Below are 144,179 nucleotides of genomic sequence, written 5' to 3'. Positions count from 1 at the left end.
CCAGGGAGGGAGTGGGAGAGCCCATGGAGCTGGGACGGACGAGACTGACAGCCGAGGAGCGACGACGACGGCGGCAGGAGGGTCGGTGCTTTTACTGCGGGGGGTCAGGTCATCTCGTCGTCGTCTGCCCAGCTAAACGATCAACAGTGATGTTCAGTGGAACACCACCTCGCTGCTTACCCCCACCCGGGGGTTCGACGGACTATGTTTGCCATCGCCCGGAGGTTCTGGTGGCCAGCCATGGAACCAGACGTCAAGGAGTACGTCGAGGCCTGTCCTGTCTGCGCCAGGAATAAGTCCTCCACCAGGTCACGCATGGGCCTTCTGCAACCGCTCCCCATCCCCTCCAGACCGTGGGCAGAAATATCCATGGACTTCGTCACGGGGCTCCCGGTCTCCCAAGGTAACACCACCGTCCTCACGGCGGTGGATAGATTTTCCAAAATTGTCAGATTCATAGCCTTGCCAAAATTACCTACAGCCAAAGAAACTGCTGAAATTATGACTAATCACGTCTTCAGGATTCATGGATTCCCCAAGGACATTGTTTCAGACCGGGGGCCCCAGTTCGTATCACGGTTCTGGAGGGAGTTTTGCCGGCTCATCGGAGCCACAGCCAGCCTGACCCCCGGATACCATCTGGAGGCTAACGGCCAGACGGAGTGTCTGAACCAACAGCTGGAGACCGGCCTCCGATGCCTCGTTTCGCAGAACTCCTCATCCTGGAGTAAACACCTGGTCTGGGTCGAATACGCACACAACTCACTGCCCACCTCAGCCACGGGTATGACACCTTTTAAATGTGTGTATGGTTATGAGCCCCCTGTTTTTACCGACCAGGAACCTGAAGTCTCGGTGCCCTCTGCCCACGCCATGGTTCGCCACTGCCGCCGCATCTGGGCAGCCGCCCGGCAGGTGTTGGTCTGCCAGGGGGATCGGGTCAAGAAAGCATTTATGTGTGAATCAAATGACATTTCCTGGGCAAAAATAACTCCAAGATTCCTCACAGTGGAACTGGAAGCCATGGTGATGTCATCTAAAGTGACCATGTGATCCGAAAGTTTTTCTCTGAGGTGTTTAGGGCCGAGTATAAAAGTTTAAAAGTAGAAAGTTACAGTTCATCCAGGACTTAATGTCTCTGAGACAACCTGATTTATTTTATCCAGCCTCATTGGCTCCCACCTGTCTGCAAAGGTTTGTTTGTTACCGTGGCTCTGTAAGGTCCACTAGAACAGCATCTGTACACAGCTGCACTGTACCCTTTCGCTACTCAGCATTTGGACAGGCAGCCTTTTCTGTTAAAGCTGTCACACAATGGAACACCATTCCAGATAATATAAAAAACTCCGACCTGCTTGGTGGGTTTAAAGCTAACATTAAAAAAACCTATAACTCTCACAACAATGCACCCACTAATTTGCTAGTGAATGTGTGTGCGTGTGTGCACATTGCTGTATGTTCTTACTTGTTGCGTAATGTTTTATCTGTGCTATATTTATTTGTCCTTCTACATGACATTACTCGCTGAGTGATATTTGATGTTTTATCTGTGTTGTATTTATCTTTAGGTAGGGACTGCAGATGTAAATTAGCCCAAGGTTAACTCTGGTGTAATGCATCAAATGGTGACATTTATGTTTTTAATTGCACATTTTAAATCAAATTAAAAAAAAAAAGATAAATATAGCCGTGTGTCATCTACATCAGAATTAAAGTGTATGTTGTGCTTTTCTGATAATGTTCCCTATATAAGGTAAAAAGTATAGGTCCACAATTAACTTTTGTTTGTAGTGAGGCTTTATCATTAACATGAACAAACTGGAATCTATCAGATAAGTATGATTTAAACCAGCAGAGGGCAGCACCTGTGATATCAAGAGTCTGCCCCAATTTTTGCAGTAGAATATTATGATCAATGGTGTCAAATGCAGCACTAAGATCTAACAGGACAAGTAAAGAAACTTGACCATTATCTGACACCAAGAGAAGATCATTACTAACTTTAACTAGTGCTGTTTCTGTGCTATGGTTTAATCTAAAACCTGACTGAAAATCTTCAAACAGGCCATTAATGCGCAAATATTCACATAATTGATTAGCAACTGCCTTTTCTAAGATTTTAGAAACAAAGGGAAGATTAGATATTAGTGTTGTAGTACTCGAGATCAGTCTTGAGACCACTTTCGAGATCAGTCTCGAGACCACTTTTTGAAGGTCTCAGTCTCGTCTCGGAATCGACTGTATTTTTACTCGGTCTGGTCTCGGACAAAGCAAACTCGGGATTTTATTTCATGACCGTGCATTTTTGGATTAACTTGTTTATATCATTACTGTGATTTTGCATAAATCGTATTGCTTCAGGTACAATCAATAACTTGACTCATTTATCATTTGAAATTTTTGTCACCATTAACGGCTGTCACCCCTCCCGCCCCCTTTGACACGCCCCCCACAAAAGTGCATGTGAGTGACAGGAGATGAGGCCGTGAGAAGATGTCAGCTAACTCATCTATGATAAAATTTGGTTACTTGAACCACAAAGACTTTTTGTGCATAAATACCTCCAAAAGAAAACACAGCACAACGTATAAATTCTGCAAAGCGACGCTAACGGTCTTGGTCTTGTCTCGGTCTCGACCCCTCAAAGTCTTGGTCTTGTCTTGGTCTTGACTTGGTCTCGGTTTAGGTGGTCTTGACTACAACACAATTAGATAGGTCGGTAATTAGCTAGAATATCTGGGTCAAGGGTCACTTTTTTGAGGAGGGGTTTAATAACTGCTATTTTAAATGTATGGGGCACATATCCAATTAATAAGGATGGATTAATTTAAGTTAATATAGAGTTGTTAATTAAAGGAAACACATCTTTAAACAGTTTGGTGGGGATAGGATCTAACTGACAGGTTGATGGTTTGGATGATGAAAACTAATGATGTTAACTCAGGGAGATCTATAGGGGTGAAAACTGAAACTGTCTAACTGCATCTGGTGCTTCTAAAGCTCTTGTGCTAAAAGATGAGTCAGTCCCAATATGAGGGAGGAGATGATCAATTTTTTGCAAGTGCATAAAGTCATCACTGCTCAGTGTTAAAGGAATAGATGGTTCACCTGGCTGAAAAGAAATCTGATTATTCTTATTTTCTTCAATTAAAGAAGAATAATAGGCAACTCTAGCTTTGTGTAGGGCTTTTTTGTAAACTACAAAACCATCTTTCCAGGCTATATAAAATTCCTCTAGGTTATTGGACTGCCATTTTCTTTCTAATCTATGTAACGCCTGTTTAATAACGTGAGTATCAGAGTTAAACCATGGTGCTCGTATCATCTGATTCACCACTTTCTTTTTCAGAGGGGCAACACAATCTAATGTAGTACGCAGTGAGGCTGCTGTACTATTAACAAGGTTATCTATGAGGGCGGGAGTAAAATCACAAAAGGTACCTTCAGATGTACTGACATATGGCACAGAGTTAAATAAAGGTTCCACTGTCGCTTTGAATGTATTAATATTATTATCAGACAGGCACCAACTGTAGCTGTATTTTTTATTTCTTCTTCTTCTTCTTTTCCTTTCAGCTGCTCCCTTCAGGCGTCGCCACAGCGAATCAACCTCCTCCATCTCACCCTGTTCTCTGTATCCCCCTCTCTCACACCAACTAACTTCATGTCCTCTTTCACTACATCAATAAACTTCTCTTTGGTCTTCCTCTAGACCTCCTGGCAGTTCCAACCCCAGCATCCTTCTACCAATATACTCATTATCCCTCCTCTGTACATGACCAAACCATCTCATTCTGGCCTCTCTGACCTTATCTCCAAAACATCTAACATGTGCTGTTCCTCTGATTGGCCGTTTCTCAATATCCATACTTGTGCGTACTTGTGCGTACTTGCGTACTCCCGTACTTGTGAAAACGTCATCAGCCTCAGTCCAAGTGCTGTTCCAATTCTCAAGTAAGCGAACAGCGAGGACGGTTCTCAAACCCGGAAGTGTTCTCGCTCCGCCCATGTTTACCAAGTATGCATCGGAGGTGACTTAAGCGTACTTGGGATGGCCATGTATCCCAGAATACATTTCGGCGGAGCATAGCAGCAGATAATAGAAATATAAATCTGAAATAAATATTTTTCTGTGTCCCTGAACACAGTTTTAAGATCATTTGAGGCGAGAAATTAGTCTTTTAGAATTCAAATATGTGGTTTGTGTATGAAGATATGACGTATTTATAGTTTGGCAGCGACGTTTGTCGGAGGTGATCAGCTCCACCTCTGTGGGGGTTGGGTTGCAACCGGCGCTCGGCGCTCACTGTGCCCGGCACAGAGCAGCGTTACCTCGGCCTGTCCTGATGAAATGATCCGCTGGCTCAGACGTCGCTGTCATTAGATGCTCGGTGTGATCCATAGATTTGTTGTTGACGTGTTATTTTGATTTTAATGGAAACGTTTTGACCTGACGGTTTGAAAGTTTGTATATTATTAATTTTTTTTAAATTTCAACTTTCAATGTTAGATTTATATTAAAGTCGCACGGTCATTGTATCTGTAATTAAATATAATATGTAAATATTAGCTATGTAGAGTAGTATATATTTGTACACGTCATATATATATATATATATACACTACACTACACTACACTACACTATTCAATGCTGTACTCTATCTATTTTCCACATTGTATTATTTGTATTGTATATTTTAATAGAAATAAATTAATAAATGAAGTTAAATATTTAAAATGTAAAAATAATAACAACATATATATGCATTTATTAAAAGTATTTCATATGTTCATTGATCAACACCGTAGGTGGCGGTAATGAGGCTGCAGCACTTGGCGCCAGGCACCATTCAAACAGCAGAACAATACATACATACTTGCATACTTGAGTATTGAGAAACAACCACATACTTGTGTACTCCCGTACTTGGCAAGTATATACTCCCAGCTTACTTCTCAAGTATATACTTCCCAAGTAAGCAAGTACATACTTGCTAACTTGAGTATTGAGAAACGGCCAGTGTCACATCACCATCAGTGGGCGGGGCTACACACAGGTCAGTGTGTGTGTGTCTGTCTCCTCCCACATGTCCATTGACACTCTAAACCTGCGGTATCCAAATGACGAGAAGTTTTGTTTATTTATGGCCTTCATGTTTCACCACGTTAGCTTAGCTGTTCATGAATTAGCTTTGGGCTTTGAGCTTTGAGCAGAGTCTCGGGTTTGAAACCCACCTATGACACAGACACACAACAGTGAGCCACAGACTGAAAACATTTGTGTTTGACATGAAAACATGAACATCTCAGCTTTTACATCCGATCTGATTGACAACAGAAGATGAGTGAATAAAGGTTCATGTATAGGTTCATATCTTTCCTTTCATTCTGGCTGATACTCTTTTATCGCACACTTTTCTCCACCCATTCCAACCAGCTTGAACATGTTTCTTCACCTCTTTTCCACAGTCTCCACTGCTCTGGACTGTTGACCCTAAATACTTGAAGGGGACATATTATGCAAAATCAACTGTTTAATCATTTCAATACTTATATTTGGGACTCTGGAGGCCCTACCAGTCGCCAAAGTGTGGAAAAAGAATACTCACTCATGTTTTCGTGGTCCCGCTTAGTGTAAGTATAGGCGATAAAACACTCAATGTTGAATTCCCTGCGCTTATGACGGCAGCATGCGCATTTCACTGCGAATGTTACCACCCACCAGAAAGTTTACTTGGAGAGCTCCACCTTAGCTCCACCTTGTCCCTGCGAGAGTGCAGGCGAGGGAGGAAGAGCGTTATTATGTCAACGCGGAGGGACAAGTGTGCTTTTGGTGGCTGCACAGTGGAGCACAGTGTTTTACACAAACTTCCAACCTCAGAGGATTTTATATATGTTCGTGTGTTCGCACCACTTCACATCAGACTGCGGCCAGCGGTCGCTGTATTTAGTCAGCGACCGTATTTCACCGACGTACAAACACACACGTTTTAAGAAAAGGTCACATAGAGCTCATAACTGACCATTCTGACACGTCCTAATTAAAAATATTTGTTCAGTACGTCCTCCATGACCAGAGCACAGACTCAGTCTGATACAGTCACATACAGCAGCAGTTTATGCAGCTCGCTGCTGGCGATCAGTGGTGCTGTCCCTAAGTGTTTTTAACAGATTTACAGTTCGCTGATTTACAGTTCAGTGTTCGGCTTGATCCTTATGTAGGACGTCTCTTCCTGTGATGGCACTCTCACTGTTTTCCGTGCACACTGCCATGTTGATATTGTCAGAGAACTAGTGGAGGGAGGGGGAGAAGAATGGAGCAGAGGGAACAGAAGCTGAGCGAGTGAGCGCTGTAAAGAGGACAAATCAGAAACCCCCTGGAAGAAGGGGGTGTGTGTTTGCCTGTGTCTCATTTACATATAAAGGGACCATGCACCAAAACCGAGCGTTCTGAAAGGGGCGGGTTTAGCAGGGTTATTGAACTGCTATGGTGCTTCATCCTTATGGTATTTTGACCAAAGCATGTCACATGTTCATTAGGACGCCAGGGAACTATTTTAACTTGGAGAAATAGAGTATAATATGTCTCCTTTAAAATCCTCCACCTTCTTTATCTCCACTCCCTGTAGTCTCATGGTTCCACTTGGGTTCCTCTCATTCACACACATATATTCTGTCTTGCTGCGACTAACCTTCATTCCTCTCCTTTCTAGAGCGTATCTCCACCTCTCAAGCTTTTCCGCGACCTGGTCTCTGCTCTCACCACAGATCACAATGTCATCTGCAAACATCATAGTCCATGGAGATTCCAGTCTAACCTCATCTGTCAGTCTGTCCATCACCACTGCAAACAAGAAGGGACTCAGAGCCGAAGCTGTATTTTTTATTTACGTTATTGTAGTTCATTATTGTACAATTATACGCTCCCTTCACTGGCTTCCTGTAGCTGCTCGCATCCCCTTCAAGACTCCAGTGCTTGCGTTCCATGCTACAAACGGATCCGGTCCAGCCTACATCCAGGACATGATCAAAACCTACACCCCAGCCCGCCCACTCCGCTCTGCATCGACAAACCGGCTCGCTGCCCCCTCACTGAGAGGATCACAGAGGCACTCGCAGAACTCGAGACTGTTCACTGTCCTCGCTCCCAAATGGTGGAACGATCTCCCCATCGACATCCGGACAGCTGAAAGCCTCCACATCTTCCGACGTCGACTAAAAACACATTTCTTCCGACTCTACCTCGACTAAGACGACAAAAAAAAAATTGTATTGTACTTATGACTAGCACTTCATAGTTTGTTCTACTTGAAGCTCTTACTTACTTCTAGCTCTTATTTGTACCCAAATGTTTAAATGCACTTTTGTAAGTCGCTTTGGAAAAAAAGCGTCTGCTAAATGACATGTAATGTAATGTAATGTACAATTAAATATGAGTAAATAATGATCAGTAAGGAGAGGGTTTTGAGGAACTATGTTTAAGTTATCAATATCAATACCATAAGTTAAACCAAGGTCGAGGATGTGATTAAGGCAATGAGTTGGTTTATTAACGTGTTGAATAAAACCTATTGATTCCAACAGTGAGTTAAATGCGCAGTTAAGACTATCACGGTCAACATCTACATGGATGTTGAAATCCCCTACAATTATGATTTGATCTGTTTTAAGCACCAACTCAGATAAGAACTCAGAGAACTCTGATAGGAACTCTGAATAAGGTGCAGGTGGACGATAAACTGTGGCTATCGTAAGTGGTTTCTGTGATTTACAACTAGGATGAGATAGATTAAGAATAAGGCTTTCATACGATGAATATCCTGGTTTGGGCTTGGGATTGATTAATAATCTAGTATTAAAAATGGCTGCTACACCTCCTCCTCGGCCTGAGCGTCTAGGAATATGGGTATTAGCATGGAGTTAGTGGAGTTGACTCATTTAGACTAACGTAATCTTCTTCATGTAACCAAGTTTCAGTTACACAGAATAAGTCAATACAATTGTCAGAAATTAGATAATTTATTAAAACAGATTTTGAGGAGATTTACCTTACATTTAATAGTTTAATTTAAAAGTGGTATTATTTGACTCTATTTTATTGTTGGTATTAATCTTTATTAAGTTAGAATGTCTAACTCCTCTTCTGTTTGTTATTGGTTTATTTACTTTATTTACTTTAGTTTTTACTTTAGTAGGTCGAGGGGCAGACACAGTCTCTATGGGGTTTTTAATAGGTGACTGCTCGAAAAGAAGCACAGAGAAGCATGAAAGACTGCAACTCTGTGTCCTGGTCTCAGCTCTGGATTGTCATCGGTTTCTAATAAAATGTCCTAAGCTGCTAGATAAGTGAGCTGCTCCATCCAAAGTGGAATGGACGCCGTCTCTCCTCATGAGACCAGGTTTCCCACAGAAGGTTTGACAGTTATCTAAAAACCCAATGTTGTTTTCTGGACACCACCTCAACAGCCAGCGATTGAATGACGACATGCGTCTATACATGTCATCACTGGTTACATTGGGCAAAGGACCAGAGAAGATTACGTTGTCCGACATAGATTGTGCGTACCTACACGCAGACTCAACATTAACTTTAGTGACCTCAGATTGGCGTAATCAGGTGTCATTACTGATTAGTGTGTCCCTTGATGAGAAACGAGCAACACGGAGAGGAATTATTTCAACTGTAGCCTCCGTGTTTGACCCACTAGGCTTTCTAGCTCCCTTCATCTGGGAAAGAAAGTGCTCCAAGAAATGTGTCAAAAGGGCATAGCATGGGATGAACCACTGCCCAGAGAGTTGGAGTCACAGCAGGAGAATTGGCTGAAAGAAAAACTCCAGATCCCTCGATGCTATGCTCCTGAAACTGTAGGGAAGGTTCAAAGAATTGAGTTGCATCATTTCTCAGACGCAAGTAGCTATGGGTATGGGCAGTGTTCATACATCCAAATGGTGAGTGAAGATAAAGTTCATTGTTCCTTAGTCACAGGCAAGGCAAGAGTTGCTCCCTCAAAAGAAGTAACCATACCAAGGCTTGATAACAGCTGCAGTGGTGTCCTCAGCAATTAGCAGCATGTTAAGTGAGGAGCTGGAGCTCAAGATGGATCAGGAGTACTTTTGGATGGACTCAAAAGTTCTCGGTTCTAAGCTACAGTGCTAATGAAGCCCGGAGGTTTCATGTTTTCGTCGCAAATAGAGTCCAGAGAATCAGAGAAACAACTGATCCAGCACAGTGGTATTACATAGACACTGATCAAAATCCGGGTGATCATGCCACCAGAGGCCTCAAGGTGGCAGACCTGCTCAATATTCAAACTGGTTTTCTGGACCAAAGTTCCTCTGGGAGAGACATAAAACAACACCAGAGCTTATGGTGGGAGATCCTGAGGTAAAAACAGCAAAACAAGTATTGCAAATCAGTGTAGTCAAGGATGACAACTTTCTGGAGAGATTCACACGATTGTCTCAGTGGCATACTGCCTTGAATGTAGTAGTGCGGATTCTACGATTAGCAAAAAAGGAAAAATCATCAGAACACATAATAGTTGAGGAAGGACAGGAGAGAGGCTGGTTTGGTGCTTGTGAAACTAGCACATAAAGAAGCCTTCAAAGAGGAAATACAGATACAATTTTGCAGCTAAGACTGAACTCTCAAAGGCTTTAAAAGAAGTGGACAAAGAGATTGGCTGCTTATCTAGCAGAAAAACAGTGTGACTTCATTATGAATGTACCTGATGCTAGTCACATGGGGGGTGTTTGGGAACGGCAGATCAGGACAATAAAGAGTGTTATGAACTGGGTCCTCTCAAAGAGGATGGGGAGGTTGGATGATGCTTCCTTGAGAACATTTTTCTATGAAGCCATGTCAGTAATAAACAGCCGCCCACTCACTACTGACAGCATCAGTGATCCTAAACCACTCATCCTGAACCATTTACTTACTATGGAAAAATCTGTTCCCTTGCCCCTACCTGGAAAATGTGTGACAGAAGATCTGTATGCCAAGAAAAGGTGACGCAGAGTACAAAATATGACAGAACAATTCTGGAGTAGATGGAAGAAAGAATATCTGGCAAAGATTATTCTTCGGCAACAGAGGCACTCTCCACAACGAAATGTTAAGATCGGAGATGTTGTTATTCTCAGAGAAGAGGGGACTCCCCGCAATGAATAGAGACTGGGAAAAGTGCTGGATGTTTGTACAGATGATGATGGTCTGGTGCGGAAAGCCACCATACAGATAGGAAACAGGAAATTAGGGAAGGAGGGTCAAAGGCTCACTAATCCTTCTACTGAGCGTCCTATTCATAAACTGGTCGTGTTAGTGGAAAGTAACTAAAAGTATTTAACACACTGTGTATGGTTTGATAAATTACTAGAATTATTCAAGGTTGAAGGTTTTCATAAATCATAGTATGTGGGAGTGTAACTGTCTGTGAGACAGATTTCATTGTTACAGACTTGAGTTCATTAAGTGTTTAAAAGTGAATAAATACATGTCTGTAAAATTATTTTATTGTCACTTAAATACCTTGAAGTGAGGTCATTTTATTTTAAAGGGGACATATTATGCAAAATCAACTTTTTAACCATTTTAATACTGATATTTGGGACTCTGGGGGCCCTACTAGTCGCCAAAGTGTGGAAAAACAATACTCAGTCATGTTTTCGTGGTTCCGCTTAGTGTAAGTATAGGCGATAAAACGCTCGATGTTGAATTCCCTGCGCTTATGACGTCAGCATGCGCATTTCACCGCGAATGTTACCGCCCCACCAGTACGTTTACTTCGCAAGCTCCACCTTAGCTCCACCTTGTCCCTGCGAGAGTGCAGGCGAGGGAGGAAGAGCGGTATTATGTCAACGCGGCGGGACAAGTGTGCTGTTGGTGGCTGCACAGTGGAGCACAGTGTTTTACAGAGGATTTTATATATGAAGCTAATGTGCCGGATAAAGTCAGCAATCGTGTGTTCGCACCACTTCACATCAGACTGCGGCCAGCGGTTGCCGTATTTAGTCAGGGGACGTATTTCACCGACGTACAAACACACAAATTGTTAAGAAAAGATCACATAGAGCTCATAACTGACCATTCTGACACGTCCTAATTAAACATATTTGTTCAGTACGTCCTCCATGACCGGAGCACAGACTCAGTCTGATACAATCACATAAATCAGCTGTTTATGCAGCTCGCCGCTGACGATCAGCGGTGCTGCACTCTCTGTGCAGCGGTGCTGCACTCTCTGTGCAGCGGTGCTACACACTCTGTGTCACCGATAGCCTAAACTGCCGCTGGCGATCAGTTGATCGCCACCGCTGATCGCCAGCGGCGCGCTGAATAAACTGTATGTTGCTGTATCAGACCGGAGACTGTCTGATACAGCGGTGGCGCGTTACACGGTGATCGCCAGCTCGCCGGAGCACCGGAGGTGGTCAGCGGTGGTGAGGTCTCCGGAGCACAGTCTCCGGTCTGATACAGCAACATACAGTTTATTCAGCGCGCCGCCGGCGATCAGCGGTGGCGCGTTACACGGTGATCGCCAGCTCGCCGGAGCACCGGAGCTGGTCAGCGGTGGTGAGGTCTCCGGTCTGATACAGCAACATACAGTTTATTCAGCGCGCCGCTGGCGATCAGCGGTGGCGATCAGCTGATCGCCAGCGGCAGTTTAGGCTATCGGTGAAACAGAGAGTGTAGCACCGCTGCACAGACAGTGCAGCACCGCTGCATAAACAGCTGCTTTATGTGATTGTATCAGACTGAGTCTGTGCTCTGGTCATGGAGGACGTACTGAACAAATATGTTTAATTAGGACGTGTCAGAATGGTCAGTTATGAGCTCTATGTGATCTTTTCTTAACAATTTGTGTGTTTGTACGTCGGTGAAATACGTCCCCTGACTAAATACGGCGACTGCTGTTCGCAGTCTGATGTGAAGTGGTGCGAACACACGATCTGATACAGCAACATACAGTTTATTCAGCGCGCCGCTGGCGATCAGCAGTGGCGCGTTACACGGTGATCGCCACCGCTGATCGCCAGCTCGCCGGAGCACCGGAGCTGGTCAGCGGTGGTGAGGTCTCCGGAGCACAGTCTCCGGTCTGATACAGCAACATACAGTTTATTCAGCGCGCCGCTGGCGATCAGCGGTGGCGCGTTACACGGTGCTGCACTCTCTGTGCAGCGGTGCTGCACTCTCTGTGTCACCGCTGATCTTCTGTTCCTAAGTGTTTTTAACTGATTTACAGTTGAACAGTGTTCGGCTCGATCCTTATGTAGGACGTCTCTTCCTGTGACGGCACTCTCGCTGACATGTTGATATTGTCAGAGAGCTAGTGGAGGGAGGGGGAGACGAATAGAGCTGTAAAGCGCTGTAAAGAGGACAAATCAGAAACCCCCTGGAAGAAGTGGGTGTGTGTTTGCCTGTGTCTCATTTGCATATAAAGGGACCTTGCACGAAAACCGAGCGTTCTGAAAGGGGCGGGTTTAGCAGGGTTATTGAATTACTATGATTCTTCATCCTTATGGTATTTTGACCAAAGCATGTCACTGACATGTTCATTAGGACACCAGGGAACTATTTTAATGGGGGAAATAGGGTATAATATGTCCCCTTTAAAAAGTGCATGGTCACATGACTGGGTTCTGTTTGAGGTTGAACTGGGGGATTGTGGGTCAGAAGCGGGACCACTGTCATGGGGGCAGGAGGTTGTGGTGTTAAGTTTTTCTGCACTGTGTTCAAGAGGCACACACGGTAATTGTACTTTGCTTCATTTGTATTTAATTTTTCTGTTTGTTAAAATAAGCCTCAAAGGACTCATATGAACTCTTATGTTTTGTCTTTATAGTTTTCATGGTGTCTTATGATTTCTTTGTGTTGATGGTGAAAGAGAAGAAAATAAACATTGATAAAAATCAAGACAGCTGTACAAATCGTGGCCTTTTTGTTCAACCAGTGTAGCTATATTAGTGAAATGAAAATGATGAACTAGAATGATAATCCATGTTTGTAGTTTCTGTGGAATAAACGGTGAGACTGTGGACCATATTTTCTTTCAGTGTGATCCAGTGCATGAGTTTTGGTCCTCATTGCAAAATTCATTGTAAAGTTGCATCTTCTTAATATGTGCCCTTGGCCATGCGTCGATGATCGACTTCGTAGTGGTATCGTCGGACCTGTGGCCAGATGTCTTGGACACTCGGATGAAGGGAGGGGCTGAGCTGTCAAATGATCACCACCTGCTGGCTCCGATGGCAGGAGAGGATGCCTATCAGGCCTGGCCTCAGGATACTGTGGGGTTCCTTAAGGCTCTGGATGTTGTAGGACTGTCTTGACCGGGTTCCAACTGCAGGGGAATTACACTCCTCAGCCAACAGTTGAACGGATATAAAACACAATAGCAGGCGAGCAGGAGCAACCCCCCATGCAGGATGCCAGGTTCCAGACCCCCAGCCAGGAAGGGGGCAGACCTGTCCAGGCCAGGGAAACACCCAGGCAGCACCCAAGCACCACCAGAGTGAAGGACCAGATCCACCCCCACCCGACTAGGAGGTACTGTAGGTCCCTGATGTGCACAAGACACCATTTTAGGAGATGTAAGTTTCAGTAATTGTTTGGTCATTGTTTGGTCATTCCTGGGTACATTTACACGGGATACGTGAGGACCCAGTGAGTTTAATGAATTCCCACCAGGCTGACAGGGAGGTATTTATATTTATGCTTTTAAAACACTGATGCTTTTGATTAAATATATGTGGTTTGGGTTTAATCAATTTTTGGACGTTCCAAACTAAAGGTCAAAGGTTGAGTGGGGATCATTGAAAAAAAGGTCATTGATTTTTGGTAAGATCATAATTTTTACAGTGGCAACTCTTCCCATAAGTGGGACGGGTAAAGAGTTCCATCATAGGAGATTATCCTCTATTGATGTAAGTAGTGGAGCACAGTTTAATTGTGTTTGTGGCGGTGTATGCACGGTGTTAGTCATGATGTGCACATTAAATACATGATACATATTACAGACAAGGACAGAGAAGATTACATGAACATAGAAAAACATAAAAACACAAAGATGAAACACATAGGGAAGCAAAGTGACAAAAAGAACCAACCACACCAAAACCAACACTATGGAAACATGCATTGATAATATTATTATGTAATATTTGTGACAGAATTGATGAGGGAAAATCATTTCAGTGAGGATATAAATATGGATAAATCGTTTTGATTTATTGAGAGGAGATAGATCTGCTCTTTTTGTGTTTAATAGAGCCCGGGGCTTACCTCTTTTGTTGTCCCTGCACATCTTAAAATTGTGTCCTTTATGTGTCTATTTTCCTCATTGAGGAGCCTCGTTTCCTCAGTGAGGGTTTTTACTGACCCCCTTGAGAGTCATTATCAAATTAACACCTGTTGCTGGCTAAACTCCAGAGATTCTCACAGCAATTGAAACTGTTTGTGCAGGACCTCTACCAGGGAAAGTCGAGTGGCAAATTTCGCATTGATGGAGGTAAGGATCTCCATAACTTCACTGTGGGATGATGAAGTTGCTCCAGGGGAATCCTCCAGGCGGCTGTGTTTGGAGTTGCGGGTAACCGGTCTTGTGGCTAGTCGTGTAGCGGTTATACTCGCAAGAAGCGCAAGAAGGCCTTCCTGCATGTAGTTTGCATGTTATCCCTGTGTGGGAAGAACCCAGCAAAGAAGAGCTGGAGGGAGAATTGAGAAGATGCACATGTCTCCTCAGCATTCAGAAGTGGCTTTTGAGTGGCTTTGTGACTTCTTATTCAACCCTCTTATGTTACATACTTGACAAGCATTGTTATTAGTTTGTTAATAGTCATCTATTGTCATTACCTTTTTGAGTAAAACATGTCATATATTCAATATTTGGGTTAATAATATTCAAAATCAACCCCAAAGTTTTTTGTGTAAAAACCTGAAAAATGACTCCGGTCATTATTTTAAGAGGGAGTTGAATTGTGATACAATAACAGCATTATAATCAGTCGCCACCAGAGAGCAGCAAATGCAAAGAAACAGTCAGGTGTGCATTTACTGACAATACACGCTCATTGTGTTAAACTTTGTGTTAATGTTTCCTGAATCTAATCTCACAACATTGAGGAATGTGGTTTTGAGTTTCAACCATAATGGCGAAAATGTCCAAGCAAACACATTTGTGACTGACCTGTGTCTTAACATGTCGTCTGTGGAATTTGACAGAGAGGAATGCTCAGGGTTTATTGCACAACTGTTGGGTGAAGTACAATATTATCTGAAGCAATGTTCAGTGCTCACAAGTTTGTGGCATAACAATAACACATCTTATTCTATTTAGCTGATAAATTATTGAGTTTGAGGGTCTTGTCTTGTTTTCTTCCTCTGGGAATAAGCGATCTAACATCTCAATCAACTGATAATCAACTACAACAATGTAGTTATACATAGAGAAATCCCTAATTTGTCCCTGGGGTCACATTTTTATTAGCTCCCACTTTAGTTTCAGGAATACTACATAGATGAGAAGTACAATTATTTCTAGATCTTGACATGTACTAATCATACGTGAAATACTACAATTTTCAGATAGTTTCAGATACCTGTGACTGAATGTTTTGTACCTTTGTAGATCCACTGTGATCTAAAAGTTGTAATGCACACATAAATGGTAAACTAAAGCGTAGCATTTTCTGGTTTTTCATAATATGTTTTGTGGAAAGATTCATTAAATGTAAAACAAAGGGAAAACATTTGAGTTCTTGTTGTTTATACATTGTTATGCTATTATTTTTCGTCCCGTCCACTGACACCTTGTCATTATAGTGTTTTTAGGTTTGTGGGTGGTAAATTAAGCAGTGACTGTTGTTTACCCCTCTTTCTTCTTTTTTTTGATCTATAATCTTAGTCTTTGTTAAATTATATATGTTATGTATTTGTAGTATTTTAGATATATTTCCTGGTGAAATGATTTATGTGAAATTGCTTACAATTAATAATTATATGAACTGTAGATAAAAAAAACCCCAAAATATATGTGGAATTAAATATCAAATTTTGCTTGTCATATACTGTATATAAAATACATATAAAAACCATGCAATGGAATTCTTACTTTGCTTGCTTCCCTTCACCTGTGCAAGTCTTAAAGGGGACATATTATGCAAAATCAACTTTTTAACCATTTCAATACTTATATTTGGGACTCTGGAGGCCCTACCAGTCGCCAAAGTGTGGAAAAAGAATACTCAGTCATGTTTTCGTGGTCCCTCTTAGTGTAAGTATAGGCGATAAAACACTTGATGTTGAATTCCCTGTGCTTATGACGGCAGCATGCGCATTTCACCGCAAATGTTACCGCCCCACCATTAAGTTTACTTTGAGAGCTCCACATTAGCTCCACCTTGTCCCTGCGAGAGTGCAGGCGAGAGAGGAAGAGCGGTATTATGTCAACGCGGAGGGACAAGTGTGCTGTTGGTGGCTGCACAGTGGAGCACAGTGTTTTACACAAACTTCCAGCCTCAGAGGATTTTATATATGAAGCTAATGTGCCAGATAAAGTCAGCAAACGTGTGTTTGTGTGTTCGCACCACTTCACATCAGCCTGTGGCCAGCGGTCGCCATACTTAGTCAGCGAACGTATTTCACCGACGTACAAACACACACATTGTTAAGAAAAGGTAAAATAGAGCTCACAACTGACCATTCTGACACGTCCTAATTAAAAATATTTGTTCAGTACGTCCTCCATGACCGGAGCAAAGACTCAGTCTGATATAGTCACATACAGCAGCTGTTTATGTGGTGGTGATCAGCGGTGCTGCACTCTCTCTAAACTGTCGCTGTATGTGCACTGTAAAATTTGATAAGTTGACCTTACTTAAAAATATTATGCAAACTTGTTGCCTCAAAAAAATTACGTAAAGTCAACTTATTTCAGATAGATTATAACATCTTACCTATCCTTAGTAGGCACTACTTAACGGTAATGGAATCAACTTAGAATTCTTGAGCTAAGTTAGCATAAAATTAATAATTTGTGTTAACTTATTTCTTTCACTTTATATGCACTGCCTTTTTTTATTTAACCTTACTGGTCTCAATGGCTAACCACAATTAATGTTTTTAAGCTCTACACACTAACAATTCTAATTTATTATTAACTTAAATATATCAATTATTTGGTCACACAGTGGTGTAGTGGTTAGCACTCTCGCCTTGCAGCGAGAAGACCCGGGTTCGAGCCCTGGTTGGAACAAGGGCCTTTCTGCATGGAGTTTGCATGTTCTCCCCATGTGTGCGTGGGTTCTCTCCGGGTTCTCCGGCTTCCTCCCACAGTCCAAAAACATGCGATGTGGGGATTAGGTGAATTGGACACACTAAATTGACCATAGGAATGAGTGTGAGAGTGAATGGTTGTGTGGCCCTGCGATGGACTGGCGAACTGTCCAGGGTGTACCCCGCCTATCGCCCGATGTAGCTGAGATTGGCACAGCACCCCCTGCGACCCTCTGGTGGAGGATAAAGCGGTTAGATGATGACTGATATCAATTATTTCAAATTAACTTTTTAATTACTGAATACACAGCGGAGTAACAATCCATTGACAACAATGTGTTGATTCAGCTGACATTTATTAAGTCAAGACATGACCAACTAAAATCAAAAGTGCCGTTATTTTCACTGCAGCAGTAACAAACTTCTAAAAAGAAAATAAAATTAGTTCAAGTGCTCTTTCAGTACAAAAAAAGTCTTGTAATAAAAAAATCTGAAAGACAGGGAACATTGACAGAGCCAAGGCAACATGGCTGATATCCCATCTAAGTGCATTTGAATGAGACCTGAGAAAACATTTTTTTTGTGTGGGCTACAACACACATTTAACCAACAGAATAGTAAAAAAATCAAAAAAAACATTCCTTGCGCGGTCCATGTCTGCATTGCATAAATAAATACTATTTGTATATAAATAAATACTGTCTGCAGGCGACTGTGTGAACTGCAGACTACCAATAAGAGGAACAGCAAGTAATCCAGTTTACAAAAATACGAAAACTTGCTCACGCAAGATAATGATCGATAGCAACTCTGAACAATGAACAATACAATTTTGACTGCACAGTTTAACACATTCTCAATGATGAGTGACAGCACTTAATTTGACTAAACCAACAAACTGTTTTTGAGGGAAAGCAGTTTTGGTGGTAGGACTTTGTTTCCCAAACCAAGCATCACAGCTTAAATAAATCTGAGTGTATTTGCCATGCATTTTGGATAAACCAAATGCAAGGCATATGTGAGACCAAACAACAGGCAAACTGCATGAGGCAAGTCTTTAACGTTGTCCATGACAATACCTCCCTCAAGGATGATGGCAGTGGAGATGGGCTGGCAGTCCATTGAGCTTGGACCGGAGTGAGGGCTGTCTTCACTCAGGACAGTCAGCACACCAACTGTGATGGATGCTAGGGTCTCATCTCTCGTTGTATCCTGCAAATTAGATCAGTTTCTTCAGAAAAACCACTTGATGCTCCTCTCCTTATTAAAACATATGCTTGATTAAGAGTATGCACATTCAAAGCACTGTAGGAAGGTCATGGCAGAATAAACCAAAACAACAAATATTACTTAATAAAGACTTTTATGATCAACTGCTGGGATTTTAAATCAATTAATAATGTTAATTGATACATTTAAATTTGTAAAGGAAAAGCTTTTTGATTCCAGTGGCTTCTCTAAATATTAATTTACAATATTTTAAGTGTGTAGGAAGTGGAGCATAAAATACAACTCTCCATACACAATCTTCGAAGCAGTAAAAATGTTCTATTTTGTGTGCAAGAACTTACGAAGCATGTTTTGAAGAATTCTTCAGAATCATCCCCGAGTACAATGGGAATGCCTTTCAGGACCACAGAGCACAGTGCAATCACATCTGGTGTCTAAAACAGAGACGATTTGTTATTTGACAAATTTCAGGGGCACATACACAAGGAAAAGACACAAAAAAGTTGTAACATCTGAGATAATAAACCATCTTACTTGATAAAGACTTAAAATTATAAAATTATTTACCACACTGGTTATGTGCTGCATTATCTCTGTCAGTTTCTGTCCATGAGTTCCTCTTTTTGATTTAAAGAGGTTGATGGCACGTGGCATGTACTGGTCCGGAGCCTCAAAGAAGTCTCCCTCAAGATTCTTACTGGCAATTCTATTGAATTCAGCATACACCTGAAAAAGCAGAAAGTCACAGGAGAAAGACGACAGCACATTAAGAAGATAGATATGATTATTTTCAGCCATGCCAATTAATAATTTTTCTTAAAACACAAACACACTCTGCACGTACAGTATACCTTGTTAAACTATCATACTATTTAAATCCAAATCAGAACAATCAAAAAATTGTTTCTCATCAACATACCTGTCTCTCTGTGAAGAGTGCTGGCCATCGTTCAACCATGTTCTTTACAGCAGGTTCACTTTTCACTACCTCCTGTCTCCGCAGTGGGAATGTTTGGTCCATCAGTTGTGAAATTAGCACACAATTGGGTTTACTTTTCTTCATTTCCTCCACTAAAACATTTCTGGAGATTTCAAGACTAGCTCCATCATGTCCCTCTGGTATATTTGGCAAATAGTTTGTTTCACCTCTTTTCGGCCTTTTGATATTCTTGCTTGATGCTCCTCCTGCTGGGTTGCTTTTGCTTCTTTTCCCCCCATTGACTGCAACATCCTCCCATCCAGCTTTTCGTAGCTTTGTGCGATAGTTGGCCATCTTAAATTTAAGGCTGTTCTTCCAGCCATACCATCCTGGCTGAGAACCAGGCTCCGTGAGGCTGGGATGTTTACTAATCAGTGCTTTTGCAACACTGCTGAAGTCATCATCTTTAGGATATGCCTTAAAACTGTACATTGCCTCAGCAAGTTTTTCAAGAATATCATGCTTCATATCTCGTGGGAGAGTCATATGGGTTCGATCTTTCATAAAGGCAAGATCTGCCTGTCTCAGTCTGTACGCAACATCAACAGAGAAATTAGGTATGTCAAAGAACTCCGGCCATTGATGTTTTCTTTGTGATGGTGATGTTCCAGCACTGGACAGGATCTCAGTGTCTGCTGAGCTCACCTCAGTGTCTGATGTTGTGGCAGGAGATGACAGGGCTGTGAACTGGAGTGTCACAAGAGGGATGATTTTCAATGTTGCTCTTTCAGGCAAATCATTTATTCGGTCAAATTGCAGAGGGCATTGTTGAAGTCTTGATCCTCGTACTGCAAGTTGAAGCAGTGATAACTTGTCAATTAGTTGCCCTTTTAATTCATCAATGGAATTTGGTCTCTTGTTTAGAGATAGTTTCCTTATATCGTCTTCATTGATGATGACTCTGAGCAACAATCTTTGATCCATTTGATAACTCAGCCTGATGAAAACAAAGCAAAAAACATTTGAGATTCCATCATGGTGTTTGCATCACTCAGCACAATATGTACCGTTTAAGTTTAACAAGCTGTTTTCCTCTCACTCTGTAAAGAGACAAGGGTAAAACATCATTCATTTCAGGCAACCGGGTGACAGAGCATGTGGACAAATGATGTCATATGTCTGGAGAGTTTTTTGTCGTGGAAAACTTTCTGGAATAAATATCTATGTTCTGCAATTTTGCTATCAAGGAAGTACACAGACTCATCTGTGAAACTTGCAGACATTGATAATTCCACCACATCTTTCAAGGTCATTAAAACCTCCCAAGTTTCATCCTCATCAGGAATGTGATGACCAATCAGTAGTGGCAGAAGCCGAATGAGAGTCCAATTTTCATGAGCATTTCCACCAATTGTTCCCTTTGAAACAAAGATCTTTGGAATGAGCTGAGGTTGGTTTGTTTTGTCTGAAAATGTATATGGAAACTGTTTAATAGCTACATTCAGAGACTCCAGTGAAAAGTATCCCTTTGATATCAGTGCCTTCAAGCACAACGCCAATTCAGTGGGAACAACACCCTCCAGAAGATCATGCAAAATGTCTGGTGGGTAACCACCAACAACTTGAAAATGTTCCAGACCTTCACTCAGTGGGCAACTTCTCTTCACACCATATTCTTGAGCCATACTTGAATCTTCTAACACATCTTGTACATGTTTGTCATGATTCTTTTTTGTTCTTGGCTGAAATGAGCCTGTCCGTACTTCCTTGTATTGTATTTCTTCTCGCTTTGCCATACAAAATCGGCACATTTGACTCACAGAGAAGCTTTCAAAGAACCCTCCTAAAGAATGAGCTGCTAAATTGTCTGCTGCAACAAACAATACTGTCCCTTTAATGCTCTCTGCAAGATGTTCAACATACACCCCACAAAATGCACAATACTTACAGGTCCACTGCATTGGAAGGTCTTATGTGCTCGACAAATCTGAAAAAGAAAATCATTTTAGCATTAAACATCACGAAGAACATAATTTCATACTATATTACATGTAAAGTTGCTTTTTATCTCATTCAGAATAGCAGGAAACATTATTTGTCATACACAAGTATTATTTTAGTATGTTATTATTATTTTTTTTTATCAGCAGCAGTAACAGACAGCAATAAACATTGTAACTGAGAGAGAGAGAGAGATATTTTGCAGCAGTGCGAAAAACAGCCTCCGTCTGATAGGTATGACGTCACGAAGTTACTACACACAGAGGGGCTTCGACTTATAGCGTCGCTACCCGTTTTCATGAAAAAAAGCAGACTCCATCTGAGTTAAGTCGCGACACGCCATCTTGGCAAGGGGCAGATGACGGTGTGGAGCTGTGACCGTGATGCCCTTGCAGTCACTTCACTATCTGTTCATAGAGTTACTAATAAATGTGATTAACATGTGAATTAGAGTTTAAGAGTTATTAAACTACTTTTAACACGTTGTTATTGTTCCTAATAATTTGGTCATGAATCACGTCAGGTTTTCTGGCACCGCCGCCGATACTTACCCCCCCGATGTCCACCGGGCGCGTCAGCGGCGCAGTCACCGGAGCTGATTGCTGCCACTGCTCCGTCCGCTGGAACAGTGAGCACGGGGCTGGTTCTAACGATGCGTTACTACCACAAGTTGTTACGATGAGAAATGGCGCCGGGCGTGAAGTCAGTTTCATTAAACAGAGTGAAACGTGAAGTTAACGAAGACGGTGGTGCGCAGACCTCCATGATTGTAGAAACGCGCGGATGTGTCCGACATGGAAAAACTTGCATCAAGTATGTTCACAGTACACAGCAAACATTAATTAAAACATTTGCTCACCTGTCTGGGCAAAGTACGGGACCCCTTTTAGGTGCGTCGAAGATGTCCAAAGTGTCCAAAATCTTCCACCAGTCTCAAAAGCAGCTAACAAGCAATTGAAAGGCGCGAAATGAATAAAGGTCAATCTGCGCATGTGCAGAGTTTGAAACTTTTTTTTTTACTTCTGAAACTTAATTTTCCAAGTGAAGACAGCTCAAAATTATTAATTTAATTTACCTTTCGAACCAAAAATTACTAGTGAATTGTTTCTATTAAGTTACCAGAACAATTTTACAAAAACTAAGTAAGGCCAACTCATTACTTTTAATTTCTTAGGATATTTGTATTTACAGTGTAGATTAAGAATAAGGCTTTCAAACGATGAATATCCTGGTTTGGGCTTGGGATTGATTAATAATCTAGTATTAAAAATGGCTGCTACTCCTCCTCCTCGGTCTGAGCTTCTAGGAATATGGGTATTAGCATGAGTGGGTGGAGTTGATTCATTTAGACTGACGTAATGTTCTTCATGTAACCAAGTTTCAGTTACACAGAATAAATCAATGCAATTGTCAGAAATGAGATCATTTATTAAAACAGATTTTGAGGAGAGAGACCTTATATTTAATAGTCCACATTTGAAAGTGGTATTATTTGACTCTATTTTATTGTTTGTATTAATCTTTATTAAGTTAGAATGTCTAACTCCTCTTCTGTTTGTTATTGGTTTGTTATTGGTTTATTGGTTTATTTACTATGTTTACTTTTCACAGAGTGATTCGTCATTCCAGAACGACATTGTACTTGAAGAACAGCGCATGGAATCACTTGGTACACATTGACATTCTTTTGACACACCAATGGGAGGGTTTTGAACAGCGGAGACTACGTCTGTACTGCACTGTAATTTCACTCTCCTTCATTTAAGCAACAACAGACATTGTACAGCTGATGTCCAGATGTTATACATGACTTCCTTGAGTTCTTCAGCTCATAATGCATATCTTTTGAAGGTGACAGTTACTTCAACTTTCTATATTTTCTTAGGCAAAAGACAAAAATCTTCATTTGTGCTGGGTTACATCTGCATTTAGTTTAACACAGTGACATCTACAGTGAAACTTACTTCTAGTAAAATCTCACAAATATTATCTTTATTCTGATACCAACACAATTCACCTAGAGCTCATAATTGCTGCTGATACATACTGATACATTTAATTTGAGCATGTCATTTTCATGCAGGGACCCAAAAAAGGAGATTCACAAATGAAAAGTTAATATGCTTAGCAAACAAATACCATAATAATTCTTCTTGATGGAAAAAATACAGCCAATTCACCATCACTTATGTGCCCAATTATCTATAAACTACAGTGTTGCTGCAACTACATGGTGACGTGACTTTTATCAAAACAATATACTCCCATGTCCACAAAACTTAATTTTTACTCATAATTTCTTTCCTAGACACATTCACAATGAAATAATGCTATACTGTTGATATTTCAAGAAAAACAAAAATACATCAGCAACAGCCATGTAACTCATGACAAACAGAATAAAACACATTTTATAATAAAACTCATGGGTGGTAATAATAATAATGATAAAAAACATAACATGTGCAATAATACATTTAAAAAACTACAAATACAATTATTAATGACAACACATTCTCCATGACCAGATGCCGCAACACCTACAACAAACGACAACAGTAAGTATATAACAAAACAACCACAAAAACACTATGTGTAAATATATGTATGTATTTACATACTTATATATACATACATATATATGTATATATATATATATATGCATATATGAAAATAACTAGGACTGAAAATAACTAGTACCGCAAGTGGTGAATGAACGGGAGATGAGCTAGAGGCACACGTGGTGACGTGGGCACACGGAGACTCACGGGCCCTCAAGCTTGAACCCGTTCAGAACCACTTGCGGTACTAGTTGTTATTCTAATTATTATTTTCATTATTGTTATTAGTAGCAGTATTACAGTTGTTTTTTATCTGCTCATGGTCTCTTTCTTCTGTCTCTGCCTCATTGCCCTCTTGTGTGAGTTTTTTGCTCTCCACTGACCCCTAGTGTTTATTGATTGAACTGTTGTTGTTGTTCTTTCTCTGTAATATTGAAAGGTTTCTACCTTGTTATGTAAAAACTCTTGAGATAATGTATGTTGTGATTTGTGCAATACAAACATAATTGAATTGAATTGACCTGTTCTTTAAACTTAAAACAAGAATATTGTTTATTAATGTGGGCATTTAGACAATGTATAGCATTATCAGAGGTGCACACACGCTCACAAACACATTCATTAAAAACATTTCAGGCCCTGCCCCTACATCTTCTGAGGGGTAGTGTACCGGAAAACAGCAAGTCAATAAAACAGGTGATCGAGTGAAGGAACTGAATTTAGAAAAGAGATGAAACCGAGGGAAGTCATGAATGTATTTTTAGACACCAGCCTCCTCTTCCTAATGTTGTATTTCTGCTTTTCCTCTTCTGTGTCCTCTTATTATTCCTCCTCTTGTCAGTTACAGGGACAGTTTAATCTATATGAGATGCACAAACCTGGAGATGTGATTCTAGGTGGACTTTTTGCAATCCACTTCTTTTCTGCTGATCCTGACCTGACTTTTACCTCAAAACCACATCTGCCTACTTGCTATGGGTGAGTCTGACAGAGAAACAGATAATGTGATCATTTATTTTGCCAATCAGTATGACATTTTTTAGTTTAACTTTGCATTCATGTGAAAAGAATACATGCAGCTGCAACATGTTTGATGCATTTAAGGTCTGTTGGGGTTGATACTGACCTCAGCATTTATAAAATATATAGCTTTGTTTCAAATATCAACAATTTGTTTTTTTCTGTTAGTTTTGATGTTATAGGATTCAGACAGGCTCAGACCATGGCCTTTGCTACTGATGAGATCAACAGAAACTCCAACCTGCTGCCTAATGTGACTCTGGGATACAGTCTGTATGATAACTGCCTTCTAGTAGGAATTGGTGCAGCACTGTCCTTAGTCAGTGGTCAAGAAGAGCAAGTTACATTAGAGGAGAACTGTGTAGGAACTCCCCCAGTCCTAGGGATTGTGGGTGATTCTTCCTCCACAAGCACTATTGCCATATCCAAGGTCTTGAGTTTGTATGCAGTACCTATGGTAAGTTTATCTTCCTCTCAAGTCAATCTTTGTATAAATTAATTTCCATTTAATGTTGATGCAAATTTAAATTGTGGTGTAAACATGACTCAACTTTAGAAGTTGGCCGAGTCAGTAGACTGTGACCGCTTTGAAGAAAAATGGTGTGTGTGTTTTGCAGGTGAGTTATTTTGCCACATGTTCCTGCCTGAGTGACAGACAAAAGTTCCCATCTTTCTTTAGGACGATCCCAAGTGATGCTTTTCAGGTAAAAATGTATTTGCAAAAAAGTATGTATCACAAATCATGTTATATGTTTCATTGACAGAGTTGTGTGGTGTCAGATATACAACACTTAAAGACAGTGATTAAACATGAGTCTTTGATGAACCTGTTTGGCAGGATTTCTAGTAAAGATGATTCCAGCCTGTGCACTAATCCCTCTGCTCTGTGTCCACATAGGTGAATGCTATGATTCAGATTCTAAAACATTTTGGTTGGACTTGGGCAGGTCTGCTCTTCAGTGATGATGATTATGGAGTCCACGCTGCCCGATCCTTTCACTCTGATCTGGGTCCAGCTGGTGGAGGTTGTCTGGCTTACACAGAGATTTTGCCCTGGGGTGACGACTCTGCTGAACTAAGGAGAATAGTGGATGTGATGAGGAAATCTACAGCTCGAGTGGTGATTGTGTTTGCACATGAGAGTCAAGTGATTAACCTCATGAAAGAGGTCAGTCCTTACAGAGATCAGTGACCAAAACCTTTTAGATGTTAAATGTTATATTAAATTTCATTTATGATTTTAATGAAGCAGCTACTTGGAAGGTTGAAGATTGGAGTAAGAATGTTTAGTAGGTCAAATTTAACTTTGACGGTAATTGTGGTAATATTCTAGGTTTGTGGATGACATTAATCGTGAAAACTAGATTATTCTTTACTGGTAGGAAAATATAAAATAATATACTTATATTTTATTATACTTTTACATATATAATTCAATGTACAGGTGGTGAGGCAGAATGTGACAGGCCTGCAGTGGATGGCCAGTGAAGCCTGGTCATCAGTTGATGTGCTCCAGACTCCTCACCTCATGCCGTACCTGGGTGGAACACTGAGCATCGCCATCCGTCGAGGAGAAATACCAGGACTCAGAGACTTCCTGTTACAAATACGTCCTGATCTACATCACAACAACTTCCATGGGCAGAGCGTAATGAGAATTAAACCTTTCAATCAAATCTGACATTTGCAGGAAGTATGTAATTTGTAAATCAAAAACATGACATTATAATTATCTTCCAGGTGACTCAGTTTTGGGAACACACATTTCAGTGTAGATTTGCACCACCTCCAGCAGGTTGGGTGGAAGCTGGAGGAGAATTGTGCACTGGACAGGAAGTTATAGAGAATGTGGAGACTGATTTCCTGGATGTTTCAGACCTCAGACCAGAGTATAATGTGTATAAGGCTGTGTACGCTCTGGCGTATGCTCTTGATGACATGCTGCAGTGTGAGCCAGGGAGAGGACCTTTCAGGAACAACACCTGTGCTCATTTACAAAGACTGGAGCCATGGCAGGTGAGATATCAGTTTACACTTGACACTTGATTTCTTTAAATTTCTTTTTCTTTTCTTTTCTTTTAAAGATGAATGAAGCAGGCCACTTTTGCTATACAGCTGGGTTTGTAATATAAAGTCAAATAATAAGTTCATAATAATAATTTAATCAGACTTAAAAAGGGAATACATAATGGAATTTATGAAAACAAAATGTTTATTTTTATGTTGAGTTTTTTTGCCTTTCGGTACTGCTGTATAGTCTATGAATGAAAGCTATATTTATCATATTATTTAACTATTTAACCGTGTATGTCATTTCCTTCTGTTTTTTGTTCCTCAGCACGGGCAACAGCTGAGCCCAGAGGCATTGTTTTCAAATTGTCAGTCGGATATCTTTTTGGAAATCTATCAAATATGGCACAAAAACTCACTTTGATTCAAAATTAAATTTCCTTTCAGTCAACATGATGAACATGAAAAAATCAGTTGGTCAGCTGAGGCAAACTAATTGTAGTTGTTTTTCATCCATGTCTAATTCTCATTTCCAAAGCTTGTGCATTACTTGGAAAAAGTCAACTTCACGACAGCATTTGGTGATCAAGTATCATTTGATGACAATGGTGACGCCTTACCTGTATATGACATCATGAACTGGGTGTGGCTCCCTGATGGAAAAACTAAAGTTCAGAGAGTGGGTGAGGTTAAGAGGTCAGCCTTCAAAGGTGAAGAACTCACACTGGACGAAGACAAAATCTTCTGGAACTTTGAATCCAAACAGGTTACTTTTACTGTTTTTGGACTATTTTCTATTTGTCTTACTCATTGTACTTTATATACATATATTTATATAGACTATATACATATACATATATATGTGAGAGAGTGAGTGTGAGTGCACCAGAGGAAATTCCCCCAGCAGTCTAGGTCTATAGCAGATCTATGAGAAGCTGCTGCTACTAAAATGAGCTGTGAGATGAATAACATTGATTTTTGTCCACACAGCCTCCTCGGTCAGTGTGCAGTGAGAGTTGTCCTCCAGGTACCCGCATGGCCAGAAAGAAGGGGGAACCTGAGTGTTGTTTTGACTGTGTCCCTTGTTCTGAGGGAAAGATCAGCAATACAACTGGTGAGTGTAAAGTTTTAAACATCCCAGTTCACAGATGTTGTATAAACATGTATCTCATCACTTTCCCTCTTTTCTCAGACTCCATGGAATGCACCAGTTGTCCAGAAGATTTCTGGTCCAGCCCCCAGCGTGACCACTGTGTTCCTAAGAAAACAGAATTCCTCTCCTACCATGAGCCTCTGGGTATATGCTTGACAACCACCTCACTGTTGGGCACATTTATCTGTGTTGTTGTTCTGGGCATCTTCATCCATCATCACAGCACACCTATAGTTCGTGCCAACAATTCAGAACTCAGTTTCCTTCTCTTGGTGTCTCTCAAATTGTGTTTCCTCTGCTCGTTGCTCTTCATTGGACGACCCAGATTATGGACTTGCCAACTAAGACATGCAACATTTGGCATCAGCTTTGTGCTTTGTGTCTCATGTATCCTGGTGAAAACCATGGTGGTTCTGGCTGTGTTCAGGGCCTCCAAACCAGGAGGTGAGTCCAGTCTCAAGTGGTTTGGTGCTGTGCAGCAGAGAGGGACAGTTCTGGTTCTGACTTCTGTTCAAGCAGCAATCTGCACTGCCTGGCTTGTCTCTGCTTCACCAGTGCCTCATAAAAACACCCAGTATCACAGTGACAAGATAGTTTATGAGTGTGCAGTTGGGTCCACAGTTGGTTTTGCAGTTTTACTTGGTTATATTGGTTTACTGGCTGTCCTCAGTTGTTTGTTAGCTTTTCTAGCAAGGAATCTTCCAGACAGTTTCAATGAGGCCAAACTCATCACTTTCAGCATGTTGATCTTCTGTGCAGTGTGGGTGGCCTTTGTCCCTGCTTACATCAACTCACCAGGCAAATATGCAGATGCAGTGGAGGTATTTGCCATCCTGGCCTCCAGTTTTGGCCTTTTGGTGGCGCTGTTTGGACCCAAATGTTACATAATTATTGCAAGGCCAGAAAGAAACACAAAGAAAGCCATCATGGGTCAAGCCACCACAAAGTAACAATGTTAACACAGCTGTCTCTTTCTCTCTGATCTTAATATTTTTGAATTGAGTCATAAAAGATTGTTAAAAATACTTTTCCTATGTCATTTTTCATTAACCACCTATTATGCCACCGTCTGCACATAATTTAAACATATTTTAATTAAATTCAATTAATGTAACCAAATACTTAAACATAATGCATAAACAAAACAGGAACAAATAATGTTAGTCAGCAGGCCAGAGGAAGAGAGCAAGAGCATCTGTGTTCAGTGCTCTTTATTGGACGACCCAGAATATGGACTTGCCAACTGTTGGGGATCAGCTCATTCAAGATGGAGTCACATGCATCTTGGATGGAGAACACATGGCCCCTTGCTCAAAGACAAAGAGTGTCATAAAACTCGGTCAATAAAGATCCCTTATCTTCCACACATCAGTGGGAAACCCACCTCAGTGGTCACTTTGTGACATGTGACCCCATGTAACAGGCAATACAAAAGCCAGGTTTCCCCACCTTCTTTCTCTTCTCTTCGCTCTTCTCTTCTCCAACTCACCAGAGGACACAGGCTCCTCTGCTCTCCCCTGCCCTTTTGGGGTGCAGGAAGGACACAGACGTCAGCTCTTCGACTGAAGACCCTTCAGCACAGAGCTTAACAAGCTTCCAGCAGTAAGAGACCCTCTCTGCTGATCTTCGAGCAGGCCCGCTCACAGCAGCCTGCGATCCTCCCATCAGAGGCAGCGACACCAGAGCCTGCCTAAGGATCAACCAAGGATCCAGAACCAAATTAGCTCTAACTAGCTAACTTGTGAGGAGGAACCTGAGCCACAGACACCAGAAACACAGTCAACCATCTACTGTTCCTGGACCAACAGACAGCAACTCAAAAGGACACTTTTGCATCTTTTAAGGACTTGGTAATGTAACTGGGCCTAGCATAGCATTACACTACTTGGCTAAGCATAGATGAAATGTTGTACTGAGCTTACTTGCTCACATAAAGTGTTGTTGTAATGTCTAGATTTATGTTAATATGATGTTAGTGATGTCCATGCTTCTTAGCTCTCAGCTCTAGATGTGCATGCTTCTAACCTCTCATCTAACCTGGCATCTCAGCTTACAAAAGTAGTTAACCAAGAAACACAGCAGCCATGCGGTCAAGAAGCCATCTTTGATTCCGCCATCTTGTAGTTTCTTTGTCAACCGCCATCTTGAGTTGTAGTCTAACTCTATCTGACTTGACCATTTGACCTGCACACACACAGACTCTCTCTCTTTCACACACACACTGTATATAGTTACATTTTGTAGATATTCTTGTTTAAATCTTTGATGTCTTTTTAATAAATGTTATAATATATACAGTCTGGTCTGATTAATACTGCACAAGTGTGTATATTGCCAACCTCTTCCCTGTAGAACTCCAATCCTTCAATTCACCTAACTATTGATGTAGTATTGTGATTTATCAATTATTAAGTTAATTATTAATCATAATCCAAATTGGTAGTCGGCTTAATTTATGAGACTGTTTTTGGAGGTTATGAATTAATGGTTCATTCAGAACCGATTGTTCTCCTCTGTTTGAGAGGAGTGGTGCCCCGATTTGAGTTTTACTCAACTTTTTTATAAGAAATTAATTATTCCATAATTAATCAATTATTAATATTCTAAATTCATAACCAATCACGCCCCTAATCCCAACATAATTGGTGCCCCGTGTGAGGCAGGGTACTGTTGGCAATTTATTCATAATTGTGTAATATTAATTGACTATAATTTTGGTCAATACACCAGGTAGATTCCCCAGACTTGACTTTGGCGTTTCACTAATCCTCGACTGGAGTCGACTTCAGTTATACAGGAAATACCTTGAGTACAAATTAGGTTTACTATATTTAACTAAAAATAATTTTGGTTATTGTTATCATATTGAGTCCTATGATTTTAACTTGTCTTTCAGCTTGCTAATGTTGCTAACTGTCCAGTTAACTTGATCTGTAGAAACTCGACACTGAAAATCTGGTTGTTAAAATAAGTGCTCTTTCTTTAAATAACACACAGCGTGCCACAACCCTGTGTCATAAAGCTTGTATTTTGTGCTGTTACTGCCGTGCATTTCAGCCAAAGTGAGAATTGAAATAGAGCCACAGTGTGCTATACAGCCCTGTGAAAATTGTGTACCTTGCTGTAACATTCATGTGTTTCAGCTTGAGTTAAGTTTAAGATATTTTCCCCTAAATATTTTCTTAAACCCTGCTCCCACATTTTCTGAAGCCTAATATAGCTACTAGTCAGTGCTTTAGCTGCTTCAAAGAAAGCTCCTTTCCATGTGGTAGACATCTATATTGTTGTTAGCCAAGGGTAGCGACACTACACAGTGTTCCTCAGGTTAAAATAATAACAAATTGATTTGTTTGTTGTATTTTACAACTTGCTTAAACTCCTTCTTCTCTAGAACTAAAAATGGAGAATCCCTGTGTAGAACTGTTTGTTTCATCTCTTGCACAGAACCTAAAGACTGGTTATGTTGAATTCATCAACAAGTTAAGTTTAAATGAGTGCAAGGAGGAGATAAACTCTCTCGTCTATAACAGGGTTGATGCTAAGAATGCATCCAAAGCATCATTGTTGGAATGCTTGCTGCTGAATTTCCACAGACAGGCCAGCCTTTCACTTCAGAGCAAAGCAGCTCTAGAGAAAGAAGTTGAGTCGCTAAGAGTGCAGAATGCTTGCCTCCTCCAAGAGGTAAACAAGGCCAATAAGAAAGCTGTGCGCTATTTAGTAGACCTACACTCTGCAGAATCAGATCTCTGCTTCCACAAGGAAGAATTGTTTAAGCTTAGATCAGAGCATCTCTCAACACCAGAGTTGTCCAGCAGATGTGACTCTGGTTATTCTGACTCACAGACTCCCTGTAGTGAGCGTTTAACTCCACCACACAAGAGTGGTGAAAAGTTTCTAAATGAGCTTAACTCTTTGGGAACAAAGTCATGCAGATCTGACATTTCTGATATAGGTAGTTCAGCCTCTAGTAGAATTTCTATCCAGAACCCCTTTTATTCACACATGCATGACACTGCTGTGCATGCTCACCTCGATGGAGAGGGGGTTAGGTCAGTTCAGGACTATCCCTCCCCCTTTTCAGGCTCCTCTCTGCAGCATCATGGTGATAACAGCCATGCAGGCTTCACCTACCCCCCAGAGAAAACAGCAGGAGCACGTGAACGACATGCTCAGACCTTAGAATGTTTTCGTTTTAAGGTACTGGAATCTCTTGCAAAAGACATTGATCATTTTGATCCAGACAACTGTGATCACAACATTGACAATTATTTTACTGAGATAGACCAAGCCCTTATTGACCTTCCCTATGCAACCGAGAGGGAAAAGATTAAACTTGTAGAGAAAAGCAGCTCTAAAGCAGTCCGCAAGTTTATACAGGAACTTCCCCTCAGAGTTAGAAATAACTACACAGAGCTTCGTCAAGTTCTCATAGAAGAATTCTCCTCAAGTGTGGACGAGATTACTTCCATGGCTGCAGCCCTTCAAGTTAAACATACTCGTCGCGAACATCCACGTGATTATTTCCAACGTTTGAGAAAGGTGTATTTTCAGGGAAGAATTGCCCCTGGCTTGGGAGAAAGTCCAAATTTTAAGTCCCTGTTCGTGCGCAACCTTCACCCATGCATACGCACTCACGTTGTGTTTCAGACAAGCCAAGGTAAACTTTCCATGCTTGAGATAAAGAAGATATCTCAGATGGCTTGGGAATCGGTTGTCCCACCACAGGCGAGAGATAAAATCTTTAAACCTGACAGGTCAACTCCAAAAGTGTCACCCAGACAAACAATTTCAAAATCTCATCCTCACAACAGAACAAAGGGGGGTGACAAAAAGAAGCCTATGGACAGAAAGCATAACCGCCATGTCCACTGGCTGCCCCGAGACAGGCACTCCCACAACAGAAGTTGTTGGAGGCCATACTCAGAGATTCTGGCCCAAAGACATGATCAGCCACTAAATTACTCTGATGATGACCGCAGTATCTCCGAGTACAGCTCAGAACATGATCATGACCGATTTGACAGTGACAGTGAATCTCACCGCGTCTCCAGCTACAGGTGTTATAGCCCTAAGCCACAAGTTCCAGAGAGCTTTGGATACTAGAGCTCCACACTTGAACAAACCCTTAGGACACAATCCAATCTGTCCTGAATAATGTCCCTTCCTCGTTTATTTTACATTTTTCTTAGTTTTATTAGATGAGTAGGCATCCAGATTTTGGTATGCACATATAACAATTTCAGTGATTCTTAACACTGTAATAACCAGACTTATTACGTGACTTAAGAAAACCACTGCTCAACTTTGTATTCTTGGGAGAACTTTAGTTTTTACTTTTTGTTAGTACCCTTCCAGCTGTAGGATAAGTTTTGTACACTAGTCATGGACATCTTGTTATGACCATACAGAGCTAGTTATGATCACACTGATATCCATTTACAGTTGCCACTCTTGGTATTTACCATGTTAACACATCTAACCTTCCTCTTTTTACTAACCTGATAAAGTTAGGTATTTTTGTACAATGCCATTTTTGTATGTTCTTCATTTGTAATATTACTGCTTAGCCAAATTAGAGTTAATCAATGCCCAGATGTTACAAAGTGAATGAACTGACTGTACACTGTGCCCTCAGGATCACACATGGAGTGAGATCCTGAGGCCAAGGGGGGATTGTTGGGGATCAGCTCATTCAAGATGGAGTCACATGCATCTTGGATGGAGAACACATGGCCCCTTGCTCAAAGACAAAGAGTGTCATAAAACTCGGTCAATAAAGATCCCTTATCTTCCACACATCAGTGGGAAACCCACCTCAGTGGTCACTTTGTGACATGTGACCCCATGTAACAGGCAATACAAAAGCCAGGTTTCCCCACCTTCTTTCTCTTCTCTTCGCTCTTCTCTTCTCCAACTCACCAGAGGACACAGGCTCCTCTGCTCTCCCCTGCCCTTTTGGGGTGCAGGAAGGACACAGACGTCAGCTCTTCGACTGAAGACCCTTCAGCACAGAGCTTAACAAGCTTCCAGCAGTAAGAGACCCTCTCTGCTGATCTTCGAGCAGGCCCGCTCACAGCAGCCTGCGATCCTCCCATCAGAGGCAGCGACACCAGAGCCTGCCTAAGGATCAACCAAGGATCCAGAACCAAATTAGCTCTAACTAGCTAACTTGTGAGGAGGAACCTGAGCCACAGACACCAGAAACACAGTCAACCATCTACTGTTCCTGGACCAACAGACAGCAACTCAAAAGGACACTTTTGCATCTTTTAAGGACTTGGTAATGTAACTGGGCCTAGCATAGCATTACACTACTTGGCTAAGCATAGATGAAATGTTGTACTGAGCTTACTTGCTCACATAAAGTGTTGTTGTAATGTCTAGATTTATGTTAATATGATGTTAGTGATGTCCATGCTTCTTAGCTCTCAGCTCTAGATGTGCATGCTTCTAACCTCTCATCTAACCTGGCATCTCAGCTTACAAAAGTAGTTAACCAAGAAACACAGCAGCCATGCGGTCAAGAAGCCATCTTTGATTCCGCCATCTTGTAGTTTCTTTGTCAACCGCCATCTTGAGTTGTAGTCTAACTCTATCTGACTTGACCATTTGACCTGCACACACACAGACTCTCTCTCTTTCACACACACACTGTATATAGTTACATTTTGTAGATATTCTTGTTTAAATCTTTGATGTCTTTTTAATAAATGTTATAATATATACAGTCTGGTCTGATTAATACTGCACAAGTGTGTATATTGCCAACCTCTTCCCTGTAGAACTCCAATCCTTCAATTCACCTAACTATTGATGTAGTATTGTGATTTATCAATTATTAAGTTAATTATTAATCATAATCCAAATTGGTAGTCGGCTTAATTTATGAGACTGTTTTTGGAGGTTATGAATTAATGGTTCATTCAGAACCGATTGTTCTCCTCTGTTTGAGAGGAGTGGTGCCCCGATTCGAGTTTGACTCAACTTTTTATAAGAAATTAATTATTCCATAATTAATCAATTATTAATATTCTAAATTCATAACCAATCACGCCCCTAATCCCAACACCAACTAAGACATGCAGCATTTGGCATCAGCTTTGTGCTTTGTGTCTCATGTATCCTGGTGAAAACCATGGTGGTTCTGGCTGTCTTCAGGGCCTCCAAAACGGGAGGTGAGTCCAGTCTCAAGTAGTTTGGTGCTGTGCAGCACAGGGAGACAATTCTGGTTCTGACTATTATTCAAACAGCAATCTGCACTGCCTGGCTTGTCTCTGCTTCACCAGTGCCTCGTAAAAACACACAGTATCACAGTGACAAGATAGTTCATCAGTGTGCAGTTGGGTCCACAATTTTGGTTTTGCAGTTTTACCTTTGGGTAGACAACCTGACTCAAATGACTCATTGCACATTTTCAATAACACAGGTACCAGCTCTGTAGAAAATGTCTTATAAAGTTCCACTGAAAACCCATCAGGGAAAAACCTGGGGGAGAGAGTAATTGCCAAAGAACAATTTCTGAATTCAATTCAAACTCCCCTTGCATGCCTTCAAGCAAGGAATATTATCAGTCTGCTGAACCATATTCTTTTGATGGAATTCTCCCTGTCAACTTTACAGTGCACCCCTGATGGAAATCAATCACTATTCCAAGTAATTTATTCCTTCTTCAATCAGGCTGCTCAACACAGACATTAGTTCTTTAAAATCTGAATATATTATCATTTGGAATCTTTTATTTATTGGTCTATTGAGTTGATGATGTTTATTGGTTCATTGTTATGACTTGTCTCATACTTTCCCTTGACATTTAAACATATGAATTGTGTGTTTGGTGTTTGTATAACCTGGATGTGTTTATGGACTGAAATTACACATTTGTGATCAATAAAGTCTAAATTTAAATCTGAAAGAGTAAACCCATTTGCTTAAATTTGTGCATATGGTGGCTGTGATGGATGCTCGTCATCCACATCAAAGAGTGTAGATATAGGGAACATTAATGTCTTGTTTTGCACTGACCTGTTGCATTAGATTATCTGCCCTGACTCTTACACACCTACAGAGAGGGAGAAGCAGCTCAAAGCTGGTTACTGCAAGACAGCAGCAACACATTTGACCCACCAACAAGTCGGCCTAGCACAGATCAAGTAAATAAAAATGAGATTTTTGTTTTTTTACAGAATATGCAAGTTGAAATTTCAAAGAAGCCACTCAATGTTTCAAATCACAGTATTGGGGGTCTTAAAACCATAAACATTGTATTAGAATTAGGATTGTTTGATCACTGTGAATCTATTCCTATTCCTTTCAGCTTAATAATCCCTTCTGGAAAGGGCAACCAGAACAAGTACAGCGGGAACGACTCAAACACACATAGTTAGTGGGGTTAGACAGCAGTTAGGTTGTAAAACCAACAAGTCGTACGGGTTCTGATGATTAGTAGTTAGACGAAGAAAGAAGGTTAACATATAACAAAAGATTAAAAATAAATAGAGGACTTCCGGGTTGATAACGTTAGCCACGTTCCCGGAGTAACATCACAGAGGCACTGACGGCAGCGCTTTTGCCGATTCAGACAGCAGTGGAAGCCGTAAAACGTCAGGATGAGTCGTTTGAGGCTCGGTTTACCGAGACGGAGGGCGCTCTCAGACCACAGTGACCGGATCACCATGCTGGAAACATCCATAGAGGAACTGCGATCTACCGTTCAGGACCTTGCTAAAGAAAATGAAGGGCTCAAAGATACATTAGATCAGGGGTGTCAAACTCAAATACAGAGTGTTGGTGCCCGATCTGTGGATTCGGCATCCTCTTCTTGTTACCATGATGCACAATCAGCATGGCAACCAAACAGCGTAAGAGCCTTACTCTTTCATCTAACCTCTACAGCATGGGTGTCAACCTCTGGCCCGCGTGTAATTTCATTTGCCCCTTGAGGCAATATCAAATTAACATTAGAGCTGGCCCGCCGGTATTATACAGCGGCACCGCCACTGTAACACCGCTAATACTACAAATCCCATAATGCTCTGCTGTTGTTTTGGCCATGCTCTCTCCTCTGTGTCAGTAGCGATCCATGTTCTTGCGCAACACTTCGGCTGAAAGCCGGCCGGCTCACCCTGCCTCCCCGTGCCTCTCTCCCAGACGTGCTGCGGCCTCATACTACAACTGTCAGTGTCACTGTGTTACCCCTACCAAAAAGGGAGAAAACAGAACTTTTCTGGCCAGGTGGGAGACAGAATATCTGTTTATATATGTAAAAGACAGATCTGTTTGTCTCGTTTGTGGAGCCAACGTGTTGGTAACTAAGGAGTACAACATTAGGCGACACTATGAAACGAAACACCAGGACAAATACAAGATAGGGAGAATCAGAATGCTGCAAGGAAACCTTGGCCATTTCTATTGATGTTCCGATTTTTTCCCTCCCGATACCAATTCCGATACTTGTGTTGTGGGTTTCGGCCGATACCGAGTACCGATACCGAGACCAGTGTGTTATAAAAAAATATGTATCATACTACGCCTGCATGACTGTGATATGATTATCATCACCATCCTTTACCGTATCAGTCACGGGTGTCAGACAGTGGAGATGAAAAAATCAGCAAAACGGAGTGTATTTAAAAAGAAGTATGTAGAGACGACCATTAATCGATACAGAATGACCCAGGAGGAAAGTATGACAAAGGTCAGAGACAGAAATCTGTAGACATCGTGTGGATACGGCAGTGGACGCAAATTTAACCAAACAACAGCTGACACACATGGAGTCTGATTGACTGTCTCGAGCTAGACTGCATCTCTGAGTGCTACCTGATGCTGAAACATGTTTTTGTCAAAATGTCATAAGAAAAAATAAAAATGATGTATGATGAAAATATGTATTCAAGCTGCTCAATTGCTCTCCATGTTCGGCAGCACTTATCTATGTGAGCAACTTTTCTCCTCAATGAAGATGACGAAAACGTCTCACAGGATACGTCTGACTGATGAACACCTTGGTTCGATAATGAAGGTTGCCTCAGCTCAAGGCCTGAACCCCGACATTAATGAACTAGCATCCAAGAAAAGATGCCAGGTATCTGGTTTGGGCACATCAGATTAGATCAGTGTGTCGCAAACTGAGCGGTAAAAAGGCCTGAATGGTTGATTTATTCATTGTTATTTTATTTTCAAATTTATTAGCATGTGGAAAAAGTTAATGTTGATATTTACCTCAGAAGGCTGCAAATAGAAAAGAGGCATTCAATTTTTTATCTAAATTTTATTTAATATGCCATTGATGTTTGTTTGTTGTGTTTTGAAAGTTGATTTTGCACTATTAAGTTATATAAGCGTTGCTTGTTCCATATTCAGTGTTAAAACAAATCAGTGTAGCAAAATGAGCAATAATTAATGTTTTATTCATGCACTTTCTCTTGCTACTTCAAGGCTTGAATGTTTGATTCATTCATTATTGTTATTTTATTTTCAAATTTATTATTAGCCTGTGGAAAAAGTTTATTTTGATATTTACCTCAGAAGGCTGCAAATAGAAAAGAGGCATTCAGTTTTTATCCATCCATTTGTTCAGTTTTAAATTTTGGCCCACTCTGTATTTGAGTTTGACACCCCTGATTTAAGTCATTGAGGTATAACTTGCTGCACCAAATGCACGTAGGGTTAGCTAACACGTGATGCTGTAAGTCAGTAGTTAGCACATGATGCTTTTTCCGTGCTCAATTCAACTTTATGTTATATAGGTAGGCCCACCACTTCATTTGAAGGGCTGTAGAAGACTGACATGAAACTGTCATAACCATTTGTACACTGGCTTACTGGGTCAAAGTTTTGATTGATTGATTTGATTTGACCATTATTGATATAGTATGAATCAAGCACTCTGTGTGTCATAGATTCAAATACAAAATAGTCAGGGATGACACAATAAAGCCCATAGGCTCATTTCCATTGTGGTGCCTAGCACAATGGAATCATTCTGGGCACAGTCATAGTAAAATAGTAAGTCAGTATCATACAATATAAATATAATATAATATAGGCTATACATAATTGGTTTATAATTTAGCAGTCCAGCATATCATAAATGGAGAGGGAGAGTAGTGATTCATTGTTATTTAAACCTGCATGCCTATGAAGCCCATTTTAATTGAATTGAATTGAAATGAGTAGTGTGAACGGTCAGTATGTTGGTAGTCTTAAGTATGATATAAACGTTCTGATGAGGAGAACACAGATGTCAAATCTAGGATGTTCAATTCTGAATAGTTGGTTAAAAGTGTTTTCTCTCCAACAGGTCCTTCAATTCTCTTCTTCCATTTGTCCCTCCTTGAACCATCGTTTCTAAAACGCAAACCAAAGGCACTTTTTAGAGCCACGTCTGTCTGTCTCGTTATCCTGTCCGGCCTGTGTTGTACTTGTCAGTCTTTCTGTTGCTGTTTGTGTATCTTTCTGTCAGTATTTAGTTCTTGTCTGTAAAAAAATATCTTGTTATCTGTCTTGTTTTTGTTTATATCAGTGTGTGTCATGACACGTCCAAAATTCAGGCCCTGTCCATCTTGCCAGACACTCAATGCTGCAAGCCTCAAAACTTGCAGCATGTGTTATGTGAGCCTGTCAATGAAGAACAAGTTGAAGGAAAAGACAGCATCATTGGACAGCAAGTGGGGTCAAGGTATCGTCCAAAACCAAAATGTTGGCCGCATTATTGATTCAGCCCGTATTGCAGTATGTGAAAAGGCTCATTTTTATTAATTTGATCTAAATCAAACAAGTTGCGGCTCCTTCTCTTCCACTGTACTCCATTAACTGCCATTAAATGCTTGCTACAGTACTAAAGTGTCCAATCATGCTGTGGGTTTAACTAATGTGTGCCAACTGGTTACCCTTTTTCAGGTGTGAAAACTTGAGGCCATAGGCTACAAGCCCATTTTATTTATCGGAAAAAAAGACAAGAAGGCCTCTAACAAGTGGGTAGCTGACATAATAACCCATTTGCTCCTCACATCTCCCACCAAAAACTTCTTGGAGAAGATGAGGAGGGCTTATGAATTTCTTTTGACTAAGGGTAAAAGCAAGATTTTTTGTTCAGAATGCCTTTGTTTGAAACATATATTTGAGTTTTAATTTGAGTAAAAAAGGTAAAACATATTTTAATGACCTCAACAGAACAGCAGCCCAACACTGACCCATCAGCAGAGCCTGATAACCCCACCATGGAGCAGGGTGGCAGCCCCGTCGTGGGTGTGGGCCACAGCCAGGATGAGGAGCAGCACAGCAGCCTCGCCATGGAGCAGCACAGCAGCCTCGCCATGGAGCAGGGGCACACCCCCGACGGGGAGCAACACAGCAGTCTTGCCATGGAGCAGGGCCACAGCATCGACGAGGAGCAACGTGACCACACAGAGGAGACTGTATTTGTCCTGAACCTTGTCCCTTGTCCGTCTCTCTCTTCTTCTTCTTGTTCTACCTCTACCACTGTTGCAGCAATGAAGAAGAGGAAGAGAGGAAATGACTCCCAGTTAAAAAAGGAGGGGCTTAAGAAAAAAAAGGGTAAGTTTTGTTTTGCATGCATTAATAAATTTGGTCCCAGACTAATTTGACTTTGGGCAATTATTGGTTGGAAAAGTCAGGCTTCATTCGGGTCATTGAATCAGGATCCAATACACAATATTCAATTATTTATTTAATTACCTGAGTGTTGGTTGCCACTCTGAAGCGGCCACAGTTTACATTAACATTAACCAGAGACATGATTAATGTTGATTTCTGACTTTTCTTTGCTAACTTGCAGTGATCAGTAGTGAAGCCACATGCAGTCGCATTACCAAAATGCATCTTGTCCAAACCAGCCAGAAAAACACGTAACACATTGTAACAACTAGCAGAAATTGAGTAAAGGTACGCACCAAGCAAAGGAAAAAAAATTGTTTTATTTCTCTGTGTATCACATAAGCCGTTTCCTCATTGATTCAGTCCATAAAAAAATTTGCATGGAGGCGCATTAATTGTCCAGCAAAAGCCCAGCATAATGCATGTCCTTTTTTTTCATAAGTACACTACAATGTTTATTGAGTATATAATGTATGATCACAGTTTTGAAATTCAAAATCGGTGTGAAGCGTTAGACATGAAGGATCAAAGAAGGCCACCCAGCATCCTCACGACCTTCTACAGAGGTGTAGTTGAGAGCGTCCTGACATACTGCATCTCCACATGGTACTCCAACTGCAGTATGTCAGACAAAAAAGCCCTGCAGAGGATCATCAGGGGGGCGGAGAGGGTCATCGGAATTTCCCTCCCCTCTATGGCGAACAGTTCCCACTGTTTGCCAGAATAGAATTTATACAATGAAGAAAAAATACAATTCAAATAATATTTGTGATAAGCCTATATGTTAATATTTCTGAGTGAAGAAGATTGTGGTGCAGCAGAAAAAATTACTTTCTTAAATAGACTGTGAATAGCAAATCTTGATTCAAGGAAATGTAAGTATGTTAGATGATTAACTAATGGAACACAGAATAAAACTTTATTGTTAAGTTATTGATACTTTTTACCAATTTATTTACAGATAAATCTTCTCAATTTGCATATACATGCATTAGAATCGTAGTATCAGAGATCCATTTATGAAGGCTTTTTTTGTTTACCATTGTTACGTGGGCTGTAACGGGGATGTAACGACCATGAACATGAATTCCGTCAGGTTCAACCAACTCAGAGTTTCAGTCCTGAATCCGACAACTTGAGAGAGAAAAAATACATGGGGTGCATGTGGTGTGACATAGCTGCTGCAGCATGCCCGATTATACAGTATCTAATTGAAACTGTTACATGGCTTTTGGAGCCACGACCCTACTGAATGTTTCCACAGCTCATGTATTTTTTTTCTCTACGTGCAGCTATGCAGCCCTCCGACATAAAACAGTGTAGAAAACAAGTACAATCTGTTTAAAATTATGAAAAAAATACCTCATTGTACCAGAAGGCAAGTGAAGTAGCCAAGCTTCTTAAACCTTCAGAACAAACTTCATTATGACTTAGCTAAACTCAACATGCACACATTATAGCTGGCAGCAACCACAGGCCACTGACTGTAGCAGGTAAAAAAAAAAACATTGCATCCGGGATATGTACACGTCCCACATCCATTTCCCATGTATTTTAGCTGTTAGGCTCAGAGTTTCCTGCTTTCTGAAACAGCCTAAAACCTTTCCTAGTGTTTTTTTTTTTTTACGCAGAGTATAAAAAACAAAAAATTGTACAAAAGTCATGTATCTGTGTGTTACAGGTCAAGGTGTTGTGCTTCAGCCAAAGTTTTTTTTTCAATCTCATAAAGAAAACAGAATACTCAAATGTTGGAACTCACTCTGTTTCTTCAATTGTTCATGTCATAGCTCCTTATTAGACCACATAACCGACCTTTGACCCTGACCCAACAAAGTTGACAGAAAATTTCCTCTTCAGTTACATTATGCCACTTCAACAAACTGAATGTCTGTAAATTCAATTCGATTCAATTCAATTTTATTTGTATAGCGCCAAATCATAACATACATTATCTCAAGGCACTGTACATAGACAACATCAAGGAGAGCAGAGAACCCCAACAGTTCACACAATGATCAAGCACTAGGCATCAGTGGAGAGAAAACCTCTAACAGGAAGAAATCTCTGACAGGAACCAGGCTCAGAGATGTGCGTCATCTGGCTCCTCAATCAAGTTGGGGTGAAAGGAAAAATGGGGGACAGCGGGAGAGGTGGGGGACAGAAAATGAGGGGAGAGAAAGGACAAGAGGGAGATGAGGTAGAGACAGAAGAGAGAGAGGGAGACTGACACTGAGCTAAAATAAAATACTGTGCTGCAACACGTGTCTTTTGTTTTTATTGAAGGCATTTTTTAAGGAATGTGTTCATGGATCTTGTGTTTTATCCGATTCACACATCAACCATGTTAAATTACATCTGGTAAACATCAATCATTTATTAAGCTCAACATGTAAGGAAGTGTTTTTTTTTCAGAAAATATTAATTCTTTTACTTCAAGTACCAGCACACTCGGGTTATTGAGTGTTTCGGCTTGCTGAACTTCAGTTAAGTGTTGGCACAGTGCATGTACCCAGTATATGTTTGTGTTTCTTCCAGACAGTTGACAGACATTAAGCACGTTTTGTATTTGTCATTAACTGAGGTTGTCATAGTTTGTATGCATGCATGTAGCCTATTTATTTCACACAGAGTAAAAATCCACAAACAGTAGATTCATACATTACTTAACTAGCTAGATTATTTGAATTGCTCCACAAATATAGCAAGTGATGATAAACTATTTAGAAAATACAAAAATCTGTGTTTTAATTCTTGGGGACACAGGCGCTGGTACATTTATTTCACTGAGATAAATCTGAACAAATGATTTCAAATACCAAAGTTACAAAAACCCACATATGAAGTCACTGATGGAGCTGAACTCCTGAATGGCGTCTTCTAAAATCAGTGATTTTCTCTACGGATTTGGATTTAATGGAAGCTTTGTGTTCATGCTGGTGCTGCTTATGCTGTGTCTTTTTAATAGTTGTTGTAAACTCAAGGCCAGACACTAACTTTATGACATTTAAACAGTTCTATTTGATTATTTTAATGGCTTTAATGTAGCCAGGCTTTTATCAATACTGAGGCTGTGAGCTCAGATTTCTCCTGACCCTACTAAAAAGTATTTGCCCAGCCATTAAAAGCAGCCTTTGAGCATTTCTGATTGTTTTAGTCTTGTTATAGTCGATTGTACAGTGCTCGTAAATGCAGCAGGAGTTGTTTCTCACTAAAAAACTATTGATTTTGTGATGGAGACCTTCAAATACAAGCCATATAAACTCCAGTAATGTTGTCTGTTTGTAACTTTTTTATTGTTATTATTATGTCACAGCCTTGTAAAATTAGGCTGCTATGCTAGCAGGGTTGTAGCTTTAAGTGACACAAACTTACCAGACGAGGCAGCAGTGAACCAGCTGCTAAAAAAGCTAGAGACTTTGGTGTAGGAGAGTGAAATGTTATCAGAGACTTAAGCAGGCATAGCGTGAGTCTTTGGTTAAGTGGCTCAAATGTGTTTTTCCTTCACTGCTGAGAGCCAGGTTTCCCTACTTCACAACTGTCAGTACTTCATACGAGCACATTTCAAGCAAAGTGAACTATCACTTTAAGCAGGCAGTGAAACCTGCCGTCCTAATAGCAGAGGAACACAGGAAGCCACACTAATGCATTCAGACAGACAAGAAGATGAACAGCTGTGTTTCCCTCGACGTGACACCTCCCCCTGCTTCCTCCAGCTCTGTGACTGTGTGTCTCCACATCAGCCTGAAACACACACCGACATCCAAATGATGCCTGTCGGCCTGTTGCTGCTCGCTAATGATGGAGTCATCTGTGCGCTCAGCAGAGATCAATAAGACAGGAAGAAGGAGAGGTGGGTGGATGAAGGATGAGAGGATGAAGGATGAGAGGAATTGAATCAGAATGTGTGAAACATACAGTACAGTATGTACAGATGTCAACAGCATCAAAGCTTTATAATAGAAGGAGCCTAAAATAAAGATACTAAAACAAAATAGCATTGGAAATAAAACTGTGCATTAATAATTTACAGATGGCAGAGATTAAAGGGATAGTTCAGGTTTTGTATGAGGTTCTGACACAGACCCAGCATTAGAAAAGCACACGTTACTACACGTTATTACCTTTAATGACTATGGTTTATTTAAATGTGTGTTTGCTGCTTCATCTCACTGTTTTTGAACTGAACATTGAACGTTCTCTCTCACACCTTTTCCATAGAGAAAATCTTTTACCTGTCCTGTCCAGTACCAAGGACATACCAAGCGTGGTTGACTGCATGCCCTGTGGCGTCCAACAGATTTGCAGTGCACATGAAGAGTCTGTGATACTCGGCCTGTGGTTATTATTATTCATCCATTCATTATCTAGCGCTTTATCCTCCACCGGAGGTTCGCTGGGGATTTGAGGAAAATAGATGATGAAGCCAGGTCTCTGAACTTCCACTATTCAAATTAAAAATGTTGCGGAGTCAAAATGTGAGTTTTGCATAATCTGTTTATAGAGTTTACAAATTGCTTCTTTGTTCTTACTCGTAAATGACAGTTGTTTGTCCTGAATGCTGAGAAGTTTGAGGTTTTCACATTCAGCTCAGTCGGGTGGAGACATTTTAGGACTGCAGTACCAATAGCTTGGGAATTATTTTCCACTCCAAATATAGATTTCAGTGACAAAGTAAGCACACCCACATCTAACAAAGTCACAGAACAAGTGTTACAGGAGAATATAAAATGGAATACTCTTTCCAAACACAGACCATCTGGCTGTTTACCAAACACCTTCAAATAACTGGCCAATCCACAGTGGTCCAGCCTTTGCCCAATTCAAATGATTGAATTTCTTTCTTTCTTCCAGATTTTATGATCTGCTCTCTGCAGAGAGAAATCATTTCTGCCAGTGGAGCTCTAATTTTTTCTTTGCAGATAGTAAAACACTCAAGATTTCAACATTCCAGTTATCCGTGCCATTTAGCAGAGCAGTATTGGTTAATTTATCACAGACTTCATTCCACCCCGGTATCCACAAGAAAACAACTCCACACCCCATGTTCTTGATTTTAAACATCATAAAATCTTTTTTCTCATCCGAGAGCGTCATGTACAACTGTCACCTTACAGATGCACACGGTAAACGTCTGTCGCACGGCTTTCATTTAACTCCAGTGTAAAGCTACTGGCAGTGCATTTAAAATAAAAGTCAGAATGGAGGTTAGGTTTAGGATAAATATCCAGGTTAGGCTTAGCAGATATCCACTGTTGGTTCACACTCTGATCTGAGCCTCGAAATGCACCACCTGATGCTGGGGGACAGTGACAGAGCGGTGGTGTAAGACGCTCTCAGAATAACAACAGGCTGGACACACACAGATTAGCCGCGTACGTCTCAATCCCAGTTTTACTGATGCTCAGACTAATAAAATATCAAATCTGAAAATATTCTTCTTTGAACTGATTTAAATATTGACTTGAAACTTAGAAAGAGTTCTGTAGTAGTTCTATACTGACTGAGGTCATTAAAAGAGCAGGTCTTCTTATATTGATCAAATCAGCTCTATTCTGTGTTCTTGTGAGAAAACAGCAGAGAATCTTCAGAATATTGATTGTGTTTTTCTTTATTCTTCTCGACATGTTACATCTCAAAATATTCAATAATAAACAGTACACGTAATAAAACTCCACCTGTGTGATTATCTCCTCAGTATCCATGTGTGCTGGGAGTTGTTTCTCTCCTGTGAGATAAAAGTGGCTGAATTTGTCAATTTGTGTCTGTGTAGTGATTCATTAGAAGATTAAAAACAATATTACAAAGACAACAGCAGCATCATACGGTCACAAGCACAAACATCTCCTTGGTTCAGTTGATATTGAGGATCACATTGTCGCGCTGACTCGTCCACACTGGTCGTTGTCTGTAAGGTTGCTGTCACAGTGGCCTCTACAGTCATGTATGTGTGAGCAGTGGGTTTTATTTTGGTTCTAAACCTGGCATTCTCGTTTACAGTGTGTGGAAGCCAAGAAGTACTGCTGGTATTTTGAAGGTGGATACCCCATCTACTTCATGTAAGTACCACACTGCTCCTTGTTCCATGTTAACGGTCAGAGTTTCCAAAATGCTTTTTTCCACTTGATACATGTTGTTGAGTGACCATGTGACAATGAATTGTTTTAATGTATCATTCTTTTTAGTTTTGTTTTGCGGTGTATGGCTTTAGCAACTTAAAAATAATAACTGTAACAAAACATTTATACTTTTATACCTCAGAAATACAGTAAGGTAAATGTATTTAAACGCTAATTTAATAGTAAATGAATTGTTTGCTGCCTCCACTTAGTAGAACATTAAAGAAAATATGAATGAATGTGAACTGAAATGGTTTAATACATGGTTTAATGTGGGCTGCTCCCTTTCTTTGGTTCACTCCATGTATTTTAACCCTGAAATAATAGTAATAGTTATTTTAAACCCAACAGCACATCACCACCAACGATAGTCCAGTCCAAAAACAGAAACCTGAAAAAGACAAACTGACCTTTGTTATTCCACATCTCCACATCCCAGCACACAGGAGTTGTTGATCCACTGCTCCACTGTGTTTTTGTCTATCATGTCTGCTATCATGTTTAGTTCTATATGATTGTGGTCGTACAGTTGGTGCAGTGGGATGATCCGAGCAGTCCACACTGAGCATGTGTCTTCATTTAAACTAACAATGTTCTTCATCCTTTTTGTTCCAAACTGTGACTTTTCTTTAATCATGATGATTTGATTCACTTTGTGTTTATTATTGTAACCATGACAACAAAGGTCTGTTCACCGGCGCGTGGGCCGCTGTACCTACCTGAAGTTTGTATGAAGATGTTTGTGAAAACCATTTTGTTTTCTATGTTCTGGATGGAAAACGATGGAAAAATACAACATCCACAGTCAGCAGTGGTTCCTTTAAACCTACAGAAAAAGAGAAATGAATCAACTCTGAATAACAATGCTGCATTGATCGTGTTTCAGGCAAATTTCTCTTACATTTCCAGGTTAGAATAAGCAGAATGTCGAGCTGGGCAGTTCTATATATCAGCATATTTGAACTGGGACATTTAAATCTGTGATCTGTGCGACGCTTTAAACCCGCTTTAATATAAATACATTAACCTGAAAACATTTAACCGCGTTCAGGACTAGTTTTTCATTTAAAAAAAGGACAGTGATTGAATGATGTATAAATGACATAAGTATGAAGCTTTTCTTTATGCTCTGAAATCGTAGCAATAACAGCTGCAGTTTCTGTTTTTGTAGATTAGTGTTCTCTTACACTTCCTTAGCATCAGAGTGTTGTGGTAGTCGGCTCAAGTCTCACGTGATCTCGGTACGTGAGCGAGACGTGTGTTGATGTTGTTAATATAGCAATGTGCATCACACTTCTGCACGTCCTTCACGTCTCCACAGCAAGGTCACAGTCCCAGCTGACAGAGGCACACACGCACACACACATGCACGCACACACACACACACACAGCTGCAGTGAATTTAGAGCGTCCTCTTGACCTCAGCATGTTTTTGTTCTGTGGCAGGAAACTGGAGAAAAATGCTCTCTCCACAGAGAAAGGCCCACACCGGGATGAACCAGCAACCCTCTTGCTGTGAGGCAACAGTGTTAGCCATGTGCTCCACTGTGTGCCACCTGATTCTCTCTGTTTAAACATTGAATTTCTGTGTGGTAAATAAATAAACCTACAGTTTCTCTGTGTGTGTGTTGCAGATGTCGCTCATATGAAGACTGCTGCGGGACTCGCTGCTGCGTGAGAGCACTTTCCATCCAGAGACTATGGTACTTCTGGTGAGTCGTGCCACTGAACACACTGAACACATTGAACACACTGAACACACTGAACACATTGAACACACTGAACACACTGAACACACTGAACACGAGTCAGCGTGTGGCGGGGTATTAACACCAGATTAGAACACCAGTGCATTTCACTGTCTCCTTTCAACGTTGACTTTTAAGACAAACAAGACAAAAGCAGATGTTTATAGGACAAAAAAAACAACAACATAAAAACAAAAGATGCATCAAAAGTGAGAATTTAGCGACTTTTAGAGCAGTCGCACATTCTGCTGATCTGCTGCTTTTGTTGACGATCATGTGACTTTGTTGTGACTGCTGATGCTTCTGTGTTTTCCTCTTATGAAAGTCAACACTGACACATCGAAAATACACACAATTCAAATCACTCTCCGACTTTTTGTATTTGTGTGATATTTATTCAATCGAACACTTACACTTTAGCTGAACGCTGTAATACTTTAAGTAAAAATATTAATATTTTCATTTGTGTGAATGTTTGGTAGAAACACATACATTTTAGCTCCATCTGTGGAAACACAGTAAATGGAAGAGTTTCTTGAACCTGAATTACTTACCTAACTTTTATCTCTGCAAAGATTATATTGGGTTAGTCAGCATGTTTATTCTGTTGACTCATTATGGGATGTGTCTGTTGTCAGCCAGTGTACAAGTGAGTGGAGAGATGAAAAAGGCTGAGAGAAATGACAGAACATGTTGATATTGTTGAATTGTTTTTGTGTTCTGAATCTTCATCACTTGTCATCAGTCTCGTCTTCACTCACTGCAGGCGACGTTAACATTGATGCTAACACTTCCTGTCAGTGACAGACCCTGCTGTTACTTTTCACCACTGATGCTCATCATTCATCTTCACCTAAACATCAACGTCCACGTCTGTTTTATATTCATTATATCATTAATAATAATAAATTAATTAATAAAATAAAAAATGTTCTTTTCGTTTAAGTTACTTCATCGTGAAAGAGTTTTGAAATTTCAACTAAATTTCATGAATGAACAGAAATGAACTCAGTGTCAGTTTCCCCATTGTGGTCTAATATAAGTTGATCTCATAGATTGTCATCAACTTAAGATGACGTGACAAATCATTTCCTCAGCAGCGTGCAGTTGTGTTTATGATGTTAAAGCTTCTCTGTGTCTCAGGGTTCTGCTGATGATGGGAGTGTTGTTCTGCTGCGGCGCCGGTTTGTTCATACGCAGACGCATGTACCCGTCGCCTCTGAGAGATGAGCCAGCGTTCAACGTCTCCTTCACCAGGCATCCCGTCACCACACCGGGTACGCACACACACACACACACACACACACACACACACACGCAACGCACACACACACACACACACAACCTCTGAATGGAAAAGGGACAGTTCATCTTTTTGAAGTGCGGCAGGGAAAGACTGACTCAGTAAAGATCTTGACGTCTGTGTCACATCCAGCAGATATTTGATGCTTTATTTCACTGTTCGACGACAAAAGTCTGACTGGAAACTGACGTTTGTAAAGCTAGCACTCAACACACCAAAGTCAATAGAGAAAATCAGCGTTTTTAATGTTTGTGTCACTGAGGTACATTTAAGCAAAGGATTTCAAATCAACGCGACACTAACTTTGCTTTTCAGTCAGAAAATGCTGTTCAACAGTGAAATAAAACAGCAACATGTTCTTGAGCTGGCTTAGATTTCATTAGGTCCCCCTGCTGGCAGCCATGATTACAGCAGATCCTGTCAAAGTACAAGAGAACTATAATGACTAGAAGTGGAATTACTTTGCTTCACAGCTTAAATACAGATAAGGAAACCAGTCACTAAAATGATTTATGAAAATCCTTTGTTTGAAATTACAAAGGGAGGATTTATGCAAGTGAACGGTACGAAGGTGAAAAGAGCTCATTTAACTTTGTCAAACCTTGTCTGAGAGATTTTAATTATTATCTAATCTTCATGTCACTATTGTAACTTTGGCGTTTCTTAGTTTAAACTGAGTAACTGACAAACTCCAGTCTTATTTTAATCAGCTGTGTGCGATTCATGGAAAACCTGAGAGTGTTGTTGGTGAAGGTTTCTCATAAATGAATGAAATTTCACTCTGTCATCCAAGCAGAAAATTGAATGGAACACTCCAAACAATGTCAATCTGTCCTGCAGGCAGACTGTTTACACTGCTGAAGCAGAGATGAAGAAGAACTGCAGCCAAACTTCACAGTTCCACTGTTTTAGGGCTGAGCTTTGTCCAGATTACTGAAGCTGAAGGCATGTGTGCTGCACTCAGTGCTGCTATCAATACTACGAATCACACGTGGTGAAATCTGGTATTTAAAATAAGTAAATAAACAAATAAATAAATAAACAAATAAACAAATAAATGAATTAATAAATAAACAAATAAACGAATAAATAAACAAACAAATAAACGAATAAATGAATAAATAAATAAATAAATAAATAACTAAAATAAACAGAGCAAATGAATCGTTATGAAATGATAACACTTCTCATCTTATTTCCAGTTTCCCAGCAGCCAGGAAGTATGCAGGGTTTCGGGGTCAACGGAATGACAGGTGGTGACCCTGGGGTTACCATGACGCACCCAGCGTATCCAGCACAGCCTGGCTCCACCCATATGATGATGGCCCCCTATCCTCCACCTCCGTCTTACTGCAATCACCCGCCACCGTCCTACGAACAAATATTTCAAAACGGTGATAAGAAGTAACATCTGCACAAGCTGGAGAAGAAGGACATCTGGAGAAGAGGAGGAAGAGGAGGAAGAGGAGGTAAAGTCTGCCCATTCTTAACTGGTTTTGGACAAACACAACCGGTTCTGTGGGAAAGACCAACAGAGGCACAATAAACTCTACACACACACACACACACACACACTGCGTCATGTGAAATGATTCATTTCCTGTTGATTTACCGACTGGATCAGTGACTGTGTCGTAATGAGGACGAGCGAGGATGGAAGCGTCTCTCATCTGTAACTATGACATTCTCACTTCAGGTTAGTTCAGTTTTTTTAACTTTAACTGGATGAGGTACTGACACTGACCGGACTCAGTCCCCAGAACCATCAGGTTTTAGCCACTTAGTAAAAAAATCACCTTAACAACTCGAGAAAATCACTGATTTTATCATCACAGCACACAGAAGTCTCCATTTATGACTTTGATGTTTGAATTCCTTAGTTCAGGTTTACTTAAGTCAAACATCGACCAAACAACTCAGTGTCCAAGCACGACACACGAGTCTAAGTCTCTCCTGCAGGCGTTTTACTAAATGATGAGTTCTTGATGCATTTTTGATCCCAGTATCTGTCGCCCTGTTATGTAACGACATGTTAGCGGCGATGAAGGCTTTTCGTTCACCACACGATGGATCACATGGACGTGGTGAGAGGGTGAAGTGGGTGATGGTATGTTTCTTTCTCTTCTGCCACACCTCCACTGTCATGTGATACTTTTTAACGTCAAAATGCTCTATATTTATATCCTACTTTTCTTGTCTTGATGACCACGACAGCTCTGGCATTCACCCATTCACACCCATTCCCTCACACATGCAGCCGTCATGAGCAACGTGGGGTTAGATGTCTTAGCCCCGGGGCAGGAGACTTGTGTGCCCCTGAGTCCAATGCCCTGATACTTTGCCATGGGCTGTCCACACATCAGCATGTTGGCTGGCAGTGCTGGGAATCAAACCCCCACCCTCCAGTTAAAGGACGACCCACTGAATCCCACTGAAGATGGTGAAGAAGAGGCAGAGTCACATTGAAATAAAGCGAATGGGCGTGTTGCCATTGATGAAGTGTGAGCGGTGCAGTGGAGAGCGGTGCAGTGTGAGGGGAAACTATTACTTCTCATTGAGCTCATTCCTCTGAAGCCTCTGCTCGACCGGCTGTTGAACTGTTCACTCGCTCACTTAGTCATGTTCACTCACTATATACTAAGTGTGGTTAGCAGAGCGGTGACTGTCATGGCCGACTCTGAACAACATGGTTACATGCGTGTCTGGATGGTATTCTCTTATTCTCTTATAAAGTATCACAATGTGACGTCGTCTTCTGGTTTACAGGTTGAGGCCTATCAGGAAGTTACAATTCATTGAATAGCCACCGGGGGCGCTATGGGACAATTAAATCTCAGAGTTATGGTAACAGTCACTAGTTTCAGCTCTTCTTCAATAGAAAATAATGTCATTTAAATAAAGATGATCGACGATAAAGCACAGCACATTATTGTCCAGTAGGTTTCAAAAGTGACATGACACCAGTGAGATGATGAAGCTTGTTTTTCCACTTTTTATATCTGGTTTAAATCTGGATTAAATGCACAGACATTATTTGATTGGTCAGTGCTCATCATACACACACAGATTAATCTGCTTCTGTATGTCATCAACTACAGTTTCAAACACATAAAGCTGCTGTCATGTCTTCAGATGTCCCCTCCCTCATCAGCTGTCCCCTCCCTCATCAGCTGATGCTGGGAACAGACTGGTTTTGGACCCACAGGAGATATTTGATCATGTTATATGTGCATTAGTGTTCTCTATCTCTAAGTCAAGACTCACTGACCTGTTCAAAATGTCAAATGTTAGAGAAAAGGCAGTAAATACAGTCAGAAACGTTTTATTCTGCACAATTTAAAATTGTGTATGTAGAGAATATAGAGCTCTTTAACATTACTATTATTATTTAAGTTGTATATCAACAAACAGCTTTAACGCTGTGGTTTTTAAAGTCTATTAGCAAACATGTAGGTTTAGTACATGTAGTGTGTATTCCTGATATTTCTCTGTGTCATGAAACGTGTTCTGCTGGAGTTTGTTAGATTTACACACAGTAACTGTTCCCTGCCTTCACTTTTATTTGTTTCATTTAAACCACAGGAGTGCAGGTGGTATTGTTTGATTATTATTATTATTATTATTATTATTATTATTTCTGGAATAAGCACAGATCTGCCTATTGTTGAACACCTTCTAGTTACATGTCTTTATCAGTATTGTCTGGGCAGAGTCATGAAGCATCAACACTTTTGTTTTTCTAAACCTCTGGAGCTGGAAGTGAAAGTCACCGTGTTCATATCGATGGAAACATGAATGAATGAATGAATGAATGAATGAATGAAAGAATGATCAAATTAGACCCATTTTCAACCATTAAAAAAAAATCTGTATTCTATGACATGAATGAGTGAATGTACTGTATTTGTCACCTTTGAATTTCCTCATGCTGAGTAATTATTTGTGTTTAGAGAATCTTGACTTAAGAACATTGACTGCTCCACTGGACTCTTCTGTCACTTTGTTTCTCTTTTGAATTCTTGTGATGATGATGATGATGACGATGATGATGTAGTTTAAAGGGTAGCTGTAGCATAGCGTTGTCCTCATCCATGATGTCAAACTGGTGCAAGGCCATTAGTTTATATTTTAACACATTGACAGTTTACGTTTGTCCACATTTAAAGGAATATTTCCAGTTTTTTTCAGAGTAGCTGTGTGAACCTCCTGCACTCTCAGTGACAACACAATATAAAACTGATCACCTCAGAAAATCTATGCCTATTGAAATTCCACTTAATAGTATAAATAAAGTATAATCTGCTCACTCTCCTGCACCAAAGTCTTGACTTGTTGCTCTGTTGCTGCCTAGTTTCATAACTTTGTTTCATTTATGTTAATGTGAACACTTCACACACAAATCACAAAATAACACTTTTGAACAATGAGGCTCTCTCCAGACTTTGGTGCAGAAGAGTAAGTGCTTTTCACAAAGTTTCCAGTCAGAAACAATTGATCTCATGGCAAAATGTTTATAGACTTCAGTTAAGTGTTCAGTGGCTAAAATCAGTCGGGTTTTTTTCCCACGTCACTGCAGACATTCATGTTTCCAGTGAGAGTGAGCGTCCATGTCTTAGTGCAGTAAGTCTGTGTGTCGGTGCTTTAGAAAAAGAACTGGAACTATCCCTTTAAATCACTTCAAGTCAAGTCAAACAAGCAGATCCACGTTCATTTCCCTCTGTCATACAGCTGTCAATTACACTGTTCAGATGGTATTTCAAGAGTAAATGTCTCTCTCTGTCTCTCTGTCTGTCTGTCTGTCTCGCGACAGTGGATAAGCACATATTTGATTTGACTGAGGTGTTTACACTGGACGCCCTTCCTGACCCGACCCTCCCATGTATCGAGGCTCTGGACCGGCACTCGGAGTAAACTGTGGCTGAGGTCAATTAAGAATGTCCAATTAACCCAATCAAAGGGGATTGGGTACCATGCGTGGGTATACACAGCCCTTTACCATTCGGGATTCAAACCAGTTACAAGCCAAGCCAACTTCCACTAGGCTATTATGGGCTGTCCTACATTGTGGGTTAAATAAAGATTAAAATGGTGATGGTGTTTGGTGAAGCGGAGCAGGGCAGCGCTCCATGTCCATGCTTTACAACGGTCATCATGATCCTGTCTGACCTCAGTCCGGTTTCTGGGCCTGTGCAGGTAAACGAGGGCGTGTCTCTCCAAAGCCTCTGCACACCTTTGTTAGTTTTGGTGTTTGGCTGTTTGATGTGGGGATCTACATAGCACAATATTCTAAAATGTTTGATCACATCAAACTATGCAACAGATTCTGTGATTGGTCAAAGCATCATCACCATGTTTTCTCTTTCACTCTTCTCTTCTCCTTTCCATGTGTTTTTTTATTTCAAGTCAAAATTCATCCTCAAATATGTAAATAAACTTCACTTCTGATAAAATGTGTTAACGACTAATGAGTTTACTTCATGTGACACTAAATATTAAGTATTATTCATTTCAATTCAAGTCTTTCTGTTCCTGTACATTTGCTCACCTGAAGAAGTGAAGAATGACTCTGCTTACAATGAAGTAGCTGATATTATCTGTAAAAGTGATAAACATGTCACAATAACTCACACGTCCAACAAATCCTGAACTATCCCTTTAAATTTGACTTTATATTTGAATTTTTTTTTGTTTGACTAATTAGTTAACATTTAATTTTTCCATTTTTTTTTTTTTAGAATATTGCAATATTGTACTTATTGAGACTTTGATGCTTTAAATAAAAATAGTGTGTAGTATTACACGGATTTAAGTCATTATTATTATTACACATTAAGTCATAGTGAAAATAATATATATAAAAATAAAGGAGCGGTACAGAGGTTCTGCTACTTTTATTTCCAACCATGTCAGAGAAGCATGAATTCTCTTGACATTTGTAAGTTGTGGATAAAAAGCAAGTGAACAATTAGGACGAGGGACGACAGACGTGTCACTCCTGTTACTGAAGCAGCAATTTAATAAAGGGAAAACACACACACACACACACACACAGACAGAGACACGGATTAGGCTGAATCAAATCAAATACACAAACAGGAACCAGAGTCAAACACGACATTATCTCCACTGATGAGCCTGAAAACACACAAACACACAGTTTTTATACACGTTGACATTATGCTCATGCACTGACATTCATGACAACATCTACAGTTAGGCTTTTACTGTTTGTGCATTCATGTGCTGTCGGGATTATTGGATATAGTGTACAGGTGTCAGGCTGACAACACAAACCCTGAATGAGCACATGACTGGATTATAGCTTTGGACTAAAATGGACAAATGGTAGAAAAAAAAACCACTTACAACCCAATTTAATCACCAGTCATTTGACTTTAAAGTGCAAAGCAGTTCCATCTAAAGTTGGACTACAACAGTGTTTTAATACTTGTGGTAAAGCTTAACATTATGCTCCAGTGCCAACACGGTTCATATGTCATTAACTCTGAGTAACTGCTAAACAATCCCTGAATTTATATTCAGAAAATGTTTACTGGAGCTGAAGCGAATCCAGAAAACATTGATCAAGTCTCACCCCGTTACGATGCTGAGCTCATACTGCTCACACTCACTAGATGCTAATGATGAGAGCGGTGGAAACAGCTTTCGCAAAGGAAGACGATGTTACTTCCACATTTCACTGAAGTGGAAAAAGAGCAGAAACAGAGATGCTCCACTTAGTAACAAACAATAATATTACTTCAATAATGAATTAAAGCAGCAACAAAACATCTGTCACCAGCTACTGATGCTATTTATGTCACCAAGTTACACCTTAATATTCTTCTCCACTTACATGTACTTTGGTTCCTCCAGCTGCTCATCTCAGATCGAACTCCCAATATTTGCTTTGTTGATAAAAGCACTGACGGTTGTTAAAATTTTAACAACCGTTGAGTGAAAAGAAAACAAACAACGCCTCACTTTTACCACAGAGACAGAAAAACAACAAAAGAAAAAACATCTTCCTTCTTCAGGTGAATGCATTATACTTCAATAATATGACATCATGTAATTGAAGGTATCATGTCTGTAACCGACAGACTCTACCTCTGCCAGCTGACATAGGGTGAGAGGCGGGGCAACCCGCAAACGTTAGCGCGAGACTGCTTTGAGCAAAAGTGCGACTACTTCCTGTTACTGCTCGTGTTTTAGACGTATAAAGAAAAAGTGTAACCACACAACTAAAATGAAAGATAATTCATTTTCTAAGAATTTCTACTGCCATGAAACATAGCATTAAAACGTGTATTTTAATTTATACTAAAAAGAAAGAACATGAAAACATGGATTTATTTCATAAGCATAACTATTAAAAATGCAATATTATAATATTTATTTTTAATATTCATTTAGCAGGAAGTAGTCACTCTTTGCACATGCACACAACAGAAGAGTTTGGGTAGCGACAGACACTTTGTGAAGTTTGCTGTGAGCATGTGAAGAACACGCCACGGGTCAGAAGCATTCAACAATGCAGCAACGCTCAAAATGTGATTAGCAGCCGGAGCAAAATTTCCCAGAAAAGACCTGGTAACCTTCAAACCCTTTGAGGAGAAGGTGTGGACTCTGGTGCACGTCTGAAAACAGGATCCAGTCACAAACTGACGGCTAATACTGAAACAAATGAAGCGGAACGAAGCGAACACACAGCTCTGACTGGAGAGAAGGACGTGGCGCGAGTGAATATGTGGAGGAATGCAACAGCACAGCTGCTAAACCCAGGGAGAGGAAACCATCAAGCACCTACAGTCAATTACAGTGAGCATGCAGAGGCAGAAACACACCACAGACATCTGTCTCTGTGAGGACACTCACTGACATCATCCCTTAACTTCAGATTAAAGCTGCTGTCAGCAAAACTCTGCTTGATATGTGCTCCGCCCTCTCACCAAACGCCTTCATGAGGTCACACACGGAAATCATTTACACTCGGTCGCGCCACACTGTTGATAATTGTCGCTAGAAAAATGTTTGATTTAAGGATGAAATCATCTCCTTGGTAACCATCCACCATCCTTCAACTTTATTTCTTTTCTTTATTGAATTAGTGGATGGATTTCATGTTGAATTAACTGAAGAGGACGAGTTTTAACTTGAACTGAAAACACAACAGGAGCACAAGAAACTGAGGCGCTCACGTGTTTCCGTGAGAATATTGGATCAAGTGTCTAACCTCCACACATAGACCTCACTGACAGTGAAACCAAGTCTTAACTCTCAAAAAGACAAGAAAAGGTCCGTTTTTTTTACCTCACTCTATCAACTGGTCCTCAAAAAGACAGACGTAAACATTCAGTACATGTACACACACACACACACACACACACACACACAAACACACACACAAACACACCCTCTTTCTTGGCCGTGGTGCTGCAATATTAAAGGCAGGGGTCTCAGGGTGTGTTCTCCTCTGTCACTGATGAGGAGCTGAGCAGAGGATCATTGTCTTTCCCTCCCAACACCTTACACTGCAAGAGGATGACGAGGCATCAGAGCAGAAGGATGAACACATGAGAATCCTCTTTCATCCATTCACTGGATCTAAGACAAGACTAATCCTCCATTTCTTTGCTTTGATGCTGCTCAGTCCCGTGTCATCTTCAGTCTGATACATTCAATGACAAACACGACGATCACGGTTGAAAACTATAACAAATGCAGTGCATCATTGTCCAGTGGACCCCCACACACATCCATCAGCAGGTCAAAGTTCAAAGGCAGGGAACGAGGAAGCTTCAGGGTTGGCCATCTCTGACAGGTAGAAGATGGTTCCTGCCATACCTGAGCGGGAGAAACATCCATCACTGACAACACACCATTGTTTCCTCTTCTGTAAAAGGCACTGGAGAACACAAGGCTGTATTCTATTTAACATCTGTCACTCACTGTGTATATATACATATACTCACTGTATATATATATACATATACTCACAGTACATAACTTACTTACTAACACAACTATATGATAGTTTGAATGAGCTCTGTAACTCAAACACTATAATGTCAAACTGTCTGCTTTTATACAGATAATAAGCTACTGAAGATACTTAATGTGACTAACGCAGAGTGTTTTTGTTTCTGTCCGTCTCCCGTCACCATGACGATCTCTGAGGATACTGTATGTTCTCATATCAAGACAAAACATCTCTTTTTTTCCACACATCAAAGCTAACGGGCAGAAAATAGTTGATTTTTATGAATTTCCATCACTGAGATAATTGTGTGTGTGTGTGTGTGTGCGCTTTTATTACGCTCAGTATCATTTTTAAAGGTGTTGTGTTTTGATGCTTTCTATATTTATTGGCGTCATTCTGTTGTTTTTAAATGTCCAGTGAGAATTAGAGAGATCTAATGGTGAGAGTGCAGTCACAGAGCGGCTTAGGCAAATATGAATATGTTATAACTCTGTCACAGATCGCACACTCTCTGCCATTTCCTCTTTCTTATTCATTGGTTTATGGATCAAGTTCATGAGGACTAATCCATTCACTTTAGTGTGGTAAGCTCCTGTTTAAGTACATAGAAAAGGCTAATTCTAAAGCTAACAAAAACAAATGACAGCGCTGCCAACAGACGCTTCTGGGTGTTTAAAATTCTTGGTTTTCACTTTAAACCTATGTATCCTGTATGTGATACAAAAAAAACTAAAATGCAAGATAAAAGTTTGAATGAGTCATTTTTCTTTTCTTTTCTTGTTTTTTAACAGTAATCTCAATAATACGGGATAATCATGATATAGTTCCATCTAATCCCATGCCGTGTCAACGTTTACACCAAGATTATAAGATGCAGAGAAGTGAGACTAATCAGCTGATGAATGTCAAGTCATTTTCATTTTTAAAGCCCAACATCACAAACGTAATTTACGTCAAAGACAGTCCGTACAGCACGTGACGCCCTCTATCCTTAGACCCTCACATCGAGTGAGGAAAACCTCCACAAAAACCCTTGTACAGGGGAAAAATGGGAGAAACCTCAGGAAGAGCTACATAATGCCACATGGTCTACTGCTTTAATACTGTATTACGGGATTTAGTCTTCTGATTTGTTTCGATGTGGGCTTTTGTCTCAGTATTCCAAGTCCAATGCTGTGATCTAGTGTATCTGGCTTCTGCTGGACAGTGGAATAAATGTGCAATAAACACAAACGACAGGTGCGTTAGTACAAAGATTTGTAAGATAAAGTTAGAAAGGTGATGACACATAAGTTCTAAGGGTGAATAGTAAATATTTGGTACCTTCAAAGAGAGAGTAGGGTCTGTCTGGGATGCGACAGCCGTGGGTGCCATAGTCCAAACACCACTCTGCAAACTGGACAGAGGTAATGACAACATTGGTGAGATTTTAGAGAGCAGGACAAAATAAACATTAAATATGTCTTAATAATAGGATGTTGACCGTTAAGGCCATTGGTTGCTAATGGTGAGGACAATGGTAGTTTAATGTAATAAAATGCAGTTTCTGCTGCTGAGACCAAATAACTAAACGTGTGAATATGTCTTCAAATGGGAAAAGGGTTCCTCACAAACTCATACCGCCGATGTTTGACGGTGAGGTGTTGGGTTTAAGAAATGGGGAAAGCTTATTTTAGTTCTTTAAAATGTACACTTTCTCTACTTTTAGTTTGCTTCACACCATCCATCTGCCTTTGAATGTTGTTTCCTCATCTTTAATCTGGCAGCCATGCTGTCAGTGAGAGCTGGCCATCATGTCACACACTGGTTCTTGGCAGTGTGACGAACGCCAGGGATGTGCAGAGTGTTCAGCTCCTCAAATAACCACTGAGCTCTCCCTCTACAGCTGCAATACACATTATATGCATTCATTTTTTCACAAGACAGTGGGTAGACTGATAATCCTGTGTGTTACCTTGTAGGCCCGGTACAGGTATTTCTTGTCCTGGGTGACCTTGTAAAGAGACAGGAAGGCATAGCCATTGCCAGCTGTGCCGTGGCAGATACCGTAGCCTTTCCTGAGCAGACCTCGCTGCCAGATCACCTCAGCACACTCCACCGCCTCCTTCAGGTATTTCTCCTCTTTAAATACCTGCAGGAGAATCATAGAATCCTCAGATGTTGTATTATTACCCAACCGTGCGTGTCTTCATCTTTGCAGCTTCGTCCTCCAAAGACAATGTCTTTAACAGCCATTTTGAGATCAGATTTTCATTAATATTACTATTTTTTTTTGTTTACCACCGTATGTAGACACAAAGTATGTCGACGCAAACATCAGATTTAGTGTGTGTTGTGTTCAGATTGAGTTTCCCACTGTGCATTTTCCTGCATGGTGCCAAAGACTCTGCATTAATGAGAGGAAGGAAAAGCTGCAATATCAATTGCCAAGAAAATGACAAACAAGTCTACACACAATATTAATACATTACATTAAAATGAACTGAGTGTCTAATAGATTTATCACTTTTATAAACCACTCAAGCTCCAGCTAAGAAATCACACTGTCCATGCAGTACACAGCCGTGCCACACGATGTCAGCTTTGTTCATGTGCCTGACACGGGCATAGCAGATTCATGAGGTTAGAATGACAGAACGTCACTGTCCTGCATGAGAATCACCACCCGGCACAAACGGACTGAACCCTGTCTCACCTGATGAGCCATGACGAGCACATGGATGACACCAGGCGCTCCGTGGCACCAGTGAACCAGGCGGTCGCTCTCGTTACTCAGGGATGACGGGAAGTTCCCGGAACGGAACCTCTTGTGGCGGACGTAGTCGATGCTGGGACGGACCAACTCTGACAGCACGTCTGCTTGCACCTTTGCTCCTGGCTTCAGAGACAGAATTTCATTTATTTTCTGTTAAGTCACTGCAGTCTCAGCTGATCCTCCACTCACAGGAGACGGGAGAGTGAATGTGAAGATTCATGTTGCCGTCAGAAACCTCTTCTGTTTATTGTAACATGTAACAGCTTATCTTTTCCTTCCTGTATGTGTAAGCTGTCAAACGTGCACAAATAAGAAGCAATTAAATAAAGTTAGTGAACAGAGAGAGGGTTCCACAACCCCACTAAATTTAGTAAATCACTTATTCTCCCTCACAAAAGTCCATGGTGTTTTTAGCTCAGGGGGACATAGAAGCCGTTTACTGCTGCCTTGTGTAGTTTATGTCGCCAAGGATTGTACAAAGGTCACAAATATCACAGTCACATGCATGACAGAATATACTTTTAATACATATTCGATGGTTAGTTCAGTGTCTTCATCATTTGTTTTAGTAGAATAATCAAAACACACTTAGTATCAGTTTCGGTCATTGGTTACGACGACTGAACCTTTATTTTTTCACACAGAAAATAAACTAAACGTCAAAGAAGCAAAAAGGATGAAACAAATAAAAATCACTTGATGTAAATTAACATTAAGTCATAGCTGTTAAAATGTTAACGACATACAATATATCATATACAGTATATATATATATATATAATAGAAAAGTCACTGGCTCCAGACGATTGGCAGGTGATCAGTTAATAACAAGCTAAAAGCACAAAGATGATGTCTGACTGAAGGTCAGAGTTAGCAGCTCCTCTGGCACAACCAGACGTCACATCACACTGACCATGTTCAGACCTGACACATTCTCTCTCTTCCCCTCCCTTACCTGCATGAGTATGTAGTAGATTCCAGCGAGGCCATGGGCAGCGCCGATGTACTGCTTTTTGTGCCACTCGTAGAGCAGAGGACAGCGGTCCGTTTTCTTCTCCTCAGCTGACAGGTTCTTACCCGACTCCATGATGGCCGTCACCACCTGAGGACGGGAGCGTGAAAGTTCAATACGGGACAGGAGGAGGCTCGTGCTGCAACTGAGAAACACAGTTTGTTAACTGCAGTTGACTGAACACCACCTCAGCAACAGAACACAACAGAAGTCTCTGTTCTACACGTAACATGTTATTATTTCTGATTCTATTTCATTTCTGTGTGTTTTGTAGATTCATTTTGCATTATACTTTTATTTGTTTTGTTTTTTAATTGTGAAATATTTATTGTTCCATACGACAAGGTAGTGGGTTCTCTGGGTTTAACAGTCACATTCTGGGGTTGCTGTGTTTTTTTGAGCCTTACTTCTTGGTTCTTGATGAACTGATTAGCGATTTCATGCACATGATTTCAGGGTGTGGGTGTTATTCTGTCCCAATGTATGACAGTGGGAGTGGAAAAAGAAAGGAAACATTACTCAAGCAGCACTACCTTTAATAACAAAGCACATTTACACCTACCTACTGATCTATCAGTCTATGACACACAGCTCCATCGACACTGCATTGACTCCCATTGCTAACCTGAACCATAACCAGTTAATGCCTAACTCTCAACTAACCACAATTCAAATCTTAACCCTAAACATAACCTCAGAATTTAGGTTCTGTTTTATTGGGACCAGGTTTTGGTCTCCATGAGGACTACTGGTCAGTGTTTATGACAGAAAAAGTCCTAAAGGGGCTACAAGCACGCACGCATACACGCACCCCATAAGGGAGTCACAAGCCCCCATAATGAGACTTCAGTCCCCACAACATGAGTAATACCTGGAACACACACACACACACACACACACACACACACACACACACACACACACACACACACACACACACACACACACACACACACACACACACACACACACACACACACACACACACACACACACACACACACACACACACACACACCATCAATAAAGCAATCAACTGTCGCTCTTAAAGTGAGAAAATTTAATTCAGTGGAAATTAATTTGTTTACTATGTAAATGAATCTGTCGAGCCAGTGGGCATCAGCACCAAGAGGTTTGAACAGGCTAGATCTAAACTAAGAGCTTAGAATAGAAGTGGCCTAACATTCAAATTAACTAATAATTAAATGAAGTGTTTAAGTCATCAATTTCCATCTGATGTGGGACTCTCTAAACTAATAACAGACTCTGAGTGAGTCAGTGCTGTCAATATGAGCCGACATCAGCAGTAGCTGCAGCCTGGAGAGCATCTTGCTGGTATGTGACCTTCTGTCATTTCAGAATCAGTTTACCAGAACTGGACTGAACTGATATTAGTCTGATTCAAATAGACTGATCATGAGCAATTCTTTGAAAAACACTGTCAAACTGATAAAATCCTGTACTGATTAGCATCATTACCTGTCTCCCACATACTGTAAGTGCTGTTTCCCAGGCATCAAACGATTACACATGGAAACATGTCTAATGGTTCCATGTACAACAAAGTATTTTTGGTTAAAAAACACAAAGTTTTTAAACATTCTGTTCAGCACTGAACCACACTACCTTCAGTACAAGCTGTCAGTCAAAGAAGAAAAGCCTGTAACCAGCCCCAGCAGTCAGAGATAACAGGCTAGAGAGCCAAACAACAACAACAATATCTTGCAAAGAAGAAAATGTTTCAGCACGTCTGAGAGAACAAAGCCAGGAGGAGAACGCACAGGTACAGCCTGCAGAATGCTGGTGTGCTGGTGACAGGTATATGCTCACAAATAATGTGCACAATGATGGTGAAATGAACAGAACTGCAGTGCTGCAGCAAAGTGGAGCTTTTAAAGCATCAACATCTCCCTGAACCATCATTCATCAGTCAGAATAAAACCTCTAAAATGTCAAACAAAAGCACCTAATTTCCCGCTGCCTACTCTACAGCGTGTGTGTGTGTGTGTGTGTTGAATGTGTTTTAATATTTTAATATGGAGCTTTACCAAAAGTGACAGCTGGTCTTGCAGTTTCTGCAGTGTGCACTGTGTGTGTGCATATCCAATGGACAAAGCCGCAGGTAAACAGTCAGAATAGCACGTGGAGTGATTTATAGCCATTCTGGGTGTGTATGAGAAAGACAGAGAGAGAGAGAGTGTGTGTGTGTGTGTGTGTGTGTGTGTGTGTGTGTGTGTGTGTTCAGTCAGAGCAAATGGTAATTACAGCAGTGTTCCTCAGGAAAACTAGCGGCTCATATTTGCACCAAACGCCATAGAGGTAAATCAGACATTTAACATCATGGCACGCACAACTTATTGATCCATTGCTGCCTCCATCAGTAAGTATAATGTGTTGTTGTAACCCTTTGTCTACATTAACCTCAGTGACACAAACTCACCACACAAGGCAACAGTAGACTCTCTATGGACTTTGGTACAGACACACGGACGCAGCGTGAGAACCACTATTTAGACAGAAATCACAGATACAATGCCCTTTCTGCCAACACTGCAAGCAGTAACCATGGCGACTGAAAACTTCGGGCACTGAGATGCTTTTTAGAGCAAACACAACACTGTATACACACCGACTTCAATTGTTTTATTAAAAAATATCTGGTTTCATTCATCAAATTTTGCTAAACAAAAAAAAACAAAAAACATAAACATATTGATTCAAAACATTTTTAAATCCAGAAACAAAGTATAAGCTGTAGTATGTAAGAGTTTTAAATATGAGAAATGTCTGTTGCATTCAAACCACTGTGAAATGCATTCACACAATGTTGATTAAGCCCATCAACATCACACATCTCTCTTCATGTTTCTAAGCATAGCAGGGTTTTGTTTTGTGTCTGTGGAGACACATAGTGATGTGTTTTACATCACGGCGGAAAGAAGCAACACTGTGACAGTAGCAGTGCTTTGACAACAGAAGTTACACACTGGAGATTTAACACTCAGTTAACCTTCTAAGTGTGCACCCAAAAAGTAGAGCAAATCAAGTCAGATTATCTGTATCTAGATACAATGATCTGACTTGATTTGCTCTACTTTTTGGGTCTTTATTATTCCACATTCTACTGTATGTGTGTCTCACCTTTGTAATGATGTTCTCATCCACCGTGTCGCCTCCCATCTCTTTGTTTACGTAGAGCAAAGCGTACAAGTAGCCGGCACGGCCATACAGAAGTTCATCTGGCATCTCCGAATCTGGACTCAGCACTGACCTCTGCAGCTGGAGGAGTCTAACACAAATACACGGCCACAAATGTTGGCTCATCAATGACTGATAAGGTTAAAGCCGACTCTAAATACACTTTATAAACATTAAAGGTCTCTTCATACGTTCCACATTCCTTGACCACTGAGTGTTGCATTCATCGGTTTTAGTTCTGGTCACAAAAACATGCCAATGGCTCCCTTCATACAAACGACAAATGAGAGTCTGTGTCACTCTGGTGTTTCACACTTGCATACCTTATTTAACATTCCATTCCAATATAGTGTTCTACATAGGGCAAGTACTGTGCAGGTGATGCATGGCATTGTTTATCCACACTCTAACCTAGCAAACAAAGGTGGATGAAAGCAGGGAAGGAAAGGACGTGAAGAAGTGGTGAAGAAGTCATTTAAGAGAAAGCAATTTTCCTTCATCTTGCACTAATACCAGATACTGGTTTTAGTATCTATCACTACTATTAAAACTGTATTATTATGGTCTATGTATTGGTCTGTTATTAAATTCATAATGTCTCACATCCATCAATAGAACTACAGTCTCCTTTTCACTCAATGACTTTCATTATTTTCCCCCCAAACATTGCAGAGAATTTCAGCAATTTTTGAACAATAAATATGGACTATTCCATCTGCCACTAGCTGGTTGTGCTTTGCATGTGTGGGATTCTGAAACCTCCTTAAATTCAGGACCATTGTCGCTCGTTTAAATTTGGGACCTCACAGTCGGAATTGTCATTTGTTTTTTCAAAGTCTAAAGACTGTCCAAAGTAGGCTGGGCTATTCAAAGTGTCAGTTTATTGCACGTCACGTTTCACATAGTTTTGAATAGTCACTGCATACCTGTGTTTGTTGGTGTGTTGTTGCAAAATCCGCTCACTCATTGTAATGCAAGCAAACTGCATTTAGCAAAATCTGCTGACTCACTGTAATGCAGGCACACCGCATTCAGGGAGTCTTTATTGTCGAGGTCAGACATAATAATCACCCACACATCTTGCACTCGCTTAACTTTTTACCCGTGGATTAAATTCTGCCAAATTCTATCCTCAGGTAGCCCACAGTGCTGTGTGAGTGGGAGGGGGAGTGGCTACAGTAGAGTGGCGAAAGCCAATGTGTGCTTCTTTTAGCGATATATTTAACGATATCGTTTGTATGGCTTATCCAAACAACGTCAAACTTGGCCACTGCACTTTCTCGTGTTCTAGCAAAACACCTGTCAAGTTTGAAATCAATCGAACCATCGCGTCGAGAGATATGCGAATAACAGACAGACAGACACACACACAGAGACAAACAGACATCCCTGGAATTTATAGATCGATGGTGCTGTGGCAAAATGTCATAAAGTGACAGTAAGCAGTAGTGTTTTGACATGTTTTGTTACCTCGGTGGATTCTACAGATCAAACACAGATAGCGTTTTCATATTTCAGTTGTGTGCAGCAAATAAACCATGGGGTGTGGAAACAAAATCTAGTTCAATGGTCACCCATCTGTGGGTCCCACCTCAGTCTCCAGGAATTACTGCTTTACACAGGAAAAGATGACTTGCATGTCTGTCCTTTTCAATTCATGCATTTGAACTTTAATATCAGATTAAACCTTTGATAGATTCTGTTAGCAAGCCAGTAAGTTACAGTCATGTCAGTATATTAAACTGAAATTTACACGTGTGTGTGTGTGTGTGTGGCACACCAGCCCAATACAGACCCTCATCTGAGTATGAATGGAACTACAGGTGCGTAAACATGAGTAAAATGTGCATAAGTGGGGACACAGAATTTGGCATTAGAGTGTTTGACTCTGTGGTTGGTGTGACGTGTCAGCATTTCAACAGTATTGCAGCCCTACAACCAGCTGTTTTAAAGACATCAGCTAGCTACACTGTGTTAGTGGGTGATATGTGTAAACTGTAGTGAATCAGGCCAGCAACAGTGTCTGTGTACAGCAGTCACTTCAATCACCCATCAGTCAAAGCCACTCACCTAGACAGACAGTCTTTGCTGTCCGCTGTGTTGTTGAGTTTGTGGTTGACCACTGCACCCACCGCCAGCGGCCCCGCGTCGCCACACAAGAATGTCACTTTACGGCCATTCAGGATCCTCATGGCTCTCTTCACATAGTCCAGCGCCCTCTGCAGGTGTGAGGCCTCATTGGAGTCTTTGTGTAGCTGTAGGTACAGCAGGGCAATACCTGACGGGAAGACAGCACATACAGGCTAAATAGGATGGTTACACCGTGAAATTGGGCATGGAATGAGTTTTAGAAACAGACCTGTCCAGCCTGTGTAGGTGGAGAAGTCATGTGGGTCAGCTGTCTTCAGGCCCTCCTCCATCTGCTGAAGGAGATCTTTGATCTTAGTCTGGACCTTCTTCTGGAAGGCAGCGTTTGCCTGATCACAACAGAGAGCATATTTATACACTCATCCAAACTAATGACTGCAAAAGCTGCAGCACACAGGACTGCAAGAAAAACAGTTGATTGTTGAATCTCATCACTTAGTCATGATTCGACACACTTCATAGATGACAACCTGAGGCAATATTCTCCATCTCTGAAAGGCTCCTGATAATAAAATGTGTCTAGTATGGCATCTAGTATTTTTGTCCAGCTTTCTTTTATTCTTGAGGTTGCTTTGCAGTACAGGCAATTGTTACCAATACTGCATTAGCAACCTTTCCCCCCAAAAGGGACAAGTATGTGTATCAGCTCAGTAGACCAGCCAATAGGATACTAACGTGCCACTGATGATTATCATAACCTGTACAAGTGAGCACAGAAAACTGCTCATGGAGACAATTATAAAGCCATTTAATTTAAAACTATAGAACAAAAAAAAGATTCTAGCAGAAACACTGCATCAAAGGCTCCATTTAACAGAGATCAGAGGAAGTGTGGTTCTCTCCAAGATCACTTGATTTAAATTATGCTGAAAGGTTATTATGTAATTATTGTTCAATAAATAAGCTACCTTTCCCAGCTGTAATGAATATTAATGAATATCTATCACAGTCTTGTGGTGTATTTTGATCACATGTCACAGTATGAAAAACAGGCCAAAGATAAAAGCTGATCGAGAGATTTAAACCTTGTATATTTCAAAAGGACATCAATATGTTTGTGGTGGTCGCCGAGGCTGGAAGTCAGGCTGATGATGGTTGATTACAGTTGCCTTCTTACAGATGCCATACTAGACAAATTGTATTATCGTTTTTTGTTGACAATGTTGCCCTAACTCTACTGACACTGCAGATTTAGCTGTGAGGCTGTAAACACAGCCTCTGATCACTTGATCTACATTATGGTGAATGGAAATGGGAATCATTGATCAATAATGTCATAACAGTCCATCTACTGTACCAATCTATGACTGTATGTGTTAAAGGAAGTGCTGTATTCATCATTGCTAAACATTTACACACTTCTATTGATTTAACTGAACACCAGAGCTGTGAGGCTACATTTGCCTTGCTAATTCCAGGTCTAAAAAAAGTCTGAAGATGTATCTGTCCAGTAGGGACTGAAGCTTAATCATTTCAGGCTGAAGGTTATGACCCAAATACTTAATTATTATGATTCATTTCAGGAAAACACACAATGTTAATAAGGTCATTTTCCACAAGGCTCCATTTAGACTTAAAAGCATAGGTCAGATAATGCTTCAAAGGCTGCTTTCATCAAGGATATGGAGATAATTAATTCTCAACAGGCCCTATTTACATATATGTACATGAACAGAAGGTCTGGGAGGCTGAGTGAATCAAAGCAGCTACAGAGGTTTCACTGAGTCTCTAACTTGTCACCTCCTCTAACAAATCTATGGGAATCTGGGAGAACAACTATTTATTGGGCTCAGGGCCCATTTACTCCAATCCACTGGCCTGACAAATTAACAGGAACCACTTTCTCCTGTTTCCCACTTGTGCTGAAAATCACTCCTGTAAACAGACAGTCTGTCTACAGCAAAGTCCAGCAGAACAGCAGCTATTGCGAGCTAAAAACAATTAGTTTCTCTATGGACTTTAGTGCAGGAGAGTGAGTAATTTACAAACATCAGTGTCCAGCTAGAAAGGGCTGTCTCACAGCCAGATAAAATGACAAACAGATTCTATAGATAGTGTAGACTAAACAGGCAGAGATTGTTATTGTTATTATTATTATTATTATTATCATCATCATCATTATTATTAGCTGAGCTTTAGCTAAGTGACTGTTTTTCTTTGTGTCCCACAGACAGCCAGAGGAGTGAGCGTCCATTAACCCATTCCTACTGGTCAATAAACCCATCCAATCCTAGGTTTAAACAGGTTTGGTTTTGATTGGCATTCACACCCAGATAAAGCAGGTCCATCATGCAAGCAGGTTCTCATTGGCGTCGGCTCCAATTGGCATCAGCGGGAATGTAAGGCCCAGGTGAACATGGTCAATTCTCCTTCATGTGATCTATTTTTGCCAGATATGCATCATCTGTGGCGCAATGCTATGACATGCATTCACCTTCCGCATTAATATTTGCAGCAACGTTCAATGTCAACGTTGCTGCAAATAAAGACACAAAATAGTGAACAACTTAAAATTATTAATAAAGGCTATAGTGTCGTTGCCTTTCCCTTTCTTCCTTTTGTTTCCGGCACGTTCATGACACGCACAGATGATGCAGGGCAGAGCAACCACCAGCAGTGAGAATAGACTTATTCACCTTCTTTTTTAGTCATTTCACCCAGGTTTAAAAAGCATGGTAATTCTGGCTAATGTTAGTGTTAAATAAGCTCTTGTATAAAGATGGTTCTCAGGGGGTGCGCGCACTTCAGTCGGCAATGACTATGTGTCAATACCTTGCATAACACAAATTAATAAACCTACATATGCTCTGGTCTGGATCTAATTCAGTCATCACAAGATTTTCCCCACTGTAGACCAAACAGAACAGAGAGTCTTTGAGGCTAAAACCAAGATTCTGACCGAAGTGTGCCCCCGTCCTAAACACAGAGGATTATACCAAGCCAATCTGTTCTCTCTTCTCTCTGATGTACTACGAAATAGATCCAGGCAAGACGGGATTAATGGTGAAGTAAAGAGTACAGCACAACTGTGCACACTCTCACTGAAAACATGGCTGCCAACAGGGACACAAGAGAAAGAAAAATGACTTTTTTACCCGCTTAACTATCATAAGAATATGTCAGCTGATTTTCTTAGGGACTGAGACAACAACATTACCATTTATGTCTTTGTAGACACAAATACCACAACAGATACTTCTGGTATTTTAATCAAAACAATTGAGTAGGTCCGAGTACTTGTTTGGTCCACAAAATATCAGAAAAGCTGTGTTTTACAAACCTTCAAATGATCATGTTTTCAAAATGTCTTATTTTGTCCACAATATCGTTAAGTTACCTAATTTGTCGGTGCAAGAAAACCAGAAAATATTCACATTTAAGAAGCCTAAAAAAGCCCCACTAAAAATAATTGATTATCAAAATAATAATGTGATACCGTCCTCACCAAATTTCAATGCAGTGTTGCTCTGCAGGTGTCTTATTTGGTAAGTTTGTGTCACTTAGGTTAAATGAATGTGAACTTATTGATGGAGGCAGGCAGCAGTGGATATAAAAACACTGATTTAAAACTGCTGATTTACCCTACGGACCTTGGTGCAGGGTGTGAGCAGTTCACACAGTTAAATTCTAAAAATCCATCTAGCAGCAAACACATTCTTTAAATATTATTTATTATATTATTATTTCCTTGTCAGTGAGAGAGAGCTGGTCCTCAGGGCATGGGGTCTGCAGACCAAAGATAATGCGGATTCAGTGTCAGTACAGGTCTACAACCACAACTGATACGTAAAGAGAATTTTCTCATTTTTAACTTGAACAAGGTCAAGTGCAGAAGTTTATTGTGATCTTAGTCAGAGTGTGTGTTATGTTATGACACGTTTTAAACATATTATTATCACAATAATATGTGAGACTGTTTTATTACGTGAGACTGTTGTCACGGACACACTTGAATAATACCTGGTGCTCTGTGTAAATGACAACATTCTCGACATCAGTCACGAAGCAAACAGTCAAATATTAGACAAACTCAACACAACAAGTTTAGAAACGACGACACACACACACACGCAGCGCTGACACGGCTAGCTGCTGTTTCAGTTAGCATGTTATTTTAAGTAAAAATGATCAAAACAATGAAATATCTCACCGTTACTTCTGCGTCAAAGTCATCACTGTCATGTCCGTCAGCTGCGGAGCTCGCAGTGAGAAGTCCCTGGTCCCAGTCCGGGTAAGGGTTCGGAAAAGACCGCTCCTCCATCTCTGAGTCTGAAGACGAGATGAGCTTCAGCCGTTTGGACATGTTATCACCCATGGCTACGGCGGCTCGGCAGGGACAAACGACAAACACCTGTCACACGGTGGTGCAAATAGAAAGCGCGTTTAGTCATTTTACATATTTATTTAAATTACAACCAGGTGATGCAATCTATTAATGTAAAATGTCGTTAAAACGTCTTGAAGCAATATTATATGTCGTCGATCCATAGTACATTCAAGAAACAGAACAACAATTTGACATCATTGTCGAACAAAAACAAGGAACTGAATCACAATGTCATTTTAACTTTATTTTTGAAACAATAATATGGCCACATTTGATGTTTTCTGTGCATTTCTCCTAAACAATAGCATATTGGCTATTAATGTCTACATAAGCAGATTAGTTTAACCAGAATAAACTGATTGAACAGCATAAACAAGTTATCTTCATATTCATATACACTCAGAACAAGCAGTTATCAAATGTGAACAATTCTGGTCATGTAGACACATTGGTCTTATTCTGATTATAACATTTAGAGGTGTGGCTTCACTGTAATATCAATTTTAAAGTGTCCAAAGCATTTTCATAAATGTTATTTATTGATTTAAGTCTATTTTTTTATTTTCTATTTATTATTATTATTATCATTATCATTATCGTTATCATTATTATTTAAAAAAACACATCTTGTGAATATTGTCAGTCTAGGTTTGTCTTGTTATTATATATGTATATATATGTACATATATATATACATAATATTTTAACACTGGTGATAGACCTACATTCAAGATAATTAAAGTTGGCAAAAAATGTCGTCATAATAATAATAATGATAATACTTTAATTGTATGACACCATTAACACAAGTACAAGGTGCTTTTAGGTCATTTAAGGAGGAAAATCCAAATCCAAAATTACACAAATAAATATATGAATAGGGGTGATATAGTGTGTGTGTGTGTGTGTGTGTGTATGTGTGTATACACAGTATATATATGTATATATATATACTGTGTATACACACATACACACACACACACAAAGTGAGAACAATAACATGCAGGTTACATTGCCATTTGTCTCCTACCAGAAGGAAGAGAGAGTGATGATGATGGTGATGATGATGATGATGGTCCCCGGTCGCTGGTCCTCAGAGTCTCTTCGGTGGGTTGCTCCTGTTCGGTGGTTGCGGCAGCCTCCAGCAGCTCCTGCAGCCTCTGCTGTTTCCGTGTGAATGGTGAGAGGAAGCCGCAGTCAGAGCACACATGCAGGCGGCACCAGTAGCCATGTGTCACCGCATCACTATCTCTGTCTCTGTCTCTATGTCTGTCTCTGTCTCTGCCTCTGCCTCTGTCCCTGCCTCTGTCTCTGTCTCCCTCTAAAGCTGCATCCACCTCACTGCTGAGAACACGGAGACATCCAGGCTGCTGCTGGCAAATCACAAATCCCCCACACCTACCCCCTCCACACCCACTCACATCCCTCTTTTACGCGCTAGAGAGACCAAAGGCTGCCTTCCCCTCCTCTTCCCTCCCCTCCACCAGCAGCAGCAGCAGCAGCAGTACCCGCCAGTGCCTGTCCAGTTCAGGCAGCTGACTCCAAATATGAATGGTGACAGATGGTGTTTGTGTGTGATGCAGTGTTGCCAGGATTAGGCAATATAACACACACACACACAAACACACACACACACACACACACATAGTCCCTATCTTCTGCTAACAACGAGATTTGATCGAATTTTCAAACATTCCATCACTTTTCTGTTTGAGCTCAGTCACAATAATCACTTGTCATAAATGATTCCTGGTTCTGTTCCTCCAAACAGGCAGGTCGTGGTAACAGTTAGTGACATCACTAACTGATTAACGTGCTAATTGATTCAACTATGTTCCTCATAGGTTTACAGTACAGCTGCAGCACGTGCAGCATCAGTGTGATGACTGACTGATCTGCTCCGTCTCTGTCATGCTACTCTCCATCAGAGCAAATGGACAGGCTGTAAATGAATCTGCTGAACAAGTGGAACTTATGTGGCCTAAGTCAGGCTTAGTCAGATCAAGGATAAAGCATCTGCCCATGGGTGATTATTGACTCTGTGGGGATTCAAATTTATAAAGGAATGTAAGTTTTCTGGCTAAACAATAATAATAATAATAATAATACATTCAAACTTTAAGGATATATTTGTTTGACTAGAGAAAGTTGATGCTTTTACATCATGGCACACAGGAGTTGTTAACCCTCTGTCAGTAAGTTAAAACGTGTTATTTTGAAATCCTTTGTTTGAATTTACCTAAACGATCAACCTGACCAAGTAACTAGGCAGCAGTAGACCAGCAGCTCTTCTGTGCTAATGAGCTAAACATTCAGATTCAGAAGAATGAACGGTATATAAGTTAGTTTCTTAAAAGTAAGATAGAAATACATTATAAATCTTAACAAGTTGGTTTTAAAAGAGTAGACTTTTATTAAGATGTTAAAATCATTTCTCCATGTCTACGGCTGGTCACTACCTCCAACAATAACACTTCAAATAACCTTAACTATCACTTTGAAGAAAGAGTGTGATGAAAAAGACAATAGAAATGGTTTTATTTTGTATATTTTTATTTTATTCTATCTTGCTAAATTCTTGCCTTAATAACATTTCAGTCACAGTTTCAGATAACTCACATGAGTAGTCCAGGGAAATGTGGTTTGAACTCCAAATTACGAGTTTCTCAACATTTTTAGGAATCACACACAAGTGGACACACGTCCCGATGTCACCCATAGAAATATGAACTTCTGTTGTGAAGCCTCAAGTTTTTGTCAAACATGTCCTCAGCCAGCAAACAAAGACTACGTCCACTGTTTTATATGAATCGTCCCCAGGTGACTGTGAATATTCGGTGGTTTGCCGTATCTCAGTCCGACACACTAAACAAGAAATAGACACGACTTCCAATTGCAGAAATGATTAGTATGACTGTGAATGATTAAAAAACTAATAAAAACAATTTGATCAAGCTTAGATCCTGGTGGTCAGCAGACATAATTGTGTTGTATAGAAAACAGGATGCAAATTGCAGCTCCTTTAAGTAATGACCTTTTTCTTCAAGTGAGTCTTCAAGTGTTTGGTTGACGTGCATTTGATTCGATGGCAGCAGATGCAGAGAGAGGAAGACAGGGCTGTCTAACACATTGCATTTAGCCCGAGGAGCTGGACGAAGTGGGCTGTAGAGAGCGTGTCACGTCTTTGAAACATCTGCTGGTTGAACAATTCATACGGTTCACTTGCTGAATTTTTACCCCATTCAGAACGACCCTGTTCCACACAGCAACTGCCCGATCATATCACTGTAAAGGTGTTCCCTTCTGATCCATGTGCTCTGTGGGATATTTGTGAGAGGCACTAATGATGCTGTAATCTCACAGAGAGCAGCTTACATACAAACCAGCAGCCGTAATAACGTAATGTGTCTGTGGGAGACTCATCAGCGCAGCAGGGCCTGTGTTATATAGAATATTAATATAATACTAGTATTACTTTCACATGTGTTCAGTCGTTGTCCAGAAACCCTAACACTAACCGAAAAGCAAACCACATTAACTTTTAACCCTAAAATTAAACATTTGACCTTTCAATTACACTGGAAAGATGTGGCACTGACAATAGTACAACACCTTTCCAAGCATGTGCCGCATTTCAGCTACAGTACAGTAAAATTAATAAAAACAAGCTAAAATTGCATCAAATCATTATATAGGGATTTGAAAGAGATGGATTGAACGTTTGTGAACTAAACACCGTTTTCAATTCAGCTGCATGTTAAAGTTAATAATTTCACCTGTTATAAATTATCCCGATACTGTAAATTTAACATGATCAATTAACGCATGTTTTTTCTACGTTCTATAACACACTAAAATCCTCCAACTGCTGTTAACCATGTGAGAATTATATCCCAGAGAAATGTCAGTGTGACTGTGATCGACTTGTGACATCTGTGACATCTGTGACATTTTAACGGATGACATTATCATTAGCTCTGTTCCTCAGGGACAGAAGATCCATTCTCATCTGTGCTCCTCTGCCAGTGACACACACATTTCTCCTCATTTCCATAAGAACATGCTGCTCCTGTTGGTGGGCAGAACTGCACACTCAGCTTTTTCTCCAGCTGTGTGTCTGAAATGAGATGATGCTACGCCACGGTCATCGCTCAGCTACTCTGTGATATTATTGAACTATTGCTGCAGAGGTTGTGTTTTCATGCACGACACTGCTGTACTCATCCCACACATGTGCTAGAAATGAGCAGCAGCAGCAGCAGCAGCAGCAGCAGCAGCAGCAGCAGCAGCAGAATCGCGGTTGAGCTTCAAACTTGTCATTAACATGTTTCAATGAAGGCTACGTTTCATCAGCCTGACTCGCCAACACACAAATTACACACACACATAACAGCATAGAGGGTGTATGTGTGGGCAGCTTTGGTGCACGTGTCACACAAAGTTAAAATACAGTAACTCATTACAAACTCAGTTTAAATTCAGCTGGGCCAGTCAGTGTGTGGCAGGAAATGACAAATCTTTATTAAAAAAGTGCATCATAAAATAATAAAATACTGGCAACTCATGTAAATGTAGAATGACTGTACTACTAACATCTGTACAACTGTTCACACATGACATTAAACTCCTGTAACCACATGAGATCAGCGTGTTTGTGTTTGACATTGTTCCCTATACTTGATAAAACTATGTTTTTTGAGTGTATTTGTGTGTGTGTGTGATAGAACAGTTGCGAGGGGTTGAGTAAATGAATGTTTTATAAGAATAGCTTCTCCATAAAGCCAGATTTTAACCTTTAAATCAAACATCATTCATAAATCAATGCAAAGATTCACTAAGAAACTGCAGCAGGTCAAAGGTTGTCAGCTGAGGAGGAGGAGCTCTTTAAAGAATCCTAAAGATTTTCTACAGGTGAAACATGAGCCGTCAACTGTTATCTACCAGTGACCTCTGCTGGTAAGAAAGGAGAAATGCAGCTCCACTGCAGACTCAGCTGAGAGCACACACACACACACACACACACTGAGCACTGACTGACTGAAAGACGGACACTGGAGACAGAGTGGAGACAAAGGGAAAACATTTTTATCATCTAACAAAAGGCCTAAAAAAATCATTTAACACATTCCATTCCCACTGAAGTATGTGAGTCAATTTACAAAGAGAATTATGGCTCGTACACAAAATACCCTTCAATGAAAACATCTGCAATTGTACATCTGAAATATTGCTTTTAATGACTTCCCCACTGTGAGCCTGAGAGTTCACCACCACGTCTTCTCTAGCTCCTCTCTCAGCCCTTGGTTCTTCTCAAGTTTCTTGTGTTCCTTCCTTCCTTTCCTTATCAACGACCACTATGTCTAGTTGATTAGTCACCACCCGTTTGTCTGTCCAGGATTTGAACCCTGTCTTTCTAGACCACCTTTGCAGTCGTCTTCCATCTTGATTGTGAGACCTCCAGTCTCCTAAAAACAAAACCCTTTAAATGAAGTAGCATTAGTGAGACATTTCATATTAGTATTCCTTCTGTGTGCTGGTCTACAGCATGTGTGACGGTGCTCCTCCCACAGTGATGTTCTGATAAGAGCTGTGACTCTGTGTCATCCTCCTGCGCCTCCACTGTTCTCCTGATGATGATGATGATGGTGATGGTGATGATGGTGTGCAGCTCAGTATCCTCCTCAGTCCAAGCACAGCTTGACAGGCTCAGTTGGAGGCTGATGTATGGATAACGTATGGACGCTGTCATGTGTCTCTGCTGCAGATGTGAACTGTACGATGACAGAAGCAGCTGCAGCTGACGTATTCAGAATGAATTCTTCAATGATAGAGAACACAGTCACAGCCCTCCTGCTGATAATCATCACAGCATGGGACTAAGACTTCATCACTGACAGCAGACGGTGACCAAGACAATCATTTCTCATCATTTTTTCCCACGTATATCAGTGAGGGCAAACACTACATTACATCATAACATCTCCACTGCCACATCCACGTTGGTTGGTGAGTTGTGGTGTAAGGAGAGTGTTATGGCCGCACAGTAGGCTGTGTGATTCGTCCCCTATAAGTGGGTAATGGGAGGGGCCTTGACTTGGACAAGACGGCTGATTGGTGTGGCGTCCTGTTCCCCTGTCGCCTTGAAGAAGCTTCCCTCCATCACGTAACATGACACACATTTGAAGTCACATCTTTGTTGACATTGTGTCTTGTTTCCAGAGATGGGAGTCATTTCCACCAGCTTGCCTCGGCACGGCACGGCACGGCGTGGCACAGTTAAGTATTGCGTTTCCACACAAGAATCAAGCCAAACAATGCTGAACTGCAGATCAGTGAAAGGAAATGTCTACAGAGGACAGAACTGCTGATCACAAACCCTGAACAAATATAATTTAATTGACTGATTCTAATGATTCAGTTACACTGAAAAACTGCTGAGTCACTCGTTTGTGCAGCCGTGCAGTGATGACTCCGCCCACGTTGAGTAGGTACTTTTTTTGTAGTGGAATAATAATAATGATCGTTATTAGATTCACTGTATGAACGTGTGTATGAATGAGTGAATGGCAAAACTGCAGTGTAAAGCAGCTTTGAGTGGTCATTGAGACGAGAACAGACCATTTAGCACAACGTCATAATAAGTAGCACTAGTATGTTAATATAACATCATTATACAGATGTTATAAAGGTGTCTGATAAACAGGATAAAAACATCTGATACAGCGAGACCACAGTAAGAGACAAACAAGCAGGAAATGAAAGAAAAAACTGCTTCAGACAAGAGACAGTTACTAATGAGACATTTCTTTAAATGAAGTGTGTGTACTCAGTTCTTTATTAGCTCGTGTCAGTCAACAGTCAAACCAGGTGAAGGAGAATTGGATGGTAACAGTGAGGAGGAACTGCAATAATCTGAGAAAGAGAAAATCAAAGTCTGCATCAGAATTCTCGGGACTGAAAAGATAAAATAAAATTGGTTTGGAAGAAATAAGATTTTCTGCACCACAGCATGGCCTGATCCATACCACAGTCAAGACGAAACCTGCTGCTGCTGCTGCTGCTGCTGCTGCTGCTGCTGCTGAGTCTGCAGAGGAATCTGCACGACAACACTTGATGCATTTGACGTCACATGCACGCTGCATTGTTACCATCAGAGATTGTGGTGATATTTCACGTCTGCAAAACTGTCATTATGTCTAAGAGGGGGAAATACTTCAAATATGCAAAAACATTTGTCTAAATGACTACAAAATAGTACCTCCTCAACGTGGGCGGAGTCATCACTGCACGGCTGCATGAGACTGCTGTGACTTTGTTGGTTCTTTTAGCTCGAAACATTATCACTGCAGTTTGAAAGTCCAGCAGGTCTGAAAATGAAAGCATTTTAAACGTTTTCTCAAACCTCAGCAGTGTGTCAAACAGGGTGAAATGTAAATGAATTGTAATGTAGAAACAGTTTTGCTTTGTGTTATTATTATTATTGTTGTGTGTCTGTGTCTTCTGTGTGGATTCCGGCTCAGTTTTTGTCCCTGGAAATTTACCCCATATTTGTGCTCCTCAGGTTCCTCTTCACAGTCTGTATATTAACAAGTGCTGCTGCTGCAGTGCTGAGCTCAGAGGCTCCTATAGAACATGGCAGCACACAACTGCAGTGCAGCAGCAGCAGCAGCAGCAGCAGCAGCAGCAGCAGCAGCAGCAGCAGCAGCAGCAGCAGCAGCAGCAGCAGCAGCAGCAACATCACTGGATGATTCACTGTATTAATTTACTATTTTTGCTGCTGACCTTTCATTCCCTCTGCACACACACACACACACACACACATGCCTTATAAAATTGATACATCAAATAAAATATCTACAGTATTTAAAGAATATGTTCAGAATTCTTATTAAACTGTTAAACACTAAAGCACTAACTCACTTTTACTAACAGTAAATTCTAATGTTTTTCACTTGTGGTGAATGAAGTTGTTGTTAACTCTGTTAAAAGCAGGCGTCAGTAGACCGGCAGCACCGGCAGCACCGGCAGCACCTGCAGATGCAGATTGTCTCTATGGGGGTTGATGTGGGCGAGCGAGTGAGGAGGTAAACAGACGAAACACAGCGACATTTAAAAACACAAAACACAATGGAAAGAGGAGGAGAAGAGAGATGCTGATTGACTGTAATCATCATCTATTGAAAAGTAAATAGACATAATGAAGCTCTCACTGGTGTAGACTCAGTAAGAAAATGGTGCTGTGATACATAATCTTCCATATTCTTGCTACTGTGTCACTGCTTGTTACTTTAGTTAAGGAGTTTTGTTCAATGTGTTAAATTACCTGAGCTTCTTTTGCACGAGTGCCAAAGTCCGTGGAGAACGTAGATAAACGAGTGCGCGCGAGTTCTTCTGCTCTTTTCTTTAAATGCTGCCTTTAAAAAACTTGAATTGTGTAATCTTTGAAAGAAAACTTCCAAATGAAATAACGACTGAGGAGTAGTTTAATGCTGAATTAAAAAGTTACACTGTGTCCTCCTGAATAATAAAATAAAGCTGAGGACGAGACAAATCGATTCACTGTCATTCAAAGAAAGACTGGATTCACCTTCATGGTTTTACATTCAGTGCACAGGTTTTCTCTGTGTCGTCTGTTCACTCTCGACCAGTGAATGTTTGACATTTTCATGATAAATGTAACAGCAAAATTAAAGCAAAATCAACATCCAGTCAAATGTAACATGTCTAATAATTACAGTATGACAAAGCATTAGTAATGTACTTAAATATTGAAAGTAAAAAAGTGTGCGTGTGCGTGTGCGTGTGCGTGCTGCGACCTCACAGTGACCTTTACTCGCTCACTTCCTCTGACAAAGTGATGCATTAGCCAAAGGTTAGTCAGTGTCACAGGAATCAATACAGAGAGAAAGATTCATTCTCACTCTAAACAGCCATCAACACACACCAGGGGGCAGTGTTTGACAAATGAAGTGAACGGCAGAGACTGTGTCGTACAGTGTCGATGTGAGGGTCACAGCAGGGTCAGCGTGACCTCTGACCTCTGACCTCTGACGCTGCTCCGGTTTCTACACATTTATATTATTTTACATTGAATTACACAGTATTAATATATTCAAACTCATTTGAAATATGTTATTATCGCATTACTGGAAACTGCTGTGATGCATCATGTGAATTGATGTGTAATGGATTCTGGGTAATCAAGATCGTTTTTTTTTTTAAAACATTTACTGTCACGTGACAACGGTTGTAGTTTGTCAGCTGACTCTCACCAACACAGAGAAACACACCGACGTCATGTGACTCGAAAGGCTCCTCCCCACGTTCTACTAAAAACTTCAACAACAACAACAAATGCATTTTATCTCATATTAAGTTGCCCAAACTAGAAAATCTGTGAATACTGTGAAAGATTCAAGGTTTTCTATGGAGAAACTTACATGAGAATATAAAATGTGTGGAGTGTTATTATAAAAGTGTTATTTTGCACTCGTGTTTTACTTCCAGATGAGGTTTCTAGATAGAGTTTGTTCATTCCTCAGCTACAGTGAAATAAACAGCTGCGTCCCACTTGAAAAGATCATCACGTGACTCTTTTCTGAAGATCTGACGTTGATTAGTTGTCTGAATAAACCGGGATTATTTACATTGCCTCTTGTACTGTTGTATTTATTCATATATCTGTATACTATTTTGTAGTATTACCTCCTCCTTGAGTTTGGCCTCAGTGTTTGTATGCAGGTGAGACAGCGGAGGGATGTGGAGCCATGTTTATGTATTTTCTGTGCTGTGTCTCGTTAAAATGGAAAATAGAAAATAAAACATTCCAAACAATAAAAGTCAAAATAATAATTGGTTTGCTACAGCTTCTTCTAGGATATAAGAAAATAATTAGCCAGAACATCTGGGTCCGGGGTGGTTTTTAAGTTAGGGTTTAATTAAATTTAAGCCTGTGATCTCGTACAGTCAGATTTTCCCTCCAGGCTAAGTGAAGTCGGACTCCTCCTCACTCCTCCTGACTGGTGCAGCTCCACATCCTGTCTAACGTATGTTGTTGTTGTTGTTGTTGTTGTTTGTGCAGTTTGTGCTTCCTTTTCAGAGGAGACAACGGAATCCAGTGTCGCTCGTAATGAAGTTAGGATATCGAACTGTCTATCACTCTCCATGCAGCAGCCGCGCTCGTTGTTGAATAACTTGTTCACGCTATGCCGAGAAGACATCGACTAAATACTCGACGTAGCAGAGTATTCAACTTAAAATCAACTCATTGGGGTAAAAAAAAGAATGTATGCGTGTGTGTGTGTGTACATATCACATGAATCAGTCAAGGAGGCAACAAAGTTGCAGTGACTCGGGTACAATTCCACACGCAGTTGTGTCCAAAAACAGGCAAAGAAAACTCGTAAAAACATCTTATAAAAAATGAATCAGTCAAGAAAACAAACAGAGACGGACGTTGTAGTGAAACCTTGTTTCTTTATTCACACCGTTTTCTACTCCAGCTATGTTAGAAGTTAACACGAGTGTCAATCCTCTAGTTCCTATGCTGATCTCTCATTCATCTGTACACACTATATAAAAAAGTCAAGATTATAACATGTTTTAGAAATACAAGATGGTCGAGGGGAGAGGAGGGATCAACAGTTCATCCGGGGCGACTGTCGTGGTGTTCAGTCCCTCCCCTCGCGTCGCGTCGCGTCTCCTCCCCCTTCACCTCCACTCTCACCCTTTTTTTGTTTTTCATGAAACAAAAAGAAAATATCAAACAAGGCATTTTTTCTTCATTGTTTTTTCTTCTTTTTTTCCGGACATTTGTAAAGCGCTTTGACTGTACAGCTCACGCGGAACACAACCCACAGGTCATACACAGAGATACTGCTCAGGCACAAACACAAACACAACACAATGCCATTTGACAAATAAAAGTACCATTGAAAAGAAAGAAAACATATTCTCTTCAACTTTTTTAAGCATTTCATAGAAATAAAAGAGATAAAAGATAAATTGCAAACATGGAGTAAACAAATCAAGAATCGATATATACAGTGAGGTAAAACACATTGGTCTTTAAAAGGAGGTATTTTCTTTTGGATTAAGTGACCTTTTTAATACGTTAATCTCGCTTGTCTTTTTTAAAGACGTCTGTAAAGCAGGTGATGCAGACGTCCACTTCAATGCATTTTGTTTGCGGTGAACAGTTAACACAAGTCCTGTCAAACTTAGGCACCAAATAAAACGTGATAAAGCTTTTACGACTGTCGTCTCGCCACAGAGGAGGAAACTCTGGAGCGGAGCGCGTGGGCCGGAGCTTTAGTGACTCAAACCCGCTCTCCGCGTCAGCTGAGAGTCTGGACTGCACTGGAACCTGGTTCTGGTCAGTGGAGACACAGCAGGTCTGTGAAAGGCTGGAGGACAACCACAGACCTGATCACAGTGTGTGGATCATCCTGGCATAGTTAGGCCGTGGGAACCTGTGTGATCCAGTGGGACTGAGCGGGCGGACATGACTGCCCCACTCTTTGCATAACGAGAGGAAAGAGACATGGAAACGGACCGGTTCCCGCCATGACCTTTGGGCCGAGCGCTGCAGGTTGTGCTCGTACTGGTTGTTGACTCTGAGACGTGGGATACATTCACAGCTGTGGGGATTTCTCAGTGCGTGGTTTGGAGCGGTAGAGCTGCTGGCATAGTTCGTGTCTTCCCTCCCTGCATATTCAACCAGACCCGACCAACTCTCCCGTCAGGGTTTGAGTCACTAAACCACGGAGACACGCTGCTGCTGCTCCAGTCCACAACCTCCATCTGTGATGAACCCATGAGTCCCATGAGGCGAGCTAAGCCTCACCGAGAGCAGGTGCTGGGGCAGCTTAGGAAAAAGAAAACCACCAGGTCTGGAATCCACGAATCGACGGAGGAAAAACATCCTTTCACACGTTCGCTTGGAGACAATTAAAGGAACGACCGGCGCCGGTGTGTGAACCCCGCGTTCAATGATGCGACAGTTGTATAAATGTGGTGATAACAGCTCACGCGTTTGAGTTTCTCCACCAAAATCACTCCAATGTGCAAATGTCACCAGAGAAGACGACGAGAACTCAGAGCTTATTTAGTTTGACCTGTTTTTCTGTTTTCTCTCCTGAGGTGTGTTTATTTCCGAAGAATAGAAAGTTTAGAGTTTAGTTTGATATTTCAAAACGTATTATGAAGCAAAATTTCATTGTTATTACAGGAAGACAAACCTGCGTGTCCTCCACCATCTGGTTTGTTAGTTTGACTTTAACGAGAATTTGAATCAAGCAGATCAGATACAGGAGGTACTTCTCAAGATAAAAGGAATCGTTGTGCGGATTCTTATGAACAGGTAAGATGTGAGTGAGGATCCACATTAGAATCAGGACTTGAGTGTTGGCAGAAGTCTATGGTTTTGAGAGTTTCACCCACGCTTTAGTTTTCTAATTTAGTTCTGAAAGGATGAGACCTCTGAAAAACCAAATTGCTGTTTGGATTTGTCTGAACTTTGACCCGAACCTTCCCAAAAAGCTCCCAACAGCTCTTTTCTCTCATTATCCGTCGCTAATCTCAAGAAGTGCTGCGGGCCAAACGCTGGCGTCTGTGAGTGTGGGCCGCTATCAACACTCGGTTCATCGCTCCGAGTGAAGTGTGGCCCTCGTGTGGCCCTCGTGTGGCCCTCGTGTGTCAATTACAAACATGGAATGAAAAGAGAGAAAGGCAAGAGAGAATCAAAGGGCGAGTCGTGCTGTAGAAAACACTTCTTTTTTGAAAGTTAAGTCATCTTGGGTTTTGAAAAGGAAAAAGTACAAGGCTGCTGGTGACTTTAAGACAGAATGAAGGTTGTTCTAGTCGAGGCATAACAGAGGTGTTGAGTTGAGCTTTTGCTGTTGCTTATGTCCCAGAGAATGACACTGCTAATGGAATACACATACTGTACAGTCTCAGTCCCACTACAGGCACCAGGCACACCAGCCAGGGCTAACTTAAAGGGATTCTTAGAGAGTTTTAACACCACCGACAAACCTCCGCAACCCCAAACCCTGCTGCCCACAGCCACATGGCTTACAAAGGTCAATACTTGGCCCTGGTTTTCCCCAGCAGGACCCAGTTGGCCCACGATTAACACACATTTAACATGAAATTCAGCATAGTCTTGTCACCCTTTTTCTACTGAACGTAGCAGCAATGCCCACTTTGCATTCTTCAAATGACACGTCGGAGTTATGACATCACTGCTGATGTCATAACTCCGACAACAGAAGAATTCTTCGGTACACAACGACATCAAGTCACGTTTTGTTTTTTTAAGCAACTAAATCACTGACGAAAACCTGCAGCAACTGATGATGCAATATAGACAGGAAGTGATATATATCAGAGGCTATGGGATGTTTTAGTTCACCCTCATCTGTTTATCACAGAGTTGGACGTGTGCGGTTACCAGTGGAACTCACGTTGGTGCGACAGCGTTCTGCACTAGCCAACCTGAGGCAAGAGGGAGGGGCCAAACCGACAGTGGTACCGAGGTGCAGGTTACCGGTCAATCACCCGCCCAGCAGCTGTTCAATGTTCAAAAGTTATTATTCCAAGCACTTTTCACCACGACTGTCCAGGGTGTACCCCGCCTATCGCCCTATCGCCCGATCGCCCCCCCGCGACCCTCTGGTGGAGGATAAAGCGGTCTCTCGTGACTCTCTGACCTGCTGAGGTTACACGGACTCAACCAAGTCTGCATCGGTGTTTTTGGACAGTTATTGCATCAAAAGTCACAGATGGAAAATGTCGGTCTTCAAACTCCGTCAGTGTGAAAGCAGGTTCTGTTTGTCCTGTTATCACTTGGTCTAATAATCTACCAGATTAGAGAACAGCGGCACGGCCATCACACCACGACTGTTCTGACAGAACTTCACAGACTGTCTCCAGAGTGGACTCATGTGCAGTGGCTCTCAGTATCATTTACCCTCAGACAGAACACTTGTCCATCTGCTGATCCAGCTGTGCCTTTCCAGGCTCCTCCCACTCACAACAGACTTCTCTCATTTCTTTCTCCAAATGCACCAACAACTAAATTCCAACTGAGTTTTCTTCAGTGGAAAATCTTCAGCACACATCAGAGGAAACACAAATCTGACAGATTGACAAGGTTGTCAGGCAGGTGCGAGACCAGCAGGAGGCGCAGTGGAGCCATTTCCTGATAAGTTTGATAATGAGTGGAGAAATCGTGTAGATGTTGCAATCTGCCGTCTCACCTATAGATGTCACCAACTCTCAAACATGTTCCTGTAAAATGACATTAGTCTCTGGTATCATCTCGTTACTTCTTATTATCTGCTGTGTTTGATGTTTGAGTCACTGTCACCGTCACTCAGGACATACATTTGATACTTTGTCCTGAACTTCTGAATCAATTTGACAAAAATGGAGACTTTGTTTTGTTGTTATTGCATCATCAGTTGCTTTAAGGTCATCACTGCGGGGTTTTGTGGAGAACTTTCCATCACTTTGCTCTCGTCTCAGCTTTCTACACAAAAATAAAAGAATGGCTGAATGCATTTTGGGACTGGGTAAGAACATGGTCCTCATGATTCTGCTGCTGCTGCTGCTGCTGCTGCTGCTGCTCGTGGACCGACTCACAAACTGTGGCTGCAACACTGAGCGAATGACGACGTGCCGGAACAACATGGCACAGAATGATCAGATTCAGGTAATCTGGGTAATCTGAGAGTATTTACATCCAACGGCAGCTCTCACCTCTGCTTGAACAGCGAGGTGGATGATGCAGCAGCACAGAAAAACCAACCGGACTGGACCACGTCCAAACCGCCACACAGGTAAACCCCGCTGTGGTTCAGAAGTGCACTTATTGCTCAACAACGGTGGGTTTTCTTGAGTTCAGTTCAGCACTGTCTGATCATCTAGTGGACGTGTCAACGACAGATTCTCTTTAATACTTTCCATACTTTTAACTGCGTTGAATTAAGCTTTTAGTTTTTGTCCTGTGAACTGAGAGAAAGTGCTTTTGATGGATCGCAGTCACAGTCAGTGAGAGTGGGTTTAGATGCATGAACATTTAACACATGAAACAAACTTAAATCAGATGCTACATACGTCTTTTTTTTAGTCTTTTACGTAAAAATGTGACACTACCTTTTACCATAGTAATCAATTATACATATGTATATACATATAATGATTCCTATGATATGTATTTATATATATATATATATATATATGTATAAAAAATAACAGGAAAAAAACTGAAGAGCAGATCCTGACTCTTTTGCGTTGGTCCCTTAAGGCTTGCTAAGCTGAAATGACAAAAATGTCTATTTGATGCTTTTTTTTCATAAATGTACATTCTAGTAGTAAAAAGAAAAAGCACTTGCCACAAAAAAAAGAAAGAAAAGAAAAGAAAAGATGAGCAACCTGGAAAACCTATGGCTTAGTAAATATCTGTTTGCTATATTTAAATGAATGTACCTCACTGATGTTTTGTTGATTATCGCAGAGAGAAGAAAACACTTGAACGGCTGCAGCTGCATGTCCAAAACACGTGAGACAACAGAAATCTGAATTTACATTTATAGGGCAACAACAGTAATGCTTACAAGTCTTTGTGTCGCGGCTTTTTTCTGACTGAACACAGTTTGAGGTGCTGGAGCTCAGAGAGAGCCGGTCCGCTGAGAGGAGAAGCTGTACAATGAGTTGCTGCTGCTGCTGAGGTGGTCGGGGGAGGGGCTGAGGGGGGGCAGGCTGGAACAATGGCACCAGAGAGTCGGCTGCTGGGTTGTGGGTGCTGCGGTGCACAGTGCGCGTCCCTTCTCGCCTTCCGTCCCTACATCCTGTTGTGTGCATAGTACGAGCTTGCTGCTTCCAGATGAGGGAGATAACACGCGCACAAGCTCAGCGCCGCATACATGTGACAGCGCACACGCCGCGGCAGCCGACATGAGAGGAGGCGGGGTTTTAAAGCACTGGCACTTTCCGGTAACAGCTGGCTTGGAAGGCATGGTGGCAGCTGATTGTTGTTGTTGTTGTTGTTGTTGTTGTTGTTGTTGGTTTAGCAGAGTATAGAAAATACACAGATTTCTCTTCTGTATGTTGCAGCATGTTTGCCAACAATGAATGAGGTCATTATGTCCAGTTTAGTTTTGCAAAAAGGTTCCCCTGCCAGCACAAGCAAAGAATAAAAACTAAACAATAAATTAAAGTGACCTGTCTGCCTCCCTGACAACATGACGGCAGTCGGGGAAATACAACAGTAACACATGAAAAACAGGTGCAAAACTGACTACATGAGGCTGATGTGTGTGTGTGTGTGTGTGTAAGTGTGTGTGTGAAGCCGACAGGCCAGTGTACACACTGACCCACGACCCCAGGTCCCTGCTTCAGTGCTGCTGCTGCTGCTGCTGCTGCAGAACGTCTCCAGAGTGGGGCTGCAGACGCCGTCACATCACTAATGCTCGCGTAATTGTTTACGGTCTCCAGGGAGAGGAATGGAGCAGCATCACAGAGGCCGATACAAGCATGGAGGTGGATGTTCAGAGCAAAACATGTGCCGTTAGAACTCACTGAAACCATCAGCTGGAGAACTTTCACATGTAAAGTCAGAAGAAGACACAAAATGCCACTAAATTCTAAATATTATTCTCATCAAATCTGGTTTTAACGCTTAAATTTGCTTGAGAAAAACAAAGATGATGGAAAATCACAAGATTCAACTTATCGGGACAGTTTTGATGGAAACGTAGAGAATTGTCTCGGCTGAAACGTCGATTTTGAGTTTTAAAACCTAATGTTAAAGACATCGAGAGAGGTCACGTTTGTATGAGCCTCCGTGTTCTGTGCAGAACAACGCTGCCTGGATCCCATCAAAATGAACACTTTGCATTTTTCATCCAGTTTTTCTCACAGTCTGGAAACTGGAGCCTTTCATCACTGAATTATTCAAAAATGTAAACTAGCGAAGTGCATCCCCACCGGAGAGCAGCTTAACCCTCTGAAGTGCAGACTGAAATGCTAATGCACTGATAAAGAGGTGGTGATGAAGGTGTGAGGAGATGAGAGTCAAGCACCCGGGTTGTTTTCCAGCTTCCTGTCTGGACCTCAGTTCACCTGACGCCCGAGGGATGACGACACACCAGTTGTCTTAAGTAGCTTCTGACAGACTTCATGAGATGGATGTAGGAGAGTAACGCGGCAGAAAATGAGCACAAGCTTCCATTAATGCCTCTTTGATCCCCTTCAGAAACACCCACTCCTCATCCGTTCATCTATTTATCCGTTCATGTGAGCACGTCAGCCTGGTGCAACAAACATACACAGATGGTTCCTGAGTTCCAGGTGCAGGATTCAGCAGTTTGTAAATGGATGAAATGACAGAGGAAGAAAAGAGCACAAGCCCCTTCAAAATAAACGGGAGGAACACTCGCTGAATAATATTGACAATAGTAATGCATTAATGCTAAGGATATGGATGCCAGTCAGTGTGTGTGCACGTGTGTGTGCGCGTGTGTGTGTGTGTGTGTGTGTGCGGGGGAGCGGTGTCTACATCTGGATTCCCTCCTGTTGGCTCAGCTGGGACAGAGTTTTCTTGATTCGCAGCGCGGTGAGTCGGGCGGCGCCGTTGGCGTACCAACACTCCCTCATTATCTTTGCCATCACACGCAGAGCCTGAGGAGAGGAGAGGAACATGAATATGACTTCCTCACATCATCATCATCATCATCATCATCATCATCATCCAGAAGAGGAATCTCTGATGTGATTGGACAGATGTGAACTTGCACGACCGTCCACTGTCCCCAGCAACCACAGTTTCTCTGCTCTCCATGATGGTGCTATACATATAAAACTGAATGGAATTGAACTCAAGCATTATCTCACTCACTCACTCACTCACTCACCATCCACTTTCAACCTGAAGACACTTTTGAATGACTCCGCCCACTGTGCCTGCTCTCTCCTGTCACACATGACAGTGTTTGACTGCAGCACAATAACAACGTGCTCATAATTGTGTTATTATATCAGTTACAGTAGTAATATTACAATAAATCCATCTTGTTTCTATTGTAACGCCAAGTAATAATTTGGTTATAACATGTGACATAAGACACTGTACAATAACGCTCTTTACCAAGTTATTAATAATAACTACACTGTTATCATTGTTACTGTGTGTGTGTGTGTGTATGGGCTGCGCCATCACTGCATCCTCATGGTGACAGGCACAAGTGAAACACTGCAATATGATAATAATGAATTGTTTTCTTAGCAACATCAGCATCAACTAAAGGCGCAAAGGTGGCTCAGTGGTGGAGTGAGTCGTCTTTCAACTGGGAGGGTATGGGTCCCAACTGTGCTGGTAACTGTGCCCGCGAGTAACGCACACCATTACATTACATTACATGTCATATAGCACCATGGTTCCCAACCTAGGGTCCAAGCTCCCCTTAGGGGGGCGCCAGAGATCACATGGGGGGCACAGAGCTTTGATTGCTCTGAGTTTGTGAGGTTAATATAATTACAGCTGTGCATCCCAATCAGACACTTTGCTGGATAATCAGAAGTCAGTATCATCCAAATAAAAACGATCATTTGTTTGGTCCACCTTTAAATGTATTAACCTATTTGTCCTGATCACGTTCCTGTTGAGTGAGAAACGTAAAAGTACCAAAGACTCACCGGGATCAAAAAAAAAGAAAACAAGGCAATACCTTGGTTTTGATTGAACGGGAGCACGGGACCAGGATCTTAACCACTGATCCACTCCACCCAGAAACAGAAGAAGAAAACAACCTGCTGTATGAGCAGGTGCTTTCATCAACATGCGCTCAACATTTTCACGCTTGTTAACTTCAAACGTCTTTTATGACCAGCTGCAGCATGCACTTACGAGTCTGACTGTACATGTGTGTGTGTGTGTGTGTGTGTGTGTGTGTGTGTGTGTGTGTGTGTGTGTGTGTGTGTGCAGCGACAGGGAGGGACAGACAGAGGGACATGTGGGTGACAGAGGAGGAACACGTGATTGAGAGACACACAACTCCACAACACTCCTCCATGTAAGCACAGCTTTTCTAGTGACGGTATAAACACTATTGTGTAATATTGTGTTACAATCACTGAACAAAACAGACTCGTTACTCTTGTCTCACTTAAGCAGCAACTTCCTGCGAGACACCATGAATAGACTTGGATGAAAGACTGAAGCACGCCTGAGTTTACACTAATGCCTTCATGTCTCCCTTGGTGTGTCTGTAAACAGCATCTGGTATGTATGAGTCAACATGTCTGTCTGTCTGTGTCTGTGTGTGTCTGTGTGTGTGTGTGTGTGTGTGTGTGTGTGTGTGTGTGTGTGTGTGTGTGTCACTGTGTCTGTCTGGTGAGAAACTAGAGCCTGTGAAACTTCCTACAGTGCTCATTAATACAACCATCAGCCAACACATTCCACTCATCTATTCATCAGGTGGACTAGTGCCAAACACCACACACACACACACACGCGCACACACTCTAGACTTCAGAGGACATTCCTTGGACTTACATTCATTTCTTGGTTGGTTCATTCTCAACCATAACTACTACCGACTAGTGAACCCTAATCTCATTCTAACCATACATGAATGTAATTATTTACATATTAACCCTAACCCTATGGGGACTTGACCAGGCTGACCAACAACAAGAAAACCAATCAGCATCGAGATTCTCTCACTAAAGTCTGTGTCCAGTCAGACGAAGCAAAACCATGTCATCTCTGCATATTCACACCTGGAGCTTTTAGAACATCAGTAGTTTTATCAACTGAGACGCTTTAAAAAAAGAAAAAGCTTGAAACAATCTATCGCCACTCATGTGACGGATGCAAAAATAGCACAAAAATGATTTTGTGGTGCGAATGACGTGAACAGCAGAGTGATCTCAGTTCTATGTCCTGAAATAAACCTCATTTGATCACATTTAGTAAGAAGAACCATGTGCAGCTGTGTGAGGGAAACAAACAATTATCCTGAAACAATCCTTCTATTGTGTTTCTCTCACATATTAAATTTGACATTTATTCACATGGAGCACATTTATTCTCTTCTGTATCTAGGGATCGCCAGGCCACCCACGGTGATTAGCACCATGTTATACATTTGTGGAAGCAAACAACATGATCCAGTAACCACAGTCACACAAGTGCCGTGGTGACAGTAGGTGACGGTAGGTGACAGGTGACAGGTGACAGGTGATGGTGACAGGTGAGGTAGGTGACAGTAGGTGAGTGACAGGTGACAGAGGTGGTGAGGTGACAGGTGACAGTAGGTGACAGTAGGTGATGGTAGGTGATGGTAGGTAGGTGACTAGGTGGTAGGTGACAGTAGGTGACGGGGTGGAGGTGACAGGTAGGTGACGCAGGCAGCAGGTGACAGGTAGGTGCAGTAGGTGAGCAGGGTGACAGGTGAGGTAGGTGACAGCAGGTGACAGTGGGTGACAGGTAGGTGACAGCACAGGTAGGTGGCAGGTGAGCTGAGGGTAGGTGAGGGGTAGGTGACAGCGGTGGGTGACAGTGAGGTGTGGTAGGTGACAGGTGATTAGGTGACAGTAGGGTGATGCAGGTGACAGGTGACAGTAGGTGACGGGGTGACAGGACAGACAGACAGGACAGGTGACACAGTAGGTGTAGGTGAGGTAGGTAACAATAGGTAACGTGAGGTTGATGGTAGGTGACAGTAGGTGACAGTAGGTGATGGTAGTGAGTAGGTGACACGGTAGGTGAAAGTAGCAGGTGACTGGTAGGTTAGGTGTGGTTGGTAGGTGACAGTAGGTGACGGTAGGTGATGGTAGGTGAAAGTAGGTGAAAGTAGGTGACGGTAGGTGACAGTAGGTAATGCACGTCCGGCATTAGATGTTTGTCAGAACCTGTTTGTCTATAAGGTGGAAAAATAAATGAATAATAATTTCACCTGTAGACTAAGGGTCTTGGCTGCAGCATAGAACTTGACAATTTGCAATTTGACATGCTGCCTCCTCCGCTCTGTTAAAAAGCTATTTTGGTAGTTTTATAGCGCAGAGTTGTGTCGTGTGGCCCCTAAAGCAACGCTCGGGTTAAACATGGAGTACACGCAGAGGGCAGAGCGAGTGAGTTCATATGCTCATGACACAACTGGTTGTTTAGGCCAGTGTACGACCACCTCCCCTTCTCTTCTCTTCTCTACAGAAGGTACCGTCATGACAGGGAGCTCAGATGTTATTTGATGATTTAAAAGGAAAAATGAATGTAATGAATATGTGGTGTGCAGTGATGTGCATTTACAGCGGCACCAGTGCTCCTCACTACACCACTGCTCTGTTTTTCCAGGCGTTAGCAGGTGGGGGTTGTTGTGTGTGTCCTCTCGCCTCAGTCTCGTCTTCAGTCTCGTGTGTGGGAGCCAAACCATCTGTTGTTGTTCTTCTCGTCACCAAAGTCAATTGTTTGCAATTCTAGCTGCATCTCTGGCCTCATTGTCATGCTGCAGCGTGAATGTGACAGAGCAGACGCTGCTGGGATGGCATGTTGTGACGAGGTGCTTACAGAATTAACACAGCACTGGTAACACATTCATATGTCTATGAATTACAGGTAGACATATTCATCCTCATTATTATTTAATTAATCAGCCAATTCTAACTTCATGTGAGTTCACACATCTTTGTTCTCAACTTCATTTTTTAATCCAAAGGTTTATTTGACAAAGTTAATATAATTGTTACTCAGTAGTTAGTTTATGAATGATTTTTATCTGAAATAAATAAGTGCACTGCTGAGCAGACAATAAAATGTTTATTGAAGTTGAGCTATTTAATAAATAATTTGTTATAGGTTATATGGAGAAATATTCACAATAGAAAATCTGCAGCACATAGAAACCATGAGCTGCTCCAAAGAAAAGCCCATATTGGTCAATCTGTAATAGAATTTATTACGAATAAACCTGACAAAAATGAACCTGCAGTGGCTTTTTTGTGAAGGACACACAAAGTTATGCCTTTTGTGTTTGTTTTGTTGTATTTAGACTTAATTTATTTAAAACAAAACACTAGTGAGCCAAACAGCACTAATTCTGCTGTGCACACACAACAAGGTGTTACTGTGTGATATTGTACAGTCTGAACGTAACACAACTGTTTCCAGTTACGAGGCAGCAAAAAGCAGAACATGCTATTTTTGGAAGCCAATTACTTCACATGACAGGCACTGATGAAACGACCTCTGTGCTCCAGCTCAAAACTGGGAGCTAATTATGCTCAGATTTCTTGCAAAAAGGTCACATTTGTATTTTTTTTGCAACAACAAAGAAAAAAGAAGAGACAAAGAAACATCAAGAGAGCAGGAAGTCACAAACAGAAATGACAGAACAGAATTTAAACTAAAGCTCATCCTGAAGCTGTCAATGACCATTTAGAGCTTCAGTGTCAGCTTACTAAACCTGTTAGTCTGTCTGGATGGATGGGAGGGTATGATTATTATAGTCTGGATCACTGTTGTATGAAAACATGACTGATTTGTGTGTGTGTTTGTGTGTGTGCGCGCACACAGGGACAAAAGAGCTACTGTTGTGTGTTACTTTTGTGTCAATGAGGTGAATCTAAAAAAACCATTTGATCTTACTGATGAAGGCAGCACGACATCAATGTGCTGTCTGTAATGTTAAATGACTCATTTGCTCCATGGACTTTGGTATGGGAGGGTGAGTGGTTTACAAACTTCCCTTTAATGTCTGAGCTGTCGAACAGTGAACATATTCTTAAGATATTGTAGAGTTTAAGATAAGTCCATGTTTAGCATCCTTTGTCCAAGAAAACAACTACACAGTGGAGCTCAGAGGTAATGTTGGTGCTAATAAAGTAGAGTTGTAAAATGTAAGTTTGATAAAAAGAAAACAAAGTCAAGGCTAACAACTATGCTAAAGGCAAAAAGATGAATGCATGTCGTAGCATTGTACTGGAAATGAAAACAAATGTTACCCAGCAGACATTGACCTTAGTTTGGAGTTCCCATCAATGCTGATCGAAGCCAAAGCCGATTAAAACAAACAAAAACAACAGATGTAATCTAGACTCACTTGATCCTGGATCAAATGTGGATTAAAACATTCCCATTGGTCATGAAACGGCTTAAACATGGGTTGTTGACCAATGTTGAGTAAAAAAACTTGTCCCACTGGCAGCCATGTTGGGCCAAAAAACCTGAACCATCCCTTTTCACTGCAGACGATTAACACAAGCTTCTTACGCAGTATTTAGCTTCAGAGTGAGGTCAAAACTTCTCATCACTGTGTGTCGACGTGCTTTTGATGTGATTATAATGAAAAAAACAAGTGTCATCAGAGGAGCATTGTAATAAAATGTTAAACGACAAAGGAAAAGACCTGTTGACTCTCCACAGCTCAGTTAAGCCATATTTACCACCAGCTCCCATAATCAAATCAGACAGACAGACAGACAGACAGACAGACAGACAGAAAGACTGCTAACACAGTAACAGCAATCGATAAGACAAATGTGTGGCTCTGTGTCTATAGTACAGTTATTAAACCTGAAACCACACACACACACACACACACACACACACACACACACAGTATTTCTGCTCCTGCAGCCTGAGTGGTTTCTTCTTCTCTGGGGACATTAGGTAGGTGTGTGTGTGTGTGTGTGTGTGTGTGTGTGTGTGTGTGTGTGTGTGTGTGTGTGTGTGCGTGTGTGTGTGTGTGTGTGGTTATAGAGAAGGACTCTGAGGCTCTGAGGTTCAGAGTTGTTGCTGAATAGAAATCTCCTGCCATGTTTGAAAGACGAGAGAGTTTGTGTTTGTGTTTGTGTTTGTTCCACACACAGAAACGCACACAGTGCTTTATTTAAATACAGGGCTTGAAAAGTCAGATGCTGTGTATGAACTGAAAGCAGATTCCTCTCTTCCCATCGTTACCTCTCTCTATAATGATGCTGTGAATCATAGACTCATCTCATGCAGTGTTTTTTAAAAAAAGAGATAAACTCACTGACACACTGTGGGCTGTAATATGAGTGGAATTCCTTCCTTCTGTTATTATTTGTCTTTATTATCAAAGAGACTTTGATCGAGGCACCGAGTCAGAACCTACACTCACTCTCACTGAAAACAACCAACGAAAATCTACACTTACTTACGTCATCAACGTTAAATGAATTAAAAAGATCATGTTCACCACTTGGATTGGCACCAGCACCGCCGCAAACCCTCATGTGGAGGATAAAGTGGGAGGAGACGACCACTTTTATCTTTATCTTGCTGTTGTTTATACTAAAGTTTAAAGTTCATTCTCTCACACCAGAGTCCATAGAGAAATGCAGTGATTTTACATCACAGCACACAGGAGTTGTTCCTCCATCACTAAGTTCAAACATGTTGTTTTGTGATTCTAATCCTTCATTCTGATTAACCTGAGAAATACAAACTGACTAAACGAGACCTCCCGTGTCCTTGTTATTGCTCATGGACACTGGTGCAGCAGAGTGGTTTGCAGTTTGAAGTCAGAATAAGTGGTGAACACATTTGTAGATTTAAGCAGGTGTCCATTTTTTTTTTTACGTGAGACTTTTGTTAAATGTCTAAAATATGTTTAACCTTGAGTTGCTGCAACGATGGTTTGAATGACAGCAAGCCTCTGTGTGTCTGACTCTCAGTGCAGAAGGCTGACATGATGAATAATAATGAAATAATAATGAATAATATGCTCGTACTTCATCCAATCCCACTCCAAAGAACCGCAACAGTCACTTCATCACCACATTTAAAGAATCCTCTAAGTGTAAAGTGAGTTTGAGACTCGGGGTCTTACCTCACAGCTCTGCCAGCGGTTGGGAATGTTGGGCCGAAGCTTCTGCTCACAAACCACCTTCCTCATCTCCTCCACTGATGGATCAGACTGGACCAGGTCATAGTAGGGCAGCTGGTAGTCCTCATGGATGCCTGCCAGAAAATAAGGTTCGAAAAACGTCTCATTTAATGGCCAAAATACACAGACAGAATGTTCATTCCTTGAGCTATGCAGACAGTGATGTGTCATACACACACACTCATTCACTGGACGTCTGCCCTCCACTTCCACTCATGCAATCCTCACCTCCCATAGAACAGCGGCTGGCGATCTCCCAGAAGACCAGACCCATGGCATAGATGTCCGCTCGCTTAAAAGACTCAAAGTGCTTCATGTTTATGGAGTCGTCCAGGACCTCTGGAGCCATGTACCTGAGAGCACAGATAATGGATCGTTAGTCGTTCAGACACTTCAGAAGCCCGAAAGGCAGTAGGGAAAAAAACAGCTGGAAACAAAGTCGACCAACAAAGAGAATTTCAGATTTGATTTTATATCACTGGCGACACCAAAGTCAACCAAACGTTTGATTGAGTTGGTCCACCTCCGTTACATGGAACTGGTTTGGCTTTTTCCCAAACAACAAACAACCCTTATTTGCAGAGTTTGACCTTTGAACCTCCTAAAGACAGCGTCCTGAACAATATGCAGAGAGTGAAAGAGCGAGGAGAGCGGCGACGCCACACTCAGCTACATTTAGACTAAAAGAAGTCACTTTAAGACGGAAACGAGTAACTGGAGCAGTTGCCTTTTATAAATTGTTATAAATAAATGAGTCATTTATCAGTTCCTCTACTAGAAACCTTCCTCCCACCGAGCAGCACCCAGGGGCCACTGAGGGTTAGACACCTTGCTCAGGAGTACCCCAGCAAACGTCTGCACTCTTGCTTACCTTTTAAATCCTGTTCCTCAAAAGCCTTTTAATCCTCAGATACTCTTAAAGGTTAACAAAACACTGTCCTTTAATACAGAACACTGATGGAGAAGTTCAATAACAAGCTACACATTGAATTTCATGAGTTGTTCTGCAGTTTCCAATGATTTCTGTCAAACCGACCACGTGTAACCACTGACTGAGTGAAGTCTTTCCATGTTGTCTCGTATAAATCACGTGTTATATACAGTAGAAGCTTGTTTTAATCACACTTTATTTCTATTATTTCATTCATTTTTGTCTGTTTATGTTGTTTTTCACTGTATAGTGATGCATTTATTTTTGGTTTTCATCACCTCAGCTGTGGCGCTGTAACACTGCTACACCAAAGACACGCTCGGTGCATGCTTATTGTGAAAAATAAAATACAATGAAGCTTCAAGCATCCAAACATGTTTACCTTACAATGTATACAATCAACAAGTAAACAGACCAACAATCTTCAAACGCAGAATGACAGCGCAAGACAGCGGTGGAACGAAGACATGTTTGTTTGTTAAGTAGTTTACACAACGCTCCGCGGTGGTGTTTCGACCTTTTCCTGTTTCTGGGAAACGTTTCCAAAACTTTAGTGAAGTCACTTTGACTCACTTTCATGTCAACATTAACATTGAACCTTAAGACACAAGAGTCAAACTCAAAGAGTGTCAAGACCAGAAACTAGAGACAAATGTGCATATTTGACATTTTACACTTAAACTACAATTGCATTATTTACAATGCAATAAATTATTAGTACTCATTGATCATCAACTGACCTCTTCCTACAGAGTAAAAGTGTTTAAATCAGCTGAGCTTCCAGGCATCAGATGTCACCTGCTGACATGACGTCTACAAAAGAGACAATGAGTAGACCTAAGATGTGGAGAGGCAGATTGTGCACGCTCACTCTCGCTCTTGTCTCACAGCATTTACACACTGTCTGTGATACTGGTAAAGACAAGTCCGTACGCACAGCCATGCCCTTGGGAAGATGCTTCTCATGCAGACTACTAAAGAATCCTATTAGATTAGCTTCAGATAAATATAAGGCACAGACTCAATGTTTTAAATGTTCACAAACTAAGAGAAACGTTACAATAGATGCTATTAAAATATTATCCATCCATCTATACTTTGAACTCATGGTGTTCAGTTCATTCGGTCCACGCAGTCCTCTGAAGACAACAGGACAGATGTAGTGATGTGTCGCGTCCCACTGTGATCAGCTGTGCTGTCCTGGTTTGATCAGAGACTGAATCACAAAAAACCTCAAAGAATGACTGAAACTCTGCAGGACTCCAGTCACGAGGTGCACACTCAGACCCTGATGAGCTCTGATGAGGAGGATTTAACTGTGTAATGAGGAAATCTTTTGCTCTGGGCAAAAGAGGCAGAGACCTAAATCAATTCCTGAACCGATTGGTGCAGAACTGATGAATGACCAAACTCCTGCTGCTTCAGATAAACCAAGACAAAGAGAAACATCACTCAGACAACGAGCGTCAGCAGTATTAACCAAAGACCTTGGAGGAATTCAGCAAAGCATGATTATGTTATTAACAACAGGGTTAAAAAAAATATCACCTTTGAATTGGAATCTGGAGTCTTTTAATAAAGATAATGTTTGAACAAAACAAAGGTTTTAAGAAACATGGAGAACATCTTTAACCATGTTCACATAAGTGGCTTTCACTGAAGGTTTTCTGCAGAAAAGTCCAGACATGCTCCAGAAACTGTCTGAAGGGTTGTGATCCATAAAGAGAGAGCGGGTGACACAGCAGGAAAAGCTCCAGATAAATACTCAAGCCAGGCTCTGCCCCTTACCCTGATATTCTGGACATCAAAGTGCGGCGTGAAAGAATCGAACCCGAACAGTCTCCCACTGCATTTATCAGGACAAGCAAAGTCTGGAAAGAGTCTGTATGATCAGAACAGGATTCTTTTGTCTTTTTTTTTACCTTCACGCAGCAAAAAACAACCTCTGTCCACAGAAACCTGGAGCAGCAACAATACTGACAACAGCACGCGTGAGGATTCACAGAGTTCCTTACATTCTCTGATGCTTCACACAACACTGAGCAAAGGTACGAACTGTCGCAGGTTCAAATAGTGCTGGATATGTTCTGTGCTCCTGCACCAGATGTGACAGTAGCTAGTAGCCATGGCAACCTGGAGATCTTTGTTCATCCTCAAACATATCAGCTCAGTCTGAACTAGAACTATGAAAACCTGATAAAATGCTATCACTGCGTCTGCTACATACACACCAACGTCAAATAAGTTTACACAATGCTGATTTCTCAGTATAACAGTGTTTTGTTTTCATGTCCTTGGCAATATTCTCACGCTGCACACAGAGTGATGCGTTATATGTCACGACGGAGGAGGCGGAGCACAAGTGACACACCTTCATGCAACTGGACTAGAGCTGAGAACACCATGAAGACGTTTCAGTGGATTCTACTGCTAAAATCCTGGAGATTCAGTCAAGAAAATCAAGTACTTCACCCCAAACAACTGCTGCTGCTGTTCCTGCACCACGCAGCTCCCAGTTTCCTGGATGGGGTCTGGTCAAGAAAAGTCCGATACACACAAATACACATTGGACCTTTAAAGGGTCTTTTTCTAATGCACTGCTGAGTGTATTTCATCACATCACATCACAGGGAGCTGCTCTTGGTACTCACGACATCCTGCTGGATGTGCTCTTCATCACAGCTCTAATCAAACCTTCTCATGACAATGCAGACATGGATGTGATAGACTGACCAGAGTCTGCACAGACACAGTGAGCAGAGCAATAACAAACCCTGGACACGGTGTAATCACCTCCAATGTTTTTGTCTCCTGACTGACTGTGTTTTTCTTTTTAACCTGTTGACTCGTGTTTTTTAATGAAACTTCCTCTATTTTTATTCTAGGTTCTAGATGTAGGTTTTAGTCAAATGGCAACTTTTAAACTCTTTCTTTTAGGTGAAGTGAAGCTGGCTATTTATACTACTGGGGGAAAACAGAGAGGGTCAAGAGGTCATCCCAGTCAAAGCTAGTGTGACTAGAGTTTAGTCTTTACAATTTAAACCTGGTGTTTTACTAAAGTCATTCAGTATATCAATGATGTGTTCTTATTATGACTGACTTCTGGTTATTGACACTAAACAACATTCATTTGTTGCTATACTAAGTTGTTTTTGTTCTTTTTAGATGTATTTGTTTAGTTTTTGTCCATTAGTACACAGAGGATTCAGGTGTTTTTCATCATGATGCACATGACGCTCAGCTCGAGCTGTTACTGTCTTTAACAAACATCCTCCTAAGTTAAAGTCAAATAACACAAACTGTAAATGTGGATTTACTGGATTTAACACAAAGCATTGATTAGTAACTCAAGGAAAAGAGAGTGATGGTGATGGATGGTTTAAACATACAATACATTCAGTTTTTATCACAGTTTTCCACTCCCTGTCCTGCTCTCTGATTGGTTGGGGGGGCGGTGATCAATCACAGACTCAGATTTAATTTCCTGCATGCAGAGTTGATGATCAGGCTGAAAACTGTGCAGAGTGAACTAGGTTTAAGTTGCTGATAACAGAGTGAAAAAAAAAGAAAAAGAAAAGAGATCAAACTGCACGAAGAAGAAGAAGAAGACGAAGAAGAAGCGTGGAATATTATATTATATTATCATATAATGTTAGTGTCCCATGTATAAACAGCGGAATCTCATCGTGAGCCAATGCTTTAGTATCTAAACTGTCAGAAAGCAGCAACGTCAAAAGGATTGATGCTACAAACACATTCCAGGCACATTTCACAAAAACACATAGAAAGTTTAAAAACTCGACTGAATTCAAATCATCAGTATGTAACACAGATTTCTACCAAGGCCAGAGCTTGTGTCTCCAATGACCCGAGGCTTACTGCATGATATAGTGGCAAAGAAATCCAGCCGCCGCATCAAACCACTGCACAGACAAGGAGGCGGGAGGAAGACATAAACAAGATCAAAAATGGAGAAAAGGCTGTGCTGCTATCACAGTAGGGAGGAAGAGGAGCTGCTGTGGCCTCAGTGCACCGCTCCTCCTCTAATCCTGCAGATAGACACGTCAACACAGAAACAGATCTTTCTCTACATTAGCGCTCTTAAAAGTTTTGTCAACATAATCCACGACTAAAGTTTGTCAATGCAAATGTTTGTTGTTGATCTCAGGAACCATGAAAAAAAACAAACCCACAAAACCCAACCATTTCAAAGGTAATTAATCAATTAACAAAACAGTTGAGGTTTATCTGAATATTCATTAAAGCCAGAGGAGTAAATAGAGACGTAGTAGATGAAGTGGAAGTTGCTCAGTCTAGAGGCAGCAGCAGCAAATTAGTATGAGCTCTGAATCAGAGATGAGCCTGCGGTAATCTGGTAATCTCATCTCTGATTCAGTTTTATAGAATGTTAATCCTGTGCTGCCATTTTCAGACGTCAACTGCACATCTGGACATTCAGACATTCAACCAGAGGTTGTGGGACATTGTGTGGGTAAGAATCTCTGAATGATCCCGACAAGGTGACGGAGCCTTGTTTGAGTGTGCAGGATCAGGACTATCTGCAGACGGGAGCATCTTTCCACTCACACATCTCAGCAAAAATGAGATTAAAAAAAAAGGCGATACTGACGTTGGTGTCAGGTATGACATTAAATTAACTATTCATCAACTCACTCCTGCATCGTTTCAGCTGAGCGCTGAATAACAGACTGATGAAGGGATGAGTATTGTGAAGACACCAGTGTTGATACTGCTCATCACCGCTCTTGACATTAAAAGTTGTTTTTACTGTTTCTACAGGACGGAAGTTACAAGTTCTTGTGATGCTAACGTCGCCACACATTTACCTTCAGTCGCTCATTGAACGCATGAATCTAATGCATATGGAAGCAGAGGTGACTCTTATATTCTTACATTCAACAGCTGGGTTTCTAGCTACAGTAAACATTATCCTGAAGTGAATGGTCTCGAACCTCAGGTTCAGCTCTTAAACTCAAATTGTGAATCTTGAAGCTTAAAAATGGAGGTTCAGATTGTTGTGTGTGACATCACCACTCGTTGCCACCTGGCTGCAGTTACCTGAGGAGGACGCTGCAGTCTTGTATTTGTATGTTACCCTTTTTACCTGTAGTTACCTTGTAACTCGGGATGCATCAATACCACGTGACTTCAATTTGAGGATTAGCCCAGAGTGAGTACTTGTAAATACTTTTATTTGCCTCATTTTGACTGTGAACAAAATACATTAGAGCCGCTGATTTCCACATTTACAGACTCCTCCAAAGGAATTAGAAGACTGAGGCTAATGACTTTATTTTAGCTGTGTACACTATTAGTTCCAGGTATTTACATCAGGATATGTAGTTTGTAATAGAACCCCACATTTTTTGAATGAGAGTAGAACTCACGAGTGCAGCGACGGACCCTTAACAGGCATCAGTATGTGCTAAATTTAACAGACTGAGCTCAAACTGTGGGACACTCTTCCCTGTGATGACTGCAGAGTAAACAACGGAGCACAACATCCAACAGAATGTTCTGAACACGTCATTAAGACGTGCTTTAGATGTTTTTCTTCTCAAATGTCCTTGTCCTTGGACAAAGACTCGCTATAGTCGTCTATAATGACTTATCTGTAGTGCAGCTGAAACCCAGATAACCTTGAGAGTTGAAATAGAGTCACCTCTTGAAGAGTAAGTGTGGCCACACGAACGGCCCAACATCTTTATTTACGAGCCCACTTCACTGCCGTGACTCGCAGTGAAGCTCGTGTCACGCAGCGAGACCAAACGCGGCAACTGCCCACACAGCGAGGCAGAGTCTGCTTGTGTCGTACAGACAGACAGGCAGACAGGCAGACAGGCCAAAGAACTTCCCTAACCCGCTCCTGCTGAAATAACTGTGAATATCTACCTTTTGGTTCCCACTCTGTGGTTTGGAGCGATGTCGATGGTGTCGGTGGCAGAGTCGTGTCGGACAGCTAGACCCAGGTCAGCGATGCAGCACGTCCCGTTCTTCTTCACCAGGATGTTCTTTGACTTCAGGTCTCTGTGGGCGATAGCGGGCTTACCTGGAGACACAATGAGGGAACAGGTCAAACTCAGCTGTGTGTTTGCTTTGCGTCGCTTTTTTTATTCTTTATTTTGCACCATTTTAAAAATACATATTGGAAATAAAATACAGTGGATATTTGAGTCCTGACAAATGCAGTTTGTTTGTGTGACATTTTCTATCATTACAGCCAGTCAAGTGAAAGACTTCAGCGAGTCAGTTCACATGACGGATACATCGACTCGCTCTGAAGAGTAAATAGAAGTTTGACTTTTGTCCACCAGCAGCAAAGGTTGAGTTCTGAGACGACATAGAACCACATCGGTTATTATTTTCGATGTATTGAATCATTAGAATGAGTTCATTAAAAAGAGTTGTTCAGTACTTCCTCCATGACCGGAGCACAGACTCCATTTGACACAGTCAGGCTTTCAGGACGGTTAAATAGTGCTAAATACACCAGACTCTCTGTTACATAAGAGGTTTTAGACATTTCCTTTGCTAAATGTTGGAGATGAACCCACGTTTTCAGGATTGTTAAATCTTTTTAACTGATCTACAGTTCAACATGGTTCACTGTGATTCTTGTGCCTCTTCCTGTGACGGCACTCGGACCAATCGGTGCACGACTAAAATAAAAATACCAGGTTTTATCGCTAATGGAAAAGCAAAATAACATAAAATAGAGTCGACCTCTGTGTGCAACAGCTGAGACAGAATGAGTCTCTCTGTGTGCAGCCATACAACTCTAAAAATGTCTCCAGCCATAATGGATGTTCTCACCTTGGATTTGAAGGAAAAAGAAGGAACATGCTAAATAAATGGCTCCTGCTTTAGAAAAGTAAGCTTGGGTTAACTTGATTAAGCACTTTGAGATTTTCTGATTCTTGCATTTGGAGACAAGGGTGTAACATGTGATGCTTTACTATTCATTATGGAAATTGACAACACAGTTTTGCAGATTTACGAAATAAGAAATCAAATAAATAAATAATAAAATAATATAAGATAAGTAATAACTTTCATTTTAACCGTGTATTTGCAATGAATATCTATTTTCCTCTTAAACAACATTTTCCCTTTTCTGAAAGCAACATGATGAAATGAGGTTAAAAAACAATAATAATACTACATGTGTCTCACCTTGTGTGCCGACTATCTCCATGTGCAGGTGAGCGAGGCCGCTGGCTGTGGACAGCGACAGTTTGATCATGCCCTCCACGGTGACGGTGTAGCGATTCAGGTAATCAAACAGAGAGCCGTGTTCGTGGTAGTCCGACACCAGCCACAGCTGAGTCCACGTCCCGTTATCTACACACACACACACACACACACACACACCAGACGACGATGATGACGATGATGATGAGTGAGGAGATGAGTTCAAGACAAAAGTGCATCTGTCCTTTTTCCAGGAAGAAGCCATTACCATTACCAATCTCATGGAATGCTCACAATATGTCATTATGCACCACTTTCTTCTCTTCCATCACCTGTCTCTGTCTGACTGCTCATATTTTGCCACCAATTATTGTGTGAGTGCTGCAGTAGAATGAAAGGTGAGGACTCGGATACAATATTTCATGGTCAGGACTCATATATATATATATATATATATATATATATATATACATATATATATATATATATATATATATACATATATATATATATATATACATATATATATATATATATATATATATATATATATACGTTTTTTATATATATAACGTATTAATGTGTCTATGTGTGTGGGTGAGTGAGTGAGACCTGTTACTCTCCTGTCGTGCACAACTTTCACCTTCAGCTGATCACGCCATCACTTGTAAATGACAGGGTTCACATCGGCCCACGCTGTCGTTTCCAGATGACAAGCTCAGACTGATGTGAAGATTTAATTTGCACTGTTAATAGATGATAGGTTTGACATTTTTTTCTTGGTGATCCATCATTGATGCTCCTTCACGTTTGCTCTGCTCAGATTAATATTCTCCTCCTCCTCACTGTGTGCTGACCCTGACTCATCTCTTCATGTAGTTTTTCAGTTTCTCTTCCGGAGCACTGGTCTCACCTTTGTTGTCCGCGGCAATGAAGCCCAGGATGTTCTCATGTCTCAGCATCACGGTCTGGTAGATCTCAGCCTCGCGGAACCAGGAGCGCTCCTCCCGGGATGAAAAGATCTTCACTGCCACCTCCTCACCACGCCACTTGCCCCTCCACACCTCCCCGAAACGGCCTTTACCAATGCTCTCCTGGAGGATGATGGTCCTGGCGATGGTCCTCTGCACCAGCAGCGGCAGACCTGAGGAAAGGTGTAAAGTTGGAAGGAATGTGTTGACCAACAACATGTTTCCTGTTTATGAAAAAAAAACTAAAAGAGGACGACGGGAAAAGGAAAGTAAGAGAGAGAGAGAGAGAGAGAAGAATGAAAACTATCTAAGAACCTTCTGTTGCTCTGCCATCAATGTAAATGACATCTGTGACGAATGAGAATGAAAATAAAAACGTTGTGTTCACATTATATTTAATTCACAACATACACACATCAGTCAACATCAGGTCTCTGTAATAGGAGTTAAACTCTTAAATTATATTATATTATATATTATATTATATTATATTATATTATATTATATTATATATTATATTATATTATATTATATTATATTATATTATATATTATATTATATTAGAGGAACCAAACCTGCCCCTCTCACTATCACCATGTGCGAGTATACGTTCATTCTACTGTCATTCACTGTGGCAAACCCTAAAGGACTAACCTGATCCAGATCCAGAGGTGGTCATATCATAGATAAGGTCCTTCAGTGTTGTTCCGACAGTGATGAAGGGATGATCCATGGAGGGGTCCTCTTCATTGGGCACTCGGTGGTGGTGGTGATGGTGGGCACCGGCGCCCCCGGCTCCCAGGCCCCTGTGGCTGTGACACACATAAAAGGCCACAACAAGCAGCAGGCAGAGCACACACACAGGGCCCGCGATCACCGCTGCAAGGGCCACGGGGCCCAGAGGAGAAGGCTTCGTCGTGGGGACTGCAGAGCAGAGCAGAGAGCAGATTAGAACGCACAGATTAGATCAGCTCTGAACCTGTGAGCACATATCAGGCTCTGAGATTAACAAAGAAACATCAGATGATCAGTCACTGTTGGACAGATTAATATGGAACATAGTGAATATGGACTGTTGAATTCATGTACATCATGTTCTTACCAGGGATCTCGATGTTGGGCTCTTTGTTGCAGTAGTCCGTGGTGCAACACATGGGGTAAATGCTGGTGTCATCTTTGACTGACGGCGCGCAGATGAAGGGCCGGTCTCGTGGGATCAGTTCGTATTCGTGTATGCACTGACGCTGCTCCGTGATGGGTCGACTGCTCAGCTTGCGGATAGCGACGAAACAGACACCGTCTGTCGTGCAGCTGGAATTGGCGCTGCAGCGGTCACAGTAACACTGGAGGGCTGTAGGAGGAGAGGACAGAGGAGAGGACAGAGGAGAGGACAGCAGGTTACATCTGATGTCACATCAGATGAGATCAAACGTGACCGTCAATGTCATGTTTCAAACGTGCGTCTCCTTCAAGAGAAAATGACAGCGTTGCTCCGTCTCTCGCATCTACACAGACGAAATGACTGAGACATTTTCGTCTTTCTAACAAATCCCTGAAATGCATTACACTCCTGAGCTTCACTGCAGTTTTTGTATTTTACTGAATTTACTTTGGTACATTTTGTTCCCCATCAGTTTCTGTGTTGATTTTAAAAATGGCTTACTAAATGTCCTCGCTCCTGCCTCTATCACCAAGCTCTCAAATAAATATGCTCCAGCGCGACTATTGAGATCAGTGAATGACCTACTTATCCTTATTTAAATCGCATCCCAAACACTGAACTATCCTGGTCCCTCTCTGCTGTCTCCACCCTGGCTCTTCTTCTTCCACCTCTACTCTGTCCGCCATTGTTTTTCCTTTCACCTCAACCGGCTGAGGCACAAGCTCATTGTGTGACCTGTTGGGTTTCTTTGTTTTTCTCTGCCTTACAAAGTATGAAGTACAGCACTCTGGGATTTCATCTGAATGGGCGACACTTTGCAACACTGTTGCATGATGATGATGATCCCACTGCTGTGTGTGTGTGTGTGTGTGTGTGTGTGTGTGTTCTAAGAGTATTTTAGGAAGAAATTCTTAAGAAGGGAATGTGAGATGTTACATCACTGCAATCACTTTATACTCACTGACTCACACACACACTCACACATTTTCCTCTGAGACAGACAGACAGACAGACAGACAGACAGACCGACCTTCACAAACACACTCAGCTGCAGTACAGCTGGCGAGCACATGGCTGACATAACAAACAGACAAAGACTCAGACTGTCTGCAGAGTCTTTCACTTCCTAAAAAAAGAAATAATCTGTGACTGTGACTGAAAGACACGTCCTTTACGTTGCACTCACACACACACACACATGGACATAGAGCAGTGTCCAGTGCTGAATATATGTTTGTGACCCGTGTCCCCGGGGTCATCAGGGGGTCAAATTAGAGCTTGAGCTACATTAGATTTTCTACAGCTAATTCTGATGTTGATGCTGATGGTTGATATATGATGCATGAGATGGTTTTTTTCATTTTCCTTCTCCATTGGATGTAACAATGTTGCCAAACATTAAACTCTTCATCTTTAATATTAAGTTGTCAAAACTGAAATTTGACAGATCCAAGATGTGTGCGCAGAGTCCGTGTGAGGACATTTGAGGACATTTGAGGACATAATTGCACAACAGGCCCGAGGGCTAACCTCCATTAGCTTGTATACTGCTAATTAAAGCCAATCATTAATTGCAGCATATCAGAGTCCAAGTGGGGCTATTAACACTCAGCTGGGACAAAACCTAGATACCAGGAGCAGGCGTGTGATGCTCCAATGTTTCCCAGACTTAGGGGACCCACTTTCTACAGATCGTGATTCGTGACACGAATACTTACAAAAACTTAATTTAATGTTTGATTGGTAAACAAATTATTTCCATGAAGTGTGTGATGAATTATGATGAATTCATTTAAAGTTCACTTAAAACTCGTGCGACACATGTGTGGGTCCCATCGTGATTTGTCCATTAAGGACTTCAAATGTGACTAGATTGACTTTTCCTGCTGAACTCGTGGCGTCTGATCGTTACTGTTTTCCTGAGTTCCTATAACGACGCTGCAGCCGCAGCCCGGAGCGTCTTTAATCACCTCTGACCACCGGGGAGTCACAGGCCAGACAATAAAGAGGAGGAGGAGGAATGTGCTTCTCAGTCCCAGAGGCTTCAAAACAGTAGCTGTGCCGATATGGAATGCTAGGAGGAAACTAGGTCATTCGTCCTCCCTGTCTCTCTCTCTCTCTCTCTCCCTGTCTCCCTCCTCTTGTCCTTGCCCCCAGCCCAGCACACGTAGAGCTCACAGTCTGCCACCGTGATGCAGCTCGGTGACACTTTATGCATGACTGGACAGCTTAAAGCAACACAACACACCTTTGGAGTAAAGAGTGTTGAATAATGAACAGTGTGTGGTGTAAAGTGAGTGTGAAATCTGCCCCGTGTTGCTTCATCTTTTATAAATAAGTCAAGTAAACGCCAGTAAAAGTCTTCACAATGTTACGTTCACCTGAACAAATGTTTAAACATGTGCACCATTCAGTGGAGGAGTCGGCTGACAGACAGACAGACACAGACAGACAGGTGAGTAAATAACAACATGCAACTGTCTGTGTCTGTGTGTGTGTGTGTGTGTGTGTGTGTGTGGGTGTGTGGGTGTCTGCTGCAGGCTGTGTCCTCCCAGGAGAAGGATAGATTATAAAAGGTCAGACAGCAACAGACAGGGGACGGATAAATGAAAGCCAGCTGACTGTCTCCTATGACTCAACATCAGATAATTAAGTACACACACACACACACACACACACACACACACAGACAGACAGACAGACAGATCACCATTTCAGCAAGGTATGAGAAATTGAAACAGTGTGTGTGTGTGTGTGTACTGTAGATGCTGGTGCACACTAACATACAACACTGTGAGCAGTTGTGAGTCCAATATTCAGTGTGGACTGAGCTTTTGTGATACAGGACTAAAAATCATCCCCTGGTATATAAACCTTGTGGAGGAGACTCTGACGTTATTATGTATGATATTAGTGTTAAAAGACATTCTGTCATTTCTAAGCCCAAAGTGTTGTAACGCTGATAAGCTTATGTCTCAGGCTACATACGTGACGATGGTAAACGTGTTCTGCTTCCTGTTTGCAGCTGTACACGTGTGAACCAGTCCATGCACTTTCAGGAGCGGTCGCTTCATGTCAGAAGGGCTGCAAACATTCATTGATTCATCACTTAATTAACCCTAAACTATTTTCTAGTCATCAATGGGTGTGTTTGTCCCCATGGACACTAAAGTGAACGTCTTTGGTTTGTGGACAGAACCCAGAGAAGAGTTGCACGTGCACGCTGTGGTTTACAGTTGAGCTGAATGTTGGTGTTATGCAGATCAGTGTGAAGTGTGAAGATGAGGAAACGCAAACCACATCGAAGACTGTAGATACAGACGGTGATTTGTGGTCCGAGTGTGAGCAGCAGAGTGTGAGCAGGATTTTTATTCTTCTCATTATTTATTATTATATTTTTATTAAAAAGCAGTCACCTGCAGAGATTTACATTTCAAAGCCTCCACACAAATAAAATGCTTTTATGGAACAAGCCAAATATAATGCAGATGACATGCTCTTCACTTCACAGGACTCCTGAAGTGTAAAAGGCCAATTAGAGAGAATTCCAAATGCACATAACTGCACATAACTGCACATAACTGCACACAACTGCACACAACTGCACACATCTGCACATAACTGCACATAACTGCACACAACTGCACACATCTGCACATAACTGCACATAACTGCACACAACAGCACACAACTGCACACAACTGCACAGCGCAATGACGAGGATCAAACGAGGATCAAACCCTAAAAACACCTGAACTGTCTCTTTAATGAAGACAAACAAACCTCAGAAGTGAAAGGATCAGTTAAACTGATCATCAGCGCTCTGACGAAACAAACTTACTGAATCAAGATGAGCCCAGAGAGTATATAACAATAACAACAATAATAATAACAATAACAACAATAATACTAATAGTAATACTAATGATGATGTTGTTGAGTGTGTAGTTTCCGCCTGCAGCGACTTGTTGCTCACGATGCTTCCAGACTATGAGGATTACTTGTCTCTTGAGATGTTTGGCTGTGATTAGAATTGTGCTTGTGCTGCTCACATGACGGGAAAAACAACTAAACTGAAACCAAAGTGACACCAGTTTTCATCAGGACTTCAGGTCTGAAAGAAATCTGAGGACCGTCTCATCTGGAACAAGATGAACCTGATCACTTATTATTCTAAGAGCTAAGCACAAGCTGCAGCTGGTGCTATTTTTAAATTAAAAATCTAAATGCCGTTTGAACATGATACGAATACAAATACTGGATCTTTTTTATCATGACTTGATTGACAGAAACATTTGCAGACACCTATTAATTATTTAAGTGTTCTCAAACATAAATGTCAAGGACTCTCAGGTTGAAACTTGTCCTCCGTGGGTGTTGGACCTTTTTTAATCTCCCTTTCAGCAGCTGATGCATTTTTGTTCTGGGAGGAAAGAGAACATTTAAACACGTATTTAAACAAGATTAAAGGCTTGAGTTCACGCCTGACAAACACAGATACACCGGATACACTTAGTCACACGGTTCACTCAGTGACTGGTGAACGGATGAGAGCTGCATGAAACCATGTTCGCATGGACATTCAACAACAGCAGTAAACGCTCAGCGTGTTATTATGAGAAGTGAAGGGGGTTCAATATGAGACGGTGGCTGTGGTGCAGGTGAAATGAACCACGGCTGAGTTCATAAACCACAACTTTCTCTTTTGTTCTTAAACGTTTTTCTGACAAACGTCTTCATACACACGAGACGCCCAGAACGACTCTAAGTGCTGCGGTACATACGCGAGGCCTGTATGTGGCGCTGTGACACTGACACAGAAGTATACATGACAATGTACACCAGGGGTGTCTGTTTTCTGTGTACGCCTGTGGAAAGAAAGGAAAGTTTAAAATAAAACTATGTAGTAGTTCATTTATTTACTTTATTATTAAGTTACTTTTCAAAGTCTTATTTCCAGAGTGTCTTGCCCTGTTGTTTTTATAAATGTGAATTAGAGCTGAAACGATGAATCGATTATTAATCAATTACTAAATGAATCAACAACTCCTTTGATAATCGATTCATCGGTTTGAAGCTTTTTTCATGATTCAAACCAGATTTCCGATTGTTTAAGTTTCTTAAATGTGAATATTTTCTTCATTTCTTTGCTCTGATAACAAAGAAATCATTAAAAGTCAATCATTTTGGTTTGTGGACATTTGAGAACTTCATCATTTCCAGGTTTGACGAACACCGGTCAACATTTTTTAAGGTTTTCTGATATTTTATGGACCATTTATGGACCATTTTTATGGATGATTTTCATAATCGATTAATCTGTCGATTAATCGATTATGAAAATCCTCAATAGTCGCCGCTATAATGTGAATGTGGGTTTGAGACTTTCAGATATATTAAATATTATGATGGACATTTTCCACGAACATTTTAAAATGTCATTATTAATTATTAAAGATGAGACAACCTTGGTTGCATGAACAGAAATCGCAGAGAAAAGACTGACTTCCATGGTCGAGCATCATTATCGACTAAGTTCAATCCTGCATATCTGAAAGAGTTGATACTTGTGTGGAGCGTGAGCACTCGTATTAAGATGATATGATGTTAGAATATGAACCGAGGTTGACATTGACACACACACACACACACACACACACACACACACACAGCATGTCTGATATGATAGAGGAAGACAAACACAGTGAGGCCAGGCTCCTACAATGTGGTCAGACAGAATGCGGCTGACTAATCTGAGATGTTGCTCGGAATGACGCCGCGCACACACACGCACACACGCACACACACACGCACACACTCAGACTAAAAACACACAACACACACACACACCAATAGTCTGCTCCCAAGGCTGCTTTGGCTCATTTTGCATGTGGAGTGTGAAGGTGTGTGTTCTTCCTTGGACAGAGTAAGAGTTACACAACAGATGGAAAATCTTTACATTCTAATGAACTAATCCACTTTATCATCATCATCACAGAGAGGAAGGAAATACGTCAGCCTGTGTGTTGTCTTGTGTTTTTTCATTTTTTGTCAATAATGGATCATAACTACTCACGTTGGTTGCTGTTGTTCTGCCGCTGACGCTGCTGCACTTTACAGAAGAGCTTTAGCAGCACAACAGTTCCCATGATCCCACACTTGTCTTCAAACTAGGACTTTTTTTAATGTTTTGATTGAGAACATTAAATGCAGAGATCAACGTGTTATTCATTGTGTGTGACACAATGTGGAAAATCACCAACAATCAAGTTCAAACTCATTTCACATGAGAGACTATTCTTCATATGTGCAACTGTGGAGTGAATCTGAGTTGTTGTTTTGTCACGCGGACCATTCGACATCCAGAAGAGAAAAACAACAACTTTTCACACATTTTAACTCGCCTATTATATGCAACCTGTGCTGAGTCTGTGTTGTTAATGTGAAACCATAACAGCTGATATCTGCTGCATGCAGCTGTTCTACAATCTGGCCCACAGAAACGATTGGCCGTCGGAGTCAATCGTCTATTTCTCTTCAACTTTTATTTTTCCTGCACAAACAGCCACAATAACGCGACATGAAATGATAAATGGGCAGCAAACGGTTGTAAAATGAATAAATAAAACTGTGAAATGATGTAAAACAATGTTGACAATCAAACACCTTAATGAAAGGAAAAAATAAAGAAAACTGCACTAAACTGAACAAAGCCGAGGAACAATAAATGTTCTGTGACTCAACTTTTCAAATGATATTTAGACTTTGGTTTGGACCGCGGACCTGAACGGTGCCAGTGAAAGATTCGGGAGAGCATGCCGCTACCCCCAATACATAAAGTCACAGTTTCCTTAAACCTTATGAACAATTGTAATATTGTGACATTATTAACTGAGTGCTGAGTGAGTATTAATGACAAACAACTTTCCATTCGTCATCTACAGTAAAATGTAATAATGTTTGTCAACTTAATGGAGATTGAGTGTTTTTTTAACATTTTTATAACAGCTGTATTATTATAAAGTGCTGCAAACAGGGTTAATGCAACACGTCTGTAAAGTAGGATGGAATAAACATTTCCTCGACGGGAAATCATTGACAACAGGAGGAAGCTCCAACAGCTTCAATGTCATATTAAAACATACCTTATGCACGCCCTCTGCTGGACTCTAAGGTGTACTGCCTAAATAGGCACTTCTGAGACGGCAGCGTTTGCATTTTGAGCAGGTAATTGAAGCTCTAATGTGAACTTTACATCCAACATTCGAAACGATATCAAATTTCTGATGAAAAGTGACCGAACTGGTAGTTTGACCTGAAGACTTTATGACAAAAAAATACTGACATATGCTGATCGTCCAATCACCTGAAAAGTGACGGACATTGACTGTGGCCAAAGTATCAATATAGAATCAATAAGTGTACAACAGTAGTCATCATCTCACACATTTTGATGTGGCAGGTCGTGGCTCCTCCCACCATGAGTCGTCATATGTTTGACAACCTCAATCTGAGTTTCTCTGCGTCCTAAAGCAAACAACGAGCTCGGATGAGCCTTTGAGCAAACCACAAAGTTCACTGGGCTGTGAAATTAGACTGAAGAGAGAGTGGAAGTGGGAAGATTGGGAAACAAGGTCTGTTGTTCATTTTTTAAGTCTAATCCAGAGAATTCTCTTTTTGTAGTATGATAAGACAAGCGCTCAGCGCCCGAATTGAAGGAACAGAAAAACAACAAAAAACTGCTTCTCTGTCACTACCTGATACCATTTCTCTTCTGAAACTGGTTACAAATACCAAAGAGGGTTTATAATGAGAAGTCTTTCAGAACAGGACGTTTACATGGTCACACAAAAGCGACTGAATGAAGCATATTCGTTACATGGCTAATGAGTGTGTTTGAGTTCATCTACGCTAAGACTTTTACGAGGTAATCAGCCTTAAATCTTTGGTCCGGTTTAAGCAGCAGGAGGAGGCGACGACTTTATCACATAAACCAAGCAATCATCACTAATCAATACATCACATGAGATGATGAGAGAGGAACTGACTGGCTACAGTAACGCTCAGCTGACCACGCCGAGCCGTTTGTCATGGCCCCATTTGTCAAAAACACAAACTCACGCACACACCGTTCCATGGAGACAGTGAGTTTAAGATCGTTGGGATTATGTTTCATCCATGTTTCCCTCGTGAAGGAAACATCACTTTTTAGTTAATTGGCCCAAATTTCCTTTGTTGTCTCATGTTTGAGTCAAGATGGAAGTGAAGTGTGCCAATGAACTGTAGCGCCATCTAGAGGATCAGTCCATGCTGGAGTCTCACGATCCTGCGCCGTCTCCCGTCATTTCCAGCACACTCATCCGTACAATGCCATCTTATTACACGTTACACACTGTGTAACAGCTGGGAAACAAAGGAACAATAAATACCAAAGCTGCGTGTCAGCAGTTAGACACTCAACAACATTTGCCCCTCTGTCCACCCCTCCTCTCTTCCCCACCAAGTGTGCGCTCTACAATTACCTCCCCCCACTGTCACATTCCCTATCCCTCACCCCCTTTTTTATCTTCACCTCCTGGCGTCCCCTCCTCTGACCCCCTCCCTCCCCCTCTTCATTCTTGCAACAATAGAAGTGACGGCGCTGTGATGAATGAGACGAACAAATAGAGTAAAGGAATCAGTGCGAGTCAGTTCTTCAGGAGATGAGCGTGAAATGAATTCAGCGTAATCCAGCTGGCTGTGCATGTGTTTGCATGTGAGAAACACGGCGTTTTCTTATCGTGGAAAAAGGTGAAGATGTGATTACGTGTGAACACTGTCTGACGTGAATAAAGCTTCTTTTCCTTCAGTGAATGTTATTATTTTCTATACAAATGAAAAAGATTTGCATCTCAAGGAACTTATTGGTGACGTGAATAAATGAAATACAACAGTTGATTCAAAGCAGATATGACTGTGACTGTGTTGTTCCTCACGGTGGCGCTCTTGACAATAATGAGAGTCATGTAAGCAGGCACGGCAACATATGAAATTCAATCTGAACTTACATTTTGGCAAGAAATTTACTTTTTGCATCTCAGATACATATGAATATTAATTGTGATGTACAATAAAGTCATATATATATGTACATATATACGTGTATATATATATACATAGCTGATAATGACATTGTTACTTTCACTGATCATCCCACAACATCAGATATATCTCACGCTTCACAGACTGTAAATGTGTAAATAAATACCTGCAACAGCATTTTAGCCGACTCATGTTTATCTCTTCTTCGTAGGATGAGAACGATGAGTATGAAACAGCTCGACATGAACAAAATCACGAACAGCTTTGTGGTTTAAAAGGTGTATTATTATATTATATTATATTATATATTTGTGTCAGTAGATAGTCAAGGTTGTGATACTGGTCAGAAAGTGATGTGGAGCTATAATCCTGTGATTCCCAGACTGTGCTGCTGCCTCGTCTCATTCACACTCACTCTGCAGCTTCCTCTACTTCACTTACTTTTTTCCCCTGAACATTTTTGACTGCTTTCATGTCAGGGCAGAGCTTTGGTCCAATAAGCAACTTGTTCCAGCTTTAAAGAGGTATTACAATAATATCATTACAGCATCTGCTCATGTGCCAATAAAAAAGTTGTTTTTAAACAAAAACAAAAGTGAAATGAAAAAGAAATGATAATGCATAATGCACAGTCCCATAATCTGTAGATTAGCGGCTGAGCTGGCTTAGGATGGAATGTTGTTATGATTTTCAGACTGCACAGATGCATCATGGGAACAATTCCCTGGACGAGAGACAATGCGATGAAACCGAATAGCTCTAAAGAGGGCTGTCCTCACATGACCCTTCCCCAGCTGGGTCTCCCTCTGGCTTGACTTTATTCATTGGATTAGTCTGAGCAGAGATACTTTAATGATCATATCTTTGTGTAGAGACGCACGAGAGAGCCCGAGGCTTTTAAACAGGCGGGGTGAATAAAATGAAGTCTCTATCAATAATTCACTAAGATGTATGGTGGCTCGAACTGGATTCTCTCTCAAAGATGGAATGCTTTTGATTTTAGGGATTTCTGTGTCATCATATCAGCAGGATTCCGACTGATTTAGACGTTTAGATTTAATGCATTTGAGTAAAACAATAAAACTTGGGTGTGTAAATACAGCCGACACCATAAATGCAAAATTGCTGGCAAATATATACATTTTGTTCATGATGACAATAAATACGCAGCATCACTGAAATCTTTCAAATTAAAGATAAAAAAATGTCTGAAACACCTGGTGCTTCATGAAGCTGCAGACACCGTATCTCCAGCGACATTTACCAAACAAGATTTCTGATTGTTTCAGGATCTTAAATGTGAATATTGTCTAGTTTCTTTGCTCCAGATAACAAAGAAATCATTAAAGACTGAATCATTCGAAAATAATTGACAGATGAATCGATTATGAAAATAATCGTTAGTTGCAAGTGAAGGCAATTGTTAGGTCTTCACCTAATGCTAATGCTGAGCTAAATACATTCACTGATGTACAGCCAATTGAATTAATGCTGCATTTCATTTACATCTGAAGTCGTAAGTGGGATCAACACTCAGCACTGCAGTAGTTGTGTTTTCCTTCACAGGAGGAGTTCAAATTCAAAAACTGTGTCACCATAGTTACAAAGTATTAACGACTCAGAGATTTTATAATGGGCTCAATTTTATATCGTCTGTGTAACATGTCAACATCAAGCTCTCGACCACTGGTTTCATCATACATTTAAAGACGCAGGCAACTTTTAACTTAAAATTCTTATCAGTTCCAACTGAGGAGAAAAAACATGTCAAATGTGAATTGTCTATGAGCTGAATAGCAGTATTTTTGGGTGAAAACAAATGCTTCACTCACTGCTCAGGGGATTGTAAACTTCAGGGAATGTTTCAGAAGCTCTGTAACTCTTTCTCAAATCATGGCTCTAAAGCATTTACATTTATGTCCTTCATCATCCAGCTCTCTCAACATTGTTACAACCTCTCTCTATATATATATATATATATATTCCATATCCATGGTGAATAGAATCTCTTAGAAGTGGTTGAGTGTCTGGTTATTTTGCAATCATTCAACCAGTGTTAAAAGAAAAAACAACAAGCCTTGACTAATCACGTCACAGGAGCTGTAGAGTAACACTCTAGGCCTTGACAAAAGAAGAAGTGTGCAAAACAACTTGTCCAGGTCCTTGACAGCAATGGAATCTTTGATAAATTTCTCTCTGGTGTTTGTGGAATGCTCCATTTTGTTGCTGCTTGACTTAAGAGCAGCTTCTGGTCCTTTTGGACATACGTTGGTCTCACTTCTTAGTCAATCCATTTGTTTTTATCAATTACTGTGTTTTCCTCCATGTTAAAAGTCCAATTTTAGTCAGACTAAGACAATCATTCAGTTTTCTTAATGTCATGTAAACACAAAAATCCAGCTAATCTTAGTCGGACTAACATACCTGGATAATGTGATTCATAGTCCGATTACTGCTGCACGTAGACACTTAGTCAGACTGGAGTTGGACTTCTCATTCTGCACATGCACTAAAAAGGAAATAGATTTTCTGCACATGCTGCTGTCGACTGTGAGGGAAACATGTATCGCAGTCCAAGCGGTCATTTACGGGACATATACTGTGGATATTGATATCACATAATGATTTATATCATAAGGATATATTGTGCAGCCCTATGCATAATTCTTAACAAAGGTTTAGATTAAACTGGACTTGCTTTAGTTTAGTTAAATACGATTCACCTGTCATCCAAAAGCCTTCTTTAGTTCTGAGTGAATGGTGGGACATACTCCAGGCTGGTTACCATGACCGCGAGTTTCAGGCCTTTCCCAGTTCATGTACTCTTCACTGTATCACAACGACGAGGCTCAAACGCGACACCTAGTGCAAAGACTATGAGATAAACTTCTTCATACTGTGGCAGAGTACAGATCCAGTCCAGCTGTTATTATGAACACCATGGTTTGGTTTTTATTGGACAAAGAACAATGGATCAGTTTTATGTGTTTATGTGTTTTATGTGGTATTGAACATGGAGCCCTAAAGACGCAGCTGAAGCACCTGCAACTACTTCAAACCAGAGGTAATGAAGACGATAACAATCAAGAACTGTCACGCAGATGCAGTTACATTCACCTTTTATAATGTACACAGCAATTTGTTTTTATGGTTTCATTTGCATTGTCTGTGCTTAATGTGTTTCGTAGTACACGTGACAAGTCATGAGGCCTTAGATGAAGCTCAAATTCCTATGGGCTATTCCAGGGGTGTCAAACTCACTTTAGTTCAGCGGCCACACACTGCACACTTTGTTCTCAAGTGGGCCGGAAGAGTAAAATATTAGCATAATAAACTATAAACAAAGGGAACTCCTAGTTCTTACACATGATCACAGTGCATTTATATGATTCTGAGGCTGGAAATGATAGTATTTCACATTTTGATTAGATTCTAAATTTTACAAATTCATCCCCCAGTCAGAACTGGACAGTGTGGAAGTCTGTGGCTCGCTGCTAGATCCCCACAACCTGATCTCAGACGAGCAGTTGACGATGGATGAATTATCTTGACCACTAAAGAGTTGAAATCTGTATTCAATTCTAAAGTTAAAATTGTTAAGTCTTTGAAATGAAGACATGAAGACATATTTTTACTGAACATTTAAAAGTGGACAAACAAACAGAAATCTTTGTGGTAAATAAATCACTAGGACTGCATGTCAAGTAAACAGTGTAGATTTTCCCAATCACAACTATTGCAACAATAAAAACTCTCAACAAATAAGTGATAAACTCATCCCATCACTACACTGGAAAAACTCTGTCCTTCTTTTGTACAGAGGAGTGAAAGTGAAGTGAGGTCTAATAATGACGACAGTGTCAAATCTCATTTTTTTAAACCACCACAGAGCAAAGTATTCAGACCCAGTGATTTATTTTCTCTTCATGAATTCCACAAAATCACATACTTTTGTTGACTAGAAGATTTAGGTGGCCCGCTACATCCTCTGGTTGAACATACCCACAAACACATGCAGAGAGAGAGAGTTACAGCACAGGCTGAAATTGGTGTACTTGAGAAGAAAAGCAAACACGAGGCTTTCAAGGAAAAACTAGTGGCCTGCAGTCAGCAGAGAGCCTGATCTCCTGGGAGGTAAAACACCACTTCTGAGCAGCTCTGTCAGGCAGAGTTTGACAGCTTTTATTTTTAACTGTTAACTGCTTCTTTACTAAAAGTGAGTCCATAAAGCTGGATGGAAACATGTGAAAAACATGGCAGAACGTTGTTTGACAGGGGACCCTTTTCACTGCTGCACCTTTCCGGCTTAGCTGAAGAAGCAACTGTGGTAGTAACTGGAGGAACGACAGAAAACACGTCACATTCTGTCACACACTCAACTGTGCACTCACTCATGCTTCTTGCTTCTTAAAAGGCTCAACTAATAAAATGCATCTCCGTTATTCTACGAGATCCTCAGAATATATCTGCAGCTTCATCTCACGGTTAAACAGGAAACTTACTCTGCTGCACCAAAGTTCATACAGAAAATCCACATTCTTTAATCGTGGACACACAGAGCTGCTGGTCTAATGCTGCCGTGTTACGAGTTTGTGACGCTAGCAAATATGAACTCAGGATTACAAACTCTCAAGTCACAAAATAACACATTTGCAGAGACTTTGCTGATGTTAGGTTTTCACTGAGAGCCAGCCTGAGACAGTGTGCACAGTCAGCACCAAATATGTCAGAGAGTCTTAAAACCACAGCTCAAGCCCCTGACCTCTTTATTTAGTTCATATGCATGCATGTATGTACAGTAGCTCATAAAAACCTTTTTAAAACCTTTTCAAACTTGCGCTCAGGTGTGAGATGTATTGCCAAAATTGCCCACAAAAGATCTTATCAATCTGCTAAAATGAGCCTCATATTGTACATCCATGCAACCTCAGTGCCAATGGCGTCACCTGCCACAACTTCCTGTTAAGTGTTATTGCTGCAGCTCTAATAAGCAGCCATTTATCTTTTGTGCTGCAGAGGGAAGGACCTTGGAGCGCGGGTGTGGAGGAGGAGGAGAAAAAGGATGCAGGTTAACCCTCTGTCACACAGAATTGATTTCTATAAATCGCCAGAACACGAGAAGCAGCTCAAACACACAGAAAGAAACTGAAGCCTGAAGAGAAAAACAAGTGGAGAAAAAAGCCTTCTTCACATTTGGAAAGGTGGAGAAAACACTGCCTGTAAAATCATGCGTGAGAGCGTTGTGACAGAGTGAGCAGCTCCACGGTGCACTGTGTTGTCACACCTCTGCTCACTGCAGGTATTTCATGCCACAGCTGATGGAAATGACTGCATGTGACATCAGTGTGCAGCTATGCAGCATCTCTGTGCTGCTCTATGGCGTTCAGCACACATTCGCCCTTAAAACTGAACCAATCGGCAAAAAAGGTCTAAAGTTAACCAACGACACCGGTGCAAACGCTTCGTACGCAACTGCAATCATACCCGAAAATGTTGTTCCACTAAGAATCAAACAATTCACCAGAGGGAGAGGCAGGATCGAAAAGAACGTTGACAAGCAGCTTTTTAGGACTCACTCTGCTGCACCAAAGTCCAAAGAGAGAATGAGCTGCTGGTGCACTGCTGCACCAATCGATGAATCGGTTTGGGCGAATGCCGATCAACATTTTTTAAGGTTTTCTGATATTTTATGGAACAACCGATTAATCGAGAAAATAATCGACAGATTAATCGATTATGAAAATAATCGTTAGCTGCAGCTCTAGTGCCGATCCAAGCTGACATGGGGCGAAGGTTGGGGGTCACACCCACAAACAAACAACCAGTCTGAGACTCAGAATCTCAGGCAATGTGCCAGAGACTAACCGTGACATCATTTCTACTGAGGTGCAAACCTGCCTGGATGAGGTTCACCTCATTACAGTGAAGGAAGCAAATGTGGTGCAGTTTCATGTAGTGAGAAAAACATTCTCTCTGGAGGAAGGTGACATGTCTGTGTCAGTCTGACACAAAAACCTGCTTTTAGGCCCTTTGAGCAAGATTCAAACCCTTCAACACACTTCAAACACCCATCCCGAATTAAACACCATCCCCACTGATCTGTCACCCACCTCACATCATAGCAGAACTCCTGTGAAGCTGACAACACAGTGAAAACTGCTGTCGAGTGAGAGTTTGCCATTAAGTGAAAATAACACAAACTGACAAGGTTTTTTAAAAAAGGCCACGATAAGAGACCACACAAAACTTCTAAATAAAACATCAAGGAGGAGAACCTCTAATAAACATGAGGATTACTGTCTTCCAGACCTTCTCTATGACTTTTCAGTTAGTTTCCAATTGGCTGTTAATACGTTATTAAAATTTGACAATAAGGCCTTAGAGTGTGGTGCATTGCAAACAAATGGAAATATCACTCATGACACCATGTAGAGAAAATGGGAATTAAAAAATGAGACAATTTTAAACATAAACAATGATCCTGTGTGCGGCCAACAAATATTGAGATATTATGTATGAGCCACATGGCTCAGCCTTACGGTTGGAAAATAAAGGGCCGTTTACATCGAGAAGACTTGGGTTCAGTTCCAAACGTTCAAAGAAGCTTGGTGTGAACGACAGACGCTTTATTTTAAAACATAAAAGTGCAGATGTCACAAAGTCACAAAGGAAGCAAATATATTCACACTCACTCAGGAACCTTCATCTCACCGTCCACATGTTGTCCTGCCCCCACATGGTGTGCATGTGAGTCTGTGGGAGCTTTCAGTCATTTCCATAGGTCATGGCCCCAACCACCCTACCCCCACACAGGCAGCCAGATCCATTATGGCCGGCTCTTTGTCCATACCAGATGTGCTCTCTCCATGCGTTTGTGTGTATTGAGCAAGAGGGCCCACTGCCCTGTCTTAGATTAACCTCCCCCTCACAAAAAAAGAAAAGAGAATCAAAAACATGGAGTTATCTGCTCAGCTCAAGTGTTTGACCTTGCAGGACGAGACACAGAGAAACCAAACTGTGGCTCCAACACTCACGGGACACTGTCCATGACACGACTGCGGACAGGAAACCTGGCTCACACAGAGGTCTGAAAGTAAAGGCACATTCCTCACAGTACAATATGCATGTGTGTGTGTGTGTGTGTCTTTGATTCTTTGACTACAACAAATGTCTGTGTTAACAACGGAGTAGAGCTGCAACTAACGATTCTTTTTATAATCGACTCATCTGACGATTATTTACTCGATGAATCGTTTGGTCCATAAAATATCAGAAAACCTTAAACAATGTTGATTGAAATGACGATGTTCTCAAATGTCTTGTTTTGTCCACAAACCAAAATGATTCACTTTTAATGATTTCTTTGTTATCCAGAGCAAAGAAATGAAGAAAATACTGACATTTAAGAAGCTTAAACTATCGAAAATCTTGTTTTAATCATGAAAAAGGCTTTAAACGATAATAGTTGCAGATTAATAATCAATTCATCGATTCATTGTTTCAGCTCTACAATGGAGAATCATTTCAAGACAAGTGCTATTTGCAAGCAGCTGCCACGACTGTAACGTTTACCGATGACAGCACACGCCCCATGATGCAACCTGACTCTATCTTCACGGAGAAAGAAATAGTGATGAGGAAGCTTTTTGTTCCTGCCAAACAAAGAGGAAGGTATGGATGGCCGAGCATATTGGGACTGGTGTGTGTGTGGGGGGGGTGTACATCTGTCTCTGCTGCTCGTATTATAAATATGCAGATGCCTGATCTAAAGGTTACACAACCAGCTGCTCCGACCCAAACAAGGCACACATACACAAAAATACTGCCATTTACGTGAGAAATTTGAAGCCCTTAACTCAGGAGTCCAATTAAATAATCACCAAGTTCAACATGCCCTTATAATCTGCCTGTCCACTGACGTCCTGCTTCAATGCAAGCCCACTTTAATCTTCACTCTTAAAGAGAAACTAGTTATCAAAAACAAGGACAGCTGAAAATCCACCTCCAAGTCAAAACTCATGTTTGAAAATGAAATCAAAGCCATTGTCATGACATCATTCACATCTAAGGTCGACATCACATAAAAGCACGAGGCTCGCAGCCAGTTTTGATTCATTTTGCATCTTAAATACACGCGTGTTTGTTTTTATTATGAACTGTACATAAATCCGTATCAAGACGGGATATATAACAAAGAATGAGATGAAATGTCGTCAAGATTGCAGGTATGTCAACTTTTGAATTAGCTTTGCCTTGCTACCTGTCAGCTAAAGCCATTGTAGCATGGCTGGCATGCTAGTTTTGTTTATAAATCTCAGGAGCAGAATGTGAATTGGTTTTATAGAGAAGTACCAAAAGCATTGAGCGTTATAGCGACCTACACTGCAAAAAATCAAATGATTGAATTTTGGTGTAGGAGTGCTAGCATGAATTGCTTTGTTATAGTGTGATGAAATAAATGTATATTCTCCATATATCGAGACTGCAAATGTAGATCATCGGCTGTTGTGATACTGACATTTATAGGCCTTTCTTCGTGAGAATATTAACTGTTCTCACGCATAGCTACACAAAGAGATTAACGTGAAAATTGATCATATATTACACCAGTGATCTTGTTGTTCAATACTCAGGCAACTAGATTCTGTAAAATCTAAATGTTCATACATTTGGTGGATGAAAGGTGTTGTCATCAGGGGGTGTGTCTTATACAGAAATAAACACGTCATCAATGCAGTGAAAAGACTGGTTTGTCTGTCTTATTGTCAACTGTTCTGTGCAGAAAATTATTAAAAATGTAAAAAAAACTCACTATGGATAGAAAAATATGTGTAAGAAAGATATAAAAATATGCCGATAGGTGTATATTCTGTCTTCATCTGTCCTTGGTCACAATTTCTCTGTTGTCACTGCAGAAAGCCATTAGTCTGGCGACTAGAGCCACACAAGAAGACAGGGCAAAGAACTATGAGGAGGCCTTACGCCTTTATCAGATCGCTGTGGAAAATTTCCTTCATGTCATCAAATGTGAGTACTGTACTACTTTCCTCTACGTGCACATGCTACCCGTCCTTTTCTGACCCCTCTGCTGGTCATTTAATCTTCAGATGAGACCCACAGAGACAAGGCAAAGGACAGCATACGAGCCAAATGCACACAGTACCTGGACCGAGCAGAGAAGCTTAAGGAATACCTGAGGAATAAACAACAGGCCAAGAAGCCTGTGAAGGTGGCACAGAGCAATGAAAAGTATGCAGCCATCTTCATAGATGCACATCTCAAACTCGGAGGTGGAATTCATTTTAACGCTCTTGTTTCTTCATGCGTCCGTTTGTGTCGTAGGTGTAATAGTGACAGCGAGGGAGAAAACCAAGATAAGAAACTGCAGGAGCAACTTATGGGTGAGTGAATGAGCATGAATTCATCCTTCTTCATCAGACTTAACCATACAGTAGTAATGTCTGGAAATAACATTTAATTATTGGAGTTTGAGCCCCAACTTTTTTTATGAGTGTTAAAATAAACCAAACTTCGCAGAAAACTTAGCTGCAGAGAGTGTTACAGCAAATGTTTGCAATGGAAAAAAGTCCATCACTGTTTTCATTAAAAACTTTGACTTGTGATAAACAAACTTGACAATAAAACGTTTATGTCTGACGATGTGTTTGTGTTGCAACTCTAAAAACACTCTTTTTTGCCATCTTAATAAAAATCTATTTTACCACTCCACTTCTTTTAAATAAGAGCAGCTGATGGCCGTTAATTGTTGTTTATTTTTTGGCCCGTTCATTTTGACAATTTAATTTTTTCCTCAGTCTGAAATGTATAACAGATGTATAATAACAGACAAGCTGCGATGTCAGTGAGAAAATGCTAGAGCCCAGTCTTTGTTGCTTAGAGCTTTAATGTCTGTATTTTTAGAATCTTAACATAGAGATGTTAGGATTCAGCTACATTACCAAGTACTACTATTGGTGCCAGGTGTACGGTGCTTCAAGGTCGTCAGGAATGTAACCATCTTCTTCCTGTGTGAGCAGATGCCATTGTAATGGAGAAGCCCAACATCAGCTGGAACGATGTAGCTGGCCTGGAGGGGGCCAAGGAAGCCCTGAAGGAAGCCGTCATCCTGCCCATCAAATTCCCTCACCTATTCACAGGTATTGTAATTTGTGTATTAGTAAATGCATTACACAATGTTGTTTTGTCGTATTGACACGATGGCATGTCATTTCTGTCTCTATATGGCTGCATGTTTACAATTCTCAATTCACGTTTGCATGAATAAATCGAGATATAATACGAAACACACTATGATTCCTTTAAGTGTGAAAACAATTGTCATTATATTGCATTGATAATCGCGTTATAAATCAAACAGCAGTCGTATGGTGAGGTGCCTAAAGATTCCCACCCCTATCAGAAACACTGATTTGCTGTGGCCTGCTCGAATGACCATTATCTATTGTTTTCAGGCAAACGGACTCCATGGAGAGGCATCTTACTGTTCGGTCCTCCGGGGACGGGGAAGTCATACCTGGCCAAGGCCGTAGCCACAGAGGCCAACAACTCCACCTTTTTCTCCGTCTCTTCCTCAGACCTCATGTCCAAGTGGCTGGGAGAGAGCGAGAAGTATGACTCACCTTACGTCTCAGATTTAATGGAAGTCAGAATGTGTTAAAATGAAGTGATAATAGTACACTGCTCAGTTCATTCTTGACATGCCAATCAGTCTGTGATTTTTTTGGAAGATTTATATATGAAGTACTGACACATGGTCAGTGCTGCCTGGGCTGTGAGCACCCTGTGCATCATGATTACGTTCAATGTAGAGCTGCAACTAACGATTATTTTCATAATCGATTAATCTGTCGATTATTTTCTCGATTAATCGCTTGGTCCATAAATGATCAAAAAACCTTAAGACCTGGAAATACTGATGTTCTCAAATGTCTTGTTTTGTCCACAAACCAAACCTTTTCTTTGTTATGTGGAGCAAAAAAATGAAGAAAATACTCACATTTAAGAAGCTTAAGCAATCGGAAATCTTGTTTTAATCATGAAAAAAGCTTCAAACCGATGAATCAATTGTCAAAATAGTTGTCGATTAATAATCAATTAATCATTTCAGCTCTAGTTCAATGAAAACATGGCTATCAGCAGGGACACAAGAAAACTGATTTGTATTCTTAACTAAAAAACTCACCTAGCGAATGTCCAGTCAAATTAAAGAGTCCGTGTTTTTAGTTTGAAGCACCCTCGGAGCTTCTGCCGCCTCATTTGTCTCGTTTGTGTTACTTTGGTAAAACCAAATGAAGAGTTCCACATTACAGAACAGCCCGTTTGAAGTTAATGATGGATGCACCAGTGCACCAGCTCTTGTGTGCCGTGATCGCAGATTTTCTCTATGGAGTTACCCCATACAACTACCACTTAAAAAACATTGGTGAGGCCAGAGACAGTATTCTACTTTTAATGACCACAACGCTCAGTAAACATCATGTTCAAACCAGAGCAGCAGTCACCCGTCTCTGTCCCTTTGTCTCATTTTGTCCTTCCCTGTCTTTCAGGCTAGTGAAGAGTCTTTTTGACCTGGCTCGCCAACACAAACCCTCCATCATCTTTATTGATGAGGTGGACTCACTGTGTGGCTCCAGGAATGAGAACGAGAGCGAGGCTGCCCGTCGCATAAAGACAGAGTTCCTGGTCCAGATGCAGGGTGAGCCAGTGATGATCAGACTGGTGCACAGCTAAAAATGTACAGAATTTAATATATACTGTACACATGAAAACAGACGACTACTACATTGTGTGAAGTAGGACAATGAGGGGAATCAAGACATGTTTTATGACGACAGACTGCTCTCTGGTTCTATAGGTGTGGGAAACAACAGTGATGGTGTCTTGGTGCTGGGAGCCACCAACATCCCCTGGGTGCTTGATGCTGCCATACGCAGAAGGTCAGCGGTCACTGTGATACTCCACCAGTTTGTTATTCACGTTTATTTCAAGGTCTTTTTGGATGGATACATTCACAGCAAGGATGTAACCAGTGTAGGCTCATGTTTACAAAAATGATAACATCAAACATGACAGTGATATCAGTCCTGGTGACACCAACATCTTAAATTTGGCATCCATACGATGATTAAATCATCGATGTCACTAACGTCATGTTTGACTTCTTCAGTTTTCATGTAGCCTTGGTCAACTAACAGAGAAACAGCAATGGTGAAAGGTCCAGTCTCTAAAACCACCGGGGGTTTACCAATGTCTCCATTTTCAGAGCTCCTCCCTCCTCAGATCCATACGTACATACAATCTGTCAGCAACCTGTGTGTGTTATAATTATGGATGCCTGGTCATTGTGCGACTAAACTGAACTCCGCCCGGGACTCGTTCGGCAGGTTTGAGAAGCGCATCTACATCCCACTGCCAGAGGAGCCGGCCCGGGCTCAGATGTTTCGCCTTCATCTGGGCAACACCCCTCACAGTCTGAGCCCGGCCAACCTGTCGCAGCTCGCCCACAACACAGACGGCTACTCAGGAGCTGACATCAGCATCATCGTCCGGGACGCTCTCATGCAGCCAGTCAGGAAGGTCCAATCTGCTACACACTTCAAAAAGGTGGGCTCATCAAAGACAGCATTTACTGTAGTCATTGGTATGTTTAATCCTAATTTTCACTCTTGCGATACTTATTTATTCTAGTATTGGTCAGGTGGGTCGGTTATTAAGTACCAATAACTGGAGCCTAAAAGCACTCTTTTCACTCATTTTTTAAATTCAGTTTTGAGTTTGTCATGTCTTGTTGTCTGTAAGATATTCCAATTAAAATCCCATTTCAATTAAATAATCACTTTTTTTACAGATTCAGGGTCCGTCCCGCAGCAACAACCAGCTGATGGTGGACGACCTCTTGACCCCGTGCTCCCCTGGCGAACCTGAAGCCATAGAGATGACCTGGATTGATGTACCTAGTGATAAGCTACTGGAGCCCATAGTATGCATGGTGAGGTGAACAGTAGATGGTTTTCTAAAGCGTAGAAATTTTAGAAACTGGACAGACATCAAGTCAAGGGGAAAGTTCAGGGATTTTGTTATGGTAAGGGCTTATGGCATGCTAATGTACAGTTGTGTGTTACATAACACCAGAATGGCAACCAGTAATTTGAGTTGCCCGTTAAAGGCTGCTCTGTTGTGATGTCAAAGTCACCCCAACAGGTGGTTGAAGATGTAGTTCAGGCTTTTTGATGTGTGGTCATATGAGTCTGTGCTGACAGTGTCACCCACACCCCCTGTATCAAGTCTGAGACAGAAAAAAACACTGTTATCAGCAGGAAACCCAAGGAAAATATGACTTTAGCCACTTGAAAGCCACCCTTAATGAAATCTACACCAGCTGAATTCACGGAAACTACGCAAATTATCCATTTAACTTGGGCCACAAGGGAAAAAATGTTAAGAGATGGTGTCGCTCCCTTCTTTGCAGTCAGACATGCTGCGCTCTCTGTCCACTACCCGCCCCACGGTCAGAAGTGAAGACCTGCTGAAGATCCAGAAGTTCACAGAGGACTTTGGGATGGAGGGCTAAGGGACATACAAGAGGATCAAACCCCATCCCCTCCTCCAACCATGCACTATGCTATTCCATCTCTTTGTTGAGCTCTTGTAGGATGCTGTCCAGAAGCACCAAAAGAAAACATTTGTGAGACGATACCTGGACAACAGAGCCCATATTGTTTCTTCACATTTCACACTGCAACACACTCGGCGAACTTTTCATCTAATCAAGAAAAGCTGCGTTCTGTCCTTACGGCGAGCTAGTGTTCTCTCTGACTGACGGCTGTTACATTGCGTTGCCATTGTGCACTTTTGCTTTGGATGTGCGGTAAAGGTGTGAAGGATGGAAACCTTTAAAAGAAACAAAAGAACTTGGAACATCTGTGTGCATCTGTGTTTTAATTAAACGTGCATTAAATGTCAATGTATAAACATGTTTCAATATAAACATGTTGTAAGAGTCATTTTATGTTGTTCTATAAAAATGAAGAGTTAAATTTGACCATTACAGCTGTCAGATTCCAGCATCCATATTCATTTTATTCACTTCATTTATATTCAAGTACAAGAGCCAAACTTTTAAATGTACAATATAAAATGCCATCGAGTAATGGGGAATTTTAATAACACATCTGAGTTGACCCCCAATGAAAATTAAATTCTTTAACATAATTATATTTCACCAACTCAACTTAAATGTCCTGGTACACGGCCCTCCATTTACACAGCATTGTGTCTGCTGGCAGTCCAACAGCTGGTCGCTCACTGACAAACACACGAGGAGTGAATAAGAACAGGTTGAAGCAGGATCAGTGAGCGTGGCACCAGAGGAAGTTAATGGAGGCCTGAGAGGGTAGTGGTGTTTGAAACCGTCGACTCACAGCTCGGACTGAACCAGCTGACTGGCTGCTGTGGAGCCTGGCCCCTTGGTCCTATGTCCACAACAACCGTGGTTATCACAGGCTGCTCTGCAACAAGCTCAACATCCAAATAACTCATGTGAAAACAGCTTTCCACAGCCCATCATTGCACTGGCCTCAGACAAGCTAAAGCATGAAATTCAGTACGAAATGAGACAATTATGTGGGAGCATGATGTGTAATGATGCGTGACCATGGATGTCTGAAGCGGTTAAGTTCAGTTAAGGCTATTTTTCAGTTCAAACTGGAAGAAAATGATAGTGGGTGATGTTTCTCCATCAGTAATTCTACCTCTCCAACTTCTCTCCATAGCAATTCAGCTGCTTTCAGACCTGCACTGAAGTCGGGACATTCTCCTGAAACTGTCCATTGGTGCTGGCTGGATAAGCCAAGGCAAATGTCCACCAAAGACAAAATATGGACAATTTCCATAACCTTCCGTTTTCTGGATATTTGTGCCTTTGTGTTAAAGAAGCAGAAAATTACAGGTCACGTTGAATTGACTGAAAAGACTATCAAGTAAAGGATTTTTATGTAAATTGTTTTGTGATGAGGAATCTGTGCAGTCGGGTTAGACTAAACCTTTGGTGAGTCTCAGACTGCCTGAAAAATCTAATAATTGTCCTAATTTATTATTTATTATGCGGTCATGTAGAGTTAGGAACTCTGCCTGTGTTCAGCGGAAGCTGTTTTTTCACTTCTTTTCCACTAATTAAAGTGAGACCATTTAATTTTAACATAAAGGATATTTTTGTTCAGCTGCTCTGTGCTCAGCCGGGTGCAAAGTTAAGTCTGCCAAGATATAACACTGACTTTTAAGAGCACTTTGCAAAAGATCGGCAATTAATATAACTACACGATGCCAGTGAAATTCAATTAATTTCTTTGGGGGGGGGATTGTGTACACTGGCTCAGAGGAAGCTGTCGATGGTTTGTTGTTTTTACGCAGATAAGACTGTGTGACTTTGGTCTTCCAATTTTCCCTGAGCTTCCTTTTCCAACAAACGATCAGAACGAGTGTTGTTGATGACATACAGTCCAAACATATAACCCAGCGGCGGATCGCTTGATTGTGTTTGTATCCCAAAAAACACTAGACGTGTGGTGAGGGATTGCAATGGTGGGATGATGTATGTAAATGAAAAATTCACTGACATTCACTGGTCACAGACAGAGAGTGATTTTTTTTCATCCTCATAATTAATTTATTTCTTCGCATCTCGCTTGGTGTGAGTTGAAATATGCACCCAAATTATCCACACTTTCACTCAAACTAACTCTTATTCATTCACATTTGCATGTCAGTGGCCTGCGGGTTCCTACTACATTCTTGAATAAACAGATTGCGATGCCATGAGGAAATACAGCGTCGGGTCTAGGATAAATGTTAATGCTGCTCTGGCTAAGACTGACACAGAAACAGGAATCCAGGCTTGACTGTGCTGAATCTGGTGATATATGATGTGTAACTGTAACCCTACATTAAGAAATGTATGCTGTGTTTTAAACAAAATAAATGGGTATAAAATGAATGGTAATATTTATCAAGACAAGTGCTCCGTGTATCATTGGAGTCTGTCCAACAGTCAGGACTATGGCCAGCCCCGACACTGAGCTTTATCAGGGAGCAGTTGAACTCAAAAGCTTGGGTTGGTCATCTCTTTCTGAAACAAACTAAGTGTAATGAATATGTTTACCATTACCTTGATCACCCAAATCATGCTTCACAGTGCAGGCTCCTGGCATCTGCTGTAAAAAATACTCCAAAAGGCAAAATTCACCCAGACTAATACTGCCGTTTTTCACTAAATACTACTAATAACTGTAACCAGTTCATTTTAAGGATCTTTCTTGTTCAGCTGCTCTGTGCTCAGCCGGGTGCAAAGTTAAGTCTGTCAAAACAGTACACTGACTTTTAAGAGTGCTTCTGTCATTTGAGCGCACTTTGCAAAAGATCTCCACTTAATATAACAACATGATGCCAGTGAAAGTCATTTAATGTCTTTGGGAGGATGAGCACTCTGGCTCAGAAGAAGCTGTCGATGGTTTGTTTTTTTACACACATAAGCCTCACCTCTGTTTAATTCAAAGCATCCAACTGTAAACAAACAATAAATCACCTCACGGAGAATGGAGTGTCTTAGCTTGTGCGTGCTGCAGTGACTATGCATTCAGTGCATATAGGAAAAACTTTGGACAGCAGTGTCTCTGTGGAAAGGGTAGGTCACCTCATGCATACAAATACTACCGAGAACAAGTCTTCTTCAAAACAGTAAAGAAAGCAGTTTATCGAGATTTACTGCTTGGATTTGCTAGTAGCACTGTAGTTGTGGTTCCCCAAGTTAGTATAGTAAAGTATAGTATAGTCCTTTATTGTCATTGTAAGGCAGTCTAATGGCGATATAGTGACAAACATGATTTTGCTATTGTAGACTTGAGCTGGTTTCCATTTTATCATGTAAAACATATGTCAAGTGGCTAAAATCGGTTCCCTTTTTTCACGGCTCAGCGCCATGTCTTCAAAAGACTGAATTGTCAGTACAGTAGCAAGCAACTCTTCTTGTATTCATGCCACCATTTTGAGTCCAGTTGTGTGAATGTGCCAAATACATACATCCTGATCTAGTTCACAGGTAAAGAACATCCTCCAACAAAAACACTCACGTGTGTGCCACTCACGTCATCTACAACAATCTAGCTGAGGTTTAACTTCCTCATCAAACCAACGCAGAATCAGCAGCAGAGCTTGTGATTCTCTGGCCGAGGCATGAAGGAGAGCAGAGTGGGGGGGCTGTTCATTAACGCATTGGTGCCTTTGAATCCACTGGCTACTGGCATGGCTACAACCTCTCAAATTAGTTGTGGTCCCATGGAGCAGGACAACGGGAGTCCAGGGTCACCCACATGCCTGGCATTCTTTCACTGCTAGTATTGACAGCAGCAACACACAGCACCCAGAAAAACAACGCTCAACAAGCATTACATGGAAACACTCAACTGACAAAAACAAGAGGAGGCGAAGAATATTGTGCAGAAGAAATGTAGTGCAAATTATTGACATGCTGCAGTCTCGAGGGGAGTTACACCATCTCAGTTTCAAGATGATAAAACACCACAAAATGAGACGTCTGTTGAACCCGACAGAAAAGAGGAAGCAGAGCTCCCATTATGAAGAACCTCATGACTATTGCCTGATGTGTTGTCATTTTTCTGTTGAATTCTGCGTCTCATGCAGTACAAACCACAGCACATAAGTTAAAGCAGTTCAATATTGATGTTGTTTCACTTACATAGATGCTACTTCTTTCCGGGCTTTTAAAATCGAGCACTTTGAGTATACATTTCTTTGCATTAAAATCATGGCAAATCTTAATAATAACAATCATCACAATTTTACTGTAAGCAGATATTTCACCATCGTACTGCAAATGTAAGTAGGTAAGTAGATTAGTGTGTGCAGCTATGACGCTGAAGTAAAAGACAATTCCCCTGCCTTTCTTAGGAACCACTGCAAGACGGAGGTGCTTCTCAGAGGCGGGGGTACATACTTGTGATCACGAGGCATCTACGTACGAGCGAGTATTCCGTACGACAAATAAAACCTTTTGTGTCACGGAACACAGATCATTTGAGGCGAGAAATGTGTCATTTAGAATTTAAAAATGTGATTTAGACCATACACATTCAAAACCTGTATCTACCAGAACTACTGAAACCAAAAGACACAGTGGTTCAGTGCCAGATCCACTTCCTCTTCATTTCTCGTACTGAAATTGCAAAAATGCTGAAATGTCCTCCTCGGTACATAATGTACTGCAAGGTGTACACCAACACTACATGAAAATGGGACACGGACGTTGTAGGATATGTGCCTCAAAATCTCAAGACATTTCATTACTAGTGACAAGAACAACTGAGATAACAGGGTAAACCATCTCTCCGCATCCCCTCCCGGAAAGACAGTTGGGAACAACTGGGAGTTTCCTTTGACAGCCATTTGCATCTCGCTGTGAGTGCTGACACAGCACTTGTCTTACCCACTACTCCAGCTGAATGAGACCCATTTACCTACTGTGACTAAATAGGGCGAGAGGAGGAAGCCCAACACTTAGAGCAGACAAATGAAATTGGAGGGTGGGAGGACTGAAGGAAGGAGAGGGAGAAACAAGTGACAGAGCCGAGGAGATGGGGGGATGACAGAGGCTGGGGAGGAAGAGGAGAGCGACAGTGACAACACCTTATTTAACCCGGTGCCGGGGGTTGGATGTTGTGTGTGAGCGGCAGGGGTGTGGTGCTGCACACTCACAACAGCCGCGCAACACGTACGAGGTGTCATGTAAGGTACGCTCTGCTGAAATGAACCTCTGTGAACACATATAATGCGATATCATGCACAGCCTATTTATTCGGGACATTCACATTACAGCTGAAATAGGCACAGTATGTGGTTTTCCCAATCTATGGGTCAGATTATCCGCGTCTATTATCTTGCATCCTTTTCTGATGTTAATGTCACATCTCCGAGCGCGGACTCACGCCATGACAATCCCATTCCCGGACAAAGAAAGGCAGAATTCTCTGCCTCCATGCGTGTCCATGAGCCTGCATATCAACCTGATAACCAGCCTGCATATATAAATGTACACATGTATAGATTTTGTGAACACACACATGCCACGCTTGTGGCACACGGGGGTTCTGATGAGCGCTTTATGCACGCCGCCTGAAAAGCACGCTCCTCCATTCATGATGAGGCTCGCTTTTCCCTCGCTCTCTCTTTACACACAAAGGAATGTCACACAAAGGAAAAGTCTGCAAGTCAACGGGAAAACACACACACACAAACACACACACACATTATCAAGCTATTTATGCCTATGAGTAAAAAAACATCTCCCACTGAAGTCACACACCGACAGTCGGAACAAAGGAAATCGCCAGATTCACGGCAAAAACATAAATAAATAAACAAAGACAGGGACGATGAGTGGCAGCAGCAGTGGTCATTCCACGCTCTCTGATACGGAGATGCTCAATGCTGAACAAAAATTCACAAATCGCTTAAAAGATCCCTCGAGGGGCATTTCCATCCTTTTGGTGTAACGGAGGCAGCACATTTACACCCCACACACACACACCACCTGCAATCAAAACCACAGCTAGCAACACAAAGCTATGTTTCAAGTCTTACAGGTGAAACAATATTTGGGCATTTTAACAGATTGTCTTCTATTTCATGAAAGACGAGCATTTGTACGAGTTTCCATTCACAACTGTTGAGAGACAGTTTCCAGAGAAAAGCAGTCAAATTGTGGTCTGAAGAGAAGAAGAATAATACTGTGCAACTACATGGTGCAAATGAAGAGCAGCCGTAGCTCCATTGCTGCTCCATCTGTTGTGGTTACATGACTAATAAATGACTCTGGGTTTTCCCATGTCCACTATTTGTGCAATTTTTCAACGACAGTGGAATTTGGAAGCTGGAGAGAAGTTTTGTAAATGATTCTGAATCCGTTTCAAATGTTCTTGTTCACATTTACACGTTTGTTTATCAATCCACTAACTTTTCCATCTCCAACGACCATAACAACGTTTATGTGACAATCCACTCTTTTTTGTCCGCGTTTCCATTGAAAACACTGATTAAAAACAGGCTCGTGGAAAACAACGTAACGTGTTTCTAAGTGTATCTGTGGATTATATCAGGTGACTTGAAAGCACCACACACCGTCTTCCTATTCCAGAGCAACATTAAAGAAACAATTCACTGAATGTCATCTGAGTTCACTGTTAAACGGAGAGACTGAGCATTGCGTCCGTTTTCTCCCAGTACAGGACAATATAGGACACTTACGGCTGGACACGTACACGGAAAACTGTCAAACGCGTGCGTCTGAGTGAAAGGCTGCTGTGGGCAGGACGCAGCGGCTCAAAGCTAGCGGACAAATGTGGTGCAGAGAAGACCTGGATCTGTCACCCGCGGCAGTTTGACCGGGGACAGCCGCGGGGTTTGTCTCTGCCTCCGAGCACTCGTCTGTGAGACGGAGGTAACGGAGGTGACGGAGGTGACGGAGGTAACGGTACCCTGGAATAACACACCAACTTCCGCCGTGTCCCAACACAACGATGCGTGTTACGAGCAGCGAGTAAATGAACAGCCAGTGTTTGAGCCACAAACAGCAAACATTCACTCAGACGCGTCCAACTTTGTGTCAGCGAAAGTGGGAGACTGAGCTCCGCAGCTCTTTGTTGGCAACGCTCAGTCCACGAGCACGGACTAAAAAAAAAACCCGCCGAGGAAACACGGCAGACGTGGGCCCTTCTCTCAAGTCAGCGTGACTTTTTAACTCGCGGCTCCTATTTTTCCCCCCCCCCAGACAATAAACATTCCTGAGACAGGCAACGGCAGGCTGGCCGCCGACCCTGCGCCATCTTAGACACACACACACACACACACACACACACACTCTGCTTCTTCGGGTTCTTGAACAAAGAGAATTTGTCACGGAACAGAGCAAACACCGACACACAAACTTTCCACAGACACGCCACCAGGGCAGAGCACGACCCCACGCCGTCCAATAAAAGGGCACTTACCGCTATTTTCCTGTATCCTAGTGCCGAGGAGAAGGACGAGCGAGAGGCATAGTAATGCGTCCATCGTGGCTACGGACCAGACTGGCAGACCAGTGCTAACTTCTCCCTGTGCTGAGGATGCTACGCGCTGATTGGCTCACACGACGGATAGCCCCGCCTTTCCAGCGTTTGGTGCGGAGAGGAGCGACGCTGATTGGCGGAGAGATCTTGCCACGCCCCGCCCCACTGGAGCAACTCTACCACTGCTGTAAACAAACGCTGTGACCATTCACAATAATGACAAAGTCGAAAATAATAAGTTATATTGTGCAAAATGTCCGTAAAAAACAAAATCTAGTCTCCTGAGACAAATACTAAAACTAAATAACACGCCCTCAAACTAGACCACCTGTTATAACTTAATCATTTCAAAATGATATTATACAAGAGGAACCATCATCATGGCTATCATTTCACCAATATATCATTATTTGGCATTTATCTTCCACAGTGTTGTGTGTTTGTTCTCATTTTTAGCTATTTATTCAAAGTTTTATGTATGTTTTCTTTGTTATTGCACCTATTCTTATTTTTCTATTCATGTATTAATATATTTATAAAGTATATGGTTTGAAAAATAAAAAAAATAACGATATTCAGAATAAAAAAAGAGGCAGTATTCAAAGTTATCATGATTATTATATTACTATTATTATTCATTCTCTTTCAAATGTCACCCAGAAGTGACAGTTCTCGGTTGATAAATCAGACTGTGTGTGGAACAGAGCGGTGCCAAAAAGTGGGACAGTATGGATCAATTCTTTTCAAACCCTTCACAGCCTTTGACAAGTGAAATGCAAATAGTTGCATAAAACGCCAAACTGGACCAAAATATACCAATTACCAGGGATTTATCATGTGACCATTCAGGTCAACTGGACATCCATGTGCCAGTGTAAACAGGAAGCTGATCATTTGTTGCAGTCATTTGGTCTACGAACAAAAAAACAACAACATTACATGTTTTTACTATGAAGTGCTAGTCATAGATATACAAGTTTTTTGTTTTTTTTGTCTTAGTCGAGGTAGAGTCGGAAGAAATGTGTCTTTAGTCGGCGTCGGAAGATGTGGAGGCTTTCAGCTGTCCGGATGTCGATGGGGAGATCGTTCCACCATTTGGGAGCGAGGACAGTGAACAGTCTCGAGTTCTGCGAGTGCCTCTGCGATCCTCTCAGTGAGGGGGCAGCGAGCCGGTTTGTCGATGCAGAGCGGAGTGGGCGGGCTGGGGTGTAGGTTTTGATCATGTCCTGGATGTAGGCTGGACCGGATTCGTTTGTAGCATGGAACGCAAGCACTAGAGTCTTGAAGCGGATGCGAGCAGCTACAGGAAGCCAGGGAAGGGAGCGGAGGAGCGGTGTAGTGTGGGAGAACTTTGGTAAGTTGAAGACCAGTCGAGCTGCCGCATTCTGGATGAGTTGCAGAGGTCGTATGGCGCATGCAGGAAGACCAGCCAGGAGGGAGTTGCAGTAATCCAAGCGTGAGATGACAAGAGCCTGGACCAGAACCTGTGCCGCCTTCTGGGTTAGAAGAGGCCGAATCCTTCGGATGTTGTGCAACATGTATCTGCAAGATCTAGCTGTTGCAGCAATGTTGGCAGTGAGGGAGAGATGGTCGTCACACCCAGGTTCCTTGCGGTGTGAGAAGGAGTTACCACAGAGTTGTCGAGGGTGATGGTTAGATCTGTGGTGGGAGAGCCCTTTCCTGGGAGAAAAAGAAATTCAGTCTTGTCGAGATTGAGTTTCAGGTGATGGTCAGACATCCACCGAGAGATGTCAGTCACCAACAACATTGGTGAAAAGTAAGAACTTCTGTAAGAAGACCAACAATGAGCTGAAACTGAAAGTGAAAGTAAGCTTCTTGTCCACAGCTGATCGTATCCAGTCTTCATCTGTGCCTGTCCAGCAGCATTTTAAGATGGTTCTGGATTCTAAAATGCTGACATGGTGTGGATGGCAAGTGTATCCACAGCAGAACTTACAGTATGTTTTATTTAGGAAGTGTGAATGTTTTCCTTGCTTTTAAATATTTGCTGTCAGATTTAGCATATTGCTTTTTTTCCCCCATGAAAAGGATCATAAATATATGACTGGTGTCACACAGCAGTTTTCTTTAAATAGAAACCAGTACGTATGAGTGGCCTGTGGAAGACAGTCAAGGGGGAAACTGGTGAGTGTAAGAGGAAGATAACACTCATGTGATGTTGCCAGATTTAAATACTGTGTAAGAAATGTCGCACTGACTGAGGGAACATAACACAGTCACTGGAGCTCACACTCAAGATTCTTCCTTTGTCTCGTCCACGTTCATACCACGTCTTCATTAGACACACACACACACACACACACACACACACACACACACACTTTAACCTGGTCACTGTTGCCCTTCCTCTTGATGCACACACACATGCATGCACACACACGCACCCTCCCTATTCCCCAGAGAGTGTGACAGAGATTGATGATGGCCTATTATTTGATGTCCAACTGAGCCCTGCATGGGACAGCACACACACACACACACACACACACTTATTCTCAAGAATCACTCTTACTGAGGACACTCAGATATAATGCATTCCCTAATGCCTTACTTTAACCCTTAACCTCACCGAATTCTCGCTCCTAACCCTAAAAACAGGTCTTTACCTCAAAAACCCTTTAAAGTTGTGAGGACCAGACAAAATGTCCTCACTCCCTATTGTTGTACAGTTGTTGGTCCTCACAAAGACACACATACAAGAACATACACGCACACATTTGCACAGCTATCCTTTTCAGGACCCTCAGTGACTTGCATTCATTTGTGGCACTTTTCACACTTCTAGCATGACTCAGCACGGCTCAACTCCACTCGCTTTATTTGCTTCTCCATTAGTGATAGTGCCTGGTACCTGGTGCTTTATTTGGCACCAGCTCTGGAGAGGTTCCAAGCAAACTGAGAAGCAAACTGAGCCGATACTAAAGTGATGACGTCAGCAGACTGCCGGCCACTGTGAGCGTTGTCAAAGGAAGTCATGAGCGTGATGTTTGGCACAGGAATCAAACCGAAGATCAGCAGATCAGTTAAAATGAGTCTAAAATCCTGAAAAGATGCATTCATCGTCAACAACAATAATCAAGCCAGTAATTGTGAGCTGAATCACAACCCCAGCTTCAGGAAGTACTGAAGTAATCTTTTTAATGAACTGATTCTAATGGTTCAGTAACCAAAAACAACAACTTTGCTCATCACTAGTTTTTATACGTATGATACAACGTCACAACAGTTTTGTGCAGCCGTGCCACGATGACCCCACTCACGTTGAGAAGGTTCTATGGAGTAATGGTAAACAACGTGTCTGGTACCTAAACTGTGTAGAGTTGAGCTGTGCTGAGCCAAGTCATGCTAGAACTGCATCGTGGAAAAAAACGCCATTGGACAGACCAAAGCGTTACCTTTGACCTTAACCATAACCAGTTAACCTAACCACAGTTCAAATAGGAGTCCTTAACTTCCTAAGTTAAGTTCCTAAGAAACAGGGTTCTGCCTCTTGGACCAGGTTTTGGTCTCTGTGAGTTAACAATAGAGGTACACATACAGGTTTGTATAGCTGTACTTGTAAGGACACTTATCCTAACCACAACCATCATGACTCATCAAGACGAACCTTAGCCTTAAAGGAGCTTTATATGAAAAATGTCTTCCATCATAAAGTGACCATGATACTGTCTGGTTTCACGGGAACACGGAACAGCCAGTTTATTCACCTTTTTTTATTTTAAGGATTATTTTATTTTTTTAGTGTTCATGCAGGGTGATGGCAGGGTTGGCTCCCCGTCCAGCTGATTCAGCTGGTCGAAAAGATGAAACCATGCAATAAACTGTAAATTATATGAAGGACATGAATCGTATAATAGGAAGATATTCAAATATCTGGGAGCTCGTTCAAATCACTCAAACAGATGCAAGTGAATGGAGAGGCATATTTAATACACTATTCTACAACACACACACACACACACACACACACACACACACACACACACACACACACACACACACACACACACACACACACAGTGAGAGTCTGGAGACACAGACCTTAACCAACTACTGGCCTAACCCTAAGTCTAACTTCACTCTTTACATTATGGGGACTTGATTTTAGTTCCAATAATGAAGACAAGTCTCCATAATGTGACTGTGTGAACAGGTCCCCACAACATGAGTAATACCTGGAACACACACACACACACACACACACACTGAAAGATATCCATGCAGGTCAGGTCTTACTGCTTGTACCTTTTCTTTCACCTTTGAATTTACAACGTTGGCCTGATGTTTTTAACCAGAGCGACTTACAGTGCCTCGAGCAGCAGAAAATTAATTAAAACAAACAAACATGCAACTAATAATGACTATTGTAAAGTCGTTCACCAGTCTTGCTCAAGGACACTTCAGAGGGTAGACTAGAGGAGCCAGCGATTGAACCCCCAACGTTCCAGTTTGAAGATCTGCTCAGCCACCGTGGCCGATCCATCATCACCCTCATTGCTGCATGAGACCAGCGTCATATTTCTTGCTTTTGTGTCTTGTAAATGTCATCATTCACGTTCCTGCAAGCTCTTTGTGGATGAACAATAGCACGTCCATATTGTTGCTCATGCTTCCTGTAGCACAACACTTGGTCCAAAGAGACAGCGAAGAAGACGCTAAGCATTCGAGCTTACTGAGGTTATGTGAGGACGACTGCCGCATATCACCACTAGGACACGCCAAAGCACCGTTCTCATGCCTGATACCATTATTTAAAAAGATAAATTGTATGAGAAACTGCAAACAACACATATTTTCTTACAGTTTCCACGTTCTGTCGGGGTCAAGCCCTTGTGCTCGTGACCCGTCCCACTAAAGTCCGCCAGTTCTGGTTCAACACTTGGACACATTAAATAGCTCTTGAGACGTTGAGTCATGCAAAACAATGCTACAATTTCACCGTGTCACGAGAAACATGTGATCAGAGACGCCGTTAAAGTCATTTTACACGACTGAACTGACAAATACACATGTGGAGCTGCTCATCTCATACCAGCCATTTACACCGTGAGCCTCATGCTGTGCTAATTCCAGTCATTAGTGTTGATGAGCTTTGTAACGCTGGTGCATATTTTTAAACACAGAGAGGTGGCGGCGTCATTTAGTCTAGACTGTATGCTGCGTGTGCACAAGGGACAGCGGTCACATGGAGGACAAGTCCCACGATGCACTGGACGCTTGGTGCCTCAGTGTTTTTCTCCCTGATCACTTGGAGTCAGACTGAGCTGACCACGGTGGCAGCTTTAGTGCTGTTGCCACTAGCAACGATAGCATAAATGCCACTTTTACCATGAGAGCAGCTGTCAGTGGAATCCTCAAGTTCAAATCTTGGTTAAATAGCTCTAAATTCTGACACTTTAATAACCCATGTTATTAGTCGTTGTGCATGTCGCAGGAGAGTTTATGACGCCGGACCGAACAGAGTAATACAACCAGCAACCGTGAGGGCAGTCCAGTCAGTCAGGAAAAGTCAGACGTGTTTATTTGGAGTAATATTCCATTAATGGGACTTAATCCGCTTGGGTTTTTATCTATTTTGGGTCAAACACAATAAAATAACCACATGTTTGTTGATGCCTGTAATTTGGCACTTGACACTGTCCTCTAGAGGAAGTATTGTGTTACGTCAGCACAAACACAAAAGACAAACAGAGGTATGTAGGGGAGTGACGGACGAAAACCGGAAAATATTTCTTCAATACGTTTAATTTTCAACATGTTGCCTATCCCTGCTTTAAACTTTAATGCTAAAGGCTAGGTCAAATTCACTGCCACTAATCGGCTCATGTGCAAAAATGACCGATTCTACTTCTATGTGCATCATAGCATTGCACAAGAAACATTGCATGATTGGCAAATGCAGATGTGACATAGTATAAATCATAGTATAAAGTATAAATGAAGCTGATTAAAAACCTCACTTCTCTCTCTGGGAATGCACTTTTACAGGAGCTCTAACTGCACAAAGACGTGTTTCCTCTTTGCTTGTGAGGTCATGTCGCCATCGCCCCGTTTCCACTACTGACAGCAGCTTTAACAACAGCATTACTTTTTAGCAGGTGGCTAAAACATGTGTGAAAAATGAGGTGCGTGTGGTGGTAACACTTCTGTGCTGTCTGTTGTTACTAAGCAACCAAAACCTGGGAGCTGCTGGAATGTCTGTGCAGTTCCAGCAGCATCACTGAATTAATGAATACATCCAATAATGATAATGATAATATATTTTTATTACTTTTAAAAATGGTGATACAGATCAAATGTCTGAATGTCAATAGGACTTTTCCATGTGTGATACTGATTACTCGTGGTGTCGTGTGATAGAAAACTCAAGTTTGAGCA

At 41.3% G+C, this 144,179-nt stretch overlaps 4 protein-coding genes across 7 annotated transcripts; 2 read left to right on the top strand and 2 right to left on the bottom strand.

Moving 5' to 3' along the window:
- Positions 1–40,460: 40,460 nt before the first annotated feature.
- On the top strand, positions 40,461–53,939 carry vopp1 (VOPP1 WW domain binding protein). Its single transcript, XM_044044752.1, has 6 exons — positions 40,461–40,566; positions 41,295–41,405; positions 46,769–46,841; positions 48,536–48,613; positions 49,793–49,926; positions 51,155–53,939. Exons 1-6 carry the CDS (start codon positions 40,461–40,463, stop codon positions 51,358–51,360), a joined length of 708 nt encoding a protein of 235 aa, XP_043900687.1. The 3' UTR covers positions 51,361–53,939.
- Positions 53,940–55,828: 1,889 nt separating this feature from the next.
- Positions 55,829–73,753, bottom strand: lancl2 (LanC lantibiotic synthetase component C-like 2 (bacterial)). Of its 4 annotated transcripts, none has more exons than XR_006361568.1 (11): positions 73,406–73,752; positions 72,199–72,399; positions 68,260–68,377; positions 67,971–68,178; positions 65,844–65,991; positions 62,646–62,792; positions 61,631–61,813; positions 60,890–61,066; positions 60,259–60,331; positions 56,809–58,799; positions 55,829–56,652 (listed from the first exon to the last, which is right to left on the bottom strand). XR_006361568.1 is itself a non-coding variant. In XM_044041764.1 (11 exons), exons 2-10 carry the CDS (start codon positions 72,361–72,363, stop codon positions 56,591–56,593), a joined length of 1,281 nt encoding a protein of 426 aa, XP_043897699.1. In that variant the 5' UTR covers positions 72,364–72,399; positions 73,406–73,753; the 3' UTR covers positions 55,829–56,087; positions 56,548–56,590. The 4 variants fall into 4 exon arrangements, 3 of the variants coding, with proteins under 3 accessions (XP_043897699.1, XP_043897678.1, XP_043897690.1); XM_044041764.1 differs by lacking the exon at positions 56,809–58,799 and having other exon boundaries at positions 55,829–56,087; positions 56,548–56,652; positions 73,406–73,753; XM_044041743.1 differs by having other exon boundaries at positions 55,829–58,799.
- A 16,181-nt stretch (positions 73,754–89,934) lies between these two features.
- On the bottom strand, positions 89,935–137,824 carry tgfbr1b (transforming growth factor, beta receptor 1 b). The gene is made up of 9 exons (XM_044024519.1): positions 137,721–137,824; positions 107,503–107,751; positions 107,055–107,324; positions 106,343–106,573; positions 105,412–105,579; positions 104,131–104,287; positions 97,515–97,639; positions 97,230–97,360; positions 89,935–90,060 (listed from the first exon to the last, which is right to left on the bottom strand). Exons 1-9 carry the CDS (start codon positions 137,782–137,784, stop codon positions 89,935–89,937), a joined length of 1,521 nt encoding a protein of 506 aa, XP_043880454.1. The 5' UTR covers positions 137,785–137,824.
- Positions 124,235–130,234, top strand: LOC122771687 (vacuolar protein sorting-associated protein 4A-like). Its single transcript, XM_044029399.1, has 11 exons — positions 124,235–124,314; positions 125,504–125,670; positions 125,751–125,892; positions 125,986–126,044; positions 126,681–126,800; positions 127,116–127,272; positions 128,211–128,359; positions 128,519–128,600; positions 129,048–129,267; positions 129,512–129,652; positions 130,133–130,234. The coding sequence occupies exons 1-11, from the start codon at positions 124,235–124,237 to the stop codon at positions 130,232–130,234; spliced, it is 1,419 nt and encodes a 472-aa protein (XP_043885334.1).
- Positions 137,825–144,179: the final 6,355 nt, after the last annotated feature.

This window comes from Solea senegalensis, linkage group LG1 (genome assembly GCF_019176455.1).
Source record: "Solea senegalensis isolate Sse05_10M linkage group LG1, IFAPA_SoseM_1, whole genome shotgun sequence".
Classification (NCBI taxonomy): Eukaryota; Metazoa; Chordata; class Actinopteri; order Pleuronectiformes; family Soleidae; genus Solea; species Solea senegalensis.
This window is presented reverse-complemented; position numbering and strand designations above follow the sequence as displayed.

Coding starts and splice junctions, on each gene's coding strand:
- vopp1 (XM_044044752.1), top strand. CDS start 40,461: ATGGAGCAGCACAGCAGCCTCGCCATGGAGCAGGGGCACACCCCCGAC. Junction 46,842..48,535: donor GGATACCCCATCTACTTCAT/GTAAGTACCACA, acceptor TGTGTGTTGCAG/ATGTCGCTCATATGAAGACT. Junction 48,614..49,792: donor CAGAGACTATGGTACTTCTG/GTGAGTCGTGCC, acceptor TCTGTGTCTCAG/GGTTCTGCTGATGATGGGAG.
- lancl2 (XM_044041743.1), bottom strand. CDS start 72,363: ATGGGTGATAACATGTCCAAACGGCTGAAGCTCATCTCGTCTTCAGAC. Junction 65,992..67,970: donor AGCAAAGACTGTCTGTCTAG/GTGAGTGGCTTT, acceptor TATTTGTGTTAG/ACTCCTCCAGCTGCAGAGGT. Junction 61,814..62,645: donor TCTACTACATACTCATGCAG/GTAAGGGAGGGG, acceptor CTGTCTCTGAAG/CCAGGAGCAAAGGTGCAAGC.
- LOC122771687 (XM_044029399.1), top strand. CDS start 124,235: ATGATGCAACCTGACTCTATCTTCACGGAGAAAGAAATAGTGATGAGG. Junction 125,671..125,750: donor TTTCCTTCATGTCATCAAAT/GTGAGTACTGTA, acceptor TTTAATCTTCAG/ATGAGACCCACAGAGACAAG. Junction 126,801..127,115: donor ATTCCCTCACCTATTCACAG/GTATTGTAATTT, acceptor TATTGTTTTCAG/GCAAACGGACTCCATGGAGA.
- tgfbr1b (XM_044024519.1), bottom strand. CDS start 137,784: ATGGACGCATTACTATGCCTCTCGCTCGTCCTTCTCCTCGGCACTAGG. Junction 106,574..107,054: donor CACCTCTGGATCTGGATCAG/GTTAGTCCTTTA, acceptor ACCTTTCCTCAG/GTCTGCCGCTGCTGGTGCAG. Junction 90,061..97,229: donor ACCGCTGGCAGAGCTGTGAG/GTAAGACCCCGA, acceptor TCCTCTCCTCAG/GCTCTGCGTGTGATGGCAAA.